The following is a 111980-nucleotide window of genomic DNA, read 5'->3' on the forward strand; positions in this document are numbered from 1 at the left end:
TGTGTCGGAGTGGAAACATAGTTTTGCATTTCACCAAAACACTTCAATCCCCACCACAAGTAGTTAATTTTTAAGCAATACAATCTGATGTAAGGCTGGGCATGGCTGCGGCAGATTTTTTCCCAACCCCCCCTTACTCCCCCTCTCTCTCTCTCCCGCCCCCCCCCCCGTTCTTTCTCTCTCTCTCTCTCTAGCTCTGGATCCCTCCCCAGCACTCACTCACAGACTCGTGAGCGCGCACACGCACAAACACCGCTGCTCCAAAATATATTTTATTATATCCAGCGGTGGTAGGGGTGCTCAGGAGAATATACTTGATATATTTGTGTCGGGCTCTGCATTGCAGACGGTGTGTGTGATCTTGGCAGTGACACTGACAGATCCGGATTCGTGACTGATCCGGACTTGGGAGAGAGAAAGAGAGGGAGAAAAATTGGGGGGGGGGGGCAGACCGAGAAGAAACAAACAAGTAACAATGTAACTTACATGCACTCACACACCCCTTTTTTCCTTGTAACAATGTGTACGTTTTTAACGAGGGAGGGGGGCGCGCACAGGGAGAGAGACGGAGAGAGAGAGATAGAGAAAAAGGGAGGGGGTGCGTTCTGAAATAATATAGTCAGCCATTTTTTATGTAAGGGGATTTTTTTTCTTATTGGGGGGGTTGTTAAAAAATAAATATAAGAGGGCGGCCATCTTTGTTGCTCTGCCTTAGTGTAAAATATTCCAAAACGCCCCCCTACTTTTCTCCCGTGCCGATTTGAATATTAAATAAATAACACTCCATCCGCTGCAAGAATTACAGCTTCGTTGTTTTGTGTTTTATTTTTTTTTTAAACACTGAACACAAGGACGGAGCCGCCAATGACAGCAGGAATATAATAATGTCCTCTCCTCTCCGCTCCTGCGAGGAAGACGAGGGCATGGTGGTTAATTCCGAGGGAGGAGATTTTGATGAAGAAGACGACGAGGACGACGGAGCGCTGGACGAGAACGCAAGCGACATAAACTCGCCGGCGGCGCCTCGGGAAACTGCAACACCACCAGCCGCGCCAGGTACGATAGACTAGCTGCTAAAAAAGAAAAAGAAGAAGAAGAAAGGGAGGAAAAAGACAGGCGGACAGGTCGCGATCGGGAACGCGCGAAAAACATCACACGAAATAATAAAACTCACTTTAATGGCTGTAGATTGTTTTTTTTTTTTAAATTTAATTACAGAAGTAGCCTTGTTATCTGAGCTATCTCTATCCATGTCCTGGACTGTACAGTAAAGTAGCTCGGGTGCGCGCGCACACAAAAAACGCAACACGAAATAGTTTGCAGAACCTAAATGTGAATTGGGTGCCATATTTGCAGCTAGATATAAAGTAGAAGGGACGACAAACCCCCGTCATCCACTTCCTCCTTCTCACCTCTTCATCTCCCTGCAAAGTTTAGCCAAACTCGCCACAGCGAGCCCGCAGAGCCATCCTCCAGAAAGTTGCAGTTAAATCCCCCCCCACCTCTTTGCTGTGACAGCAGCTCCCTGACATGACAGGGGGACACATGCAAATGAAGACGCCGGGCTACCGCAGGGTAATAAGGTCGCCCCGAAGGTGTAGAAAAGCTGCTTCAAAAACAAAACAAACATGGACTCCCCCGCCGGAGGCTACATGTATTTGATACCCGAGGAGCTGGTTTCGCAGTGCAGTCAAACGAGGCAGAAACTATCCCCCACAGTATTTCTGTCGTATCGTCCTCTGACATACAGGTCGAAACGAGGCTTTCTTGTAAATGCCTGTCCAATTCTGTTTAACACAACTTAATGGCGACTTTATTAGACGTTAGATTGAACGACAGTGTGGCTTTAGCTTCTGTGATTGACTAGCTGAACGTGATTATTCTGGAAGTTTCTCCTGGCAGTGAACTTGCACTTTGCACTGAACGTGAACTAACGGTCGGCTGGCCAGCTTGTAACGGTAAAGGGAACAAAGATACATATTTGTTTTAAATAATTAATTAAGGTGAGCTAACTATTAAACTCCGTATGAAAATGAGTTTATTATTTGTACTAACACGTTATTGGATGTTAAAAAAAAGAGAGCAAATGTTGCCGTTTTGGCAAGCTAGGATGGTTCTAATTTCATGAATGAACATAACGGAGCAGTCCTCCATTGCTTTGTCTTTATCGCCGCGGAACCGTGCCAGACGGATAAATGAGTGTTTGTGTCGAGGACTTTAACCCGCAGGCGACCTCTCTCAGCGGCCACAGCGGTGGTCTCGGTCCCCTCTTCTCCACCACCGCTACCCCCACATCTCCATTGGGAATTGCCGGAGTCGTTCCAGTTCATTGCACTGGTGGGCCTCTCTGAATCACCGAGCCCTGCGTGCGTGCAGCGGCCGCCCCCCGGCGTTTCGTCGGCGGACCGCACTGCTGCACGGCTAGGCGGGAATCACGGAGGCTCCGGAGTGAGGAGGAGGTGGAGGGAGGCTGTTGTTGCTGCTGCGCACCAACAAAGGCGGGCACACAATAAAATCTGACTGACCTAGCTTATCAAGCAGCCAGTATTTTGGCTGCGCTTTAACGCTTTGCTTGTTTCTTGTTTAAATAGAGGCAGCTATCTCCACTTGCCTATCTGTGGCTCTCCTCCCTGCATAAAACCCAGGTCAGATTGCAGGTTAAATGGTAAAACTGAGTGGTAGAACGGTCAGACATTTTCACATAATTTATTCATTGAAAGGGAAAAAGAGATTTATTTAGTCTCACCCTGTCTTCACAGTTTAAAAATGATGAGAATTTCCTTATTTTAAAAGTTTTATGGTTTTTCAAATTTTGTCAGATTTTCTTTTTACCAATCAAATTTTATGAATATAAGTAAAACAAACATTAAACAGTATCTTGCTAAAGTAACTTTTTTTTACCCTTTGTCATGTTACAACCACAAACTTCAATATTTTTAATAGGATTTTATGTGGCAGACCACCATAAAGTATTGCATAGACCTTTTGCTGCAATTTCCCCCGCAGATCCTCAGGGTTGTCTCTACCAGCTTTTGCACATATAGACTGAAACTTTTATTGTTCTTCTTTCCAACAAAGCCCAAGCTCAGTCGGAAAGTATCAATGAACCACAGTCAGTCTTGGCTCAGAGCCTCTTTTACATTCAACTGAGTTATTCTATCACATTAATATAATTTGATTTAAATCATTATAGTTATTGCACTCCTCAAAGGTAAACCTCCACCCAGTTTCTTTCTTCTTTTTTTTTGCAGACTCCCAAAAAATAGCTGTTCAATAAAGGTCAGATGTGCCTGCTTAATAATTAGTTGACATCTCCAGGAAGTTGCAGATTTACTCAAAAGTTTTTGAAAACCATGTATGCTTTTTCTGTCACTTTACAATTTTGCACTAGTTTATGTTCTTTTAGCTATGTCAATAAAGTATATTAAATTTTGTTGTTATAACCTGACAATATCTTAGCAAGGCTCTGTTGGTAATTAATAAGTGTATTTTCATAAACCAATAATCCCTGACTTGTAGCATCTGTACCAGCTGTCAGGTCTCCTTGGAGCTCCCCAATTTTACTACGGTAATTCACCAATTGTCACCGTTCAGATAAGGTCAAAGGTCACTGAGACCTCTGCAGCTTTATCATTCAGTCTTTTGTTGAGGGCAATTATAATCAGCAGGGATTAGTCGGTTTACTGGGAAGCGTTTTGACAAGATTATTTAGCTCAGTTTGTTAGCCGTTGTTCATTTCTGCGCTCTCTTGAACCCAGACGAAGACCCGGAGATATCGGACCGCGAGGTCCCGTGCAAGAAGAAAGGCCGGCCCAAGAAGAAGAAGGACACAAAGAAGAAAGAGAAAGAGGGGAAACCTGCCAAAACAAAGAAACGCAAGAAGATTGTAAGTTTAATGGGTTACATGTGTGGGTTTTGTCACTATTCACTATTCTAACTTAAAAAAAAAATCCCATCTGCCCCTCAGGACAGCGATGTAGAGCGAATCTCAGACAGAGAAAGAGACTATGGTGAGAACTCAGACAGCATCGCCAGCGATTATGGCTCTGGCGAGAAAAAGAAAAAGAAGAAACACAAAGAAAGGAAGGAGAAGAAAACCAAGAAAAAGAAAAAAGATGACGGGGACCGAGAAAGTAGCCAGGAGGAAACAACAAAAGTAAAGATCCCTGATTTGCTTCACTTGCACAGTAGTAGTAAACGGTCTTGGGGAAAAAAACAATAATTTTTTTGTTCGATTGGTGGTTTCCTCTCAGCAGCCGATAGAGCAGAAAACGTCTGCCCAGCTGGCAAAGGAGTGGGGCCTGGAGGATGTTGATCATACCTTCACAGAAGATGACTACAGGGAGCTCACAAATTACAAAGCCTTCAGCCAGTTTATGAGGTATGGATTCTTGTCTGCTTGCCGAGGATTAACATTGAGCTTGTGGTTGCTAGTGTGGGCGACATCAAGACCGGCTAGGGCGCTTTGAGTGAGTTATACCCGGTGTGCTTTCTCAGTTATGTTGGTTGAACCATTAAAATGCTTAAACCTCAACACCTCACGCTCCAGCTGTTAGTCCTAAAAAGTCCCAAACATTCTTGAAAACACTATTGCAAATTCTTACCTGAATCAGTATTTCACCAGTTTAACAATGATGAGTTACAAAGATTTCCTTCAATATTATATTGAATCTTTAGCTCTATTTTAAGCAAGAAATACTCAAAAAGCTGATCGGTTCTATTCTTTTGAAGACTAATTTAACCTTTGCAGTGCAGCACAGCTAGCTACGGCAGGAAGTTATAAGCCATTTGACATTCAATAAGCGACTTGTTAAAAACATGGCTGAATCATGCTACTGTTAGGTTTTGTGTTTCTGTGTTGGAGCGGGTACATTTTTGGCAGTAAAGGCGTAGCTCATCTAATGCTTTTCAAGCTAATCTTATGCGTGACATGGAGAAAACAAATGCATGTGAAACTTTATTTAATATATTGTCTTAATTTAACCACTGGATCTACATCTCTCTCTGGAAAAATGTATCTTCCGGCGCACCTGTTAATGGGTAGATTTAAGGTAGGTTGATAACAGAAACAAGAACAAACTCAAACATGGCTGCATTAAACAAGAGTTTGACTATAAACACTCCAAATTATGCAAAGACATTGAAAAACAAAAACAAAAAGATGCTATTTACTCGCTGTGTCTTGTTTAACTACATCAACTAGAGATTCTGTGTCCTGCTGTGACCTGATAACTTGCTCTCTGTTTAAGCAGTTTGGAATGAAATTAGTAAAAAATTACAGCTCTGCCTCCGCAACAAGCAGTGATATAAAAGTGTGTAATCCTATTGCAAAGCTTTACTGCTCACTATGTAACCAAATGAGGCTACCAAAGTGAACTTCTGGTAATTGCTCCTGACTTCCTGTTGAACTGTATCAGGCCAGCTTGTTGAGTTTGTGGGGCAGCGTTACCAACACTGTGTGAAAAACACCCTGAGCCTCAGGCTCTGTGGGTAGCTCATACGTGTGTTGACTCTGGCACCGTAAATAATCTACAGTACCAAGTTTACGTTGGGGATTCTTGCGGCCTTTGAGATTTGGTTGTCTTGATTTGACCGAGCCAAAGCCGAGTTTGCTGACACAGCGTAAAGCCACACAGTCGGAGGACATGGTTTGAGCTCCCGATGACCGCGTGTCTTGCGACTCCTCCCAGGCCGATGATAGCCAAGAAGAACCCGAAGATCCCCATGTCGAAGATGATGACCATCCTGGGAGCCAAGTGGAGGGAGTTCAGCTCCAACAACCCCTTCAAGGGCAACGCCGCTGCCGTCGCGGCCGCCGCTGCCGCCGCTGCCATCGCTGTCGCCGAGCAGGTCTCTGCAGCGACCGCCTCGCCCGAGCCGCCGCCTCAGCCGCCGCCCATTAGAAAGGCCAAGACGAAAGAGGGCAAAGGTCAGCGGTAGCTTAAGATCTTCTTTAGTGTCCGTTTAGTGTTGTTTTTGTCGCGTAAAGATGAAGGATTCATCCAATTTCTGTACCCACTTTGTTGTTGACACTGTCCACATAGTGGTTGATCAATACATTTCCAGTTCACTTTGGATTTGATCTAATTATCTGTGCAGGTCCAGGTTATAAAAAGCGCAGTAAAAGTCCTAGAGTGCCTGACAAGAAGAAAGCCCTATCTAAGGCTAAAAAGATGGCTCCCATCCGTATTAAGCTATTACCAATAGCTGGGAAGAGGAAGAAGAGCTGCTCTGTGAGTCCGATGTTTACATTCTGCTTAACTGATGGAGATAATTTGCCTTCCTTTTGTGTTACTGGAGCGCTCACCCCCCTTCTTTTCCTCCATTCACTCTGTTGCCTCATTATTTTTTCTCCCCTCTTAGAGCGACGACATGGATGAGGAAGAGTCCGAGCAGGAGGACTCCAGCGTTCACAGCTCCTCCGTTCGCTCCGACAGCTCTGGCCGGGTGAAAAAGAACAAGCGGGGACGGCCTGCGAAGAAGAAGAAGAAAGGCAAGAGTGAGCCTGCTTGTTAAATGAATGCCACATATATTTTTTTATTTTTTTATTTTTACAATTTATCATTTTTACAATTTATAGTGAATTTAGAGTTTGGAGTTTCTGCATTAAAAATATTTGACATTGTAATTCTTACACCAGGGTGTAAAAGTTTTAAATAGTATTGAATTCAAGCATCTAAAATTAAGGCCTTCAAATGTCTTAAATTATTGGGGGGGGAAAAAGATAAGTTGGCCTTAAATGCGTTAATAACAGGTCTTAAATTTTGTCGTGGGAGGACTATTTAATCTCATATTCTATGTAGTTTTTTTTTTTTTTTTCTTGTGAGGCTTTTCTGTCGTGTTGACTCGCTTCTTCATTGCGTTGGTTGAAGCTACTGGTAACTAGCTGCTAATAAGCCCTTACCAGCTAAGCAAAGATATATTAGCAGCTATATCAGCAAGAACTATTGGTTCTGATCCCTGCAATGGAAATAGAGAGAGGAAAAAAACTAACTAGCTAAAAAAAGTGACTACTAAACTGTCTTTTTTGCGTTTGTTCTGGTTTAAGTGCAAATTTATCACCAGTTGGCTGGACGACGTTTGTTTTTTCCCAACCTGTACGAAGCTGCATTTCTGTTAAGCAGCAGACTGCAGGCTGGCTACATGAGAAGCCAGCCTGCAGATCACAATACTTTCTATAAAAATCACAATACTTTCTTGTTATTGTAATAATTTAGCCATTTGGCTGCTTGTTGAAAGTAGCAGAAACTGCAGTCGTGCATCCTCAGCTTTATTCGTCTTTCCGTTGAGTCTTCAATATTTTACCAAGTTCTAAATGAGTTCTAGCTGAAAAACAGGCTCACATTCACTGACCTGGTTAGACCTTCAATGGGTACTTTATTCTGTCATCCGCTTACATTTTCCTATGGTCTTTTTTTTATGTTTGCCTGGCAATTTGTGGACAGTTACCTAAGTGTTTATTTTTTATTTTGTTTTATGTTTCAGTTAAACGAAGCACTTTTTTCTGTCTTTTGGTTCACGTCTAAACTTTATTAAACCCTTGCTGATTGAGAAGATGTCACATTTGTGACCTTGAGATTTAAAGTGTATTCTCAGGAAGCGTTTTTTTTTTTTTTTTTTTTTTAATGCCTCATGTTTCTTTTATACATTTACCTTAAAAAGACCATTGAGAAAGAATTAGTTAAAAAATTAATACATTTCTGACACATTTTACAAATAAGGTCCACATATTTACTTGAATAACTATAGACACAATTACTGTGTGGATTTTTTATATTTTAGATGATAATATTATTGCATTTGCTTTAAAGACACCTCATGTCTTTCATAAATAAATTTGTTCTATGTGTATATTTGTTTATTTTGATGTGGTTCTGTTTCCAGTTCCAGGCGAGGAAGAAGGCGATGGCTATGAGACGGATCACCAGGACTACTGTGAGGTGTGTCAGCAGGGAGGAGAGATCATCCTGTGCGACACCTGTCCTCGAGCGTACCACCTCGTGTGCCTCGAGCCTGAGCTGGACAAGGCCCCCGAGGGCAAGTGGAGCTGCCCGCATTGTGTGAGTACAACCTGCGGAGAGAGGATCGTCTGCTCGTATTCTCTAGATCTTTATTCACCTCTAAGCTACATCACTCCTTAACGAATCCTTATTTCTAGTGCTCAGTTTCTACTTGATGCGAAATCAGGGGAGATTAAAATAGAGAAGTCTGTCGCAGCCTTCTTTGGTTCCAAAACCAAAATTTTTCACGAAGAGCCTTGGGTGGCAACAGCTGGTTTTCTCTTGGGCGCACTTCAGACTTGATTGTTTGGAAAAAATATATATGTACTTTATTTCTTGCAGAAATAGGAATACAAAACAATGACTAAATATCTCTTACAACTTAGATGAAGACCAAAAGTTAACTTAATCTGATGTTACGAGTTCACAAAGTGGTTAAAAAAAATCATTTTACTAAAAGCTCCTGTCTTCACTCCGGACATTTGGCAAACAAAAGACATCCTCCCGTTTTGGTGCTAAACTAACTTGTGCATATTCTAACGGCCCAAAGAAAAACTAAACTGATAGAGCTCGGAGGTGGGGCTGTACAGTGTGGTTAAACTACTTCCCATGTGCACCTGCTGCATCGTTTGGTTGCACTCCGAGACACTTGACCAGGGAAACGGGTCGCAGGAGGCAGGCGCTACATGACTGTCAGTCCTTTTTCATACACTGAGCCTCCTGATGGTTTGACATGAAGCACTGATCTATTTTTCATGAACTCCTCACAGAGTCTCCTGAGTCCGACTCTCTGACACCTCATGTCCCACTCACATTCACACTAAAGAGAACAGCGCATCTCAGCTGTAGCCCAGGCTCTTTTTGCCCTAGAGGCTGAACCCTTTGAGCCTGTCGCTCTCAGTTTCCTCCTCTCTCTACTACCAGGTTAAAGTAAAGAGATATAAATGACCCCAATTACCTTTTATGTCATTTTATTTATTTATTTTTGTTCTTCATGCAGGAAAAAGAGGGAATCCAATGGGAGGCGAAAGACGAAGACTTTGAGGACTTCGAGGAGGACAGCGAGGACAGAGTGATATCCGAGGTCAGCATCGGGGTTCCCGCCGGTGCGGAGGAGGAGGAGGACGACCACATGGAGTTCTGTCGGGTGTGCAAGGACGGCGGCGAGCTGTTGTGCTGCGACACGTGCACGTCCTCCTACCACATTCACTGTCTGAACCCCCCGCTGCCCGAGATCCCCAACGGGGAGTGGCTCTGTCCGCGGTGCACGGTCAGTTCACGTCGCACGAATTGCTTTTTTAACTCAAGGAAGAACTTTTGAGATTCCATTTTTGACATGTGTCCTCGCTGCAGTGCCCGCCAATCAAAGGGAGGGTCCAGAAGATTCTCCATTGGAGGTGGGGCGAGCCTCCTCCTCCCATTCCCGTCCCGCTGCCCCCGGACGCTCCTCCCGATGCCCCTCCGCTGCCGCCCATGAAGGGCAGAGCTGAGAGGGAGTTTTTCGTCAAGCTAACCAGCCAGTCGTACTGGCACTGCACCTGGATCACTGAGCTGCAGGTGGGACATCAACTTCTAGGATCATGTTTCTGGCTTTTATTGTCTATTGAATAATTATTAAGTTTGTTTAACGTAAAAACAGCCTCATACATTCTGATTTCATCTGGCCGTGAATTTTCAGCATGTTTTGCAGCAGTTTTCTTCACAGCAAGTCTCCTAGACGGTTCTTTCTGTCTTTTTGTTGTTAGAAACTTGTCCATTTCACATTAGCCATTCTAGTTTGAGAAGCAAAGCAGCTTGATAAATTCAATGAATTATTTTGTACTTATATTTTATAATAACGATTGAAAAACAGATTACATTTTCCGATACAAAAATTCTGATAAAAAATGTATGATTTTTTTTTTTATTGATATATATTTCGATTTTTTCTTCTCATTTTCCCTCCAGCTATTGGAGGCTTCCTAGTGCCCCCTGGTGGTTTAGCCTAAAACAGCTTTTTACTCCAAAAAATCCATAATATGACACAAAATAATACCCAAAGATGAAGAAGTTGATCTCTGATGATCACAGCAAACATACACTCGAGTTTTGCAAAAGTATTAATACCCTTTGACTCTGTATGAGGAGCGCCAGCAAGTCTCACATTTTCCCATATACTTTAAATTAGATGTAGATTTGAACTTTGACTGGAACATTTTAACATCTGCATAGGATTTAAATTACAGAAGAGCAGGGCTGAAACAATTAATAGGATTAATCATGATTTAAAATAATTATGATTATCTAATTTACTAATTGATTAATCATTAACTGGAATATATAATCTCTAAAAGCATGCCATTTACAGAAAGAACAACAAACTATGAGCGGCGATTAAATCTGGCGTCTTCTTATTACTCGTGTTCGTCTTTCAGCTGGAGATCTTCCACTCGGTGATGTACAGAAACTACCAGAGGAAGACCGACATGGACGAGCCCCCCAGCCTGGACTACGGATCGGGCGCAGAGGACGAGAACGGAGTGGGCAAGAGCGAGAAGAGGCGGGCCAAGGATCCCCACTACGCCCTGCTGGAAGACAAATACTACAAGTACGGAATCAAGCCCGAGTGGATGATGATTCATCGCATCATAAACCACAGGTAGGGACGACTGCACCTCCAAGAGTGTGTGAGGCGAGGAAGAAGGCTGTGCGAGACGCTGCTCACTGTCCTCCACATGTCCCTCTGCCAGCGTGGATAAAAAAGGGATGTACCACTACCTGGTAAAGTGGAAAGATCTGACCTATGACCAGTGCACCTGGGAAAGAGATGACATGGATATACCCGACTTTGAACTCCACAAGGCCAACTACTGGAGACACAGGTTGGACTGCACAGACATGCTGAACACACTGGTTCAGAAGCAAGAAAATACACAAAAGCTGATTTAAAAAGACAAAGGCTTTTTATATTAAGGGATTAATGAACGTATTCATTGTTAACTCTGCTCTATGTTACAAATTGTTCTTGATGAAATTAAGGCAGAATCACCAGAGTCTTAATGACGTCTTTGTTGTCATTCAACAGGGACAACATCTTGAAGGAAGACCCCGATAAACCCAGGAAGATGACGAGCAAGGAGGGAGACGGTGAAGAGGAGGAGTCTCTTCCCTCCCCACTCACAGATGTAGGTGAACAGTGGCCGCAGTTTGCTAAAATAAAAAAAGTGTCTGCTTCCTGAACTCTTTACATTTTTTCTGCAAAATTTGTAGAGGAAAACACTTTTAGAACTTAATTCTGTTATGATTTCTGCCTCATTTTATGCGGACCGGCTATTCTGACGAGATTCAGTTCACAGAGTTTCGACGCAGCCTACAAAAGTATTGGAAAGTATTGGAACGTATTGAAACGGTTATCCTCCAGATGTGGAGAACTACGGAAACATTTTCAGACCATACGTTTTAATCACAATCTCTAATTATCATTTAATTTCTTCAATCTTTCTTACTTGTCTGTCTTTCTCTCTTTTTTTTCCTTTGCATATTCCATATTTAAAGCCTGTTTGCTATAGAAACATTCATCATAAAGTCATTGTAATAATTAAAAAGAAGATAAATAACTGAGAACTCTGGAAAGCTAAGTCTGAAAAAACGATGGAAAATACTTATATTCCTTAGCTCCTTTCACATTTAAAACCTAAACTCTGCTGAGCCATCTGTCAGAGTGAACCTTTGCATTCTTGCTTGTTGGAAAATGTGAAAAGAATTTGAATTTGGAGAGAACCTGTACTTTTTTTCCACATTGTTGATGAACACAGCTGTTATGACTTAACTGTATGAAACCAAGCTTCTTGTAAATTGATTATGATACTTTTTTAGCCTGATGATTTTTGACCATCGTAATAGTGTGTCGTTGTAGAATGGTGTTAAATGGCCTCACTGTTTTCTTGGCTGTCGTTGCTCCAGCCAACGATCAAGTACGAGGAGCAGCCCGACTTCGTCACGGCGACAGGCGGCACCCTGCACCTCTACCAGCTGGAGGGCCTCAACTGGCTGCGCTTCTCCTGGGCTCAGGGCACCGACACCATCCTGGCCGATGAAATGGGTCTGGGCAAAACCATCCAAACAATCGTCTTTCTCTATTCACTGTTCAAGGAGGTACAGCTGGGATCGTTTCTGCTTTATCGCGTTTTCGGATTCTGTCGATTCACCAACACCGTCCTTGTTTTTGTTTTTTTTTCCTCACAGGGCCACACAAAGGGTCCTTTCCTGGTCAGTGCACCCCTGTCCACTATTATAAACTGGGAGAGGGAGTTCGAGATGTGGGCGCCTGATTTTTACGTGGTGACGTACACGGGAGACAAAGACAGCCGAGCCATCATCAGAGAGAACGAGTTCACGTTCGACGACTCCATCAAAGCCGGAAAGAAGGCCTTCAAACTCAGGGTGAGACGGCGCTAACGGTTGCTAACAACTCTGACTTTTTTTTTTCCTTTCAGAAAAGCATCAGTTTGTTCTTCTTCTGTTGTTTTCCTTACTGCAGCGTGAGGCTCCCATTAAATTCCACGTCCTTCTGACCTCCTATGAGTTGGTGACCATCGATCAGACGGCGCTCAAGTCCATCGACTGGGCGTGTCTGGTGGTGGACGAGGCTCACCGCCTCAAAAACAACCAGTCCAAGGTGCCGCTGCTCTGTTAATGCTCGGGCTGAAACATTTGTTATTTGTTGACCATTATTTGTTGAAATAATGGTCAACCAATTTAGTATTAGATTCATCGTTAACTAGGCTATATGGATTCAAACGAAAGCCAGGTTTTGAAGAGCAGCATGGTCATAACCAGTAATTAAGTCAAAACTGTACAGAAATTATAGAAAGTTTGCATCCCATTTAAAAAAAACAACAACCCTTGTCTGTAATTATGATTCACCTAGAACTCCTCATTTGGTAAGCTGTTAGCTTCTCCTGGCTCAAATTCTGTAAAAAACAAAATCTCCTTTAAAGTGTCTTTTGCTGTCCAATTATTAAATTGGTTGATTCAAAAATTTGTCAAATAATCTACAAATGATCAAGCGTAAACTAAAAGAATGCTGTGTTATTGCATTTTGGACAAAATATTTATTTTCTTATTTATAAAGGGAACTGTATTATTTATTCATTTCATGTATTTCTAATATTGCCGAAAGAAGGCCTAAGTTGTTAAATGAAAAATCTGCTGAATGTGCACACTATTTTATCTGATTAATCATCCGAACAATCGATTCCTAAAATAATTGTTGTATGTCTGTTATAACCAGGATGTGTGATAAAAATGATCTTTCCTTAAGAAACAGCTGAAAGACTTCTTTTGTTAATGACGATAGGAGTCGGATTTGTCTTTTTCTGCAGTAACATGATCAGTAGAGCTCAGTTCTTTCTTTCCATATTTGCAGTTCTTCAGGCGTTTAAATGACTACAAAATCGACTACAAGCTGCTGCTGACTGGAACTCCTCTGCAGAACAACCTCGAAGAGTTGTTTCACCTGCTCAACTTCCTCACCCCGAATCGCTTCAAGTACGACTCCTCTTCTTAAGCAAATGTTTTCCCTTTCTCCCTCCGTTACTAAAGCCGGATGGCTGTTTTTCATATCGACTCTCTTCTTCCGCGCAGCAACCTGGAGGGCTTCCTGGAAGAGTTTGCCGACATCTCCAAAGAGGACCAGATCAAGAAGCTCCACGACCTGCTGGGGCCTCACATGCTGCGGAGGCTCAAGGCCGACGTGTTTAAGAACATGCCGGCTAAGACCGAGCTGATTGTCAGAGTGGAGCTGAGCCCCATGCAGAAGTACGCTTCACACAAATAACTAGTTTAACAATTAAACGCAACGGGTGTAACGGTACGTGTGTGTGTGTGTGTGTGTGTGCACCATCAGTCACAGGCGATCGTGACTCAGTAAGAAGGTGCACACATGTGAAATGAAAATAAGCCTCGAGTTACTGTGTAAGACACTCCACGCCAAACTAATGCCTAAATAGGTGGTTGGAGACCTACATGGTTGTTTTTATTTACTGTTGCTTTCCAAATTATCTTGTAGTTATGCTCTTATGGCAAGACATTTGTGGCTTTTATTCTGTGTCCATACTATAAAGAGTCATTTTTGCCTACTAGTTACTAACTTGCTGTATGCGCTTTGCTACAGTGTAGCTAGCACCATTAAATATCAGGCACCAACACACACTGAATTAAATTTAATTAAATTTCTTTTATATGTCCTTACACAGTTGTAAACATTTTTAGCTCTACTTTTTAATCTTACTTGAAGTTAAGGCTAGAGAATTTCAAAGAAACATTTAATATGTTTTTTTTATTTCCATAAGAAGTAAATTTCAGCTTTGGACTTAATAAAATGTTTGCTTGACAAATAGTCTTTAGGACATTATTTAATTCAAACTGGATGAAAGTTTTCGACATGTTTTTTATCAATGCAAAGTGAATTTAACAGGACTTCCTTAGAGTGCTTCTCACTAAACACGATTCATAAATTTCATTGTCCTTTTTTTTTTTTTTTCCTGAGTGTTATTTTCTCATTAAAAGAATTTGTTTTGCTTTGCACTGATTATTTTTTTCCTAATTTCATGGCTTTGTCGTTTTGCTTTGGGATAAACAGGAAGTACTACAAGCTGATTCTGACCAAGAACTTCGAGGCTCTGAACTCGAAAGGCGGAGGAAACCAGGTGTCTCTGCTCAACATCATGATGGACCTGAAGAAGTGCTGCAACCACCCGTACCTCTTCCCTGTCGCCTCCATGGTGAGAGCGAAAACATAGATACGGCGGAACATAAGGAAACATTTATACAAAATTAAAACTCTATTGAAAGCCTAGAAAGTTGAAGTTTGTTTTCAAATAACCAACTTTCTTGAGCAAATAACTTTAAAAAAAAAACCTGAACTTGCTGTATAGCAACATCCTATGGTGAGATGTGGTAGTGCAACTCTCATGCCCTAAATTCAGCCGGCAAACTCAAACGAGTCCCCCAGTGTTAACTCTTTTGTTTTACACGTGTTCTTGCAGGAAGCCCAAAAAACACCCAGTGGGGCGTACGAAGGCTCGGCCCTCACCAAGGCCTCTGGGAAACTGACGCTGCTGCAGAAGATGCTGAGGAAGCTGAAAGATCAGGGGCATCGAGTGCTGGTCTTCTCACAGGTAGAAAACACACACACAGACCGTGGATAAACACGAAAAAACACAACCACATGCACGTTTTCTGAGCAACTTCATGAACACACTCTGAAGTTTCAGGATGGGCGATCAAAGATTTCCTCTGTATCTTTTTTTTTTGTAGATGACTAAAATGCTGGATTTATTAGAAGATTTTCTGGACTATGAGGGTTACAAGTACGAGAGGATTGATGGAGGCATCACAGGCGCACTGAGACAAGAGGCCATCGACAGATTCAACGGTAAGACAGGAGAGGAGAATCATTATTATCATTATTAGGGCTGTAGTGATAAAACATAAGAAGATACACAATATTAGGTTCAAATGTTTTGAAGAACAACACAGAAATCCCCTTTTTTGCGTTTAAATAAAGTCCCGATCTGTGTTTATTAAAAATGTTCAATCAGTTCCTTAATTCCGTCCAGGTTTCACTTCAGGTTTCTGTATTTTTCAAGCATGTTAAAAAACATTGAAATCAAACGACTTTACACGTTAGTGTTTTAATAAACATCCAGTCAGTCAATTATACAGTCTTGTGTTTATTACTATTTAAATTTTAACTTCATACTGCCTGTTTGCACACATTGTCACATTTTATTTCTGTTGAATACAATCCCAGTTATGCTGGTATTTAAAGTGCATTCACTCCACATTTATTTTTTTTATTTATTTATTTCTCCCTCTCACACTTGCAGCTCCCGGGGCGTGTCAGTTTTGCTTCTTGCTCTCCACCAGAGCCGGAGGTCTGGGCATAAACCTGGCTACGGCCGACACGGTCATCATCTTCGACTCCGACTGGAACCCCCACAATGACATTCAGGTGCAGTTCAGCTCCTCCGCAGTGAAGGTTTTCGGTATCATCTTTATCTGCGCCTTAACGGAAACGGGGCTGTTTCCCGCGCAGGCATTCAGCAGAGCTCATCGCATCGGGCAAGCCAACAAGGTGATGATCTACCGTTTTGTGACGCGAGCCAGCGTGGAGGAGCGCATCACCCAGGTAGCCAAAAGGAAGATGATGCTGACCCACCTGGTGGTGCGGCCAGGTCTGGGATCCAAGGCCGGCTCCATGACAAAGCAGGAGCTGGATGACATCCTCAAGTTTGGGACGGAGGAGCTCTTCAAGGATGAAGGAGAAGGTGAGAAAATGACGCGTGTCGGGCTGTGGTTTTAGCTAAGCTTGCTCTGCTGATTGAAACTATATCAACTGAAACGATTAATCGGTTTAATCGTGATTAATCGATCAAAAAGGTCGTCAACGAGCACTTTGATTAATCGCTAACTAAAGTATAGTCAACAATTGTATGGTTTTAATGTATCTCTAGTATGTAAAATAGCTTTAATAGTTCAATGAAAAATCTGCAAAATGCAACAATTTTTGTTTTCTGATTAATCGTCATAATAATCAATTACTAAAATAATAATTAGCCGCAGCCTCTAACGAGCTTTTACGACTCTGCCTCTGCCAGGTATGAAGAACAACTCTGGGGACAAAGTCGAGGACGAGGGCAGCGTCATCCACTATGACAGCACCGCCATCGAGAGGCTGCTGGACCGCAGCCAAGACGCCACAGACGACTCGGACGTCCAGAACATGAACGAGTACCTGAGCTCCTTTAAGGTCGCCCAGTACATGGTCCGAGAGGAGGACAAGGTGAGATGGAAGCAGGGGCGACGCAGAGTCACAAAGTTGCGCTGACGTGTACTGAACGGATTGCTTCCTGGCAGGGCTAAAGAGAATTTCGGGGTATGCAACGTTGTATTGTTTGTATCTCGGATGTTAGAGTTAAAACAAACTCTTTCTTGTTTGCACACACTTGTCACAAACAGCGAAAGTTCTGGTGTAGAGTTTCTTTTACAATTTGCATTACACTGAAAAAGAAAGATTGGAGAGACGTGGAGCTCTCTAGTATTGAGGATGCAGAGCGGAATCATCCAAAATAAACATTTTAATTTATTTGGTCTTCGGCCCAGAAACTGTATACGCTCCAGGGAGGCTGCTCTGCTGCAGATTAATGGCAACGCTGTCGTTTCCTTTCCAGAGAATATTAGTTAACCTAGAAACTAAAGGCTGCCAAGTTTATCCTTTTGTATCATTTTGACACTATCTCTATATCAGGAGTCATATTGCAAACTCCCTGGAAACCCACAATGAGAAAAAAGAGAGCTCTTCTTCTTATTAAAAGGCGATGATGATAAAAACAAAAATAAAAAATCTGACAAGTAGCATGTAAAAGATAAAGACTGTCAGAATAAACTGGTACCATGTCGATGAGGGGCGTTTTTGCCCAGTTTCTAACGCAGCACCAGTTTTGCTGCTGAAACAGGAGGAAAGCCTCTTTCAACAGGAGATGGAGGCGGGTTCACTGGTAACTGCAGCCAATCAAAACATTTGGTGTGCCATGTTTAAAAGTCCAGAGGTTAGGGTTGCTTTAAAAAAAAAACACACAACCCAGTGAAATCACTGTACTTAAGCAAAAAGTTAAAGTTGGATTATAACTCAGACTGATGGTCTCTCATCTTCACCTGTAGGAGACTTTAAATAGGAAAATACGCTATTTATAGCCGTGCCGAAAGATTTTCCCCGATTTCATGAATGTTTTTGTTTCCCAGCTGCTGGTGCAGATGAGCAGGCAGATGATTAGGATTGCGCAGCGTTCACAAGCGCCGCTTCGCTCGTTGTTTGAAATGGCATTAATGGTGGCGATATTAACGCCTCTGCTGGCAGAGACACCGCGGCTCCGACATGCCGCAGGGATCACGAGAACAGCGCTGGGCTTGTTTACATCACATCTGTCTGACAGAGTTCAGTTAGTTTATGTGTTGATCTAAATGATAAATCTCCCTCTCACGGCAGAAGTAATTATAGAGCGGTGCAGTGTGATGATGAATCCAACGAGTTAATTAGACTGCAGGCAGGCCTCGACACATCCTGACTTTTTATGGCTTTTGAATAATGTTTTTAAATTCAGTCAAGACAGAGGTTGGTGTCATTGGACCAGAACATCTAAAAACAGCCGTATTTACTTACTGACCTTGGATGGGATTAAATTGACCTCCACCAATGATGTCAGGAACTTTGACATCATCTTTCACCAGATTAAACCTTCAAATTCCCTATTAAACATGTTGGCTTATTAGTTCCTAATGTATCTAATGCTAAATTGTTTTCAGGTTGTCTAACCAGCTCCTGAACATCAGTCTAGTCTTGTGGCAGAATCTCAATTTGATTTGCAGTTCTACTGAGTCGCTGTAGATATGGTGGTGCATATCTACAATATCTACATCTAGAATGGTAGATATGGTATGTACTGCACACAGTACAGATATACAATAGACAAGATTCTAGATATAGATATTGTAGATATGTATATTGTTTATCGTTTGCCATTTCTCGTGATAAATTTCTTATCATGACAACAATTTAGATTTATCATTATTATGATAAATTCTAATTAATCATCTTTAAAACCTCCCACCCCCAGCATTGATTTATAGTTTTACTATTTTTTTCCACCATTTGTTCAATGAAACCATCAATAAATACCAACAAATTTGGAAATACAATTACCGTGTGCAATTTAGTGATACAAATTACCCTGGGAATATTTTTCAAAAGCGTTATTTGTGTTTCTGTGACTATAGTCACAGTTACCTGAAAAATATGTAATAAATAGTTCTCAAGACCTTGTTTGTGATAGCAACTTTAATTGCTATCGCAAAATATCATGATAAAACGTCAAGTCCGTATTGACCACAACTGACGTTGAGGGTCGTTGTGACCTCTGACCTCTCACCCCAGTTTGTTTTAGTTTTCTGCCACAAATTCAGCTGTGCTCTTACCTTACCTGCTCCGTCCCCAACGTGACTTCTGGCAAACCGTCCCCCCGCTACTGCACATTACAGTACGATGAGTCTGCTGCATAATTAGCCTTTTCCAATCTGTGTGCCTGTAGATTGAGGAGATCGAGCGGGAGATCATCAAGCAGGAGGAGAACGTGGACCCGGACTACTGGGAGAAGCTGCTGCGGCATCATTACGAGCAGCAGCAGGAGGACCTGGCCAGCAAGCTAGGTAAAGGGAAGAGGAACCGCAAGCCTGTGAACTACAACGACGCTGCGCAGGAAGACCAAGGTAATGACTGGCTTTGGATCTGGGGAGGCTCACGTGAGTTTGGCAAAGTCCTGCCAGCTGTTTCATGCTGCCGATGCTGTAGGAAGAGGATCAAGCTTGTGTTTAAGAAAGAAATATTGTTTAGGACAACCCAATTTACTGGATTGGTGTTTTACCTGAGAGGCGTTGGGGTGTAAGGCATTATTTGCAGAGTGGAAGGGAATGGGCCTGGCCTATTGACAAAGCACCGTGTGCTGTTTCAGAGTGGCATGCTGACATTTCAGATAACCAGTCCGAATACTCCGTGGGCTCCGAGGAGGAGGACGAGGACTTCGACGATCGGCCAGAAGGTAAGGAGCGATAAAAACAAGGAAAGAAATACAGAAGACGACACGTCAAATCGATAGGAAACTGCTTGTGAAAGATTGTCTGGCACATCCTGCATTGAATCACAGTCTGACTTTGATTTAGTCGTTGCGGCTTTTTCTGGCAGAACCGCGTGAGTTTAGACTGCCAAGAATTCCAACCATCTCCTACAGGAGAGAAAGATGGAAGAAAAAACTTCAATCATATCAGGAGTGTTTTTTTAATTTTTATTATTCCTTGACATCCACCGGCGATAAATCTAAGGATAAATCTGTAACATAATGTTAATAGTCTCTCCTTAATCTCAGCTAATATTCCACCGTGGCTTGTCATGGTTTCTGTTGGCTGCTGTCGTTCGCAGGTCGGAGGCAGTCACGTCGACAGCTGAGGAATGAGAAAGATAAACCTCTGCCTCCTCTTCTGGCCAGAGTGGGAGGCAACCTAGAGGTCTGTCCACCGAAAAACAAGTCCTCCTTCAACTTCTGGGCTGTTTGATTGTGATTATTTTGGAAATGGGTCTAAACCGGCTCCCTGTTTATTTCATAATTAATGTGAAAAATCTGATCTTAAACGAGAGTTCACTGTAAAGCTAATCCATTTCTAAAAAAAAAAAAAGGTGAATTTTCTTGTTTATTCTGATAGTAATGTAATTACATTGGTCTCCATCGCTCATGTTTTGACTCTAAGTTTATTTTTTCATTATCAAGCTGTTGAACTTTCTCAGAAAAACGTTTTTTTTGTACATATATAATAACGTCTCCTGGAGCTACACCAGTGGTCCCCAAACTACGGCCCGGGGGCCGGATCCGGCCCTCCGCCACATTTGGTCCGGCTCCCTGAACAATACCAGAGAGCATTCAGATTTTTTTTCATCTATTGTATTTTCCGGTTTATATGTGGATTTTTCTTCAACCACCAGGGGGCTCTTTAGCAGGAAGTGTGTCCTGTAAACTGTGGGTGTTTTGTTTTGCATGTTGTTGGACTTTTAGGGAACTGCTTGACTTTTATGTTATTTAATCAGTACAATTGTTTGCTAGCGGTAGAGCAGATGAACACACGTGTTTGTTATGAATGCCGCATTCCAGATTTCCCCCAATGAAATGAAACAGTTTCAACCTGCCGTTGTGTGAAAAAAATGTAAATAAGTTCAAGGGATTTAGATACTTTTTACAAACCACAGGTGTTTTTTCAGCTCTTCAACTGTCACTTTCACTTGCTTCTTATTCCCTCGATAGGTTCTTGGTTTCAACACACGGCAGCGCAAAGCTTTCCTGAACGCGGTGATGCGTTGGGGTATGCCGTCTCAGGACGCGTTCTCATCTCAGTGGCTCGTTAGGGACCTCAGGGGGAAAACCGAGAAGGAATTCAAGTAAGCAAAAACAACAATACAGCTGGAATCAAGTCTGTTTATCCTCATCTGACTAAGTAGTTTTGTTTTTTTTATCAACTTATTGCCTTTTCTTTTTCGCGCAGAGCTTACGTGTCTCTCTTCATGCGCCACTTGTGCGAGCCCGTCGCCGACGGGGCTGAGACGTTCGCCGACGGCGTCCCAAGGGAGGGCTTGTGTCGGCAGCTCGTCCTGACGCGTATTGGCGTCATGTCTCTGGTCAAGAAGAAGGTCAGAAAATGACAGACGGGGCAGAACAGAGATGGTTGTGACCGCATTTTAGTTCTGTTAATCTGAAGCAGGAGGTTTGTCAAAAGGACTAAAGGAGAACATGTCAGGTTTATAGATGTCAAATGATGTTTTCCCTTTGGCTAGTTTTGTTAGCACACAGTGTGTCCGCGTCTTAAAAAGTCTTAACCTCATGACATCTTTCATTCACTGAGGCATTAAATGTCTGAAATTTATTTTAAAAATTTGTTGGCCTGTAGTTAATCACAGGTCTTAAGTTTTGTCTAGACTGGACTATTAAATCTTTTATATTCAGTTTTTTTGGGGACTTTTCAGAAAATGTCTGAGTTGAACTCTGTTAGCTAGCTAGCATTTCTGTGTCTGTCATGATTAAGTGCAAATTTATCACCAGTTGGCAGGACGAAATGCATACATTTCTGTGGACATAAGTCTTGCATTCCATTCATAATGGTCGTAAAAAGGTCTTAAATTTGATTTAGTGAGGCCTGCAGAAACTCTGTTGTAACTTTAAAAAAAACCCAAAAAGACAACATCTCCCTCAAAGAACACACAGTTCTAAACAGTCTGACCAGACTTAAAGCCCATTTGATCTTTTCTCTTTTTTTTTTTTTTTTTTTTTTTTGCCCATTCTGTTTCCCAATCATCATGTAACACCACAGGATGATGTTTAGTCTAACTCTGCCCAAAGAATGAGACCCTCCTGATCACTAACAGCAGTCTGGAGCTTTTAGAAATGAGTTTTTAAACAAACGTTTCGGACCGAGGGGTGACTGCGGCTCGGGCGACAGTGTTGGCTGCAGCGCGTCGAGTACGAGCGCAAAGTAAATAATTGTGATCAAAACTAAAATTTCCGTAAATAAGCATAGTAGAGGTTCCTCAAAACGTCAACTGGTGCAGCCATTTCCCTCCCCCCGAAACAGAACCAAGTTGGATTCTGATATTTAAAATTCAACATCAGTCAGAAAACAACTTTGATAAAAATGCATGTTAACTGGTTAGAAACTCTTTAATTGTTGCAGGTGGATAACAAAAAAGAATCACACAAATTCCAAATTTCTTTCTCGCAAAGACCTCCGGCGAGTTGTTTTGATTTTTGCAGCTTCCAGTTTGCCAGTTTATTTTACTTCATTTAAACATCTTCTACCCAGTTTGTGGTCCAACCTGTTTAGACCTGCAGCTGTCCTGTTCTGCTGTCTGTATCGAGGGGAAATGTTTGATAAGCTGCCAAGTCCAAACGGCATGCCGTTGGTTTATTTAGGGGGAAAAATATATATATATTGTAACTGATAAACTATGCACGTCTCAGGCTTTTATTCAATTTCTGTTTTGATCGGTTTTGGCTTCCTCGTGTCCAGATCCAAGAGTTTGAGCACATCAACGGACGGTGGAGCCTTCCGGAGCTCAAACCCGAGGTCAGCGTTGACAAATCCTGCTCCCGGGCCTCCTCTCCCGCCGCAAAGACCGCGACTCCCACACCCGACGCGAGCTTCAACAACACGCCGTGCACCTCGAAGCCAGGTAGCCGACGCGACGGGCTGTAGCTCCAGCAGGGGGCGCTCCAAACTAAAGGCACCCCGGAATTTGACTTGTCTTTCACGTTTGTTTGTTTGTTTGTCTGTCTGTCTGTCTGAACGCACACAGCGACTCCTGCTCCCTCGGAGAGGCTGGAGAAGAACGGGAAGGAGGGCGAAAAGGAGGAGGAGAAGGGGGAGGCTGACGCCTCCGCAGAAAAGGAGAAAGTGAAGGAGCAACAGAAAGAGGTGGACGGCAACAAGACAGGCGACACAGAGGAGGTGAGGCAGTGTCCCTAAAACCCCGACCACTCAGCTGGAGTAAGAAGAAAGTCTAAATTATGTGAGATTTATAGAAAAATTCAACTAACGGAGAATATTTTCATCATTTTCATAATTAAAGCATAAACTTTTATATGTAATTATAGGCTGGTGTCAAACAAGGTGAAAGTAAAGCCAACACATTTAATGGCCATTGTACACATTTACATACACAAACTTGATTTATAGTTTTTTTTTATTCAGTCATCAAACAGTTTTTTTATCCATACTTCAAAACACTGCAACAATTTAAACAGCTTGACTGAAACAGTGCAGACAAAAGCACGAGGTTCATATTTATGCCTGTCCTACACGTCAAATTAAACTAAATTAATATAAAAAGCTCAAATCATATCACTTCTTGCATATAAATCAGTAAAACAACAGAAAAGAAACAAAATAAAAACCGGATGCAGCACAATCTGAAGTTATTTTACTGTAAAGACATCAAATATTTTCCTTCTCTAAAATTTTGTGAAGACCCAGTAATGAACAGGCCGACTCCTAAGGCCAGACATGTTTTCCAAAAAATATGACCTTTATGCAAGAGCTGTAAGGAGTAGCCCGTTGGTAGCAGGAAGTGAAGAGTTCCCCTTCCCAGTTTACCGTAACCCACACAGGGAACACCGCAAGCATGTGGTGACCAGATCAGATAAGAACGAAATGAGGCGATTTTGGCTCGCATGGAAACCTCTACATGTGACGAGAGACTAACACATCGTCAGTCCTGTGGCAAAACACGGCGGTGGCCGCATTATGCATTTCGTCAGGAGCGACAGGAAACCAGGTCAGAGTTGATGAGATCCAAGCTGGATAAGCTAAATAGAGGAAAACTGGAAGAATCTGTGTTAGAGGTCGCAGCAGATAAACAGCTACAGGGGAGACATTTAGCTCAAACATACTGCCATCTCAATAGACTCCAGCTGTAATTGTAAAAAAAAAAAATAGAAAATTCGTAAGATGTCGTGTGGGTTTATTACATAAAATCCTAATGAATATAGACTTCAGTTTGTACTTTTATTCTAATGAAATCTGAAAAGATTTTGGGGAAAATTTGGTGAATAAACCATCAAGTTCTACAACCAGATTTGCTTATGTCTTTTCAAATATCTTAAAAGCTTTGCGTAAAATGTTAAAATATACTAAAAATGATTGTCACTCTTCTTGGCAGCTTTCGTCCTCAGCAAAAGAATCGTTGCAGAAGGCATCGCCGAGTCAAAAGACGGACGGCAAAGAAGAGAGTAACACCAAAGAGGACGACAGGAAGGAACCGACCGAGTCGTCAGCATCAGAGGAGAACAAACAACAAGAGGACAGCAAAGAGGAGAGTAAACAAAACACAGACGTTACAGAAAAGAAGTCGGGTAAATCACGTTTACGCTGTTCCACATCGGTGGATAAAAGTAATAATAAAAAAAAAGATCTGTGTGACTTAAGAGAGCTTGTACTTGCAGAGGGAGAGAAGTCCGGGGAGGACAAGGAGAAGGAAAAGAGGGACGAAATGCGAACATCTTCAGAGGCAACAGAAGCCAGGGAAAAAACCGAGGCGTCTGACCTGAAGAGAGGTGCGATAACCTTCTTAAAAATGATGGAATAAGTTCATTACTTTTGTATAATTAGGTGTCTATTTTTGTAACAGAAGAGGTCAAAGGTGAAAGGGATGCTGGGAAAGAGATCAAAGCAGCCAAGGAGGAGACGACAAAGGGTAACGGGAAGCCTCAGACCGAGCGGCCGCGCTTCATGTTCAACATCGCAGACGGCGGCTTCACAGGTCAGCTCTGGGTCTTTTGGCTTTTATAGAAGAATATTTTGTCAGTCACTAAAAAAAATATCTTATGATTGAAGTAACATCGATAAAAAAATCCCTGAGCTTCACAATATAAGGACTTATAGTCACAGATGAGGGCTGCACTGCTGTTGAAATGTAGAAGCATTTGCCTGGTTGGATGTGTGATTTCAGCTAGTTACACATGACATTTGGTGAAAATAGAGAACTAAGAATGAAGCAACATCTTTGTAAAAGTAGGTTGTGATATGTGGGATGATATTTCATGGGAAATGCAATGTCATCCTTCCAGTTATTAATGACTAAAAAAAATCTTTTATTGGGATTGCATACTTAGAAAAACTCCTAAATTTGAAATGACCGCATGTTATTTGCAGTATATTTACTAGTTCTTTTTAATAGTCAAGTTTTTCAGGAAAATACATTCAACTTCTACTTTCTTTTTTTTTTTTTTAAAGAAAAACATGAGCTCATTTGAAGAGAAAGGCGTAATTCAGGAAATACTTTTAACCAGTCGACCGAAACATGCGTCCAGTTGTCTAAACAACATAAAATGTCCCACTTATGCAAACATGTGACACATAAGTCCTGCTTTCAGAGGGTTCCAAATTAATATCACCAAGGAGCCAAATTTACCCCGAACCTGATCGTGAACCCAGAAAAGCTGCGGGTGTGTGTGGCGGAAAAACACACCTGCTGCAGTCGGAACTCGGGAAGGTAAGCGATCTGAAAGCGGCCTCGTTGTTTTCCTCCTGCAGAGCTGCACACTCTGTGGCAGAACGAGGAGCGGGCTGCCATCTCCTCGGGTAAGATGAACGAGATCTGGCACCGTCGACACGACTTCTGGCTGCTGGCGGGAATCGTGGTGTATCCTTGACAGCGGTTGCCCGGGTGATGACCCCGCTGTGTTTGTTTATGTTTTTTTTTTTTTTTTTTTTTTCCTACTGGAAGTCAGAAAGGCAGCTTAATAAGTCAACAAGCCAGAAGGAGCTTTGTAAACGGGCAATATGTGTCTGCTAGAAGTTGATGTTGTTCTATACAGGCAGTTTTTGGATTAAACTAGTACCAGCATGTTCACGCATCCTTAAAAAGTCTTAAAGTTGCATATCTATGTCTTAAATTAAATTACAAAAAGTAAGTTTCCCAGGAAAAACATGAATCACAGATCTTAAATTTTGTCATGGCAGGGCCATTTAATATGGTTGGTTGGGCTGGACTGTTCTGTGACTCGAGGTGGTTGAGGCTACTGTTAACTAGCTACTAATATAAGCTAATCCCTTATGCTAGCTTATATTAAAGAAAAGCTGCGGGTTAATTAGCTAATATAAGCTAGCTAATTAAGCTAATATAAGCTAACAAGCTTATATTAACTTATATATATTATCATTTGCACAAATTTATCATAAGTGCAAATGATAAATTTGCACTTATCATGATTAAGTGCAAATTTATTGCCAGTTGGCTGGACGAAGTTTGTACATTTCTGAGGAGATCCAGGTCTTAATTTCTATTCATATGTCTTAACACTATTTGCTAGCTGCAACCTAATAATATAAATTAAAAATATACACATTTATGCTGTGATTTGTTTGTACAATAAGCTTCAGAATCCGAACCTGTGACATTTGCTTTAGTTGAAAATGTCCTAAACAGGAGCTCCTTCTCTGACTCAGACAGTTTAATAACCCTTGACCTGTTCGCCAGACATGGCTACGCTCGTTGGCAGGACATCCAGAACGATCCACAGTTCGCAATCGTCAACGAGCCGTTCAAGTCGCAGGCAAATAAAGGAAACTTCTTGGAAATGAAGAACAAGTTTTTGGCTCGGCGTTTTAAGGTAGGGCTTTTTTTATTTTTACGCTTTGCTTTTGATGTCTGATAGACATTTATCCAAGTTTTCTTTTTCTTCTTCACATTTTCACTTCACGAAAAGAAATAGTTTCCATTGCTAAAAAAAAAAAAAAAAAAGGGTTAAAACGTCTCAGCATCTTCCGTCACCTGACTGTGTCCAGCGGTTAAATGACGGATGCCCCTAGGCCCACATATCAACTGAGTGGTACTGCTGACCGCTGCACTTCTGGAAGGGCTCTCATCCTGTTTTTGAGCGGTTTGCATGTTTCAGATCCTTCCCTCAACATCCTCATTTACTGTATCTCCCACTCCTACTGTTTCTTGCCATCTCCCTTTTACCAAATTCTTCAAGTTTTTCTTAAATCTGGTGACAACAGTGCACACACACACGCACACACACATATAAAAAAAAGGAAAGTTTCTCATAAATTTCCCTCCAGGACACCGTCAGCTGTGATTGGTTGTGTAACACGACTCCCTGTTTTGGAACACTGCTATATATAGCCAGGTTTTCCTGGACTCACTACTAATTCACAGTTTGTCTGAATTAGTCATGAAATGCCTGCAATACAGTTGTAAACAAGAGTGGATTTGCTGGCAAATATGAGATGAAGTCTATATTTTTTGACTCAGGCTCCTGTTTTTTTTTTTTTTTTAATCCATGTTTGACGTGTTCGTTTTTTTTTTAACGGTGTGCCAAATAGTCAGCGCAAAGAGAATATTTCTGAGTAAACTCGCATTTTATCCGAGGCACCGACTGTGTCAGTTTAACGCGGAAGCTTTCATATTCAGTCGACGGCTTTCCACTGTTATTATAAGCATTTAATTCATCCTTAAATTACACAAAGTGTTCAGAAATTACATTTGACTGAAACCTTGAAACAATTCAAACGGATTTTCCTTACAATTTTAAACGTTGTAAGGAAAATGAGACGTAGATTCCTCGTATTTTTCTCTTTTTTTTTTTCTCGTCAGCCTAAATAAACTCATTCTGTTCCCGAGCGCTTAATCCCTTGTTGATTGTGCATTACTCGAAAATAAACTAGCAATCAAATTCTTTGCTCCATCTTTTATGACCCATGTGTTGTCCTGATAGAATCACACATGGTGAGTAGTGATTGGTTGTTGCACACAGGATACAGAGTTTCAGATTACAGGAGAGGAATGTCAACAAGACGTGTTTTTACTGTGGAAAACGGAGCATGAGCGAAAATATACCCATTTTGGACACTACAAGTGTCTTTTTTTTAAACTTTTATTATTATTATTATTATTATTTGTCTCCTACAGAGTTTGTTTTCTATTTTGGTTTATGTGATAAAGAAACAAAAATAACCCAGTTAGAAGTTGAAGGCTTACAATGTCACTAAATACTTCAAATTTAAGATTGAAATTTTGTGCACATTGTTGCACATTAGAATATTCCTGCACAAGTACATTCAAAACTAAAGCATATTAGGACGCCAGCAACACTTATTACATGACTTTACTTTATAAATCAATAAAATAATCTGATATTCTCAATACCAGAAGTTGCTGCGGCCAATTGATTCCCAGAGCTTTGTCTCTGTCCCTGGAAGTAAATAAACTTGTGCCAGTGCAGAAACTTTTTGCATAAAATATGGAGCACTGTGTAAAAAAAAAAAGAAAAGAAAAGAGGAAAAGGATAAAAAACTTATTTTTAAATCCAATTTCCAGCTCCAGAAACTGTTAACTGTAACAGCGCATCGTTATTGTGAGGTAGAGCTGCGTTTCCGTTGGTCTGGAATGTCAAAACTGGCATCTGGGAATGACGCGTTGTGAGTTGGAAAACTACTGTGAGCCAATTTGAGCTGACCTCGGCGCGTCCGTCCGTCTACCCGTCCCGACCCCACGTCCTTCCAGCTGCGCAGCCAATAGGAGCGGAATCATGCTCATTTCACGTTTTCAAACAATAATAAAAAAAGCATTTTCACAATTACAGATCGTACAGTACTGTGTGTCCTTTATTTATGACTGAGGAGTGTGTAAAAGCAGTTTATTTTTGTAACTTTTGTACCCGTGCCATCCATATTACGTATTGAACTCGGGGTGACACGGGAACCTTCGTCTTTCCTACTTGATTGGTTGTTTATGTTCGATTTTCAGACTCGGAAAATGAAAAAAAAAAATAGACTTTTTAGTACTTTGGTCAAACGACGACAAGGTCAAAGTACCCTTTTATAGCGTTTTCTCAAGGTTTTATATTTTTCTTCCAGGGAATCAAAGTTTTTAATAATTTAATCAATCATTTAATGTTTTCTTTAATTTACCCTGTGAAGGTCTTACTAAACATTTTTCCTGGGATTTTGGTTAAAATGCTTTTATTACATCAGATCTTTATGGACTTTGTTGCATCCAGCTTGAAGAACACGTTATCGCTACGCTGATACCATCATTTCGAAGAACAACTTAAGATTTGACAGGACCTGCAGGTCTGGAAAAGACTGCTAACTGGTAAACGATTACAAGAGAGCGACCAAATATGCAAACCACTTCATAGTTTCCTTTATCCTCAGGTTTTTTAAAGTTTCAGTGACTAACGTTGGGATTAATCTTAGGAACTTCTGCTTTTTTTGTGAATTAGCTAATTGAACAACTAAATGTCTTTATTGTTCTTATTTAGTTAAGGGTTTGTTTGGTAACAAAAATGAAAACATGAAGCTTTATCTTGCAAGTCTTGCATGACTTTTTTTCTGGTTCTAGATGCTTCACCTGGCAAAATTTCTGTTGGTAAATAAGTTAGTTAGTCGTCTGAGATTCTCAGATAAAACAAAGTAAAGTTCTAGAGAGAGAGAAAAAAACATGTGTTGCTACCCCATTTCCAAGGAACAGTGAAACCAGCATGACTTGACATTATGGTTAAGTGGACAAAAAAAAAAAATGAGGAAGAAAGATTTCCTGTATGGAAGAAGTGACATTTTCCTCCCACTCAGTAAATAGGAATTTAACATTTTCAGACCCGAAACTAAAATATCCCTTGTTGCCCAATACCTAAGCTTAAATATTTACCGTGGATATTGATTCCCAAGCTCCATAGGAACTTGCGGAATCGGTTAAATATTTAGTGTCACAGCTTAATAATCAATGTCAGATTATCAATTCTTCATGTAATACAAACATGTATTTTACTGGGTTTCTAACTTTTATGTCTTCCTCCCAGATTTCCTCCTTTATGACATAATTTCATCCGAGCTTCCATCCATATATTGAGCCCCTGGACTGTCGTTTTTCGATATGTAACGAGTCGTTTCCTTGCTGGCAGCTGCTGGAGCAGGCGCTGGTGATCGAGGAGCAGCTGCGGCGGGCGGCTTACCTCAACATGACCCAGGACCCGAGCCACCCGGCCATGGCGCTCAACGCTCGCTTCGCCGAGGTGGAGTGCCTGGCCGAGTCGCACCAGCACCTCAGCAAGGAGTCGCTGGCAGGGAACAAGCCAGCCAACGCCGTTCTCCACAAAGGTGAGTGACAACGCCGCCACGTCGATACGGGACGCGGTTCTGGTCATGACTTTAGATGCACATCTTGGGCATGGATGTGATGTTCTTTTTGGTATTTTATCCCTGATTACACTTTTTTTTCCCCCTGAATGTAAGGGGCAATATGAACAATTATCACAATATTTTGTGGTAATATATTACAATAATGATGGAAATTATTTAAAAAACATAGATGGGTAACTGTGTAGTTTGAAAAACGTTCCTATTTGAAACATTCTTCACCAGGACACCAGTCACTTAAAGAAGTGTGATTTATATCACTAAGCTGCACACAGTAACTACATTTAACCATGTCTTGGAATTCACTGATATTTATTGATGCTCTCGTGGAAGAAACGGTGGCGAAAATGATATATAAAATAAAATCATTTCCCATAATACTGTGCTTTTTTTTTTTACTTGATTGATTGAAAATGACCTAGACAACAATAAATCTTAATTTTTTTAAATAAATTTTTCATGATAAATGACACATGAATAAATAATATGCACCCTTAGTTGTACAACAGACGACTTCAATCATTTCTGAATAAAGAATTTGCTGCTTAAGTTTAGATTTACTGAGGGCTTTCTGGTAAATATAGACACAAATAGACAAAGTTTAAATCGTCTGACCCCAAACAGTCACCCTCTGATGAAAGAAAATTGATTGGGGTGTTTAAGGAGAATCCATTCCCACTCTCAGCCTTGAGGTTTTGTTCTTCTGTCCCTTCAGAAGAACAAAACAAGATGCACGACAAGCCACAGTGGAATGGTTTAGATCAAATGATATTTATTAGTTAACATCTTGTGGAGAAAGAAAGTACGATGTCCAAAAAAATATTTCCCCCTAAAATCCACAGCTAGGATCCACCTTTAGTCCTTTTAAAAAATTTATGGAGTATGACTTGAAGTCGAGTCTGGACCAGGAAAACCGACCGACCTTACTCTGTTACAGCTCTTAGATTTATGACCCTTCAAACGGCTCTCCAAAATACTGCCATGGCGCCGAGATGAAGAAGTTTCTGTTGAGCATTTTCTGGGCAGGAAGGTGTCGCTGCTAAAAATATGAACGCAATCAAATCAGTTTTGTTGCTCATCTTTGACTCACCCCGGCCTGTAATCGCCATCGTCCTGCTTATTATTTTCCCGGAAAATAATTAATTTTTTTAATTTGATGGGTTTTTTTTTTTTTTTTGGACTGAATAACAAAAGAAAAGTAATTGAAGTGACATTTTAAAGGTTAAAATCCTGAAAGTGATTGAATACTTGGTCGTTTTTAACACATCTTCGGTTGTTTTTTAAAATAAAATAAGATTACAAAAACAGGCAGAATCATAACCAGAACTTTAAAGATGGCTGCAACAAGTATGTGGCGTCTCTGCAACATGCAAAGGCCCATTTATCTTAACATCACGTGACCCCCGTGTGAATTAAATAAACTTTTTCTGATTTCATTTTTTAGGCTTGTCTCGATTCAACTCCAAAGTCTCCCATCAGAACAATCCCATGTTGTCAGAAACCTTGTCACATTTTGGGATGGGAACTGACTTTAATTTCCATTTTATAATTGACGGTGAGAAACTCGGCCAAGGATGTTTAGGCAACCGGATTCAGGGAAAAGTCGAAGGAAACAAAAAAAAATTGGCAGACAGATAATCACAGGCAAACAATGAAAGAGATACAGATCAACCCATCTGTTGTGCAATCTTTCCTGCCGTGCCGACCGCACGACTTTGCCCCAAGAAAGCTTCGGTCATGTAGAGAAGATAAGCTCTCGCTGTGTTAAGTGATGGCTCCAAACACTTCCTCTCTGGCTCCCAAGTGAGCCCGTCCGTGTTTGTGTTCCAGTATTTATCCTCGTTTTTATCTGAGCTTGTGATCAACGATTAATTTCATGTAAGGAAGTGATGAAAGAGAGATCAAGAAAATAAACTCTCATATCTGATAAATACGATGCTATCTAATAGTCAGTGTCAAGAGAGAAAAAAACAAAGTAAAATTAAAAAAATTTCTCTTTGGGTGGTTAGAATAAGAAATATGTCGATTTGTTCGGTAAAACCACCCAGCATCGTTTGAAAGCTGTTTTGTAACAGCTTTTTGCTTCTTGCTTCTTCTTCTTCTTCTTGTCGCTGCAGTGCTGAACCAGCTGGAGGAGCTGCTGAGCGACATGAAGGCCGACGTGACCCGGCTGCCCGCCACGCTGTCCCGAGTCCCGCCCATCGCCGCCCGCCTGCAGATGTCGGAGCGGAGCATCCTCAGCCGGCTCGCCAGCAAGGGCACCGAGACGCACACGCCCCCGGTCAGCAGCCCACACACGCATCTCAACACACACACACCTCAACACACTTCGACACATGGGTTCACTCACAAGCTGAAACCTGCTCCGTCCGCCAGCGGAAAAGCAATAGATGGAGGGCGTCCAATGAAAACACACTGCCTTTTTATTCTGTCACCCACCTGCTCTTCTTGACTCCACAATCACTTATTCAGCATTTCTTTCTCAGCTTGCATAACATCCAGTCAAGGTGCTTCTTTTGTTTTTGTTTTTTTTAAACAACATGACTTTCTCCCGCCTTCGCGCAGCCCATACCGCCGGGACCCTACGCCACCCCTCAGAACTACGGCGCGCCCTTCACCCCAGCCCCGCCGAGCGCCCTGCACATGGGAGGAGCCAACTACAGCCAGATGCCACCGGGATCCTTCATATCAGGTCAGTGTTTTACGGGTACTGGTTTGTCCGAAGCGGTGACACGTAACACACGTTTGTGAATGAGCGGAAAAAAAGAGATGAGTTCAAAGACAAAACAAAACAAAAAAAAAAGCATGATTTTCTGTGGATCTGATAATTACAGCAGTCAGAGATAATTTAGTGAAGCAAAATCCCACTGGGCTTGATGTGTGTGACAGTTTGGCAAGTTGATGATTTAAGAGGGATTTATGTGTGTTGGCGGGGAGGCGGAGGTTTGGAGATCGAGCTGTTGCTGCCTCGGGTGAAGGAACCGATTAGATTAGGCGTTTGTCATAAACCTTCTGCAATAGGAGTCATGAATACTCTTTTTATCTTCTGTTACATTTGACTTCACGATGAGGTAGCAAATTGGCCTGTGATTGCAGCAGGAAACTGATTTATTGCTCTAAAAGCACAGAGACTTCCCCGAAACAAACCCACAAACCTACATAATGTGTAATGTGACTGCAGAGGAGGAAACGGCAAAAACAAAAACGCTTCATCCGGTTTATTGCTGACGTATTCAAATGTCTTGAACTTTTCCACATTTTGTCACGTCATCGTCATAAACTTCAGCGTATTTTGCTAATATTTTAAGATGTACTAAAGTCATAATGGTGAAATGGAAGTAAGAGGATACATGCTCTTCAAGTTTTGTTTTTTTTACATTTAAAAAGTGTTCATGTGACCTTCAGTGACTCAGGAAGCCGAAAAGAATTGTACTCCACACTTTTCAGATTTTCATTTATTAAAAAAAAACAAAAAAGAAAACATTGAAAACATAGTTTTCTTCCTGCTTCCAAACGATCCACTACTTTTGTGTTGGTCTAATGAAATCCCACTGAAGTTTGTGGCTGGAGCATGTCAGTGTGCGAAAAGGTTAAAGAACTGTGAATAGTTTTGCAAGCCTCCGTTATCTCCACCCTCACGGTTCTTCTGCAGGCCCAGTGGCGAAACATTTGACATCGGTGGGTTCTGAAGAAGCACTGATCCCGATAAAGGGTCGAGACTTGATTAGCTGGTAACGTGAGCTGTTTATGCTCAATAAAGCAAGATATAAAAATGGGCCAAAATGTGCTCCAATCATAACAGAAATGCCAGGAATTTTGTCTTTGTATGGTGCTGTTGCTGTGGGAAAAACATTTAGCAAAGGGAATTGGGGGGGGAACATATTCAGGCCTCCTAAGAAAGCCATAAATCTTAGTTTGTATTCTCTTTACTTAGTGTAATAGAATTATTTAGGTTTTAAATTAGTGGCATTGAGAACTACTTTGCTCTAGGAGGACTGTTTTTATATCTGCAGCACTTCATCACCTTGAGCAGCTTGAGTTGTAAAAAAAAGGAGGTGGGGGGAAGAAGTTTATATCTAGGGAAAAAAAACATCTGTGGCAGAGTTTCTGATGTGGCTGCCAGAAAGACACCTGAAATAGACATCGCCAAAAAAAAAAAAAAAAAAGTCAAACACAAACGTGTTGCACTTCTATATTAAGGCATTCTCAAAAGCTCAACAGTCAGCTCAGCAGTTATAGGATCCAACGACAGATTGTGCAATAATAAAGCTCAGTCTGGCCAGGCAGGCATTGTTTCTCCTGAAAAGTTTGATTATTACCAACTTAAGAGCTTTTGAATTAAAATTGCAGAATGTCTAAAACATTATTATTATATTATCTTTTTTTTTTTTTTGTTTGGGCTCCTATCCCACCACTCTTGCCTGCATTTTATCACAACTCACTGTCAGCCGGGTGAATTTATTTTCCCATAATTAGTTCGGCAACAGCATGTGCTCTCCAGACGCACTCTCTGCCCTGCATGTGCGTTCGTGTTCGGAGATGTTTAGATAGCTGAGATGTGGCAGAGATAACCGGTAGAACCTGATACTCCCCCAGTAGCTTTCCTCCAGAAGAAACCACAACACCCAGTACTCTCTCTCTCTCTCCCTTACTAACTCTCTCTCCTCTCTCCCGTTTGGTGTATCTTAAGTTTTTTGTAATTGCAGACCGAGACATCTGTCAAAGGCATTGCATTTCAGCGAGCCAGGGGCCTATCGCTGAAAATGTCATTATGCTCGGCCCGTCTGAGGCCGAGTGTGCCAAGAAAACATTCTGACTTTGTACCAAGGTATTTTCAGTGGGACGCAGACCGCAGCAGGCCTGGTTGTGTAAACGTTGTGTTGTGACTTGTGAACGAGCGGAGGGCTGGGCCCGGCGTTTGGTCGCTCAGAAATAGTTGTGTTTCTCCGTGGTTTTTTGACTCACCGGGGCCCTCGCCGCCGTGAGCCGGGCCGAGCCGAGCCGCGTGCAGTCCGAGACCTCTGGCAGGTTATGAGACCACATTTACAGGCTTGATTGGGGTCATGCTGCTTCCTGACCTTTTATGATTCAGGCAGCGAGAGGGGAAACCAACGGGAGCAGGCGGGGTGGACCAGAGCTAAAATAACAATTCTCAGACTTTTTGCCACCTTGTAACTTCCCTACATTAATGGGAGTTTACTGAAAGAAGGTCCCACACTCGGGTAAACAAAATACCTCCAGAAATATTCTTACTAAGTCCACATCTGCTGTTTTAGCTGCGATTTCTAAATGTGAGAATGCACCAGTTGCTCCAAATGGATGCAAAAGTAGTCATGCACTTAAAGCCTGTCATATTCTGCCACATTAGAGTCACAAACTATAATCTATTTTACTGGGATTCATCTGCTGGGTCGACACAAACCAGAGCACAACAATATGGTAAATGTTTTCTTTTGGGTTTTTTTTGTTTTTTTTTTACAACTGGCCTCCAGAGTCAATACTCCTAGCCACATTTTGCTGCAATCACAGTTGCAGGTGTTTTGGGGTATGTCTCTACCAGCTTTGCACATCCACAGACTGAAATCTTTTCCCCTTGTTCTTCTCTGCAAAAAAGTTCAGTGTCTATGAACATCAATTTTCATAACTTAGCAAAAATTGTCAACTGGATTTATGTCTGGACTTTAACTGGGCTATTCCTGCACATGAACATGCTCTGATCTAAATCATTCCATGCTAGCTCTGAATCTTTAGGATTGTTGCTTTGATTGAAGGTGAATCTTTGTCCCTGTCTCAACTCTTCTCCAGCCTCCAACAGGTTTTCATCCATTTTTCCAACAACTATCTCCAGCTTCCCTATCACAGAAGAAAATATTTGTGACTTTCTTTTAACAATGAATCCCCCCCCCGCTCCCCCCCTTGCCACTCCTCCTAAAAGGTTAGATTTGTGGGGTGCACAAGTAGACAGCCACATACTTCATCTGAAGCTTATCGGTTGATGCACAGTCACAGGGTTTCTGGTTGTTAACATTTACACACACCTTTCATACAATAGCGCAGACCTCCTTTGGGACATCACATATTATGCCCCATACCTGCAGTTTCCTGAAATGCTCTCACACAGAGAGTGCCGCACTTTTCTGCAGACAGCCTCTTCCGTGATCATCAATGTTGTAATTTTCATCCAGGGGTTTTTGACATTTGACTAAATTATTATTATAGTAGTTATTTGATTGAAGAATCAAATGCACAAAAAGTATTTTTCTCCTGCATATTCAAAAACCAGATAGTGGAAGCGAACTAGCTGAAGTGAAATATCTACATTGTTGTCCAAGTGCATAAAACACGACAAAAAGAGTTCTGTTCTGAGATGTTCCAGTAACCTGACCCTTCTTTAAACTTCTCCATACCATTTCTCCTTGAGCTCTGTCCGCTGTGTTATTTGGTCTTCATCGGACTCTCTGTTCACCAATGTTCTCCAACAAGCCTCTGAACCATTCTGTTAAGACCTGAGACCCGTCCCGGGTTCAGATCCCGGACAAGCCCCCAGTTGACATGACGCCACCTGTCATTCAATCCCCTGGGTTTGTCAACAACTGACAATTCAGGAGTCACAATTTTTCCTGATGTAAACCAAAGTTGCCTGGGTTTATCATCACAAATGCCATGCGGTCATAGAGGTTTGGTGATGGAGGTTTGGTGAAAAAAAAAGTTAAACATTGTCAGTGGGGAACATGCACTTAAGACATGCTTTACCCAGGGCACTTAGAGGGTGGAATAGAGTTTACTCCAGTCCCAAAACCCAAACGGAGTCTGGAAAAATGCAAAAGATGGATGTGACCGACCTCATGAGCAGCCGAACACAACAGCGATCGACGGTATTACTACCACATGCTTGTCTGTACGAAGATAACTCCGAGTAAATCTCCCATTTTTTTCATCATTACATCGTATGCTTAATGGTTAAATCAAGGATTAACATGTCAAGTTGGATCCAAAACAATAAATGTGAGTTGTGACTACAAATCTGTTTTTATTACAGTTTCTTTGTAAAGCAGTAACTTTTCACGCATGTGGTGCAAATATTCACACACAGCCTGACATTAGTGATCAAAACACAGTTCAGATTTTCACAAGCAAGTCCAAAATGCATCTGACACAAAACGCTGTTGATCAAATATTTGGAAGATTTTAAAAATAATAATAAAAATAAAAACAAAAAACAAATATCCTCCAGCAATTCAGGACAACCTAATATTTCCATCATCATCACGTTTGTCAGCCCGAAAAGGTGACAGAGTATATTTGTCTGCTCCATGTTCCACATATTGTGCAAAAGTAGCGCAGTCACACTTTTGATAATATCTACACAGTAAAAACATCAATATTAAACTTTAACATTGAGCCACGTTATTTGGCAAACAAAAATGAATAAAATAACAGACACCAGCGAGAAGAAAACCATCACTGAGCCAAAGAAATGTTGAATATAAAACGTATAAAAAGAATTGCCAACCACTAAAGTCCCTTTATGGGGCTTGTATGAAACACATTAAATATTTGCACAAGCAATTTAGCGCTCCTTATTTGGAATTTTTTTAAAATCTGACCCTTGGTAAGGCATCTCTGTCTCTACCATTACAACCGTGTTTGTTAGTCGGAGGTCCGCTCTACCTGAGCTACACTTCCGCACGAGGGCGGAGAGAGCTGGGCACCTTGTTACAAAAAACGTTACACACACAGTTTAACCCTTTTAAGAGGAACACACTACATGGAGTGTGTCTCAAATATAAACTTATTCAATTCAAATTAAGGTCAAAATCGAAGCTCCTAATATGACGTGTGAAAGTGAAATCGGTACGGTGTGTATGAGTGGAGGATGTGTGTGAAAGTGCTGCTGTGTGAACTCAAAGTGATCCAGAGCCAGAGGCAAGTTAGTCGGCAGTCTGGGGCTTAAAAAGCTGATGGCCTTACCAGGTCCTCAGGTGTCCTGTATCAGTAATCAGTGCTGCGTGTGACAGATAAATGCCCCAGCCTAACCACAACATTCCTGCAGAGGTTGTTGCAACACCTTCATACAGCTGTGTGCGCACCGGGATTGAAATTAAATTAATCTCATGTTTGACAATATTTACGTGAGGTTATTGTTTGCTTTGGGTTTACTTAGAGGATTTAAAGTAAACAAGAGCTAAATTAAAGTCACGCATCAGTTTCCTTCATCTTCGGATTTCACAAGTAACCTTGTATTTCTTTTGGTGTGTCTCATAAAAAATTGAATGAACTTTTATTGAAGTTTGTAATCAGAACGAGTCAAACTGGGGAAATGTGTGTTGTTGTTTTTTTTTTTTTGTTTTTTAAATAATTTTGCAAGGCACTGTATATCAGCAACATCTGGAGCTGAAATCTTTTGGAAATTCTGTTTTTGCCATCAGGAAGCTATGCAGCTCTGCTAACGGACTCACATTCTAGACAAAGCTTCGTCTTTTAGACGCGTATAAATTAAAGCGATAGAGCAGAGCACATGGGCGCACACGGGAGCACCTGCCCTGCCGATATCGCCACCCTCCCACCAGCTCCAGTAGCTCCATCTCTGACCTCTCACCTCTCTGCAGAGGAGGGAGGGAAGTTAAAGACAAGTCCCTTTGGGGATGTGTAAAGTGTCACATTATCCTGCTCCCCCTCTCTCCAAGCCTCCACTACAAGTCTGCCGCTTGTCTGCCCCCACAGAAGCCGCCGCCGCTGCCGCTGCTGCTGCTGGGGGCGCCGCTGGTGGAGCCACAGGGGGGTCAACTGCCGCCGGGGTTTTCCAGAAGACCAAGGAGCATGACGTGATGCAGCGGCAGCGAGTGGTGGACCTCTGGAAAGACGGCAAGTCAGAGGGAGCTATCGGGCTGGAGCTGAGGATGCCCAAGTCCACGGTTCACAGCATCATTGTCAAGTATCGGCTTAGCAACACGGTGGAGAACCTGCCGCGTAACGGGCGACCAAAAAAGCCCTGACGGGAAGGCGAGGGAGAGGATCCTGGAATGTAGCAAAACTGATGAAACTGAAAAAAAACTGGATTTTTAAAACCAAGAACAAATAAAGACGAAGCTCCAAAGAAGACCTGATAACAAAGCACTTACGCACTGCTGGAATGTGAGGAATATAAAGATGGAAGAACAATCTCAAAACGCAGAAATTGAAGGTTTGAAACGCAAAATAAAAAAAGCAGTGGCAGCACTTTGACCCACAAAAGAAAGCAGGCAATCAACTGCTTAAAGAGTGGACCAAAAATAAGCAGGGAGAAATGAAGGGTGCTGCTGAAGGGAAAAAAAAAGCTTAAAAAAAAATCTGTCTGGAATGAAAGCAGGAGGACAAAAAAGGAGAGAATGTTAATGCAATCAAAGGTTTTTTAGAAAAATGCAGCAAAAAGTAGTTTTTTTTTTAGATCTTCTCATACAGATTTCTTGAGACTTCTTTTTCTGTCTTTCCCTTTGAGCCAAAAGATTTCCCTCCGGATCCATCCTTCATCTGCAGGCTGACTGAACAAGCCGGTTCCCTCGATCTGACCCTGTACTCCCTCATTCCTCCACAGTCCTCTCGTCCTCCACACTCACACGCATACACACACACCCCAACACACACACTTGCACACAGATAAAAATACAAACACTTTGGATATCTCAAACAACCTGAAAATCTGCAAGGAACTTTTGCTAATCTCCTCGAATGCAGGAAGATGAAATCCAAACTCAAAATAGAGAACGAAAAACCGGGCCAAGTTCATCTCGCAGAGAAAGTTCAGGAAGAACTCAAAAGGAGAAAAGGTTGTTAAGTTTAAATCACTTCACCCCGTGGATCGTCTTGTTTTAGGATCTCTAAAGTCAACCAGGCATAAATCCAAAACCCACTGATTTGTTGAGAGCTGATTTGTTGCCTTTTCAACAGAATCAGTAGCAGCTACCCTAACCTGACAGACTGCCAACAAAATATGTACTGTAACGCAAGTGGAACAATATTACTTGCTCCTGCACCTTTTTTTTTTTTTTTTAATGGGAGATTGTCTCCTAGCTGGGGATACCGCTCCGTCGAAGTATCCACATTTCCTGTTTTTAGACCTCATGACTACAGAAAGCACTATTTATGAGCCGCTCTTCCTCATAGATGAAGTCTGTAATCTGTCACTGAAAGAAAAAGGGAGACTCGCTTTGAAGCCCGAAGAGACATTTTTGTTCCTCGAGCTGCTTTATTGTGACAGCGTGATGGATTCCACGCGGTGGAAAATGTCCCCCGATCCCAGAGAAAATAAAACACTCCTGTCTGCATTATCGCTTTTTCCGAATGCAGCGTGTGTGTGAGTGTGTGTGTGCAGCAAAGCTGTGCCTAACATCTTATCATGAGGAGAGCTGCGCAATCCCCTCTGCTGTGTTTCTGGACGGAGCAAAATTAAAAATTTTGGTTAAGAGCTGTGTGACTGTTATGACGCTAAATTCGAGTGGCATTTCAGGTTAATTTTAAAGGTTTGTGTGTGGCCTGCAATGAGTATACATGGTATTTGTTCACATTTGCAAGTGCTACGTCCTTGTAAATGTGTGCATTTGTGCATGGTAATTGAGGGAATTTTTTATTTTTATAAACTCTAGTTTGTGTTTGTATTTTTAAACAATGGTGCCAAGGAATCTTTCCCATTTCATATTTTTATGTAAAATACTTTTCCAGTGCAAAGTTTTTCATTTTTCCCACATCAGATTTAGCCAAAGAAATATATTTACCACACCAAATTGGGATAAGGGGTAATGGATAATGGGATAAGTACGAGATGGCATTAAAACAGAGGTAAAAGAAAAGAAAGTAGCAGCGCTGTAGCTTAGTGGAGTGTCAGGAATCAGAACTGAAATACCCTTAAATAACCCTTAGTAAATAAAAACAAGCTGCAACTTAGAGCTTCGACATCATAACCAGTGCAGAAGAGATGAATGTTTTCTCTTTTCTCGTTAGCTGACCAGAAACCAGAACTGTTGTTGCTTGAAAATGCTAGCCAGAAATAGCTAACTACGAAAGTTTATGGTATTTACCCCACGTCACTTCAAATGAAAATGGAAAATATTCTATTGCTTTTGTGACAAAAAAGGGGCTAATTGAATAAACTTAAGATAGACTGGAGCAAACACATTGACATCCTTTACTTCTCTCCTCACACTTTTATCCAGTTAAATTTAAACAAAGCCAGACTGTAACTTAAAACATTAATAGAATAAGTAGAATCTTAAAACTGATTTCAAAGACATTGTTTGGTTAGTAATAAACAGTAGCGAGTGCTTGCTTCAGTACTAGTTAGGCGCTGGGTCTGTATATATCTGGATGATCAAATACAGTAACTTAATAATTATTAAGAAAACCTCTGGCTACATCATAATATAATCTGGATTAGTGCAGCGCAACATAGTTTGAAGTCATTGTAATGGATAGAGAGATCACTCATCATCTGGGGCGCACGTTTGCTATGAACAAAACGTCAAACAATATCTACGATTAATGGCTGTAAAAAGAGAAAGCAATAATTCTTTATTGTCCCTTTCATTCTGGTTCTCAGCTCTAAGCTGTTACAGTTTTTTGATGTTCAGGACCAGATAAAATAAAGCATGTGTACATCAACGTACAACAGTGCATTGACCTGCAGTCCTTGAACGATCGCATGCTTTTTAGCCGCATCACCTCGACACCTTGGACATATGCTAAGCTGTTTCTAGCCAAGGATTCATTGACGTGCTTTTTTCTTCTCAGTTGGACATTCATTCTGAAACCAGCAACAGAGTACCTTAAAACGGCTGATTGGTTGACAATTTCAAGACATACGTTTGTTCCTGATTAAAGGTTTTGCCTGAGATGCGCTCATGCGAGGCTTTATAGAAGCAAATGTAATGCATTTCCTGTCGTTTCCCTCGATCAGATGATATGCAGCATCTTACAGGGGAGAGACGCACCAAGACCTTGGCCAGGCTTTTTTTAATAGCTGTTTTGAACTTTAGATGATCCATCAAAAGTAGTTTAGAGTTTTGGGTCTTTGAGAGTTGACTGATGGCTGTGCTTGGAGTTTAAAAGCTCTTAGAGATGTGCTCTCTTTCTTAGTGCTGGGTTTATCTTACCTTTACTTTAACTCTCACTGCCAACTTACTTTGGGGTAGGAAAACATTAACCTGCTGCTACAAGGAAGCTAAAGTATGGGAGGACCATGCTAATGTTAACCAAACAGCAGTTGTACACCTTGAAGTCACAAGGTTTTATTTTGTTTGTGTTTTTTGACCTTGGTATGGTGACCATGACGATGACAAAATTGGGGTTTTGTACACCCCTTGTGCACTGAGTCCAGATAAAGGAAAAGCTAAACAGTCGACTTGTGGTCCTGTGCTAACGGGGCTTCCGTATTTTTACGCACCTTTCACACACGGGCTCAGCAACCTAGAGATGCCCCGCCTGCTTCAGTATAAACATATAATCATTTGACAGGCTTTGTAAGTATTTTGTAAAGAATCGTACAACATTCCTCTAATAAACAGTCCTCAGATACAAAAACTGGATAGTGGAAGCAAGGACATTTCTGAATAAAACACGGCCTAAGTCTTCTGCCCAGTCACACACACATCGCACAGAGACCTGAGCGAAGCAGCTCGGCCTTCGCCCAGTGTCCAGAAGGGGGACGCAGTTTTCGTCTCGCGACTAAGTCGATGAGAGCTAATTTCGACACTTTGTACTGGAGGTCATTTAATCAGATTACGTTCTTCCATCATCTAAAGTCCTGTGTCGGTATTACTGATTGTTTGCTCTCGTACGCTGTAAACAGAATGACTGCTCTCACCCTAAAACAAGAAGTCAAGTGGCTCGAATGAGTTGTGGTGTGCCTCAGGCATCAATCCTTGGTCCCCTCCTGTTTTCCAGTTACACGCTACCTCTTGGATACTGTTTTTTGAGTCCTAGCCACAAAGTTCTTACCTCCACCAGTTAAAAATATTCAGGCGCTTTTAGTGATAAATTATATTCTTGACTTCTATTTTAACAATGTTAAGATAGAAAGATTTTATTATCTGTCTAAAGCCCTTCTGTGGAGAGACAATCTTAATCGCTTTTTGAGCATTCCTGATTTCTTGACTGATCTGTTTTCAGTTAAGTATCAGTTTTTCCTCTCTGTTCTACATTTTTATTGTCTCTTTTGTTCCACATCTCTGGCTCTAAAGAATTTTCTCCTGTTGTGCACCCCTTGTTATTTCTCCCAGTCTTTACCTTGATTTTTTTTCAGTCTCTTATCAGATCTTGCCTGCTCCTACCATACTCACGCACACAGTTATTTCTCTCCGTCTCCTCTCTTGGCCTCTGCTGGAAAAATGCCAGTACATTTTCCCATAACTGGTCCCCTCTCACGGTTTCACCTTTTTTTTTTTTCCTTCCCTCCAACATCATCAACCCAATATGCAGCTTATCGCATCTGTGATCAGCAAGCCAGTGTTACGACAGTTTATCTTTCCCCGTGGTGCAAGCGAAAGCCGTCCTGCGTTGGGTCTATTCCTGGCTTTTTGTTTTGAAACGAGCTCTAAACAATGCCTTCAGGACGCTTTCATGAAAACCCACCGATGTGGGAAACACAGACCCTGTGCTGGTCAGGTGTGTGTGTCATGCAGAAAGGTGTTAGTTTTCATCCATGTGTGTTTCTGTATCCTTATGTGCCTGCGCATAAAAAAAAAAAAAAAGATGTTTACTCATTGCTGGCCTCGCTTTCTTTCAGTCAACAGTTACGCATTTCTAGGTTTTGCCCTTATTGCAAACACGAATCATGATACTGTATATATTATTGACGTACTGTAATATGCAAGTTTTCTGAATAAAAACCATAGTAATGTACCCCCTGGAATGCTGCTTATTGTTGCAAAAGCCGTGCGATTACCATGTTTAAGTGCACTTATTGTCATATTTTCAAACATAATGTCTCGGTAGAGTTAACATCTGTAAACACAGCAAAGATGGAGATTGTTGGAGAAAGTGCTTCCAGCTCAGGCCACATTTACCACAAGCCATGTTCTTCAAAATGTAATGTTTGCATCTTGCTCAACTACAAATGTTTTTGTTCGCCGAGATAAACATCTAGGAACAGATTGCTGTGTTTTTCTTTGTTGTTTTTTTCAGTGATTATGGCTGATTTGCTGATTTTTTCTTATTATTTATTTTTGAAAATAGAAAACAAGTATACTGGTTTAAATTTATTCCTGCTCCTACGCTCCCAACAGCTCAGACGTTTAAATACGACATTCGTTGTCAAGGCTAAACCTTAATCTCCCCCAACTGAGGAAACTTAAATTGTTGATACTTTTGTGCGTGTGAGGCTTTTTTTTGTTTGTCCTTTTAGCCGTGGTCTTACTCAGTATGAATGTTATGTTTACAGTGGCTATAAAAGTATTCACGCCTTTGTTGCTTTACCTATTTTATCGCTTTGACAAATCAACAACAAAATTTTACACTCTCACATGCCATTTTTAACCTAATCGAGCCTTGATATGAATCCTCTTCGACAGCAGCCTCCCCGTTGCCGCTCTCCCAACCCAGACAGGTCAGCAGTCGTCGTACGCAGAGTCTTAACACCTCGTAACTCCTTCAGCGTAGATCAGAGCAGAGGTGTCATGGCGTCCTCTCTTGTAAAGTCTCCTTCTTACGCTGTCACTCGGTGTGTGAGGACGCCCTGATCTAGACAGATTTACACTTGGGCCATGTTCCTTCCGCTTCTTGATGATGAATTTAAGTGAACTCCAGGGGATGTTCAGGGCTTTAGACATGTTTTTGTGTCCATCCCGTGACTTATGGGGATCTTAGTGTTCTTTTTGTCTTCATGCCGTGATGGTAGCCAGGAATCCTGATTAACCAGTGAATGAACGGTCCAGACGCAGGTGTCTTTACACTACGACCACCAGAGACACAGTCACTGCACTCTGGTGATCTCCAGCCACTCGTTGTGAGGCTGCTAGCACCAACTAGATGGACCTCTGTTGAATTAAGTTAGTCGCTTAAACCGAGGGAACCGTTGGATAATTGTGCACCAATTTTATATCAAAGTTGTCACTTTTATATTAAAGGCTGTTTTGTTGATCAAGATAGGTTTACGGAAGCAGTAAAAAGGGTAAAACATCTGAGGGGGTTAATACTTCCAGTTGGGTTAGCGTCAGCTTGCCTGGCACAAGTGGGTATTGCGTGCAGAGCCGCAGTTCATCGCTCAGGACAATGGCAGCTCCGTCGGTTTAGTGACAGGATCAGAAATAGTGTCTTTAATTCAAAGATCCCTTTCGCAGAACTTCAAATATGCCAGGGTCAAGGCTTATTCCTCATCCAGTTACCCAAATTGGTAGACTGAATATTTACTTTGGATCCAGTTTTTACAAAGTCAAAATGTCTCCCTTGACTATGCGATGGAAAATGTGCTTTCCCCAATGTAGCTCTGACAGACTACTGGACAAATGGACAGGAAGAGGGCATGGAGGCCGGTGTTGTTAACCACGTCATGTGATCACGCTGTGACACTCCCGGTCTTCCTCCTAGAAACCAGTGGGTTAATGCAGTGCATTCTGGGATGAACCGTTTTTATACCAGTCTCTTTTGTTCCCTGTATGCATTTCAGTCCTTCATGGCCAAACATCAAGGGACAACAAGGGCCAAACATCCTCACAACTTACCATTCACTAGATGTCTTCTCTTTCTTTGGATCGTTCTCTATGAACCTGAAAATGGTTATGCATGAAAATCCCAGTAGGTCATCAGTTCCTAAAATAGTGAGACGATTCCTTCTGGCTCCAACATAAACGTTCAAAGTGTCTCGAATCCTCCGTCTTCCCCGGTCGGCTGCTCAGTTTGAACAAAAGCCATTTGTCTCCTTCACGTCTGGAAGTCTGGATGCTCATGTGATTGATTGATTCATGGTTGTCATGAAATGGTGGTGGTTTCCATTGAGCCTGGGCCGTTATGAAATGAGGGTATTGTTGGAAAAAGGTTCTTGAAAATGACCTTGACCACAAAAAAGCTCAATTAAATCAACACTCTTGTCATCTCTTAGGATGACAAGAGTGCCATTGAAATAAAACACCCCCGTTGCTTGATTAAGACAATGCCTTACACCAGCTTTATAAGCATTTAACACCGTGTGATGTCTTTCGAAGAATAACACGCTTTGATAATATATGACTTCTGCTCTTTAGTAATTCAAGAAACAGTGCTGGTCTTCATCTGATCTGATGGATTTTTCTTCTTTTTTTTTTTTTGTTGGTGCTCCGTCTGTGGAAGGACAGAAAGCAAAGACGTACTGAACCGGCTGACCCGAGCTTGTGTTTCTGTTTCCCCCCCTGCAGTCCTGAACGGGCCTCCCATGTCTGTAAAGAAGGAACGGGAAGCAGAACTGCTGGTGAACCGACGGGAGCAGCGCAGCGGAGAGGTCATCTGTATCGACGACTAGACGACACACACGCGCGCTCGCACACCTGAAACCCATTTCCTGCTAGAAAGACACCTTCGATTACTCCTCTGCAGAGGAATGGTTTTTGGGGGGGGCGGGGTTTTTTTTTTGGTTTTGTTTTTTTTCCGCAGGAGAAAGCAGCGCCACTGAACCGCGCTCTCAGTGTTACAACTATAACTAACTGACTGTCTGAAGGCAAATGTACCCAAACAATAGTGATTGTAATTGCTTCATTTGAAACAAACATAACTTCAGCCGCACACACAGCGCGTCATCACAGACAGTCCAAACCTGCCTCCAACTTTTTGTGACCATTTTTACGTCTGCCTCAAACCATTATACTCCTCAACAACGGCCTCCTCAAGTGGGCCTCCTCCTCCTTGAGATGCTTCAGACCTCACCTATGCACACACACACACACACACACACACACACACGCAAACATAAAGAAATGCTAAACCCAACCTTACCCCAGAAACCTCCTAGATCTGTCAGTAGACCGTATCCCCTTCCTCCTCTTCCTAAGCTTCTCTCAGAAAGTTGCATGTGAGACTATACTCATTTCTCCCCACGGCGCTCCATCGTCCCCTGAAGCATGCTCTTATCACAACAACGCTGTCTTGTGGAATCAGAAAGAAAAGAAAAATGTTATCAAGCTGTGCCTAAACTCGTTTTAATACTATTTCTAATGCTCAGAGAGAGAGAGGCTGACTCTCCAGTGTCTGAGTTTAAGCAGCTCCAAGCACAGCTCAAGCTATTAGTTTGGTTTTTTTTCATTTACCTTTTATTTTGCTCTTTTTTTTTTAACGGTACGTGTTCAGATAAAACTCATGTGCAAAAGTATGATATAAATATATTCAGGACTTGTTTGACCATAAAGTATTTTCCAGCATCCTTATCTGCTTTTCCTGGTTTGAGCTCATGCACAGAGCTTCGAGGCGTTTCGAAGGGGGTTTGTTTTAGGAAAGGCCTCGAAACGTCGCTACTTTTTAGGATTCCCCTACGAATGTTTATAACCTTTCATAAGCAAATCAGTGTTATTGAAACCTGTCGACAACCCTCTGCACTGCTCTTACCTTTACTTACCGGCGCTTTAAATCAAGAATTTTATTTTGTGTTTCCTTTTTTTCTTTTATTATTATTTCTGTTTCCTTCTACAAAATCCTGTGATATACTTTGCATATTTAAGCAGCTCATTCGTGTTCTCTTGTATTTTTACTCTCCCAGTTATGAGCATTGTCGTTGTTGATGTTGCTGTCGTTCTCGCCGTTGCTATTCGAGAGAGAGCTTCTACCAAAAGAGACATATCTTTGTAACTATAAAACATTTTTAAAAAAACTAAAAAAAAACCACAACAGTACGCGTGCCACACAATACACAGTTCTGCCATGTTCGTCCCATTGTTGCAAGAGAACACAAACGAAGAAGTTGAGCTAACTTCAGAAGTGCATATGTAACACGAGAAAGCAAACTCTCCTTTTAGTTTTGGGGCTTAATTATGTACGTCTGTAGAAACTAGGTCATATGTAATCCTAATTGCTTCTACCGAGATCTCAGTCCATTTCAGCTCCATTAAAAGTACACAAGAGCTATCCAGAGAATCAGAGAGGGGACTTTTATATATCGCGTCATTTAAAAGCGCCTTAATAAACATAGCTGAACACATGTAAAGTCAATGAAATACATTTAGAAACTGATGTCAACCTGTAAATTCCAGTGTCTTCTGTTGCAAGTGGAAAACTGAAAAGGTCTTTAAAAACAACGTAGCTCGTCAACTTTTCCCCCAGGATTTATAAAAATTTATGTTGCTTTAAAACAAATATTCAACAACCCCCAAACTAAAATGTTGAGTCAAGAACAACAAATTATTGCTTTGTCCACTCTTGTTTTGTCCTCGTTTCAGGATTATTCGGTTGATTTCTGGGTATCTTGTGTCACTGTGTACGTGGTGGTGCCGATGAACTGACGAGTGGAAGTAAAAACACGTCAGTAATGACACTTCTCCTTATTTTCTCTTTTTTTGTTTGTAATAAAACTGAAAAAAATGATGGAAATACCTACGTGTGCGTTTATTTTGAATCTTGTCGATTCACCACTTGCTAGCTTATCCTGGCTAGCTCGAGTTAGCTCGCTAGCTATATCTGATAATCAAACGATTAATAGATATAGTTAGCAATAACATTTAGATTTTACTATGTTAAAGGAATCGTTCTACTCTTTTATGTACAGTTATGTTCGGTTTTTATCACCAGTATCTTACAAACACAGAGTTGTTTTCAACTGAGAATCAAGCTAACGGCTAGTTAGTGTAGCTACTTTAATTGCCAGTTTCAGCCATCTGAAAATAAAAATTATAGTTCAGTTCATCAAACTTTACACCATTTTCTCTGCTTTTCAGTTTACTAGTTTTTATTGACACACATTGTCAGTTACTAACAAGCAACAATGTGAAAAAACTTCACAATTTTCTGATTTTAAAGCTATTTTAATAACTTTTGTAGTTTTACAGTTTCTCAGCTCAAAGTGGTTTTACGTTGTTTTGTTTCACAATACTTTAATATTATTGTTAAAATACTCCAAACAAATATATCTAAATCACCACTAATTGAGAGAAAGTTTGCAGAATTTCGGACAGAGTGGGTAAATTTTGCATAGTAAAATTGTGTGACGTAGACGGACTCCAACCAAATAAGATTGTGTGCAGAAATTGAACGTCAGCAACGTTTCATGGGTTATGCAACAATGCCGCCTTTTCTAAGGAAGTTAAATGTCATATAAGTTTTAAAATACTTCATCATGGCCTTGATTGCTAAATTTTTTAAGTGTCTTAAATCTTCACGAACAAAAATTTCCTTCTAGTCTTTCTAAGTTGAATTCTTTCAAACGAAATCCATCTGCCAAAAATCTGACCTTGATTTTCTTTTTCTTTTTTTTTTTCTTTTTTAATTTTCAGGTGAAGAAAAGAACAGTAAGGAATGTTTCTTCAACATTCACAAGGAATGAGCTCAGACAGGGCATGCATCCATCATTTATTTTACAAATCTGTTCACAAGACATTCAGGGCTGTTAAATGAAAAAGAAGGGGAAAAAAGTAAAAAATTATTCTAGGCAGGGATGTGTGTTAAAGCTGCGTGTGGTGATGATAGGGAGGGACAAGGCATGTTTTTCCTCAACTACGCGGTTCAGATTCAGATGTAGGAAGTGAAAATTTAGATCACCATCGCTGTGTGCGCGTGTGTTATGATGAATGCTGACAGGGAAATATGATGTCCACATGGATGTAGCGAGGGTGTGCGCGGAGGTGGGGGTTACACAGACGACAAAAAAAAAAAGGAAAGAGGAAGTACAAGGGATTTATTGTCTAAATTTAAAAAAGATTTCCATTTGAAAACATCAACGTTTGAGTCCAATTAGGAACACAACAATCGCTGCCGTAAAGTGCTGAGGAGAAACCAATGCGGTCCGGCCACAAAAACTCCTTATAAACAAGAGAGGGAGTGCTGAATCCCAACGCTAGAAATACACCCTGAAATATAACAGGGAATATTACACAAAGCCGCAGCTGAGGAGACGCAGGAGGAAGTTCCATTTACTAAAATATATATTTTTAAAAGTAACAGAAAAGCAATCTGGTTAAGGCAGGAAGATATTTGAATTATCTTTGCTCAGTGGTAAAAAAAAAATAAAACCTCACATTCAAGGTTCAGTTTTGTCATTTTTGCCAAAGCTATCTTTTTTTTCTTTTATTTTTTACAAACCCACAAAAGCAGAATTTTAGTTATTTTTGTTTAGTCTGACATAAACACCAACTCTATTACAGCTGTTCATAACTTAAGTTGCACAAACACAATCTGCAAAGAAAACATCCAGTCTTTTTTTCTTTTTTTTTTTTTAACTTTCCAAGTCAGTGGCGGTTCTTGGATTAGCCCTTATGGCCCAGTTCAGCCCATTCTCTGGAACCCTAAGAGCTGTAGTCCCGTTCGGGCCAGACAGACGGGACTGATTAGGAGTCTAATGTGATTGGTTCATCAGGTTGCATAAGAGTTTCTCGATAAATCCCGCCATGTTCTAGTGATGTTCCTTGGAAACGGGTCACCAGTGGTCCGAAAAGGCCTCAAGGATCCATTTCCATTGACTGAACATGCTAACAAGCACCAGTACGCAACTATATCCCTTGTGCTGTGCCGCCCTGGGCAGAAAACCGTATTGAAAATACCAAAAACCACCACCGACCCCATGACAAAAAGCTCGATTCATTTAGAGCTAATCTGTGATGAGTTAGCAAGCTAGAAAATGAACATGAGCTGTTAGTTCTTTATAAACCTCGTGGACTCTGACCGACGTCAGGCTGCTGCATATCGGCCAATGAAAAGAAAGTTTATGGTAGGAGTCTGTGACATAAATGAGCTTCGATCAATAAGATAGTCAGTGAAGTCTTAACGTTTAAATACAGATATTAAGATAATTAAGTGTTACTCTTAAGCTAATAAAAAAAATGCAATAGTGTTCAACTACTGTAGTGATCTACGCTTGTGTGAGCCCTTCATTGTGTTTATTTTATAATAAAAAAAATTTATAATATGCAAAGCTGAAATGTCAACAAAATAGTCGTGTCTGTTATTGTTTTGCGAGAAATCCTGACATTTCGGATGGCTACACTTGAGAATCTGCATGGAAACGTCCACAGATTCCTCACAGCTACTTGTGCTGAAATTCAATGCCAGAACACATTTTGACTCTTGCATAGTTGCATCACTTGAATCAGTCTTTTTTAGCGCCGCTTTGGCTTAAAAAAAAAGTTACAAAAAGTGTATGAGTAATAGCCATTGCATCATCAAACAGAGGAGGAACACCCTGGAAGAAAAAAAAAAGCAGATAAAGCAGAATATACAGCGGTATGCTTTGCTTGCAATGATTTGAACCTTGACTTTTAAACTATACAATCATTTCTCCTTAGAAGAAAAAACAAAACAAAAAAGAAATTCACATCCGTGTTATTCTTAAAATGTTCCCCATTTTTCTCTGCCAACTCAGAACTTCAGGCACATTCTGTAAAATAACACCCGACTTATATACAAAATATTTGAAAAAAAAAAAAGAGAGCAACTTCACACAGACGCCTCGCAACAACGAGATCATAAAATCAGCACAAAGTTTTTGATTCATCAGAGTTAGTTCACACACGAAAACAATCACACAAAGGCAGCATTATTTAAACAGTCAATGCCAACTGGAGAAAGCGTTTTATAGAGTCAGACTCTCGCAGATGTGCTCTCGTCTGTGGAAGGTGCACATCTTAAATGTGGGCTTGCTGAGAGTTCAGGCAATAACTTTATTGCGTTATACGGGGGCTAAGATGGACCTCCGAGGAATTTTTTTTATTCTGTGAAACTCTTTAATCCACAGACCGGCCTCCGTCACATCTGTTCTCTCGGCAGAAGTTCATCAAGGTTTTTTTTTTTGTTCACTGTAGGTCTTGGTTTTAATCCAAAACTGAATTCCAAAACAGGCTGCAGTCCAGAGAAGGAAAAAAAAATAAATCCTCTACAGCTTCCACAAATGTCAGCTTTGTCTCTCATATGAGCACATGTGGGAAATAGCTGTAGCCTTTTGTTTGGCCTTGTAGAAGAAAAAAAAAATTATATTATCCATTTTCAATGCAAACAGTTACATTCTGCAGTAATCCTGCTGGATTTGTGTGACGCGAGGATAGTTTGCGACCGAACTCAGACGAGCGCCGATCCTCAGTTGACTTTGAAGATGCTGAAAACGTGATTGGCCACCGGGTGGAGGCTGAAGGACGGGCCCGTCTTGGCCTGGAGTTCTGTGCCCTTCTCCAGCCGCAGGAGGCCGGACACCTGGCAGGGCTTCACAAAGTGGAAGGAGTGCGGCCCCGCGGAGGGCGTGGTCCCGTAGCCCTCCATGCACTGCAGCTTCTGGGGCCGGGACCCGTTGGTCACCACGTCCAGCTTCACATACTGAGACTGCTGCTCGTTGAACAGCACCTGAGGGGGGCGGGAAGACGACGGGTATGTTAACAAAAGAGCAGCTCTGCGGAAATGCAAAGAGATAGTTCTACGAATAATCAGGAATATTAATCACACAAATTATGAATAACTTTTTTATTGAGATTTCTGTAAATGTTTAAGTCATAACTTTAAACAGAATGAAGCACATTAACCTGAACTCCTGACACATGAGGGGTTGTTCAAACTAACCTTTTTGAGAATTCATTTAGTGTTGATAATTATTGATAATTGTCCGCTTGGCGGGAACGTTCATAACCTGTCAAAACACCTGACAGCTTAATTAAGAGTGATTAAAGACGTTTTATTCCAGCGTGAACGTCTATTAAATTTAAAGACTTTAAATATCAACAATAGCTTAATGTTGACGAGATCTGGACCCTTATCTTTGACCGGTCCCGCATTGCTGTACCCTATAAACGCTGAAGGACACCGTCAAAACAGAAATCTGATGCTGATTTGTAGCTGTGCATTCTGTCAGGAGCCTGATATTGGCAGGGATTCAATCCGTATTTCCTTTCTCTCGCATCAAAAGAAGCCAAAGGAAATGGACACAAAAGTTTGAACAATTCTAGTGGTTAAATATAACCATATTATGAGCACGTTGCTTTTTATCTCTGTTTTGCCGTTTCTAATCTTTCTGAAAGGCAGCCAAAATCCTTCTAACCCAGCTATTAGCATGCTAACAGCTGCTCTTCATTTTTGTTCCACTTGGTTGAAGCTTAAAAATATTTAATGAGAAAATCAAGAAGGAGCTTAGGGAATGAATACGCTTTCATGTTTGTTTATGGGGGCCTCTTGTCTTTTACAAGAATGTGCTGTTAGCAACGTTAGCATGCTACAGGAATTCAATCTGCATTTCTTTTACAGTTTACATTATTTAAAAACTAAACAATTGTGAATCACCATAGCTCTCAGTAGCCGCATGATTCTCAATTCTCAACAAAAAAAAAAAGTTAATTTATATTTGTGGTCAGTAATTATTTGCTACCTGGTACATCTAGCGTCTGTTCTTGGACTGAGCTGTTTTTTTTTAACTGAGATTTGATGCAACTTGAAGGTAAGGTAATTTTATTTATATAGCACATTTTCAGCAACAAGGCAATTCAAAGTGCTTTACATGAGTTAAAAGGAAATACAGACAAAATAAAATTAGTTGGATTAGTTGGAAAATTAGCTGATTAGTTGGATTTGTTCACTTTATTGGGCTTCGGAGCCGATTTTGATTACAATGAAGCCACATTTCCATAACTCTTCTCTTTTCCTTATTATAGCACAGTCAGCTAACTTTAGCATCTGAGCCACTACATACATAGACCAGGTGCAGCCTGTAAGGGCATTTAAAGCCAATCCAACTGGTAATTTTTCTATCAACATGCATTAATCCATGAAACAGAGTCCAGGTAGTCTTTTGGAATTGCTATAATTTGATATTTTTAATTTGCAACATAGTGCAGTTCTACTTTGAAGGTTCAGCCAAATGGTTTGCAATTCTTAGCTTTACCCTAATATGGTAAAGTTCAGTTGTATTGTGAATTCACAAACTTTAGGTATTTTATATCCTGACAAGAGGGGGCATCACACGACTATCCATATGCCGTTTCACACGACTGAATGTTAGGTCTTTCTGTGCCTTTTTTTGGGGATGAAGACAGTAGTTGTCTGCCGCTGAACATTTTGTACCAACCCTGCATAAGTCCGTACCTGCCTTGGGGACGTCTTGTACCAACTTTAACGATCAACAGATTCAAAGAAATGCTCGGAAACCTACTGATACTCGGCTGCAAATCTGGTCCAAAACAAAGAACAAACGGGAAAAAAAGCTAAACAATTAAGCTGCATTTTAACCAGAGTTTGAGCTCTTGTATGCTTTTCCTTTCCGCCAACCATAATTCGCCAAAACACGCTACGTTATTGTTTCTTTGAGTGTACAATAGAAGCAATTACATGTTTTTTAGTGTCCAGTTCACAGCCTTTCCAAACGAGTTTATTGTTCAAACTGGACAAAAAAATAATGCTAATAACCATAAATTGGCCACAAGTGAGCAGTTGAGCTTTACTCAGACAGAAGGGCTCCAAAATATGTTTCTCTGCTCAATTATTACAAATATTTACTCTTTTTTCCAAGCTTTGTAGTGACCTAAAGAATGCTAAGACATTAACGCGTTAAAAGGTAGTGGTGCTGTTTTAAATGAAGCAGATATTTACAGGTTACAGACTTTGTGAAGCTCACCTGACAGTACAGGAAGTAGACTCCTGCTCTCTGCACCGTGAAGGTACCTTCCTCCCTGTTGTACCTCACCGCTTTAGTCATATTGAGCGACCTCTCCTCCCAGCCTTTTATCACGCCCCTTTCTCCGACTGAAAGCAACACAAATCAATGCTCTTTCTTGCCAGCTTGCAAAGTGTTAACAAACTTTTTTTTTTTTTTTTAAAATAATAATAATAATAAAACATCTCAATGACTCGTACCTTGCTGAGAGGAGAGTTTGGTTACTGGTGGAAAGTGGGAGACAATGATGGAGACAGAAAAAGGGGAAAGTCAATTAAGATTTTACGAGTGCAACCGTATAGGGGTATTTGATTCAAAACCACTTCAGCAGATGCTACACGAGACCGTAAGAGGGGATCTGCCAAGCCACTTACTCTCAAAATGAGACGCCGCTTTCCTTCCATTCCCGGTTTTCCCTCTCACCGAGCCCCCTTCAGACACAAAGACAGGCAGAATGTGAGTTTGAAATCAGAAAATTACTTCGGCTGACGTTTTTTCTTTCTTTCTTTTTTTTTTTTTTGATAAAACAATCACTACCATCTGTATCGCGCTAATAACACGGTGGGTTAATTTGGTGCCGTTTATATGCGGCCCGGCCGGTTTTTTAACGCGGTTAGCAGATGGGCTTAAGGGTTCCCTTTCACGTCTTTCAATATATTTCCTCAAACTGTTATTGTAAGTCAGAAAAGTGCGTGTCTCTTTTATTTTCCTTTTAGGCCCGCTGTGGGCTAATTTTAGTGCCAGCTGGTCGCAGTCATCTCGAAGATAGAGACCAGAGAGAAAGGATGGAGGACGGTGGGGTTTGTGTGTCTGCAGGGAGAGTGAAGGGGGGAGGCAATAAAAACAAGATGGACAGTGGAAAAGTGAATAAGAAAGCATTAAAGACAGGCATTCGGAGGCGCAGCTAAGGGGCTCGAAGGCTAAATGAGAAAAATGAAGAACTGGAAAAAGAGAGTCGAGAAGGTCTTTGGCTCCTCCGTGACCCAAAACGGTAGATTAAGAACAGAGTTTAGCAACAGCTACGGCCGCCTTTCCAGACAAATATGACAAATAAAGTAACAACACAGCCGAAGAAAACGTTCCCTCTCGCTGCTCACCGAAGGTTTATTTTAGCCTGAGGGGATTTCAAACACTGATACAACCTGAGCAGTGTTTGGAAGACGTAGTTTATGTTTCAGGAGGGAGCAGCCAGCCCACCTGACTGCTGCTATTATTCAGAAATACTACAACCCATTGCTAAATTAACTCTCAGGTGGGCGACCCTGAAAGATTTTAGGATTTTGCGAAAGGGGGGGCGGGGGGGGAGATGTGAGAGGGGGGGAGTGGAGCATAAAGCCCTCAGGGTGGCCAGGCTTTCCTGACTTGCGCTGTCAGTCACAAGGAGAGAACATTACAGCAGTGTCTTTCCAAAAAAGCTGGACGGCTGCGGTCAAGTTTCCATAAACTGGAAAAAGCTGTTTGGGCATTTTTTTTTTTTTTCTTTTCTCCCCTTATTGATATCCATGAAATTCTGCACGGTACCTCTTAGCATCTCACGCATAGGGTAAATTTGAGCTGGACATGCTGTTCTTCAAGTAATGTTTTGTCACATTTGGATAGAGAATCCCCCCCAAAAGAAGAGAGAGAAAAAACAAAACAGACCTAAAGTTTACTCTCGGACAGAAACAGCAGTCCCATGATGGTGATGCAAGCAGATGCTATAAATACAGCAATGAAAGCTCATCAAATATCACCACTTTCACAACGAAATCGTAGCTGCGTTGGACGTTTGCTCAGGGTGAAGGAGTGGGGAGAGAAAAAAAAAAATCTATTTCACTGAACCAAAAGCGTGCAGCGAAACCTCTCTCTCCACCTCCGCCCCCCTCTCACCCCTCGCCAGCTGGCTTTCTGGGCTTCGAGACCGCTCTGGTCAGACCTGTAATTTCTGAGAGGGTAATCCAGCTGCCTACTTCTTCCTGTGTCAACTTTTAGCAGCGGTAGCTCATGCGGCCTGCAGGGCCTGACCAAAGTGGCATGTGGGCCGAGGCTGGCCAGCGTTTGTGTTAAATGCTCTTCCTAAAAAAACAAGTGAGTTCGCCTGGTATGTGTGTGTTGTGTCTGTCTGTGGCGATCGGAGCGACTGAAAAGCATAAGTTGAGGGGGGCGGGGGGGTAGTTGAGACAAAGCAGCTCTGGCAGGTTTGTATTACCGTCTCGCTTCACTCGCTCCAGCAGCAGCTCTCTCTTCTCCAGAATGAGCTGAACAATTGCCTTCCTCTGCGTGTTGACCTGTCCGAAAAAAACAAAACAAAAACACAAACAGAGAAATAACACAATTAAATAGTCTCCAATTAGTCTGTGAAAGTCTTAATTCAGGGCATTATAATCCGGATTAATATTCAGATTTGGAGACTAACAGCCAGTCTCGCCAAAGATGACTTTAAATGCCTTGAAGATTTTTCAGTCTCAAAAACATCAAGGCCTGGTTATTTCACACAGAAACTGATGATTACCGATACAGGAAGTGGAGGTGGGAGGCGGTGCGCCGCCAATTATCTTCCTGCGTGAAACACGTGCTGAGAAAAGAAGCAGATGTTTCCCTCCTTTCAAAGGGATTTTCCGGTAACAAAAGTCATAAAATAGTGTTGATTTAAACGGCCATGAATTTTTTTTCTAGCTTTTTTTTTTTTTTTTTTGACAGTAGTGGTGGGTTCTGCTGGTATCTAGAAATGATTTTCTATAATCCCAGGCATAAGAACTGAAGTTGGTATCCTGAAGACTCAATTTAGCATCTGTGCATAAATAAATGCAAATGTAATAAAGTATTTCTGAGTTTTGGTGGAGATAGAGTCATGCAATATATATATATATGCTTAGTCTTTTAATGCACTAATAGTAGCTGCAACCAAATAATTAGCAAATATTACTGGTTTTAATATTTGCTAATATTTGGCGGCAACTTGTAACAAGCACACGCTCCGCTCTCTTACCACTGGTGAAGGAGGAGCCAATCAGCACCGAGGAAAAACGAACGACTCCAAAAAAACACCAGCCAGTAGTGTGTTAAACAGCATTGTTGTTAAGAATTTCAGCCCCTCAAGCTACATTTCCAATTGAATAATTTGGATATCCTCAACAACAACAAAAATAAAAATCACAAACAGGCAAATTCTCCACAAACACCGTGGTACCTCGTTCCACAAAACGGTCGACGGATCCACAAATACCGAACCACGAATAGCCAAAGGTGCCCTGTGTGCTGAAAACCAACTGATTTAAAACATTAGCATAAATGTTTGTTAGCCCTATAGCCAAAGATGATGTAAGTAAACTTAAGCTCTTTTAACTTCTACAATAAGCTCACTTAGTTTATTTTACATTATTAGTGTCATTGACTCAGCAGTGTAAAGAACCATGTATTCTTTTTAAGCTGGAGTTGTTTCAGTATACTGTTATTTCGCTTTGGTTTCACATTTGAAATTTAGGTCTTGCAAAATTCAGTTGCTTTGATAGCTTAGCACATATCTCTCCTATCTCCCTCAAATTCAATATTAATCATTTTAAAATGCATTAAACCTCTTCATATTCAACATCTTTTTATGATCTCAAAGCCTAGTTTAAGTTCTATCAAATATAATTATTGGTTTCGACATAAATTTTGCAAACATATCCTCCAGTTCCAACTAATCTGGATTTGTGCCAGAAGAAGAAGAAGAAGACAGCGCAGATAAAAATAAAAAACACTGACTGCTTACACTTTTATAACAGAACCTCACGTTCAAAAAAAAATCCTGAACTGGCCCTTTAAGAGCTGCGTCCCTGCCAGAGAAATGCCTCGGCTCATCTTGCCATCTTTGCTTTAGAGCGCCCACTTCCTCGAGGAATGATTGCGACACCTAACGCGTGTTTTCACTCCTTTACATTCCTCAAATGTCTGGAAGAAAATGATTTCCAAGCCAGCAGACTTTTTTAAATCCTCGACTGAGGCCCCCACTGGAGCCTCGGCCCCCACAGCAGAGACGTTGAGGAGCTGCTGCTCCAGAGAGGGAGGGTGGGGTTGCAGGGGGGGGGAATAGAAACGAGTATTTAAATTTACTGCTACTGTTGAAATGGAGGCAGAGAGTCACACTTCTCTCTCCAGACCCTCGCTCGCTCGCTGGCTCTCATCTGGAGTTGGCAAACAGTCAAACGGACAGAATGGGGCCCCATGGGGAAGGGCTCCAGCATCAACACTCCACGTGTCCAATCTGTGTGTGTGTGTGTGTGTGTGTGTGTGTGTGTGTGTGTGTGTGTGTGTGTGTGTGTGTGTGTGTGTGTGTGTGTGCAGGTTTAGTAAACATGCTACATAGTCAATTTATCCCCCCCACTGATATGAAATCCAGCGGTTTTGTAAAAGCTCTGAACTCGAAACCAGAAGAATTTACCATCGGCTCCGGTTCTGGCTCGCGTTTTCGCCAATAAATTGTGTTGCACACAACAAAGAGAAGCGAAATAATAATAATAATATATATTTTTAAAAAAACATATTTATTGCTGTTTCTGCAAGTGTACCTCAAATATCGGCTCACGCTGACCCCCCCCTCCCCTCCCCAGCGTACAAGTAGCTTCGACGCGGGCTGCGGATGATTTACACTTGCTGCGCCTCGTCCCGCAGCCCGTTCAGCGCCTGAAGCCGCTCTCCGTACGCAGCCAGTCAGCGGCGGCGGCATCTCTGCTCATTTGCCAAATAGCTGAGGCTTTCCAGTAAATTGAGATAAAACTAGAGCGTAACTGGCACCAGGGCGATTAAACAAGTCGGCGGGGGGTGGGAGGAAGAAGGGGGTGAAATAAAAAAAAGAAAAAAATAGAAAAAAGAAAGTGAGCTGAGATTCTGCATTTACTCTGCTGTGCTTTCTGGACGGAAACTGGATCTAATCTGGGGAACCGTCCATCTGCCATCGTCTCACCACCACATTCTAGGATTTGTGTGTTATGCAGGTGCATCTTCATAAGAGTATTAGTTAAAATGTGTTTATTATATTAGGCACCTTGTGCCTTTCTCTCCTTCCAGACTTTCCGATCTGGATTTCCAGATCAAAAGCGAAAATTGGCTTGAATCTGAAAAGAGCTCCCAACAGAAGTCTTCTTTTTTTTCCTAGTCAAAGTAAGACACCTTGGACGCAGTCTGGGGTGAAGGACAGCTTCCAAACCCTTCATAGTCAATGGTTTGATTGTGACAATCCTCTCAAGGCTGCAGTCCTACGACACCTTTTTCCTTCCACTCAACTTTCCAATAATATTCTTGGACACACTACTCCCCATTTGGCGAATCTACTCCCATTGGAATTTGGCTCGCAACCCTCTCTGAATGGAGCGATTATCCCACTTGTCACACTTTGTCCTTCCACTAAACTCTCCATGAAGATGCTCTCAGCTGCCAGCTTTTGCTTCTGTTTTGTTTTTCAGCAATGACCTTGGTTGCCTTGCTCCACTTCGTGAGGGTGTCGATGACTTCCAGCTGGACAAGTCATCAGTCCTCCCCCCATTTTTGTGTGAATTGCTTTACATTTTCTCATATCGTCTTTTGTAGTTAAAGAACATGAACACAGTTAAGTTCAGGTGAGGCATAGGAAGCACATGCATCTATAAACCTGACCTCTGTGACACCCCGCTGGTGTATTTGTGTGCTGCTCACGCTTTTAAATCCAACCCCGAGAAGCAGTACACGATCAAATCAAGACACAAATCAGCAACAGAGTATAGGACGACGCCGGAGTTAAAGTGTTTGAATCGCGTTTAGCCATATAGGTGCAACTCCCCTCCCCGCTAAAGTCCCAGTAAGCCGCAGCCAAGAATGATCTTACACAACCCGTAAAATGCCTGTCAAAGTTGCAGCCGAGCTAATATCCTCGCTTTGCAAAAGCGCAAACGCCTGCACGCACGCGCTGCCTGGTTTACTTTCAAAAGTGAGACACCGAACCTGCTCGAGTCGGTCCTGCAGGATCTGGAAGGACTGGGACAGGTCCCGCGTCTGTCGCCAGGTCCACGCCGTGAACAGCGCGCTGCAGGCGGCCAGAGACAGAGCCATCAGGGCCAGGGAAGCCCAGACGACCCGCAGCTTGCGCACTCGCCTCTTCTGCAGAATCCGCTGCATGTTTGCTGCACTCCGCTCCGCAGATCGCTCACTCGCCGCCGCAGACCATCTGAAATTCATGCATTAACTCCATTCCAGCAGAGCGTGAAAGTCCACTCAGTCCAAAACGTCCCATTTATTTGTAGAGAAAGCAGCGCTTGCTCTTTTTCTTTTTTTTTTTTTAGTCACTGCCTTGTGGAGGAACAAATATGCAGTTTTCTTAAAATTTTCTTTAAAAAAAAAAAAAAAAGGCAACCTAAGATTGCAGCCTTTTCCCCTGATGGATCACAGCCACCATCCTCCCTGTGAGCAGAGCGTCTCCAAACGCGAGAAAAACTCTGCACATTTATGCGCACATCAACTGTTGCATCCTTCTGCTTGCGATTCGTTGACTCAGCGCTCTTTAAACCGCTTGCTGGGGGGTCAGTCTATTAGACAGACAGACAGACTGACTGACTGAGCACGCACACACACGCCGCTCCGGGGGCTGGGGGGTTGCGTGACACCATCAAAGGCGTGCGCGTAAAGAAAAACGCACAGGAGGCGCACCGGAACTTCTGCTGCCCGTCAAATCACTTTCATCAAGAGACTTGCCTTATTTATGTGTGCCAACCGTGTCGGCAACAGTACCGCTTGTGGCCACCAGGCGGCTGTAGAGGCACTCTGTGGAGGGGTTTTAGATCGTCAACAGGTGAAAAAAGTCATCAAAGACAAACTTGTACAAGGGACGCAAACAAACAAAAAAAATAAATGTACCTGAATGTTTTAAATACGTTTAAAATTTATGAATATAATTCTCAATGTCTGACATTGTCTAGTAAAATGTTTTCTGTCAGGCTACATAGCTGCTACATCGATGAGCTGCTCTAAGCTGTGGTTGGGGATTTGTTGTTTGCTGCTGTGCATGATCGTTTTGTGGCTAAAACAAACATTATTTTTTACATCAACTTCTAAGTTATGTGAAACTTATAGGAATTTGAAGGCTCAGAATCAGTCCAGTAGCGGTACCAATCCACATTGTCAGGGGGGAAAGACTTACCGGGTATAAATTCAGTTTTTAGCGATTGGAGTAACGCTTTATTCAAAGAATGTCATGAATATGTGTGTAGGGCTGCACCGATTGCAGTTTTCAGGCCGATCCCTGGTTACCAATCTTTAAAAAGCCTGACCTGCCGATTTTGATTTTAGCTGCTATACATTTTTTTGGTCTGAAATGTCACTAAATATAGCAAGAAAGTCACTGAGTTGACAACAGTGGGGTGAATATTGTTAACTGTCAGTCAAACCTCTCACTGTAGAGCAGAAGAGGACAGAGGCTGATTTATAAACCTTTGCTGACGAACATAAGATCAGGGGATAAGATTGGCTTTGTAGTGATTTGGGTTTTTTGTGTTTATTTAGGATTCTGTGTTCTGTTGAGTCTCCTTGTTGTCCCGTCTACCCTTTGATTGTGCCCAGCTGTCCCTTGTTTCTCCTGATTGTCTCCCTGTGTATTTAAACCCACCTGTGTTCCTTGTCAGGTCATCGTCTTGTTGCGTCTAGTCTGCTGGTAGTTTTGTCTTACCAGTTGCTACCAGTTTTGAGCCTTGGCCTTCTGCTCTTTCTGTGCTGCCTGGATTATTGTTTGTTTTCATCATTAAATTCATCATTTCATTCCCTAAAACCTGCATCTGCCTCACCACCTTCACTGCATATCATGACAGAAGGACCCGACCAAAAGTAACTACAGTGAGGAATGCAAAAAAGGAAGAAAAAAAATCTACAACATGGGCCTTGCACGTTGAATGAGTTAATATCTACAACTAAGGACTACATGGAGATTGTCCGACCATCTCCCGTCCCTGGAGTTGGTGGAGCTTGTAGTGGGAAAATTTAAGGTTACTGTGATTATTAGCTGAATGATTGCATAGCAGTATTAAGATGCATTAGCTCATGAAAGAGACTTCTGAAGCAGATGCTCTGGCCTTAGCATTATAATGAAGTCATTGAATTGTTCCTTTATCTCTCCTGGCTCCTAGTGAAGAAGACACAAGTGGGTATTTGTAATCTTTTTTTCATCTTTAATGAAAGAAAGTAACTATCTAAAAGGAAGATGGTATTTTAAATCTTTTTTTCATCTTTAATGAAAGAAAGTAACTATCTAAAAGGCAGATGGTGAGTATTTTTAATCTTTTTTTCATCTTTTATGAAAGAACATAACTAAAAGGCAGATTGTGGGTATTTTTATTCTATTTTTCATCTTTAATGAATGAAAGTAACTAAAAGGCAGATAGTGGGTATTTTTAATCTTTTTTCACCTCCAAGAGAGAAAGTAAAGTTATCGGAAGTTAGTGGTGTTTGTGTTCTTTTTTTCTTGCCTAAAGAAACAAAGTAATTATCCAACGGAAGATACTGGGTGGTTTTTAGCATTTCTACACCTTGAAGGAAAGAAAGCCAGTGGAGAGACGTCTCACTGAAAATATGGGTTCCGGAACCTCAAAGAAAAGTTTGGAGCGGTCGTCTGATCTTGGGCCTAGCAGTTATATTTATGACCTAATAGCAAAAAAGAAAAAAATGGGGACGACTGTTTTACATGCTGAAAACAGAATTATGACTTTCCTAAAGGGAGAAACTTGAGTGGTAATCAACTGAAACAAGTGCAAACACAGCTAGATGAAAAAAGGATATAAAAAAAAAAAAGTGGGCCACACTGACAATGCGGCTACCCTTTCCCCTTTAAGACGAAGGGGTACTTGCTGCAAAATCTTCACTTCTCGCTGCCGCCGCCACCGACTCTTTGCCTCTCGCTGCCAGCCCGCCTTCAGCCGCTGCTGTCTCCTCTGTCCCCATGGTCATGAGGTTCCAGGCGGCCAGGCGCCTCCGGACCCCACTAAGGGACAAGGGTGTAAGAAGACGGATGGATGGATGGAACCCAGAAATCAACTGGTTGATAAATCAGTGGGCCAATAAATGTATCCTATATTATACATGTATATAATGAAAACAGCACTGCCAGACATGCAATAAGTTTATAGCAGGTGTGTGAATGATCTAATGTTCAGACTGCTGATTGCAACCGGTCCACAATGTAAGCAGAACTAGAGGGCCCCAAAAACACATTTCGTTTAGGGCCCTATAGGCCGGACATGGGGTTGCGTGACAAAATCAAAGGCGTGTGTGTAAAGAAAAACGCACAGGAGGCTCACCGGAGCTTCTGCTGCCCGTCAAATCACTTTCATCAAGAGACTTGCCTTATTTACGTGTGCCAACCGTGTGTCTGCAACAGTACCGCTTGTGGCCACCAGGCGGCTGTAGAGGCACTCTGTGGAGGGGTTTTAGTTCGTTTGCACTTCATCAACAGGTGAAAAAAGTCATGAAAGACAAACATACAAGGGACACAAACAAAAAAAATTTATGTACTTGAATGTTTTAAATGTGTTTAAAATATATTAATGTATTTTTATTTTTAATCCATATTTTTAACATTGAATTGTTTCAGGAGTTGGGGAAAATGCACCAATAAAACAAATGCAAAAGTTTGCACATTTCTTCAGGTTTTCCACATTTTTCGACATTATAACCAAAACATTCATTGTTTTTTGTTGGGACTTTCTGAAATAGATGAATAAAATCCCAATTAGCTTCTGCTAGTCTTTTTTTTTTAGCTACCTACAGCTAAGACTCATTTTAGCTACAAGTCCAATTAGCATTTTTGCAAATTCCTCTTCAAAAAGATAGCTTTTCACAAGATTTTCTTGTATTTTTAGCTCCCATCTCACACACCACAACACTGCCACCACCATGTTTCACAGTGGTAATGGTGCACAGCATGTTTCCCTCCACATACTAGGCCTCTGGCAAACTGCAATCAAAACTAACTTTTTTATAAATATACTGAAAATAATTTCAATACACAAACATACAAACTCATAACGGATATAAAATAAGTGTAATCAGATATGTCGTCTTCTTGATACCTCCCTGAAAAGCTTCATGATTCGGCTCTGACTAAGAGAAAGAGACAAACAAAACACACTGGTGAGTTGTAGAATATTCGGTCTGATTCTTCAGCATCAGTATCGCAGTGAAACCCCTAAAATTGGAAAAACTTGTGCAGTCACCATGAATTACCCTCACCTTTTTCTTCCCCCAACCTGAAAAATCCTGCCGTTTGTTTTTTTATTTATTGCATTTTTCTTCCCTTCCGGCATTGGCTCATTGCCACATTTTTTTTCTAGCTCATGTTTCAGTTGATTTATGTCAGAAACAGTAAGAGCATATATAAGCAAGCTTCCTTTGAAAAATGTTTAGTTCGATCCCCTTTTGTTTTATTTTGATGGGGAAATATTCAATCCGTAACCTCCACAGATACGTCTTATAAATCAATGTTTTTTCTTTTCCTTTTTCTTCATCTGAGCGAGATCAAACACATGAAAAGAAGAAACTCTACTTTAAACACGCATCGGAGTAAAGATCCAAAAGTGTCACAAAATCACTCCTCGGCTTGAGTAACAACCTCTGGCGACCGACTTTATTTGTCTCAACAGACGGGTTTCCAGGTCCAAAACTTCCTTCTGGCTTTGTAGAACGGCAGAGGAAGTGTCATGCTTGGGGAAAGCTTTGATGCCTCTGGGACCGAGAAGACATGTCAAATTGTGTGTTTATTTGTTGCTAAGTTTACTGTTTTCCTTTAACATCCTAAGTTCTTTTATGACATTTTAATAGGCTGAAGCAGAAAAACAATAGTTAATTATTTTTAAACATTTTTATCCCACACTGAAAAACTGAATTCAAATTGATCTCAAACTGGAGGCAGATTTTTTTCTAAAGTTTTCAGATTATGATGCTGCGATAAAATAATAATAACATTCCTATATGCAAACTAATAATCTTGGCAATCAAAGCTCTGTAACGCAACATGAGGTTTAAAGGAACTGATGGTGTTAGTGTGCCCTCTGTAGGTCGAATGTGACAACATTTTTATTTAAGATACACTTTCTTCAATTACTGCACTTCTTAAATCTTTTATTCCTCAAAATGAGAAAATCACCAACTCAAGAAGAAAAACCACAAAGTGAGCAACTGTGAACGTGCACATCCCGAGGTGCTGTAAGTTTTTATTTCTTTAATCACCGAGCAGAGACGCCCAACACACGCAGGAAATAAAAACACACAGACTGATTACAAGACCCGTTCACCACGCAAAGCCTGCTAAGTACTTCTAAAACAAACTTTTTTTTTCTCTTGTACAGTCACATACCTGAATACAATGTAGTGTTTTGGTAAAATCCCAACAGTTTGATGGCTCCAGGAAAGGAAAAGTATGTATATTTTCAGTTTTTTATGTTCTGTGTTTCACACCATTACAACAAAACCCAGTCAAGACTCAGCTCAAGCCTGAGAGCCACAGTGTCGGCTTTACACACACATTCCCACCAGCCCTCCCTTTAACCTACTATTAAATCAAACGTATGTTAAAATGATTCTACACACAGTAAAATCACACGTAGAGGACACTTTGACACTGAATTTGGAGCGGGTACACAACGCGCCGACGTCCTTTTCTGAACGCCAAGACGCACGAACACGGATGTTTCATCCACTTATTCTGACAGATACACTGCATAGTTGTTACTCGAACACACGGCTACACGACGTAAACCTGAACAAACACCGGCAATGTTCCACCTCGGTGATTTATTGCGGGTGTATTAGGAAGAAACAGTGATTTTTTTTCTATTCTTTTTTTTTTTATATCTGTGTAATTTGCACTCACGGACTCACGTTGACGGGAAGTTGCACGCCGTAAAAGAATCAAAATCTTAGTCTTTGCGCCTTGCAGTTTGCAGCAGCAGCAGCAGAATAATGGCCTATGAAATGCATTCCTGGATACATTTCCATGCCAAAATGCAAACGCTGCAAAGAAGGGTCAGTGGTTTTTACTTGTCTGAGTGGAACAGAAACAATGCAAATAAAACTTAGCATATCTTCATTAAACTGCAGAAGACCGTACGAAAAAGAAAAAAAAAAAACGAGAGAAACTCGTGGTTCAGACCAGAATAATGCCACTTTCATTTAAGCATGACAAGCTTAAAGTTGTGCAAGGAGCCCACTTTTCAAGCTTTATGGGGTTTTTTTTCCTCTCCCCCCCACCTCCCCAAATTCCACTGAGTGGATTGTTTTGGTTTGAATTTGGGCTTCATCCATTTCTCTGAAAGCTGCACCCCGAGTTTGGCTGCATTGGAGAAGCTTTGAGTTCTAAACGATTCCTTCAGTGCACAAAGAACACAGCGGAGTGAATATCAGCCGTGGTCAAACGGCACCTCTTTAGGAATTAGAATCCTATTTTTAGACTTTTCTCCCCCCAAATCCTACCTTGATTGGTAAGAGTTATCCACAGGATTCATCGCGAGGATTAGTATACAGTAAAACCAAATCTATGCTAATAAGACCGATGGGTGGTCTAGTTTGGACAACATAACTAAACATTTTTATGACTGGAAATATTGCCAAGCAGCCAAATTAGTGCGGTGAGCGTGAAGCAGCCTTCTTTTGGCCAGAAGAAGGACAGAAGGAGGTTCAGTGCTCCTTCAGAAAGCCTAATTAAAAAACCTCCCTCTGATCTCGCTCGGGTTTTGTCCAATCAGAACCGAGTCGAACTACAGCAAAGACAGGATGGAAAACTTTAGCTGTCAGCCAGAGCTTAATACCCCGCGCAGTCATAGATTTCAGGCACCTGACCGTCTTCGGTCGGCAACGTAATGGCTCTATAATGGTGGCCAAGGTGGAGAGTTTGCGTACAGCAGAAAAAACTACAGGAAGAAAAAGTTTCCACCTGCATCAAAGTCGAGATGCCTTTCATCTCGGTTTTCCTTAACGTCTTGAGGAAAATGGAAATATCAAGACAAACGACAAACATTGAAGACTCTGGATAGCTGAAAGAGGCCGCGTCTTTCTCAGAGTTACAGTTCGGCGTTCAGAGAATTCAAAAATACTTAATTGATCCCAAAGGGAAATTAAATATTTCCTCATCTTTAAATTTCTCATGTTTCAATGCTGCCAGAATGACAGCTTTTAAAAGTACATTTAATCTGGCCCAGGGGTACAAGATAGCAAAAAACAAAACAAAAACAAAAACAAAAAAAACAAACACATAACCACGGTACTATTATTGAAAATTTTGATGTCAGTATCAGCTACGGTTATCTCACTTTTGCACCTTTTTGTTATAAGTCTCTGCCATTATGTGAATTTTAGCATTGCGGCAATTAAAAGTCTTCACCAGGTGTGCCAATTAAGCACTTGCACCTTTGCCAGGTCTCACTTTAGCCCAGGGGTGTCAAACTCCAGTCCTCGAGGGCCGGTGTCCTGCAACTTTTAGAAGTGCCTCTGCTGCACCACACCTGAATAGAATAATTAGGTCATTAGCAAGGCTCTGGAGAACTGAGGAGGTAATTAAGCCATTTGATTCAGGTGTTTTGTACCTGTGGCACATCTAAAAACTGCAGGACAGCGGCCCTTCAGGACTGGAGTTTGACACCCCTGCTTTAGCCGGTTAATGTTGGGTGTGTCTCCAACACATAGGTTTTACTCACATGGGCCTTTACAGTAGCATTGATCTGGCACATTGATGTCATGCCTTAAAGTGACCGCGTAATTTTTCAATCACCAACATGTAATAAACGAGCTTCAGATTAAAGGAGCCAACATTAGAAGCAAACCATAAACTCAGTAAACAAGCTTTGCGGCATAAAACTGTACCAATAAAAGCACTTTATCAAAAAATTTTAATAAAAAAAAGCCTAAACAATAAAAAACATGACCAGCATTTACACTAAACGGCGAGTTTCTTTTTCCGCAGGAATCCTTTAAAAACTCCCTCCAGACCTCTGCTACCTTGCTCATAAACAGACCTCTGTTTGTGTTGATTAGTGGATCTGAAAGCTGGATTTTGAGACAATGGCTGAAGGGCAGATTAGTGCTGCCTTGTTGTTTTGCCCTTCAGGTGATGGTTTTCCAGAAGCTCTGCTGCCAAGTGACAACTATGAACACCAACACTGCCAATTACCGGCCCACAACGACAGCAGTGGGTAACTATTACGGAGTTCAACCAAGGAAATGGCAGTAATGGTTCACCATAATGACTTTAGGGTCTATCAACACATAAAAACGCAGCGCAGTTATTTTAGAGCAGGTTTTTTTTTTTTTTTAATTACTAAAACGCTCGATTCTCTCGTTTGAGGTGATATAGAGTTTGACAAAATGAGCAGTGGCTCTCTACAAAGTCTGTGCTTTTATATTCATGCATGATTTAATGCATTTTAATAAATAACTTGGTGCTAAATTGTTGCTCTAAAAATAATCCCAATCAGCGAGAGCAAATTTCTAAAGTAGAGGGCTTTGGATTTATTCTGATGAATCCAGATGTTGGAACAATAGCAGAGGATAAAAGCTCTTTCGGGATGTGCTGAATGCTTTTGGATTTTTAGTTGAATTAATTTTAACTAACACAGTGTGCATACAAGGAGGAGGCGAGATGCAATTTAAAAGTTGTATTAAAAGTCCATTAAAATGGTCAACTTTGCATCAAAAGTGTCATTATTTACCCCATGACACTTCATGACAACAGTCGTAAGCAATGATGAAGACTCCTTCATGCTCTTAACAGATGTTATGTCATGTTTAGGAACATGTACAAGCCTTATGCACACCCCGTCAAATAAAGTGTTACCTTTTCTTCCCATGACATTAAATGTGATTTCTGCATCTAGAAACCTGGATTTTTGTGCATGTAAGCGTTCATCCGCACTTCTGAGTAAAGCTGATTTTACATTGAATCCATTATGTTGTTTTATGATGGATTATTCTGCCAATATCTTCCAAGTATTGCTGTGTAGCTCTAAGAGGGTATAACGTCGAGCTTGATAAAAACAGATTTTCTACTAAAAACTACCACAAAAATATAGTTGTGGGATGAAATTTTAAAAAGGCTGCACCGATTTTTATTGTCATTTATACAAAACAATGAAAAAAAATTCATTTGGATATTTTTGCATAATTTTCATGGGTAATTCGAGCCGTAAAAAAAATGGCTTTAAGGTCCGACGGATAAATAATTAATAACTTAAGGTGCAAAAGGTTTGGCAAGAAAAAGCCACTAATTTACAAACCATTATGACGTTTTAAACAATGGGCCGTAAAATGGAGCTCTGCGTCACCCGGACAGACTTCCAGGGTTTCAAAAGTCGCAGCGTCGGGTTAAGGCTGTGCCAGGTGCTCCAGTGCCTCACCCTCGCAGCGCATGCAGTGGTAGCCGATTTTATCCGTGATATCGAAGCAGCCCTGGCTGAGGTAAAAGTCCACAGATGACTTGTTGCAGTCCAGAACCGTAAAGTTGAGCTGGTTGCATCCAGCGGCCAGACCCAGCTGCAGGGCACCAGAAGACATTAGGTAAACAATAGCACTCTTTTTTTTTTTACGTTTATTTTTTTTAACGATGCATCGATGTCGCTCACCTGTGCTACCTTGCTCATAAGTGCTTTTCCGATTCCCTTCCCTTAAAGGACAGAGATTAAAATTAAGATATATTGATGGATATGGCTATATTATCAACAACAATCAATGAAGAAAATGATTTACCTCGAAATTCTGGCATCACGTACAAATCCTCCATGTAAATGGCTCTTCCTGCCCAGGAGCTGTAGGAGTAGAAGTAAAGTGCGTAGCCAATCTTCGTATGTCCTGAAAGCGAAACGTTAGACGTGTTCAGGGATTTCTTTACACTCAAACTCTGCTCTCTGAGTTTTTGGCACGTATTTTCCCTTATTCTTAATTAACCAAGCCCCTGATATTGAGCTTTAAATCCTATCCTAATAATAAGATTTCTTGACATTTACATGAAAAAAGCAAAATTCAACAACACTGCAAATTACCAAAAACGACACTTGCACTTTCAAAAGGGTTTATTACATGTCTAGTGTTTTTTTTTGGGGGGGGGGGTATACCAAGTTTTTTTTTTTTTACAAACATTTACATTTTGGCATCTTCCCTGTTTAAAAAGGACATAAGATCATTTTAATGACATAGTATATGTCTAGATTGTGCATCTAGACATATTTATCTCCTCTATTCTTAGCAGCTAAACAGGATCTGAGTCGCCATTTCTCAGAAAATAGTTTCTTTGAAAACGTTTGCAGTATTTAGTTTGTATTAGTTTTATAAATCACTAAAATGCAAAGAAAAATAAAAAAGTAACGCAAAAAATGAATACTTCGTGTTGAACCAATTAAATTTAAAAAAATTAAAACGTTTTCTGCCTTGGACCAAACGTACCGTTCTTCAATCGTGGTCAGTGAGCGGGGGGAGGGAGGCGGGACACAAAATCTCTCCACAAATGTTTCCCCGGGCTGCATTTTGAACATCCCTGGTGTAGATCCTTCACACGTTAAAACGTCATAATCAAACAGAGGGTGCACTTTCTACTTCCCATGACTGTACGCAACAGTATCTGTGTCAGAGTCTTGGAGCCTCTAATGCAGAAGCATGCCGCCCCTCCTGACTGTGCAGTCAGACATCCGAGTCCAGCAGAGGGTGATCAGTGATGACTGCATGGAAAAAGGTCGAGCTGAGCAGCAGAGCATGTACTAATGAGCTCATTACTGCACACGGAGGAAGCAGTGCATCAGCCTTATTACGCAAGAGGTGAATAAAGGGAGAGGACGCATCAGCAGCATCCTGCTACATTACGTTAAGAGTGCCGAGAAATGAAGCAAACCTCCCCTCGCGCTCCCGTATCAGGTCCACTTAGAAAACAGGGACCTGCTATTAGCGGACACTTGTTCTCACCTTCTTTGGTTCTGTGCTGTTCCGGCACCTCGGCGACGATGCCGTGAAAGAACGGATTCTTGGAGAAGCCGTCCTGCTCCAAGTCTGGGAGAAGTTGACAGAGAGAGGCCTGAATGTGAGAAATCTGTGATTGTGTTTTGTCAAGCGAAGGGCGATAAAGTCCTGCTCTTTCGCTGCGATTTGAAATCTGAATGTTGTCGTTGGGTAATAAAAAAGGACACCTTGAAAACGTGTTTAAAATGCCGTTTATACATTTTGCCACGTTCCAGTCAGAAACGTCATATGTAACTTATAAGATGGAAGGAAAATTATAAATGACTTTTCTGTGTTTGTTTTTTTTAATTAACATGTATTTTTTATCTAGCTCCCTTTACTACGGTTCTCCTAAACATACTCAAAACACAGTCACTCCCTTCAGAAGTCACTGGCTAAAAATGCACTCCACACTTTTCAGGTTTTTATGCTCATAACAGGACCAATGTGGAAAACAGTTAAAGTGATACGAATGCACTGTTCAGATACTGGCTCTGTTTAAATAGAGTTCATGAACGTCGATGATGGATTTGTAACAGATCAGCTTTATGGCTTTCCATCAGTGGTTTCCTTCACTGCTAAATACTCCAGCTGCCTGTTAATCCACATTAATATTGATATCAGACAGTTAATTCATTTCCACTAGCTGGAGAAACACCATGTGACCTCTGACAGCAAACAACCTCTGCATCTGGATGATTAATCATCTTATTTTGATTATTTTAATTGTTATTTTTGATGTTTTCTCTTCTTATTGGTTTATAATTAGATATTCATATGAGTGTCTTTTTTTTTTTAAAGTTTTCAGAATTAAATTATTTTTGATTTAGTGAGGCTGGGTAAACTGTCACCACCTGGGACATTCTTTCATACACCAATTACATAAAAAGATGGCTGTCACGGTGAAACAGCTAATATAATTACCTCTCTGTGTGACTTTAACATGATCAGCCACCTTCTCGTACTCTGCCAGCTCCTGGAAAGGGGAAACAAATGTTTACATCAGTTGATATCATCATGCGTGTCTTTTCAGGTCTTTCAGCTCACATGAAGCCTGCTGGCAACAAAACCCCAGAGCGCCAACCAGCTGTGGTCACAACCAGGAGAACAAAAACTAGCATTCACAAGCTTAATAAAACAATATCACCGGCTGGTTTACAAAAACGCATCTCCTGACGTAAGCCGGAGTAATTACGCCGCTCGGTCCGCACGTGCGCACGTGTCTTGCTCACCCTGATCATCCGCGCGATGTCCTTGCAGTCCTCCACGTTCGCCGCTCTGATGGAGAAGTCCATGACCGCAGATGGATGCGCGGAGCTGCTGCTGCTGCTCAGGCGGGATTTAACTGGGGAAGAGTTTGACTTTGACCCGCAGTCCACCGCTCGACCTCCGAAGCAGGATGGAGACGGAACCGATAGCGCCCTCCCCGCCCCGCAGGAAGGAGGCGGCTGGAGGAAGTAACAGTCTCCTACTTTCACACTAAAAGATGCTCGTCCTCATCAGAACTAGATTTTTCTTCTTCTTTTATATTAATGAGGCTCCATAAAACAACACGCAATGAGTTCCTGGCTGCTCCTGCTTGAACCTTTATTATCAGGCGGTTATTCACTATTACTGTGATCCCCCCCCCCCCCCCCCCTTACTGTGAAATAGTAAAGGAATTTGTTTAAAGGGCAAGATAATAATAATAATAATTAATAATAATAATAATAATAATAATAATATATTTTTTAAATACACCCCCATACCAAACCCGTCTGCGCAGTTACTTAAACCATGCCGTCTCTTCCTCCTGCAGTGCTCACTTTAATCCACTAGGTGGTACTGCAGCGCGGTTTAACTAATCGAAGAAAAAGAATTAATGCACAAAAAAGTAGTAAATGTCCATTTGTGAACATGGAGAGCATCTATCAGGACATAAAACTAGAATTTGTGAAATGTTTTTTTTTTTAAATGTCATATCTAAATTTGTTTAGCAGAACAAAAATAACACCAATCTGTCAGCTGTTGCTGAACTAGAGAGCTCTGTCAGTGTCAATCTGCTGGATTATAGGTCCCTCCTCCCAGCAGCTGTTGCTCCTGACAGGCAAAAACTCAGTAAATGTTTACACTTCTGCTGTTTTTCTCATTTCAAATAACATTTCCTGCTGTTATTTGCTGTTTTTTTCCCCACTTCTTGTAAATAGTCTGTTTTTTTTCTTTGCACAACTGTAATTTCTTAAAACTACCTTACTCGGGTTCATATTTTCTAACTGTCCAGTATTTTGCTATAAACTTGCTCTTCCTGTCAACTGTTGTTCTTAGTCTCTGTTTTATTATTTTTATCATTGAGTAGATCTACATGCTCTGACTTGCCTGTGGCTGCGCGGCTGGTACTCTTGAATTTCCTCCACTAGCACAATTTACAGCTTAACTCGGTTCACATACCCCTAAAAGTATCCCCACACCTGGCAGATATAGATTGAAAACTGTATGTGGCAAGTAATGACATGAACATCTCTCAAAGGATATTGAAACATGTAAAACAAGTATTAATGTCAAAAGAAATGGTTTTTTTACGTTTCATTGAAGATAGCATGTCAAAATATTTGAGGTAATTAGTAGCGTTACAGCAGGCTACCCCTGAATAATAAAGTTGTTTTTTTTTGAAAATCTCAGATATTTTGAGATTATATAATGATGATGTCAAATTTCTGAGGCTGAAAGATCTCTTTCCGATCATCTGAATCTATAGCTCTCTCTAGATTCCCTGCCAGATTAAAGCTGTCCAACTCTGACTGGACCACTCCAAAACCAAATGGTCAACTTGAAAGGTGTTCGGATTAAACGTTAGCTTCATCTGGCAGATCCAGTTAATCCAGATTTACACTGGATGAAGACACCAGAGGAGTTATATACTGCAGGTGAGGTCCTAACGCAAAGAACTCATAGAACTTCATTTTAACTCTTAAGTCTTTACTGTCAGGACAGAGTAACACTTATTGCCTGTAGGGGGCGTAGTGGTCAAATCTAGTTTTGACAAAAGCAGCTTGTTTTCTGAGACAACATGAGTGTAATAACTCATAATGACAGAGACCTTTGTTGAGAATTAAACCCAAATTATATATATAAATATTTGTTAAAGATGACATTTGTCTGCGTTTCTGTATGTTAACAATAATACAGTAAAAAAAAAAGATGTAGCACTGAGTTTGAGACATTGACTCACTCTTTCACAAATTCTTTGGGTTTCTCTATATTTCATGGTGAATAAATTGAAGCATCACTCATACTTTGCTTTTTTAATTCACCATACGTTACTGTTTGAGTGTTTTAGAAAATGGTTTAATCAGAAGTGGGATCATATTTTGGTGAAACAGGCAGGAATGATGACAAACATTGTGTATATGTCATCAAACTGTGAATCCCCCAGAACCAAAAATGAGGATGACCTCATTATTTTACACAATTGCAGACAAACCCAAGAGCACTGTGAGCCATCTGCTGTTTGAACGAGAACATTTTATCAACTCAGTTCATGATAATGTTTATAGCTTACAGTTTTTGACTGTTCTTGGTGGGTTCTTCACCACACAGGAACAAAATGAGGATGTTGTTCAAATGTTGTTTTTTTCCCCCAGAATCTGTCATGTGAATTTAGATTACTGAAAAAAACTGTGATCATACATGGCTGGTTCATGTGGCTTTCATTCCACATGAACATTCATGACTTCCTTCCATGAGATCCAAAGTTAAAAAAAATGTTTGTTAGTCTGACCCAATCACACCAAAATGTCACCTATTGACCAATTCGTCAGCATGGGATTAAAATATGATTCTGTTCACATTAGGAATGAGTCAATTTAACTAAGAGGAACTTGACTTCCCTTTTTCAGTTTTTAGTGTTTTTGTCACTCAACTTTGATGACAACAAGTTCAAGTTTTAGCTTAGAAATAAAGAAATACATATTTTATTGCATAAACTCACTGATATTCTAATTTATAAAACTGAATACATTGCATGCTTGACACAATAGCTGTACGTGTGCTGGTACAGTTTGTCTTTTGTTTTAGTATTGCAGCTTTGCTCTGTTTTTTTTTTCAAGTGTGTTTTTAACAAGTAACAGGCAAGTTATTATTTTTTATTTTGTAGCTATCTTAAGTAAACGCTGAAACAAACCTAGGTTTCTCTTCTCTAGACAATATCTATCCCTATAGTTTACAACTAAAAAGCCGTCTTTATCTGCCACACTTCATCAAAAGTTGTCCTTATGTCTAAAATTGCATAAGTTTGCTCATGGAGCCAAAAATAAACATAATTTCTATTCCATCTAAACTTTAACTTTACATCACTGATCAAAAGTATGATGATATGATTTGGTTTAAATAAAAGAAAAATGTAAACGACCAATGAACTTTCTTTTATTTCTACACATTAAAACACCGAAGCTCACTTTCCCTGTGTAATCATTACATTAAAGTGTAAAATCTCAGAGAAAGCAGACATTTGACAGAGAAAGCAGGCTCTTTCGTGTGTGAAATCTGCTGTAACCTAATAATTACAGGGTGATTCACAGTTCGGATATGTCTTACGCCATCAGGTATGCTAACCTGGTTGCGGTTCAGTGCGCTAACTGTCTAACTAATATGTCTTCCTCACTGCTTTCCCTTGCAATGTGCCGATTCTGGACACATGTTGCAGCATAAATAGGAGGCTCTGGACGCTTGAAGCTAAAAATAACCCGGGTGAGCTATTTGTCACAGTGTACGGCTTTCTGCAGAATCCAGGGTGGGGAGGAAATGAGCAGAGAAAGGGGGAATTTGATTTTTTTTTTTTTCTGGGCTCACCTCAAAATGTTTGGTGGTCAGCTTTTCTACATAGAGAGAAAAAGAAAAAAGAAAGGCAGCCTGTGTGGCTATTAATAGCTCCAGAGAGAGACGGTGTGTCTCTTTAAGACTGACTAACGGCTCCTTTCATGCGACGCAGGCAGAAAAAGCAGAACGTTGCCATCGTTTTTCATCAGCGGCCTCTCAGGCACCGCTGATGACGTGCGTGAGACGCCCCTGACTGTTTTTACAGACGCAGACGGGGCCTCGGAGGCAGCCAGGAGTAGAGACATTGTATCCAATGTTAGTCAGTCGAGTGTGAGTAAGAAACAGCGGGGTATTTTTTTTAAGCCTACGCACGTTTTTAACAATGCTAGAAATCACAGAGAAAATGATCGTTTGCGTCAAAGTGCTACGTAACTTCCAAACGTCTCCTCGTTCCCTCGCGCCTCTGAATAACGTGGAGGAAAGCGTTGCATTCACAAACCCCCGGAATACTTTTGCGTTTCGTAAACTGAGGTTACGCGGTGACGTTTCGGATAGTTTCTCTGCTGTCGATGGTTCCACATCAATTTAACTAATTTTGAGCTCTCTGGACATAATAGCTTCAAGTTGGTCAAGTGCCACACGTGACCTTTTGAGGAGGCGTCGAGTGGAAGTCTTTTGTGTCCAATTTTAGAGGGTTAAACACATATTGTTTTCAGCCTTGTCAATGCTGTTCTGTTTTTCTGCTACCTCTTCTTATCCATTTGTTCCTCTGGAAGCACAGAACAAGAAACACAAAAATCTCATAATGAAGCTCTGCTCTGAATAGGCTAAATTTTCTAATTATTAAAAGAACATTTTGTACATTGACATAACCGCAGAGTATCCGTGTACGTTTCTTGGTCGTCAAGTGTTTTGATACATTTTTGCGAAGGACATTTATCAAAGCGCCTAAAGTTTCGTGGCTAAATAATTTAGCTGTGGTTCTGATGTGTTGGAGTCACGTAACCACATTTCCATGAGTGAAAAGGCCAAAAATGTCCAAACTGAAGCCTCTTCAGGGCCACAGAGAAGAAGTTACGCTTAGCCTCTGTGACCTGCATACAGTCTGATCATATTTGTTTTTGGGTTTTTTTGTTTTATTTTCCGTTATCTTTGTCCATCTTTGAGTTTCCCATTATTCTCCCAGTGTAAGTCCTCATTGTTTTCGACTCTGTTTTGTTCTTTGGCTTTTGGACGTGTGCCCACGCCCCGCAGCTTTTGGATAAGTTTGTTTGTTTTCAAACTCACTTCCCAATCTGTGGAATGCCTGAAAGGATTTTGTCCCCAATCCTGACTTTGACTTTTTGTCCCCAACGCTTTCTTCAAGTCCGTGTCTCTCCTCTGTGTAGAAATCTTACGCCTGAGTTAAACATTTTGCTCCTTTACTTCCTCCTTCTCACAGTCAAGAACAGAAAACAGATTAGAACATGAATAGATTCATATTCACAAACAAAGCGAATATGGAGAAGGAAGCGTTCTTAAGATCAGAGGAAAGGGTGTTAAACAATGTTCTGAATTGATATGATTTTACATCGCAGGTTTCTCACATGAACTCTATCACAATGTTGCTAAGTGCCTTATTTATTCTGATGCACTCAGAATAATCTGAACGCTATAAATGGAGAACAGTTGTGAAGCAATGGAGACAGATCCACCTACAGTCAGCATAGGTTTTCTGACTCAATGGTCAGTCATCCATTATAAGTGTGAATTTTGTCTCATTAATGTTTTTTTTTTCAAGTCTTAAGAGGCTTTAAAATCATAAAAAAATTAATTGTATGTTCATCATAATCTTCTTCAGCAAGTGTTTATTTTTTTAATATGGCTCACTGCCCAGAGCAGCATTGGCCAGTGGGGACTTTGCCTTTGGTCAGTTGTAGTTCAAAATTCAAAATATGTAAAATTGTTGGACCTGAACTGGGTTTTTCTACATAGAACAGAGAGTTAAATAAAATTTGAAATGCTTTTCAGGGTTTCCCCCAGAAAACGTGCTGGGTTGTGGCGCTTGGCTAGTCATTCATCCAGCGGCCCGCCGTGTTTTTGAGTTAAACCTTTTTAAAGTTGACAGGAAATGTGAAAATAATGATAATTATGTTATTGGAAAATTGGAAGATTAATACCTGAACACCATCTAAATTTTTTTTTTTAAATGCAAACAAAAAAAAAAAATTAATAAGTAAACAATGTTTAGCCTGGTGGGGACACAAGTAAAGCCTGGTGGCCCGCCAGGCTTGTAACACATTGAATGAAACCCTGCTTTTATTGTATTTGTGAAAACACACAAACAGGGTGCATGTGGTCATCGGAATGCTTTCTTAGCAGCCTATGATGTTTTTTTTTTTTTACAACACAACCCTAAACAGATAAGTTTCTGATAAGATGCAGCGTAAAAAAATAAAAATTGTCGGGATCCAGACGTGCGTTTGGCTGTTTGTGGTTCAGTGGGTGGAGAGGACAAAATCGTGGGTCTCGCCCAAGGCACCATTCATGCACCACACACCACTGTTGACAAATTGCAATGATTACAGGATACACAGTGGAGCATTTGGTAGCACTGAGGGTCCTGAATCCTGGCCTGGAGTCGTTTTCTAAAGACTTTGCATGTTCTGTAAAAACTTGACATGTATCGCAAGGCATTCCTCTGCTTAATCTGACTAATTAAAGAACGAGAAATTTCCATCCATCCATTTTCTTTACACCCTTGTCCCTAGTGGGGTCGGGAGATGCTATCTCCAGCTAACGTTCCGGGCGAGAGGCGGGGTACACCCTGGACAGGTCGCCAGTCTGTCGCAGGGCAGAACAAGCAATTTGATTAATTAAAATAAAGAAATCCAAAACATCAGACACTGAATCTTTGGCAGCAGAATTATGTACATAAAGATGTACGGTTGATACAAAACAAGAAATAAAGCAACACCATTATGCATGCATATGTACACTATGATTATGTTGCAAGAGAAAAACAAAACATCCAAATCTCAGAATGACTGCGAGAGGCCAACCTAAAACATCCAGAGTTGCCTCGCTCCTGTTAAAATGCATGAAAAGACCCGATATTACATAACACTGGCATTGTTCACCCCTCGGGATACATGGCTTCCTCTGTGCCAGCTTTAAAAGGTCAGTTTGGAAAAAGCTGCAGAGCCAGCTCCTGTTGGTGTCATTAACACAGCCTGATGCGTTTCTCAGTGAGCTCCACCTACTAAACCGGGTTCTCCAGGCCAGCGAGGGTTCTGGTGGAAGTTCTTCTAATTATTACAGCCCTTCCAGTAAGAAACATACTTGCCTTCATTTTGAATATAAGCAAATTGTTCATTTGAGGTTTTTAATGGTGTATGGGAACCGTTTAGTTTGTTTTAATGCAACAGAGATAATTTCAGTTTTGTTTCTGTTCAGCTGGAGTAAGTAAAGGCAGTTTGAAAAATCTAGAAGTTACACTCATTAGCAATGTTTCGCATGGCCTTCTTTTGTACTTTCTTGTCCCATGCACTGTCAATTTTATTCCATGTAGATAATTTCTCAGATGTAAATATAATTTTTTTTTTTTAAATATCCTAAAAATGGTTTGGTCCATTTTTTAAAATCATCTTCAGGTTCATATTTACCGGTCAGACATTCTGTAACTTTAAGCTTCTCAGAAATGCTTGTAATTCATCTGCAAGGCCCCGGTTGGATCCTGAGTCGGCAGAGCTATTGTTCCTGAGAAAGTGGGTCCATAGCACTCGCCGCCTACAAAGATCTGCTTCTGAGGTGCCTTACAGGAAGCCACATCCTCTTCCTGTTTAGTCTGAGCTCTGATTGGTCTCTGAGCTGGAGAGCATGGGAACAAAGAAAGACGTTAGCATTTCATTTATCTACTTTTTTTTTTTTAAAGTACCAAAATAAAAACAGTCAAAACACTACAGGGAGCCACCTTCGCCTCCTCCCACTTCATCCTCCTTAAATCACCGTTTTAGGACACTTTCTTGAGCTTTCCCTCCATGACATAAAATATGAGAGCGGTATACGTCTGTTTATAAATTATTCCATATTTTTAGTTGATTTTGCTTTTATACCAGATGCTTTTAATATAAAAATCCAAGTCAATTTACATACGAGTGTCGAATTGTTCTCACATGTTGCAAATAAACGAGGATCTTCCCTCCTGTCTGTCTGCTTGTTCAAGGTAACAGAGATGAGTGAAAAAAAGGGAAATTATCTCATCTGCAGACTGATGCAACTGCCAAGTCAAGATAACTGATGGCGAGGGAAGCAGACATGGTGTCATTCCCTCTGCTCCCGTTAACATGCCTTATTAGGACATCTGCAGCTGCGCGTGTGTTGTGGTGCTAGTCATACGGCAGATGTTGATTTTTGGTTTCCCCCCCCTCCCCCTTTCTTCTCCCTCCTCCAGACAGCCTGAGTCATGTGACTCCCCTGAAGGTCGGGTCACCCTGTGAGGCTCCTGCCGAGGAGGAAGCTGGCAGGAGAAAATTAAACAATAGCTCTGCAGGTACATTTTCGGGAAAAGACAAATAGACAACCGAGTTGTGTGTCCTGGCGCAGCTCCACGGCAGAGTCCACTTTACACGCTGTTGTGTAAGGTTTCAGTGGAGGGTTTTGTAATCCTTTGGCAAACATCAAATCTGTGCTATCAGTGTGGGCTAAATTACAGCATTCATAAACTCCTCAAACACACACACACAAACAAAAAAAAAAAAAGGCTCATTTATAAGCGTCGTATTTCTACTCTGGTGATAACAGCTATGTAAACCAAGCAGCTTCCCTTTCTGGCTCCAGATCTGTTGCCTGCAGAAAACCCACATGTCCTGTTCCACTTTAAGGCATCGAGGAAGGGTCAGTACCGGGGTCGCGCAACGCAAATCGTTTACTGACAAACAACAAGTGACGTGGCGAGTCTGTTTCAACAGTAAACAAGCATCGAGGTGGACTCGTTGTTTCCACCGGGTGGAAATATTCCAGGTAGCCTGGAGCATCTTTCCGACGTCTCTAAAGACGGGTGAAAACATCCGACCAAGCAGAGCTGCGAAAACGTCTCAAGTCATCCATGGCCTTTTTAAACTGTCCAAGGAGTCAGACCTAAAAGGTTGACTGATTTCAATTCATTTTTCAGTCCCGCTGACCCATTTTTATCTTTTATGACTGATCTATAACACTAACCTTTTTAAGTTGCTCTGACATAAAGCGCTCTGAATTTACATTCTACAAACAAGCATCGCATCTAACCCATTCCTTATCTGCCTTGTGTTTCTCTCATGAGGCTTTATTTGATGCTTTCGAATGTAACTAATTTTGTAAAACGTTTCAACATTACCTTTTTCCACATCTGATTTATGCAATTTCCAGATGAGCCAGTGTCTTTTTTCAACATGTTTATAAATTTTTAAATGTTGTTGGTTTATTTAATTGTTGAGCTGGTAAAATTAAACATTTCACGTTAAAATTATTTTTACCTTTTAAATAAAAAAAATGCACCAAACTAACTCCTGATTAGTCATGCAACTGATAAGTGTTACATTTTCTTGTGAAATAGAAATGTCCTTCTTTTTCTTTTTTTTTTTTGAGTCATTTGAGAATTTCACTTCCTATCTGAACTTTCTCCCAAGAGTTTAACTAGACTTTAATCTAGTGTTAGATAAGAACGCCATTAGTTGTGCTATTCCTTATTGCATCAACCAACACAAGGAGGCAACAACACAAATGAGAAAAAAGTCAAAATGAAAAATAATAAGACAAAAGGTGACAAACAGAGAGAACCCAAAGTGTTCAAAGTTTGCAATGTTTGTCCTGAATCCTATCAAACTTCCAGAGAATGTTAGGTAGGTTTGTTTATACGGCACCATTCCTCCACAAGGCAATTCAAACTGCTTTACATACATAGAGACAAACAAAATAAAACTTTGCATAAAAGAAGCAAATGTTTCTAACAATTCATTAGTCAAATACTTAGATCAAAAGCTGTTGTACTCAAAAAGGTTTTCAGATTTAAATGAACCAGTAGTATCTCAGGTTTTCAATGACTTTATTTCAGAGTTGAGGAGCAGAGGGACTAAATGCTGCTTCACTTTGTTTAGTTCTGGTCCTGGGAAGAAGTGAGCAGGAAACACGGATCTACATGGTTTGTATTAGACAAGTAACTCAGGAATATATAGCGAGTTACTATAGTAACAGCATTCATTTTCCTGGAGTTGGTCAGGAGTCCGGCAGCAGCGTTTTGGATGAGCTGCAGCTACCAGATTGATTAAAGTAAAGACACGGTGGGAGAACTGTAACCTTCTGAAGATGAAAGCTTGAAATATCATCAAATGTTTTGCATTTACCTTCCTGTAAGACCTACATTTTCCTAACTACAAAGTGGCTTCACGTATGTTCTAATACTGAAATAAAAAAAAAAAGATGAAACATCTGCATTTCATGTCTGCGCTCACGTAGAGGTAATTTTATTTTTGTACTTTCAGCACTCATGAACTCTTTCTAATTTGACGTTACAAGTACACCTTTATAACTATATATGCTTGGCCTGACTTTCCACAAAGAGGAAACACAAAATCCCACTTAATCTGTGGCTACGTGTAAAAATCACTTGGTACACGTAAACATGAAATTACCAGTAAAAGGAGTAGCAGAACCTGCAGCTTGAGTAATGCGCGTGGTGTTTTTAAAAGCTCCAAACATACAATAACACATGCGCTGCTGCAGAAACATCCTGAGGAAACAGTACGGAGGCATCAAAGCCTGGGACAGAGCCACAAACTGGGACGTGTTCAAATAAAGTTCATACACCCCTCAGATAATGAAGTCAATATTTGCGATGTAGTTTTTCAATTCCCAGGCTATATAAAAAAAATATGTTGAACTTGACACTTTTATCTTTTTGATTTATTTCGCTCGTTTCTGATTCATTTTAATTTCCCTAAGTAACAGGAAAAGTTGACCGTTATTCTAGGACTTCTGAGAAAGCCGTTTCCCTCAATGAACCCAAACGACTGCTGATCTTACTCAGAAAGATCAGAGAGTACAAGAGTGAAAAGCCCAGGATTTATGCTTCAAGCTTATTTAGTTGATACTGTCACTGGAAAGCATGCAGACAAACACAGAGATTGGGGAACGTTTTGTACCAAACAGTTTATAGCCGCCTTGGTGGCGTTTTATTCCTAATTCAATCATAATCACACTCTTTTAATGTGATTTCTTTTTTCTTTTTTTTTCCTTTTTACTCAGCAGAACCCTGTCACCATTTTATTTTTATGTTTTTGGAAAGTAAAGAAATCCTAAATAAATTCTTACCCTCGTCGGGGAAATAAAAAAGAAGAAGCTACCAGTCAGTTCACTTCCATCTTGGAGACGTTTGTACCAACTCACATCTTCCCTGGCAACAATCCATTTATATTACATCATACATGAATTCAAATAACATCTGGGAATAATGTCTTATTTCTGGAGCATTTACAGGCTTTTACAAGCCTTTTGTACCAGCTTTGACAAACAATGATCTGAAGTCATTTTCTACAGTATACTTGTATTTAACCTCATAGTTATGTCATAATGTGACTATAAATAAAGTCTAGGAGCTGGCACCGCCGAGTTCTGTCATATTTCATAAGAGCTGGCTGGTCTAGTTGAAGTACAATCAGTGGAAATGTGAAGTTGAAACAATCCTGATGCAATAACTTATTATTGCATTAAATCCTAGGTGAGATTTAAGTATTTTAGGGATCATTCACAATAATTACTGGATACAAAATGGGGAACCGGCTCAGAACTGGAGCCGAGTTACTTTCACATTCGCTCATGTTTCATAAGAACAGTGGCATTTATTTAGATTGGCACAATTGTACTTATCATTACAAAGCAAAAACTCATAATGCCTAGAGGTTATGAAGTGACGAAGTTATGGGACGCGTAACTCGTGACCTGAAATTACATCTGATCTCAGAAACACCCGGTCGTACCGGGCTCCTGTCAAAACCATACATGGGCAGAAAAAACAAATAAAACCACTCCCTTTGTGTTTTCTATTGTTGCAATGGTGATGCAACAGAACATTCAGTGAAGTTATCATTCCTGTTCTCATCATTACCAAACTGAGTTCAACTTCCTACTAGGCCACAGTTCAACCCTGGAAATGCACCATTCCTGTATTTTATATGCAGTTTTAGTTCTTTGAAACAAAGAGGCATGAGGGACAAACTTCTGAAGAAGAAACATTCTAGATAATTTATCTTGTAAAATAAATTACTGGAATCTCAGCACTTTATAAACCGTAAAAGGGTGAAGGTTGAATGACGCCCAGTAACTCGAAACTACTGCCTGGCATTATCCATAGCCAAATGAGTTTTAACGTAAAATATATATTTTTCATCCGTAACAAAGCTAACTTATCTGTAGAACTGTAAAGAAAACAGCACTGAAACCACTTCTCTGTTTGCGCTCTCTGTGGTCAACTCAATATGTCTCCAATCTCGGTATTTATGAAAAGTCTAAATCATTTTGTTCCCTTTTTTTAATTATAATACAACTATTCAAAGAAAAGTAAACGCCTCACCTTGGTCAATGTGTGTCGTTTGAGGTTATGCTGTTCTTAGAAATCTATAATGTTTTTGTTGTACCCATGATTGGTCTAATTTTGTTGGACTTGATTAGTAATTCAAATAATTTTACAGTCCACTGTAGTCACTTTTAAACGTGGAACAACAGATGGTGGCACAAGGCAGGCAAGACGCGAGCGAATTATATGAGCTGTGAGAACGCAGAAACTGGCTAACCGTTAGCTGCTAACGATGCTAAAGTTAGCATCTGCTTCAGAGCTTCTGTAGTTATTTCAGGTTCTACATGAATGTGCTGCATCTGATTAGGTCAATGGCTAAATGGATAAACATGCTCTGAATAGATTGAAATGCAGTCTGAAAACATTGTCTTGAAAACAATAAAAGCATTCTTGTTACTTTTGTATTAAGGCCATTTTAAAGCTAAACATGCTAAGAAAAAAGAAAGGGAAAAAAAGAAAGAAAGATCACAAAATGTAGACAATTAAAACCATGGCAAAAATCCTCTACATTGATTTTTGATTCTCAAAAACACAGTTAGTGATTTGTGAAAAAAAGGGATTTTCAGTTTTTCAAAATATATAGCAAAAACTGGTCTATTTTTTTTTTTATCTTATAATTATTCTGAACAAAACATTTAACAGTTGATAGAATATTCTACTGCTTACAAAGCCTAGATTTTATATTTTAGCAGTTGATCCAGCAATCATTAAAACATCTTTTAAAAAAAAAGCTTTAGTCTTTCTACATATTCCCTTCCTTGAATGAGACTCGGTGACAATAAAGTGGAGGATTGCTCCCAAATACTCGTGAGTAGATACACTTCACTTGATTTAGGATGCTTATGAAAAAGAGAACTGGCTGTAAAACTCTTATACAATGAATGGATGAAGGCTGATATGTAGAGGGGGTTTTACTTCCCTAAATGATATGTTTGCTATGCTTCTAATTAAAGGATAGTTACATCCTTGTTCTCAAGACGTACTCTGCAAAAAACAAAAAAAATACAGGACCTTGCAAACTGAAAGGAAAATCTTTTGGGGGATTTTTCCATTTCATTCAGGACTCAGCTGGATTTTAGTTTCAGAAGTTCCTTGCCTTTGAAACAACTTCCAGTTGTGGCCATTTTTATATATTTGTAGGGTAAACTGAAAAAAAAAAGCTTTATTTGTTGTAAAAAAAAAAAAGACAAAATAGTCACTAAACATCTCTTACAACTTAGCCAAAAAATGTAACGTAATCAGATGTTTCAAGTTCAAAAAGTGGTAATATATATATATATATATATATATATATATATATATATATATAAACTGGACATTTGCCCAAACAATAGACCTCCACTGCATACCTAGTGTATTCTATTCTTAATCACTTAAAATAATGGGAGGGTCTAAAAGTTATCAAAGTGATCTAAACAATTCCAAATATTTTGGTTCTAAACTATCTAACTATTCAAACCGCCCAAAGAAGAACTAAATTGATAGAAATAGCAATTTACAAAATGTAACATAAATGGCCACAACAGACGATTTTCTCCTATTATTTAGCTAAACTAATGTGTAGATTGTTGCTGACCTGCAGCTCTACAGAACATTCTGTACCTGCAGCTGAAGCCCTGCCTATGTCATGACTTGGATGCTGACTCTGCTCTCAGTGGTCGTCATATAGGGCAGGTCCCATGCGAGATGGTCCATTATGTCAGCAGCGGACCAATAATAGTTGCAGTGTGCCACGTTTAGCAGGGAGGCAAAGTGTGACGTCCAGAACTTAACCGTTGTTGGGCCGATCCCAGACGGAACAGGGGCCCTACTGTTTCCTCCCCAACCAGACACGCCCCAGCCACACAGAACCAGACACGTAAAGACGCATACACACATGGAACCGATTTAAGTTTTCCCCCTGCCACTGTTCAAATGTCCCCAGGATAAACATTACCGAGCCAAGAAGGCTGGCAATCACCATTACAGATGAGATGTGACGCAATGTCCTGATAATGAGACGTAGTGGGTTTCAGATGTTCCCCCCAGAATGGGGTTCTGCAAATGTCGGCGTAAAGAAACCTGTCGCTGGGTTTGAAAAATTAACCCACATTTTCCACATAGTGCAGAGCACATTTCAGGGTTCTGGCGAAAATATCAGGTAGCACTTTGCATCGGTGAAACCAGAACGTTATTTCTACTGTAAAGTAGTGGTGAACTGAGATCAGGAAATTTTGATTTAAAAAGCTGTTTGACTAAATCAAGTAGTTAATCTGGACTTACTGAAACACTGATCTATGTAAATGATTTCATAGCAGTTGATAGCGTTCCACTTTCTCTTCTCGATTTGAATGGCTCCAGCCAAACCTACTTATTAGCTTTTCTGTAAAGCAAAACTGCATTTCTCTAACCCACTGTGATGTTTTTAAGAGTGGACTTATTTTAGGACAATAGCAATCCTCCTCTGTTTTGGCTCCTCTCAGATTAGCAGTTAGTTTTAGCCTCTAAAGCTAACTGCCCAGCTAATTGGGCATAAGTTATAAGCAAGTGAGATATTACCTCCTTAAAAGCTTAACAGTCTCTACTTGATTCAAAAATATTAAAAATATTTCAAATGTTTGTGCTGGTGATACTGTGTGAATGGTTTGTTTGTAGTCCAGGATAAAATATTTTCTGTTTAGTTTTTGTTCAGGTTAAAAAAAGTTCACATTCATTCCAGGTTGTCCATCTAAAAGATGCCACACATCTTTTAGATGTGTGGCATCAGATTGACAGCTGTCATCTGATGTAAACAGATGAATCTGAGTATGATTAGATAAAAATAAATATGAGACATGATGTTTTTTGAACATGGATTTGAAAGGAAGCAAAACAAGAACACGGCGGGGCCCAACGTGGATGTTTGGATGTGAAAATGTATGTTTTAAATTTTAGGTTCTCATTAAAAGTGTCAGTAAGGTGAATCTCAATAAATGACAATATTACAGAAAAGTTAACTTATTTCACTAGTTCTGTTTAAAAAATTGTTACTATTTTTTTATTATTAATTTGAATTTTAATATATATAAACTGAAGAAAATGGCTGAACGTTTTGGGATTGATCTAATAATATAATGCTATATTTTTTAATTTAATATTTACTGAAGATGATGACTGAATGTGTTTGGAATGATCTAATAATATACTACTTTTTTTATTTATTTTTTATTAATTTGAATTTGAATATATATTAACCGAAGAAAATGGCTGAACGTTTTGGGAAGTTGGGGTTAGGGTTAAATCGTTGGGTAATAAATGGTGGCTGCCAGTAAGTGAACCAGACTCAGGTCAATGATTGTCCACGCTGTGGGACAGTGATATCCCTCTCTCTGCTGTAAATCATCACCTTTCTGCTCCTGGTGACCTCCTCCCCTTCCTCCTCTTCACATCTGGGCTGGCTCCTTCTTGGATGCTCGTTCACGTATGCCGACACTGCCGAGCGCGCGCCTGCATCTTTTAAAACAGGTCCTCCCGCGAGCTGCGTGGTTCAGTTGGTTCGGAGCAGCGCGCAGGTTCTCAGAGGCGTAAATTAGCTCATTCGGTAGTTTATCTGTCACCGTCACTCTGTCGTCGTGTTTGCGTCCGAGGAGATCCACGCACATATATGGAAGAGTCTCAGCGCGGTTTTATTAATTTAGCGTCTTCACTTGGAACAAGAAGACGGTTTCCTGTCGGTTTCCAGCTGCCGTTTGGTGTTTTTAAATCTCACAGGACGCGGTGGTTCACCTGAAGCTTGGGAGGACGCCGTTTACACGAAACTCTGCTCCGGTAAGATTAACAAAAATAACACGCTATAAATGTACCTTTAGTTGAACAAAACTCTTGAACGATAGTTTACTTACCAGTATAATGCTTTTGTCTTTTAGAAAACTGTATAAACCGACGTTCAATGCCCATATGTAACTGCACTTTGACTAATGCAAAAGCCTGATAGAAAACTTCCAATTCCCCCCTAAGTTTGAAATTTCTTCAAATTACTTGGTATTCTGAGTGTTTTTAAGTTTATTTATACATCCTTACGCTATAGCGGTTTATTCGGCTTTGAGAATTTATTATATTGAATTTAAATGATTAATTTTAAATTCATTTTACCATAGCTCAAGATAATGAATTACACTACTGTAAATGTATTTATTTGTATAATTCAAATCTTTTTTCGTTTTTTACATCTTTTTGTACTTCTGAACAGACCATGTGGGACAGAGTACAGACTACCTTTCTGCACAGCCTCCCTAGATCCACCTACTTAATAGACGACTCTGATCGTGTTGTGAATGCTATGTGTCAAGTAGAGATTATCTTCTGTTTTTCAATTTAGGATGCTGAGAAATGTCTGTTAGCCCTTTGAGAACGAAGGGTGGGTAAACAACCTTTCAAGTTATATCAACTTTTGTTTTAGAAAGTTGAAAAAGCCGTGCAGTTTAGGAAATGTCAAGAGCTTGTTTACATTTATCACACATGTTCTTTTAATATTGCAAGTATTTACAAAGGCAGAGATCTTCCCTAAGTGCATCAACTGTATAGTCTGACCATATAACGCTGTTTGCATACATGCACACGTGTGAAAAAGCTGGGTGGCTTATATTTAAAGCTGTATTGATCAGGAATTTAGATTATCCTAATTTATTTATCAATACATCTGACTTGATCTGCCAAGGCCACTCAAGGGATTCAACATGTTTTTGTTTTAATTTTTGGGTCCATTTTAAACTTCATTCAGACCATAAAGGTTTTGTCTCAACTGTTCTGACATTTGAATTAAATTTGCTACCTTGTTGACTTTCACGCCTCTGCACAGCGATAAGGGAGTCTCACGTAGGCTTTGTTTTGATGCAAAGCTAGCAGTCCGAGTACTTTTCCATGTTTGTGAGTCATCTGCAACACTATGCATGTATGTTTTGGTTCGGTATACAGGGCTGTGGGTCAGCTTGCGTCTCCTTTTGTGACTTGACGCAGTTTCAGAAACATTTCTATTGTCTGCAGGAGAAATATTTTTGGGGGGAGGAGGACGGGGAATGCAAGGCTGTTTCCTGCACAGGGGGTTTCACTAACAATGGTCACCTCCGCATAATCCGATGGTGGTTCTCTCTGAGGTTCTCTCCTGAGGACGAAGCTCGGATGTTAAAAGAATGGCCCAAAAAAAAAAAAAAGAGACAGAGAGGGAACAAGTAAGGAAAACAATGGGAGACCAGGCAGGTCCAGTGGGACTAAAGTGTGGAAAACAAAGGAAGGTTAGTTATGGTTGCATAACGCTAGAGTTTGAAATGTCTCAGAAGTTTTCAAGTACCAATTAAACAGAAGTCTGAACTTGTTACTTTCGATTCTTCTAAAGTAACATTCCATTTATTTTTGGCCCATTTCCAGCCCAATCAATGAGTTTGCTGGTCTGGAACCCAAACTAACCAGTCAGTAAATATTTAATTGGTGTTTACAAGAGATGAATATTTGACTCTGAGTGCGTCGAATTTGTGACCAATCCTGTTCCATGGCCTTTAACTGCAAGCTGTACTGACTTGCAGGTTTTTTTTCTCCCTTCAAAGAAACGAGTGTGACTGTGCAGAAACCGTGTCCTGTACCTTTCGTTCCCTAGCTTCTGTTTCACTTTATGTAACCGTTTTGTTGTCTTGTCTGTTGTTAAAATCTTTTCATTTGCGTTTTTCCAGATTAAAAACACTGGATCTGACTACGGTACGTCTATCAAAGAAAGTTGAATGATTGGAAAAAAGTCTGAAGAGGACAAGCTCAAGTCGAGCAGTTACACCTTACCCAAAGCTTCTTCCAAACCTAACCTGAAGGGCGCCATGGCTCTCGGTAGTTTGAACCTCATGCAGACCCTCAAAAACTCTCCGGCTGCCTTCCGACGCCGCTTCCGCCGGGACCGGACGGAGCTGCTCTCCCACGGAGACCCTCTGTTCAAAGTCCACTACCTGGGCACGGCGAAGATCTTCTCTCTTGACCGAGAGCAAGCCCAGGAGGCCATCTCGCACCTGGTGGAAGGTATCGCAAATGGGAAGAAGCTGGGCAAAGATCACGCACTGGTCGTGCGGCCGAGATACATAGAGGTCAAGGAGTTGAGCACGGGGCGCCAGCTGACCAAGACGTACTTGCAGGACATTGCGTACTGCGCCGCCGACGCCGGCCGACCCAACGTCTTCCTGTACATCTGCAAGCACCAGGGCCAGCAGCTGCAGTGCCGGGTTTTCTGGTGCAGCCGGGCGGAGCGCGCACGCGACATGACGGCCTGCCTGGCGCGCTCCTTCCAGCGGGCGCTGAATGACTGGCAGGACGGGTCGGCCTCTCTGCCGCAGGGAGACGCAAAGGTCAAACGTCTGGAGGAGTCTTGTAAATCTGCGTCCATCGCCAAGAGCTCAACGCTGCCGGCTGGGCTGGGAAAAGGTGAGGAGGCGGGAAAACCGTAGCAACCAACAGCGTCTCTACGTCAAGAATTTGTTGCCCTAACCTAGTTGGTATTAAAAAAAAGCAAATTTGTACTTCAAATTCAAACCATCAATTCTATTTATCTGCTCCTCAGTTCACTGGAAAAGAACTGGCTCTGCGTCCCGAGGCCCCCTTAAAGGCATCACCAGGAGAGGATCGGCCACTGACAGCTGGAGCTGAACCTCTGATTGGACGAATGTTCTGCGTTGACCTGCTGACAACTTTAAGGGTGGAAGCACTGCAAGAGGGAAGGAAGGAAGGAAATTTGGGAGGGACTGACTTACAAGGCGAAGGGGCTCAAGCTGCCAACCTGATCCATATTTGGTGACATAATGACTGCTTGTAAGGGTGTTATCATCATAAATGACGAGTGTTTGGAGTTAAATGTTAATGACGCGAGACGGAAATGAGGCTTGCAACAGGCTGCTTTAGGACTAGTCTGGGTCCTGAGCAGCCAGAGTGTGTGATGTTGAACGCGAGATTGCTGCTGGGTGAGTGATCCACTAGCAAACCTGGGGGTAAAAAGACGGAGGTGGGATGTTTTAATGCTCAACAGGCAACTTGTACCAGGTCATGTTTTATATTCATGGTGGCATTTACACGTTTGCTGCTCTATTAAACATATATTCAGGATTCAGAAGGGAGAATGCTGGCACATCAAGCGAAGTAAAACTGTCTGTACTGTTTATAAAGGTTGTTCTTGTTACTTTCAGAGCCCTTTCTATGCTCTCCTGTCAATGAACCCGATAAAGAAACCCCAAGTGTTTTCGGCTCGTTACGAGGACTTCAGTTCCTATGAACTGCATAACAGGTCTGGTAACTGCGGCATCACCAAGTCACTGCAAATCATCTTCATTGGCGACAAACTGTACATAAAAAGAAACGTCCGTGAATTTGCACGGACCTGCAAATTCCTGCGGCACTAGCTCGGCATCCAAACACCGGAGGACATTGTGTTCCCACGCGGAGCCTCGGCGAGGAATGCACAGTCATGCACCTGCATTCCACGCCAGGAGAAATCTGAGATCGGGAATCGTCTCAAAAAGCCTCAAATTCTTCATGTCCGGCCATGACTGTGCCTCTACAGCAGCTGCATACTTTTATTTAATCTTTTTTTTTTTTCTTTTTGTGCTGCAGTTTATAACCTACTGCTGGTGATGATTTATGTGTTAGGTTTACAATTGAGACTTGAGGATAAATGGTGTGCCTTTAGCCTACCATCATGTTCTCACTTTTATTATTCCTAAGCTGAGCTAGAAACATTGACTTTTTAAGGTTTTTTTTTTTGGTTTTTTTTTGATGTACCACTTTTTTAAAATGAATTTTAGGATTTTATGTTCAATGATTCTTACAAAAGGCACAGTTCTATCTGAAAGAAGATATCTGTGCCTGCTTCAAGATGTATTTTATCCTTGTACTGTTACTGTACATATTTATCTAAATATGTATTTTATGGGATATTAAAAGTTTTTATACTGACTTTGTATGTGCATATTTCTTTTAAGTTTCAGTAACTCGTATAAAACCAGACTGCACCCTGGTTATGTTTGCTTCCAAACTTAAGTTTTGAGAGCTATATTTAGCTTAACGCAAACAAACCTTGTCCTCTGTGTTTATGAAGGAGGAGGGGGATTGAAGAGTTTTGGAGATGTTGGGGCAGGTCTATTAAAAGGGTCCTGGGATCTGTAATCTGTCATACGGGTCATTCCTCAATGTTGTTTCTGTTTCAACTTGCCTCTTTTCACGTGAGTTCCTTCCCACTGCAGGTACAGATTGACTGGGAATACCCCCACCAAAAGATATGGATGAAATGACAGCATATGTAGCAAAAACCCAAATTAAGACTCTGATCAAACCATGAATGAGCTGTAAAAAGATCCTCACTGTTTAACCTTTATTTTAGAAGTTTTAAATTGGATATTTAGACAAAAATCTAAAACCAGAGGGGCATAATCGCTTTTTAACCAGAAAAATAACACTGAAGACTTGAAAAAGAAGCCATTTCAAGCATTTATTACAACAAATCTGAGAAGGACAGAATAAACGTACATTAATTGCTCATAGTGACATAATATGACAAACTGGTTAGTCAGGCTTCTGCTCAGGTAACTAGCCAACTGCAGTTTAAAAATGTTATCTTAAAAAGCATGATGCACCATGGCTAATTAGTTATACAGACGGAGAAGGACTTAAAACCATCAGATGATGGAAAATGCTTGCAGTTTTGGAACCATAACGTTTAAAAACTGGTTTAGCTTGATAGTAGTAACCTGGCAAATTCTAGTTTAAGCTATTAAGGAATTGAGAACATCAAATCCCCCCAAAATTAAATATTACTAAGGGTGCACCGATTTATCAGTACTGATTTCCTTAAAGTTTGGGAGATTGGTGATCAGCCGATACATGTGATGCCGATCTTATCTACCTCAGCAAAGGTCTAAAAATAAACCACTGTACACTTCTGCTCTGCTGTTAGAGGTTTGACTGATAAACCGACCCACCAGGTTCTGTCTGCATGTTTGCAGTTAACAATAGTCAAATTTCAGACAAAAAACCCCCCCAAAAAACTGGTATCGGACAAAATCGGAATCAGCAAGTCAGGCTTTTTAAAGATCGGTAACCGGTGAACGACCGGTAAACTGCAGTCGGTGCAATACCTAAATATCACTCAATAAAAGCCACTTGTTGAACAGAAGGGATTTCATCTTGCAGAGTCCTGCCTTGTGGAGCCACTGGGTTTTTCAGCGCTCTCTCTGAGTCGCTGTAGCTCCAGCAGGGCCTGGAAATGCAGACGCCTCAGGGGTTTCACTTCCTCTACCACTGAAAAGAGAAATTCTTACAGTCAAAGACAAAAATTAACATTTTCCAGTAGTTTTAATATGTCATATTCAGAAGCCAGAAAAACAATAAAGAAACACAGATTCGACCTTTCTAATGTTTTCAAAGTTGACACATAATTTTAAAATAAATTTGGACTTTTGTGACACAAAAACATCCCTATAAGCCACATCCTCTAAACAGAAAGGCCTTACCAAATATGGATGTAATGCCTGCACCGTTTGGAAATCTCTCACAAAATCACAGATTGTTTTCTTGATAGAAGCCAATCTGTTTAGTTACAAAGATAATGTGTGCAGAACGTGCAGGTGAGCTCAAAGGTAGTAAACATGTATAGGGAGGATGGATTTCTCCCCACCAAAACCAACAAGGCAGCTTGTAGTTGTTTGTTAGCATAAAGTTGGTGAGGCCAAAAAATGCTATCATTTGCATTAATTAACTGTGGCAAACATAGTTTTTTTTTCTGTGTCTGAGCCAAATGAAGGAAAGCACATTTGACCACAGATGCCGTTTTTCAATGATAATCGGTGTAACCGTTTCATCCTGGTGTGTAGCCCTACATGGAGCATTAGGTCACAGTAACAATGCTGGTCAGAACAGGAGCAGGAACTGTGCTTAACTTTTTCTACTGCCATAATTTTTGTTTTTATCACAATCACTTTTTTTCCTTCCACGGTAAATTACAGGTATGATGGACTAAAAGAGAAAGATTTAGATCCATAGAAAGATCATGACTTGTTCGGTCTCCAGTCTAATAATCTCAGACATTTTGCTGAGTTCCTCCTTCTTACTAAATAAATATTCCTATAAATGTTCACATTTTGGAGACTTTGCTCCTTATTTTGGATATACAAATAATAAAAAACAAACAATCGCGAGCCTAAACACAAGTGAAAAGGAAATGATGATGAATGTCCTTAAGTTCTCCGAGACAAATACTGATTATCATGGTAAGGTAGCTAAACAGCACCACCTGCAGACTTCAATAGTAACTGTAATATTTTATTATGAAAAGACACCTTTGTCATAGTGCAGCTCGTCCCGATTCCCGTAAATCAGATAGGTCTCCAGGAAGCTGAGGAGGGCTCCTGTGACTAGGAAGCGGTCGTGGAGGGGAAGGGTTTTGATGTAACGCACGTCGAGGGCGAAGGGGTTGGAGGGAGAGGGAACGGTGCACAGGCACACCAGCTCATTCACAATGTCCCAGACACGAATACCTGTAGAGATAAAAGCTTTTATCTCCTGAACTTCATCAAAATCATTGGTTTTTTTGTGTGTTTTTTTTAAAAGAAAATACTTTTAATTAAACAAACACAAGAACAAACACATACCTAAACTGAACAAAACAATCTCAGAAAAGATCCAGAAGCCAACCTCTACTGGCCCAGCTCATGGAAACTCTGGTAATTATTCCCAAAGCCGTTCACTCAAACAGTAACCCTCCTGCAGGTTGGATTCCTCACATGGTTTCCATACCTCTCGTCTGCCAGTCTGTGATGGACTTCAGCTTCATGGGTGTGTCCTTGACCATTGAATCCATGCCACCGATGCTGACCAGCCGCTCGTGATTGGAGCGTATCCACGCGTACGGGCGTCCGTACTTGACGTAGCCGGCCAGGAGAAACAGAGTGCAGTTCACCTCCTGTCGAAGGAGGAGTTCAAGAGTTAATCTCACAGCAGAAACAGAGCGACACGTGTCGGTGTGTACCGTCAGCATGCGCTTACTGGCACGGCAATCTCCCCCTCACTGGGAGAGGCTGGGAGAAGATGCTCCTCACCGTTCGGTTCCCTGTAAGCAAGAAAAACAGATCAGCGAGTTAGTGGAGGACCGACATTCAGCATCATGTCTGACATTTGTAAAATCAAACAGAAAAAAAAAAAAACAGACACCCTCTTCTGAAACTAAACACCTACACGTCAATGTAAGCAGACACACACAAAGTCACATCAGTCACCTGTCGGTTTGCGTCGGATTCCTGGAGTGAGAGTTAGTCGTCTGGACGTCTGGCGGGCCCCGAGGCTCCCCGGGCAGGGGGGAGCTGCTCCTGCTGCCCAGGCTAGGAGAGCTGCTGCTGGGTGACACGCAGCTGCTGCTGGAGGAGGAGTACGACGACGCCCTGGAAACCAAAAAACCTGGGGAGCGCCAACCCTGGGCAAAGTTGGACCGGAGAGAGACAAAACTACACTAAATTGGAAAAGAATAGATATTTTTCATATTGTGCTACGTTAGAAACACAAATCTCAACATATGGTAGACCGTCATAATGTAATACATAAGTGTGAAGTTAAATGATACATTAATTTTTGTATTTTTTTTTTACTTATAAAAATTGCATATGTAGTATTTTAGTATTGCCCTCATAAGTCACCTAAGGTTAAGGTAGAAAATATGTCCACAATTTTATTATCAGTTGAGAGCTTTTTTGGAAAAATTGGAAAGCAGAGAGTCATTTATTTATTTAGGGCACCCAAGTAAAGGGGCTGATTACAAATTGATCCTTTAAAAAGAAAGTCAGTTGTTAAGTTGGATTTATCCCAATAAACTAGATTGAAGTTTGTGACTGTAATGTGTAAATTACCAATGGGTAAAAAAAAAAAAGTAATATCTTATTGGGTCCAAATAAACTGCATTGTATCCAAATAGCGGATAAAATCAAATAGCAGGACTGTGCTCTGCTATAAAAAAACAAAAAAACAAACAGTTTATCCTTGAATGTGTGTCTGCACTCCCAGATCAAATGAAACTAACCAGATCCTCATTGACTACAGTCAGCAGCAGCTCTTCTTTTCCTCTTAGCCAGGGCTGGAAGTATTTAAATCCCTGCGGAATAAACAACATGACGTGTGTGTTTGGGGCACATGAGCTGTTTCATATCTCCTCTGAATAAACCGTGTGATGATGACCCAAACCTGCAACGATCCGAGTAAAGCCAAGTCATTCAAAAAGTGCTGCAGCTTCCTCTTCTGCTCCCTCTCTTTCTTCTGTTGGGACACAAATTAACATGAGGCACAAAGAAAACAACAATACGACCCACAGCACTTCCGAGTGATGCAACCAATAAGAACCCTTCCGGTCTTGTATCTTAGCAACGCCTCCTCACATCTTCCTAGGATCTCCTTTTTTTCCATTTAAAAGACGTCTCCTTTTACATTTACAAGATATCTTATTTAAAAATACGACAAATAAGGCTGTGAAGAAACAGAAAACATTCCGTTAAATGCAGCCACCGGCTGCGTAAAAACACACTACTTACACTGGCACTGCTCATCTTTTAATAAATCACAGGATTCACCTCTCTTCTAGCAGGCGCCCAACTTATGAATCACCTCGTGTCATTTTTAAAAACATATTCTATACCATTTAGCTGTAGCTTGTGTATTTTATAGCTAACCCTGGTATAAAAGCCTAAACGGAGCTCTCCCTGGGTGTTGTCTGTCAGTATTGGCTGTTGGCAGCGGTGTAATGATGAGGGTGTGCTGCCTCCTAGTGGCCACCAGCATAAACTGCAACTCTGGTTCAAAGTGGACTAGCGTTACCAGCCTGGTTCCTCTGCCAACTGTAAAAAGTTCGCTCTGCTTACCGGAAATGTATGATTATCTTCCTGATAAGGGGATAATGTCTACATGTATATTACCCTTCTAATGTAAAAAGGTACCTCAACTGCTCCTTCGTATATCAACAGGACGTTTTAACAAAAAAACAAAACAAAAAACAATTGTAGCTGCCCACACGGACCAACCAAATTCTTTCTGGAAATAGGTTTTATTGTTAGAGGAATAAAAAAAAAACAAAAAAAAAAAACACTCCATTTGGCAACACTGGTAAGAAATATGTTTGAAGGGGTCCTTAAAGCCTAATAGGAATATGTTGAGGGTTCAGTTTTCTGCAACCACTACTAATGCGTTGCACAAAGGCGGATGGGGTTATGGAAAGGGACTAACTCCAAATGCTGTTTATTGTCCTTGTCCAATAGGACAATGATCCCAAACACACATCAAAGTCATTAAGCTTCTGGAATTGCCCCAACCTCAGCAACATAAAAAATTTGTGGACTGTGATTAAAAGCCGAATACAATGCCAGGAAACAAACCACTTAAATGGAACTTGACCCATTTTGCCAAGAAAGGCTGTCAAATATCCAGCTAGAGATTTGCCAAGTGGCAAATGGGGACATTAATCGCAATGTTAGTAGGAGTGAGCTGGGAGAGGAGGTTATATTCAGTGTGAAAACAACTACCAAACTAAACGAAATATCATAGATAACTTGAGTGAATGCAAAAGTTTTCCAATGACAGATTGATTAAGTGGAAAAAAATTATTCAACCCGACCTGGCTCAACCTAAAAAGCAGTTGCCCCTTAAACCTAATAACTGGATGTGCCAGCTTGGGGAACAACAACTTCTATCAGGTATTTGCACCAATTAGCAACGAGTGTTTCATATGGCTGTAAATGAATTTGGGACAAATGTTCTTGCAGAATTGTTCAAATTTAACCACAACAATAAAAAATGGCTCCAACTGCACTTCACTGGAGTCCTAAACCTTTAGAAATAACTTTCTCCAGACTGAAGAGACATTGATCAGTGTTGGTTTTGGGGGATCTTTTGGCCTACTTCAGGTTCCATGTAGGTAGTTTCTTGATTCTAGACGTTTGACATTCAAATTGTTCTGTTTTTATTCAAAGATTTTTTTTTTACAACCCATTTGGATTTAGTTTGCTTCACTGGTTGAATGAACGTACCACCATTTTTGACTTCCTCCCCTGTGATCCGCATAAATCTGACAAAATTTATGTTGGTCAGATTTATGAAGGAAAAAAAAAATGAAGGAAACATTAAAACGAGCGGAAAAGAAATAATCACTTTAATCCGTCCGAGACACAATTTCATCCTCCTGCACAACATCCTCTGTTTAAAAAACAACAATCAACACATTGTGCAAAAACTGCATAGAATCATTGAGCAGCAAAAGTATTAAATCTTCCAAAGTGACATAATTTGTCAAAAAGAGCCGTGATCTTCACAGAAGACAGAAAGAGGGTCAGTTTAATCGTTCTTGGAGCTGAAGTGAATGAAGAAGGTCCTGATCTCTTTGGGTGAGATGGTGACGGTGAAATCCTGATTCCTCTTATCTTGGTCATTTTCTAAAATGGAAGGTGTGAAATATTTTTAGTTAGTAAAAAAAAAAGAAAAAGAAAAAAAGTCTCATTTCTTTCCTTTCTCGTTTGGAGCGTCCCTCACTTTTCCCAGACGTGTCTGCAGTTTTCCACCTCCACCTTTGCAGGCTTGTGATATTCCAGCTTCCTGTAAGCGAACGCTCCTCCAGGTCCCGCACTTCCCCCAAACCCTTTAAAACGTCCTGATCGCAAGAGAAGAGTCAGTCAAATAAAGTCCCACCGAAATGCAAAGAAGTTTGAGCTTGCAACGTGACAAAGTGTGAAATGTTTTACGTCGATACATCTACGTTTTGTCTTTTTTTTTTTTTTTTCTGCAACTGTACCTTTAGGTTTACCGTGACTGGCTTGGAAAGCTCGGGGTCCTCTCCCTCCTCAAACAGATGCGTGAGTCTCAGCAGAACCCGATCGTAGTCCGGCTCAGAGCGCTCCTCCTTTCCTGCTTACGTTTCAAACAGTAATGACAACAACGCATGAGAAAAACACATCTGAACATTAAGAAAATCTGCAGATTCGGTCACGCAGAACCTGAACGCAGGCGGCTGAGGTGAAGGTCGTGGTCGGAGGTGTAGTTCCACCCTGGGATGCTGAGGCTCAGCAGGTGGAGGTTGGGAGGCAGAACAACTGGAGGCACTTGGGAGTTAAATCTGGGCTCTTTGTCCATCCGGGACTTACCTATTAAAAAAGACAAGACAGCTTTTTAAACTCAAACTACTGAGAACATGTTGGGGTTTTTTTTATGTAAAAATGTGCAAAGGAATGATCAGATCACTGCAATTTTCCACCTCCACCTTTTGTGGAGACAATTTTGTAGCTTGATTTGCCCAGATCAGTGACTGCTCAGTCAGAAATGTAACAATTTCACCCTTTTCCCGATCAGTGAAAGCAAGAACACTTTATTTTCATACCAGGTGTTTAAAACAGAAGAAAGCACCAAATGTGTAAGAGGCTATTAAAAAATAAAACAGTTTTCTACAGCAAGTTTAAGCTTATTTGAGGTTCGTTCAGGTAAGAGAGATCCAGACTTCCAGGAGACAACAGGAAGGCTACAAGGAGTAAAACAAACATTGCTCTGTTTTATCCTTATCTGTTTCATGAAAAAGGAATGGTTTGCAAATGTTGGCAGCTTTTTTTTTGAAATTGTAATAGAATTGACATTATCTAGAAAACGCACAGAGACTGCTATTCTAACTATGCTATGCTAACTGCGCTAATATACAATGCTAACGCCAGTGCTCCATTTTTTTAAATGAGTAAAAATCCTGATTTGCTTCTGATATGAAAAATAATGCCTTCTAAAAGCAATAAGTCTAGAGAAAATGTTCTCAATGTTGTTCTTAGATCCTCTTACATTTGTAATTTTCATACTTTTCAACAGTCACAGACTTCCTTATGTAGTCACATATCATTATCTTTAATTCATGAAACCCCACAATGCCAAAGTTGGCTTTTAATTTGAAAAAGAATATTTCACATTATCCCTTCAAGTTCTGCCAGTAACTTAAAACCCCAAACTATCAAAAAAGGTAGACAAAAACAGCAATTTTAAGAAAATAAAATACTTTGTAATTATTCAGCAATATTAAAACCCTTTATGTTTTACCTAAAATTAATTTTGACCTTTAAAACAAAAACGTCTTAAAGACAATTTCAACTCCAGCCAACAGATCAGCCGTGTCTCCTTCATATGAAGATACTTACCAGGCCGGTCTATTGGCATGACGACGGGTCTGTGCTGCAGCTCTACCGCCCCCCTCTGGTACAGTTTGGATGTTGCACCCACAGAGCCAAGGATCATCCAAAGGGTGGGCCTCACAACCGAGCTGTCGTTCAGCGTGAGGTTGTAGCCGAGGTTCCACTGCAAGTTGTTCCAAAGTCGGCGATGGAGCATCACCTGAGAGAAAATAAGCACTTTCCAAAATACATCTGTGACTAAATATCACAAAGCAAGTGGTGGTTAGTGTTTCGTTGTTACCTCTAGCTGTCCGTCAGCTTGACTGGAGACGCCGTGAGCTCTGTCGCCGAGGAGCACCAGGCGGCTGATGTCGTCCTGGATGTAGGCCGTTCGGACCATGGGGAAGTAATTCTGCAGACAGGAAAAATGGAGCATATTTACCATCAAACAACAAACCTGAAAAAAACAAAAAAAACACAGTTTGTCAAATATCCCACCCTTGCTAAAGTGTTATTAGTGAACTTCTTGTAGGTTCTCTTCATCATTTGGTAGCCATTGTCATCCGAGTACAGAGTCCTGTTGTTGTCGAGGGAGGAGCTGGTTCTGAGGACCACCTCTGTGTTGAGGCGCAGGGGGCCCAGAGAGTAGGTCTGCTCCAGCCTGTGGCACCAGGGTCCGGCCTCCGAATACTCTGGGACGCGAGTGGTGATCGAGTAGGCGTAGTCCTCGTCACCGTCCTCTCTAGAGCGGTCAGTCAGAATTGGTCGTCAACCATAGAAGGAGATGAAATCTTCTCGGTTACACCGCAAAAACACTAAGTCTGACCAAGTATTTTTGATCTACTTTCTAGTGCAAATATCTCAGTACCAAACTAACTTTTCATCAAGAAATAGTCAGAATATTGATAACAAAAAGTACTAGCTCAACTGGCAGAATATTTCACTTAGAACTAGTACTTTCTCATCAATATTAAGCCATTATTGACCTGAAAAGCTTCTATATCTTGCTGAAAAGTTACTTGTAATTAGTTTTGTCCTATTTCAAGTGACATTTGCACTAGAACCTTGACCAAAAATACTTGGTACGATTTTGTGTTTTAGCAGAGTAGTTCCAATCTCCAGTCACCGACCTGTAGAACCGCTGCCTGATCTCGGTGAGCACCTTTCCCGGGATTATCTCCATTTCCACGGCCTTGTAGGCCCGAACAGCCGACCCGTTAGCGCTGAAGATGTAGTTGTCAGAGATGGGTCCTGCTTTCACGTCCCCATTGGCGTCGTATTCCCAGAAGTCCTGCGTCATCATGATTTGCCTTTGCTCCTTTCTGCCAGTGAAGAAGCACAAGCCGTTTTCCCAGAGTCATTTTAGTTTATGTTGCAGCACACTTAATAATTAATCAGTGTGATTTTCGCATGTTCTTTTATTGTTGAAAACTGTTAACAACAGACAAAAGCGACAGTGAGCGCCTGCCGCTAATCGGCCGTTACTGCGCTGAATAGCCGTTGGCTCGCTGAGTCAGGAGTGCTCACTGTGTTTTATACGCCCACTGGTGGCGAACTGCTGTAACTACAGTTTAATGCCTCTCAGTCCGAATAGAAGTGCAGCTTAAAAATAATTTCTATAGTCAAACAGAAGTCTTTAAATAAGTTAAAAAAAGGGAGGGGCTTGAATTATTTCTAACATCAATTCAGTCACATTTATTTTACACAAAAGAAACAATCGAGGGAGGTTTGATATAAAAATCAAGTAGATTTATTTATTCAGACTCTGTTAGATTTTCATCCATCACCAAATCAACAGACGAACTCTCTGTGCTGGAACTAAATCCTGTTCAAAACGTGTAAAATGTTAAGTGCCCTGCCAATGTATAGGTTTAAAACTCACAGGTAGGTGGCGCTGTGCACGAGGTTGGTGTCCTGGTCAAACATGAGTTTGTAGCAGCCGTTCAGAACGGGCAGAAGCCGCCTTCCCGTTTTCCTCCAGTCCTTCACACGCCGCCGCTCGAACGCAACACCTCGAGCTTCGTAGGTGCGCTCGCACTTGCACTTCCCAGAACACGGCGCCTCAGAGAACTGGACGGAGTACTTCCTGTGCTGAAGGCCGCCGAGCTGCGCCACAAAGAAGAGGTCGTAGGAGGCGTTGCACTGTGCCGACCTCTGGATCTGCGACGCAGAAGGAGAGAGAGAAAGTTGATTTCAGAAGGTGATGGTTGAGCTAAGTTACCTCAAACAGGAGGAGACGTTCGTGGACCTGCGCAGGGACAGGCTGTCCGTTGTCGTCACGGACGACAGCACTCGGGAAGGTTACAGTCATGTTAACCATGGAGGTGATGTTCCACGCCAGCGGGTTGTAAACGATCACGTGTTGCTCCAGACCCTGATCAGAACCTAAGATAGGAACATAAATAAACATCCACAACTGAATGCTGGAGAAACCCATTTGTTTACCAAACCCCGTTAAAGTTCTGTTAAATCAGAGAGGTAATGTCAGAAAAGTCAGACGCAACAAAAACTTTCTCAGAGTTTCAGCAATAAGGCTGTGGACTCAATTTAAAGTAGAAGAATTTGGAGCCAACAACTTACTTTTCACTATCCCATCACCACAGCATGATGCTGCCTCCACCGTACCTCTGTTTGTACAATGTTCTCAGTTACGAGATAAGAGAAAATCCATCACAAAATTAACCTTGTGCAATGTTTTCTTGGTTTGTCGCTTTCAGAAGTCCACATGCCGAGTTATGTTTAATTCAAAGCTTTATTCCAGTGACAAAGCCTACTTACATCATATTAATTATCTATCATAATAATGCATAAGAAGCCAATTCTCGGGACATGTGGGTGATATGGACTTCAAAATTAATCGCCATATTTTGTGGTACTAGTAGAAAGTCAATAAAAACAATTTAAAAAGCTATTTTTCCATCCTTTTTAGGTAAGGTGTAGATAAAATGCGCTTCTTCGGGAGGCCGGTTTCTTAAACCAAACTGCTCACTGTAACTGCATTTAATCATATTTTCAAATTTATTGATATTTATAGATGCTCTCATGAAACAAATAGTGGAGAAAAAAGTAAAAATAACATTTACGATGTTTTTTTATTTTTATCTCAAAAATCAGGATTTGGAACTTATCAAGTCGACGATAAATCAAAACGATCACGATGAGAAATTTCTCAGGCTAAGAGATACAATAAATATCATCCCAGGAATGTACGTTTAGAAAAAGGTGGAAGCGCTTTCAGCTCGTACCTTTTCCCTGGAAGCTTCCGCTGGGAACGCCGGAGACGTCCGGGTTCTGCGGCAGCAGGAAGAGCGCGGCTAGAAGCTCCTCAGCTCCCATCATGCCTTGCAACAGGTGCTGCACGTACATTTCCGCCACTTTGGGAGACTCGGTACCAGTGATGGCGTCATGGTGTTGGACCTGGAAAGAATCACAGTACGTATCGATTCCTATTCTCTTCCTCGTGTTAAATGATATTTTTTCGTGTCGTGTCTCGGATGTAAAAGCCGAGGCGGATTACCTCGGAGACAGCCCAGCGCAGAGCTCTGAGTTTCTCCAGAGCCCAGTCTTTAGCCACCGGTCCGTCTGGGAAGCTGATCCGGTACCGGGTGAAGAGCGTCTCCGCTGCGTGCAGCCGGGAACTGGCCCGCCTCGCCACTCCCTTCAGGACATTTCTAGAAGCATAAAACCCCGTCCATGCCTGGTAGGGCTCTGGGAAATGTAGCAAAAACACTTCCTGTATGTGTGTACGTGCATGTTATTCGCAACTGTCCGCATTCATATGGAAAATAAAACCTTTTCCACACTCAAATTTCCAGAGTTTGTAGTCCTAAACGACAGTTTTCAAGATACTAAATACTTAAGTTCACAATAAATTTATGACAAGGATGGGAATAAAGTCTGGAAAAACAAATATTCTATCATTTGTGAAAGAATTTCCAACTTCCCAATGTTTACTCTGCGAGAATACACACTGCTTACACACACACACCCGTCGAATATGGTAGAAAATCCTCACTCCCACGGACATCCCAGGTAAGATTTGATTGGTGGACTGACTGGAAGTACTCGCTCAGAGTTGCGTACTGCACCGTTACGCCGAACTCCTTGCTGTTCTGGTTGATGTACGTCATCAGAGGGTCCATGTTCCTGAACTGCACTGATGAGTTGAAAAACTGTTTGTCGCAGCCCTAAAAAAAAACAAAAAACAATAAAAAGACCCAAAAAGATTCTGAAACTGATTTCAAGACTAAAACCCTTTCCAGGATAAAAGTCATGAAAAAATGATAGTTTGCGTTCCCCCACCCAAGGCCAGAGCAAATGGTTGGTCCTGAACCACGCAGCCCTCTGCTTGATGTTCTCCACCATGGTCTGAGCGTACGCATGCAACGTCTCCTTGGTGACGGGGAGGCTCATGTTGGGGTAGACGCCATCTTTGGGGGGGTCCGGGAACAAAGCGACGCCGTTCCAGTAGAAACCGGATCTGCGGTGGAAGAAACAAGCTTTCAGTTATTGAAACTGGAGTAAATTAGGTTTTGCTACGCTGACAAACAGAACCAGGTTTCTTTTGGAGGTTTGGTTGTGGATGGCGGTTATGCTTAGTACTGACTCAATATGAATGGATGTCACACTTTTTAGAGTTTTATTTCTAAAAACCCATTGAAAACAATAGATTAATCTCCCTCCACTTCATTATTATTCTCTACTGGTCCAACATATTAAATCCCAATAAAATACAATGAAGGTTGTGCTTCTAAAGTGACAGAATGGGGAAAAGATAGAGGGTATAAATCACGTTGTAAGGCACTGCAGTTAGAGACAGAAATATTAACGTAAAACACCTGTTGGAGAACGGTATGTGAGACGGCGTGCAGTAGCTGTACTGGTCCATGGTGTGTGTGAAGATCTCCTGTTGGGCTTTCAAAGAGGGAGACCCTCTCCACACAAACTGCAGTTTCTGAAATCAGAAAACAACCAGTTAGCAAAGACCCTCAATTTGTTTCCTGTCGCAGACTGCAGAGCAGAGCCACGGCCACCTTGTTTTTCTGCATGCCGTCTTTGAGGTCGTAGTCGATGCGGGAGATGAGGTGAGCGTTGAACCCGGCCAGGGAGAACAGCACCGGCGTGGTGGCCGAGGCGCCGAACGGATCCACGTGCCAGGAGAACTGCGGACGCACGCCGAACGTTTGGTACAGGAAGCCGTGGCCCTCTGAAACGACGGCAGAGTCAGCAGGACGGGTGAGTCTCGACGGCAAACTCGTGGGGACCGAGGGGAGCAGGAGTCGGGTTACCGGTCAGCTGCAAGATCTCGTCTTCCAGGTCCGTCACCGCCTCGTCGTGCATCACTTGGCCTCCGATGATGAACTCCATACGACCTTCTTTCACGAGCTGCCGGACCTGGACGGGGGGAATTCACAAGATCAGCTTAAATCCTGCAGAAAAGTAACATTAATCACTCACCTGGACAAATAACACCCAAAAGACATGTTTTTTTAATTTATTCATTTAGATTTTTAAGCAAATCTTTCAAAGGAAGGTAACTTAATAGTGAGTCAAATGCTTAATTCCTTCAGCACATGTTGGCTCAGTCATATTTTGTGTCATAAGTTCATTCTACTATTTTTTAACCAACAGAGCTTTTAAACTTCTGATGCTACAGTCAATGCTAACTGGGAATTTTAAAGTCAGTTTTGCAGAACAGGTTTATCTGGGGCTGCATGTCTTCTTGGTGGTGTGGGATTGAGGCGGTGAGCACAAGCAGAGGGTTACCCAGGGCATCGTTCATCCGAGAACTGCCACTGATCTCAGTCACTGAAAATATATGCTTTTATGGTGAGTAAATAAAAACTCTGGAGCCACGTTTCTCTGTTTACATGTTGCCTTCGAGGTGCCAGTCACAGTGCTTGTAATTCATTATAACAAAGCAAAACGGGATTTATTGCAAGGAGGTTAGTTTTCAAGAACTGTAATAAAGGAAAATGATTATAGTACGTCTGCCTTTAACAGTCAGAACCAGAGGAGGGCAGATCAATCCAAAATATCAATACTGACGTGGTGATAAGATTGATAGCTTTGTTTCAGATCCCCTCTTGAAACTGTGCTTTATCTTTGTATTGTAGTTTCTCAACCCTGTCATAAAAATATTTTTGCTGTGATCTGCTCTCAGAGACTAATGTTTTGCACTTTTTTTTATCATGATTTTAGAAAATAATCCACACAATTGTTTTTTGTTTTTTTATTTTTAGATGCTTACCATGTAAATATGTCATTTTGTAGACACATGTCCTGGGTTTTAATATAAAATTATTCAAAGAAAAAACTACAACACAGCATAAAAGTCAGAAGTTTGACGATACACGTAAATAATAAGTAATAGTGTCAGTATCAGCTACACCGATACTATATTTACATGGTATGTATCGAATCGACACCAAAATATGCAGCGTCGCACTTCTAGACAGTACAGATAGCTAATCATGTGATTGTAGATACGTGTCCATACTTGTTTCTTTTGAGTGTCCGAGGCCACTGAGTCCCACCACAGTCTGAAAAACTCCTGCTCCACAGAGATAAACCTGCGCTCCTTCACCTTTGACAGCTCCTCCGTCACGCTGCTGTACACGTTGGCCGCATAGGCGTGCATACTCTCCTACAGGACATACTCATGTTTAGAATAAATAAAGCAGCACTCTGTAGGACGATTGTACCATGAACACAACAACCTGGATGGTGTAAACCCAGCCTACATCCATGTGGCTGTGAGGAATCACAAATGTTTGAATGGGTTGATTTTCTCCGAGCGTTTTACCCGAACAGAACCAAAAACCGAACACGATGAGGGATAAAAGATGCATTTTGTCAGCTCAAAAAGGCGACAGGAGCTTTTGGCGATGAGCTCCCTAGCGTTCACCAACACTTCCTCATGTCCTTATTATTGTTTTGTTAAAAAAAAAACATGTGACTGGACTCGCCTCCTTTACAGTCAGCCGCCGGATGACCTAGACAGCAGCGTCGACCAAGCGGCGTGGGAGGAGTTTAGCAACTGGAAGAGCTGGTCAAAGAGATTCTTTGTTATTGGTTGAATGAAATCCATTTAATGAAAGAAGTAGGGATAAATATTGAGGAATACACATGTATCAATAACTCCACTGTAGTAATCTGTTTTTTATTACTATTTTATCAACTCTATTTGATATTGTTAACTCTATTTGTTAACAATATCAACTCTATTTGTTTTGTTTTATCAAAAGTTGTGTGCTTTTGACCAACTTATTTTTAATGCACCTATTCTTTTGTTATTGGTTCAGTAAAATCCATTTATTATAAGTTACTTTTTTATATCTTCTTAACACTTAACATATATAGTTTTTAAGTTTATTCTGTATTCATTCAGTTTTTCTTCTGTTCCATGCTTTTGTTGTTCCTTTTGTCATTGGTTTAATAAAGTCAACTGGAAAATAAACATGAAAAAAGAATATGTAGACTACTACTTAAAGTAGTGTATTATTTATCTTATTCTCTCAATTTTTACAACTTATATTACGTGTTGGTTTTTTACTTTTATTATTGTGTTACTATTCATATTTTTAGTGATAATTTTGTAATATTTTCTTGGTACAATTTTAAGAGGCTAACCCCGCCTCCGCCACGCGCCCTTTTGGCTCGCCGGCTGAAAAATGGGGCGCAGCCAATCGTGACGACTCATCCGCTACGATGGCTATGTCCTTTCCCGCCGGAAGCAGTCCTGTAAAGTAAACCCTGAGAGCTTCTGGAGGTGACAGCGTAGCTTCACATGTAACAAAAAGATGTCTAAAAACACTAAAATAGTTCTGGTGTTTGGAGGCTTCATAACGGCGGTGGCCGCTGCGTTTTATCCCATATTTGTCTACCCTCTGACACATAAGGAGGAATACAGTAAGTAACCGCAAACACTATGTTGTAAACAGTTAGCATTTTGTATAATTTTGACGTCTAATTAAAGTCACAGCTAAACTCAGTTATGTTTTTTTCCCATTTAAATAAAATTAAATGGAAAATGGGTAATTTCGACAATCGTTTTAATCGTTTCTATTCGACGTCCTCCGGTTTGTCTGGGAACAACAATAAGAAGTGTTGGTGAAGATGGTTTGAACGGATTTCTGTATTTTGCTTGTTTGATTAGACATTCAACTCAATTCAGAATTACTTTATTTATCCTAGAGGAGAATTAAATGTTATAACGGATTATTCAAGTATCTTCAAAAAGTTGTGAGCTGGAAGAACCTCTGGTAGCAGTCAGCCTTGCAGCGAATCTGAAGAGGCGTCTGACTGAAGATGCATTAGGAAATACAAGAATGAGAATTACCAACATTGTGCTAGTGTTTTTCAGGAGTTCATTCATAAAAACATGTGACCGCAGTGGAATATTTAACCTAGATCCTGTTGTCCTCTTCTAGGAGAAGTCCAGAAGGTGAACCGGGCAGGAATCAACCAGGCCGATATTCAGCCTGCAGGTAAGAAAGCTGCTGAGATTTAAAGTTCTGCTTGCTTTTATCTAACTTAAAATCAGAAAAAAGCCAAACTGAATCTCCCCCCCCCCTGCCCCTAAAATGTTCTTTCCTAAGTAACAATAGTACCAACAGTGTAAGTTTTTCATGCACACAGGTGCAGACATCTAGGTTTATATAACCAGTATGGTGAGAGTACTTATTTAATATTGATCAGAGCTTATTTACAATTATCTGATCCCACCTGGATCTCACATACATTGGTTCTCCCAAATTGTACACACATGGCACCTTGTGAAATACTAAGAGAGTATAAATAAAAATCAACTAGAAAACTGAAAATCCTTTTCTCAATAGGAGAAGGATTTAGAACAACCCTTCTAGATCTATAGAACCTCTGAGGCACGGGTTTATTGAAGAGGAGATCTAACGCAGAGGTGTCAAAACCTTTCCGTTCGGCATCTTTTGTATATATCCCTGCCCCAAAACATTAAGTAAATTGTTGAAATATACTTGATATGCAGTCAATTCTTCAATAGCAAAGGTGTCCAAAGTCAATCATCAAGACCACTTGCTCTGCCTGTCTTAGATGTTGCCCTAAGTCGGCACACATGAATCAAAACAATTGTTCTGCTAATGAGCTACGTGGCATGCCGAGGAGGCTATTAAGTCGTTTGAGTCAGCAGTTTGGGAGCTAAGACGCATCAGAAACCTGCAGAGCATTTACATCTAGGACTAGAGTGAAAAAGAGAGAAGAAAAAAGAAGGAAACGCTATAGAAGAGGAGAAACTCTCAGATAGTTATAACCCAATCATTAATGTCTTCAGTTGAGAATTGGCACCGTTATGGAAAGGTATTCCTGTGTTTTCTGAATGTTTGCACGTTCTGATGTGTTTTTTGTTTGTTTGTTTGTTTGTTTGTTTGTTTTGTTTTGTCTGTAGGTGTGAAGATCTGGTCCGATCCGTTCAAGCCTGTAGAGAAATGAAGACAGCGAGAAGTCCTGCTCACTGATGCTATTGAAATCATGAATATGTTTTCGGAGTGCTTGGTGTGTGCCTGAGTGAAATACTTACCGATTGTTTTGACTGCTTTGGATGCGTTTCTACTTAAATTAAAGTCAACCATTAAAAATTTAATAAGTGATCGTGTTTTTTGTTGACCACAAGGGGGCGTACTATCCCCGGGTGTTCTGAAAGGCACTGAACCGGGGAAAGCTTTATTTTAAGGGAAGGGGTTGGGGGAGAATCTTTGTATTTCTAAAAGTCTCACTCTGGTATGCAGTATGTAAGTAATTATAATAAAATGTAAAAGTTTGTTTACACATCTCTTTTTGAGCCTCCTTTGACGTTTTATTTGCTTTTAGATGATGTGGGACTCATAAAATCACTTCAACAGCAGAAGGAGCGTAATGTGCAAGATGGGTTTTTTTCTCCTAAAATGGAAACCCGAGAGCTGAAGTTATTCTAAGACAGATCGCTTTGCATTATCGTCTCCCTGTCAAGAGACTTTGGGTTTAGTACGCATGTAGTATTATCTATAGGCTGAACTGACAGGGCAGATCCACGATTGGCCTTTCAGAAACCCACTCGATGTGGTCCAGACTCCCTTTACGAGACCACTAGTGGTGTAAAAGCAGAGAATTTCTAAACTTATTTTCTTTTTTTTCTTCCCCCCTTTCCTTCTGCACTTTTGTGGTTTCCTGACATTGACCAGCTTCCACTTTAGGAGTTTTGTCCATCAAAGTGCTTCTGGAGGAAGGATGGATTAAGAAAGAACCAAAGCATGTGTTTATGGTTCTTCAGAGATGCTACTTTCCTAAAGTCCCCCCTTAAATCCTTCACGGTCCTCCGTGTGGCCTCCACTTTTTTGGAGGGGGGGGGAATTTCTGGCTCGTTGTTGCCAGTGATCGCCACTCTCCCCTCTGAGCCCCACTCCCCCACCCACCACCAATCAACAACCCCCTTTTGTTTATGAGAGGCTGTTATTGTTGGA

The 111980-nt window shown here is 41.0% G+C and overlaps 7 protein-coding genes across 17 annotated transcripts; 3 read left to right on the forward strand and 4 right to left on the reverse strand.

The window, feature by feature from the left end:
* The first annotated feature begins 470 nt into the window (after window positions 1–470).
* On the forward strand, window positions 471–48785 carry chd3 (chromodomain helicase DNA binding protein 3). Of its 9 annotated transcripts, XM_008435503.3 has the most exons (41): window positions 490–1056; window positions 3759–3886; window positions 3968–4156; window positions 4254–4381; window positions 5691–5929; window positions 6100–6233; window positions 6364–6499; window positions 7885–8060; window positions 9001–9270; window positions 9354–9557; window positions 10415–10638; window positions 10730–10861; window positions 11065–11164; window positions 11943–12134; window positions 12225–12422; window positions 12520–12657; window positions 13408–13529; window positions 13626–13799; window positions 14623–14764; window positions 15029–15160; window positions 15300–15417; window positions 15872–15996; window positions 16081–16312; window positions 16643–16827; window positions 19130–19307; window positions 19550–19636; window positions 20014–20099; window positions 20888–21021; window positions 21126–21270; window positions 22644–22806; window positions 22930–23081; window positions 24292–24484; window positions 24575–24685; window positions 24760–24891; window positions 25665–25773; window positions 26611–26743; window positions 30041–30236; window positions 32393–32556; window positions 32841–32967; window positions 39000–39140; window positions 46634–48785. In XM_008435503.3, exons 1-41 carry the CDS (start codon window positions 885–887, stop codon window positions 46735–46737), a joined length of 6345 nt encoding a protein of 2114 aa, XP_008433725.1. In that variant the 5' UTR covers window positions 490–884; the 3' UTR covers window positions 46738–48785. The 9 variants fall into 9 exon arrangements, with proteins under 9 accessions (XP_008433721.3, XP_008433728.3, XP_008433720.3 ...); XM_008435499.3 differs by lacking the exon at window positions 46634–48785 and having other exon boundaries at window positions 471–1056; window positions 24763–24891; window positions 39000–44398; XM_008435506.3 differs by lacking the exon at window positions 46634–48785 and having other exon boundaries at window positions 471–1056; window positions 4257–4381; window positions 19571–19636; window positions 39000–44398.
* A 968-nt stretch (window positions 48786–49753) lies between these two features.
* On the reverse strand, window positions 49754–61663 carry tnfsf12 (TNF superfamily member 12). The gene is made up of 6 exons (XM_008435495.3): window positions 60973–61663; window positions 57224–57302; window positions 55410–55466; window positions 55236–55259; window positions 54997–55124; window positions 49754–52742 (listed from the first exon to the last, which is right to left on the reverse strand). Exons 1-6 carry the CDS (start codon window positions 61204–61206, stop codon window positions 52482–52484), a joined length of 783 nt encoding a protein of 260 aa, XP_008433717.1. The 5' UTR covers window positions 61207–61663; the 3' UTR covers window positions 49754–52481.
* Window positions 61664–66189: 4526 nt separating this feature from the next.
* Window positions 66190–73546, reverse strand: LOC103480524 (thialysine N-epsilon-acetyltransferase). The gene is made up of 6 exons (XM_008435496.3): window positions 73215–73546; window positions 72907–72958; window positions 71950–72033; window positions 70744–70845; window positions 70620–70660; window positions 66190–70530 (listed from the first exon to the last, which is right to left on the reverse strand). Exons 1-6 carry the CDS (start codon window positions 73275–73277, stop codon window positions 70363–70365), a joined length of 510 nt encoding a protein of 169 aa, XP_008433718.1. The 5' UTR covers window positions 73278–73546; the 3' UTR covers window positions 66190–70362.
* Window positions 73547–88871: 15325 nt separating this feature from the next.
* Window positions 88872–93298, forward strand: LOC103480522 (low density lipoprotein receptor adapter protein 1). Its single transcript, XM_008435494.3, has 3 exons — window positions 88872–89149; window positions 91045–91777; window positions 91914–93298. Exons 2-3 carry the CDS (start codon window positions 91093–91095, stop codon window positions 91997–91999), a joined length of 771 nt encoding a protein of 256 aa, XP_008433716.1. The 5' UTR covers window positions 88872–89149; window positions 91045–91092; the 3' UTR covers window positions 92000–93298.
* Window positions 93299–93816: 518 nt separating this feature from the next.
* On the reverse strand, window positions 93817–98097 carry LOC103480521 (uncharacterized). The gene is made up of 8 exons (XM_008435493.3): window positions 97912–98097; window positions 97568–97639; window positions 97407–97478; window positions 96613–96806; window positions 96383–96446; window positions 96134–96299; window positions 95677–95874; window positions 93817–94639 (listed from the first exon to the last, which is right to left on the reverse strand). The coding sequence occupies exons 1-8, from the start codon at window positions 97924–97926 to the stop codon at window positions 94521–94523; spliced, it is 900 nt and encodes a 299-aa protein (XP_008433715.1). The 5' UTR covers window positions 97927–98097; the 3' UTR covers window positions 93817–94520.
* Window positions 98098–99504: 1407 nt separating this feature from the next.
* On the reverse strand, window positions 99505–108563 carry man2b2 (mannosidase, alpha, class 2B, member 2). Of its 3 annotated transcripts, none has more exons than XM_008435492.3 (19): window positions 108474–108563; window positions 108005–108151; window positions 106794–106899; window positions 106539–106711; window positions 106344–106459; window positions 105808–105985; window positions 105494–105692; window positions 105023–105213; window positions 104751–104922; window positions 103754–103890; window positions 103388–103665; window positions 102636–102827; window positions 102004–102247; window positions 101807–101917; window positions 101533–101725; window positions 100360–100506; window positions 100158–100273; window positions 99899–100016; window positions 99505–99801 (listed from the first exon to the last, which is right to left on the reverse strand). In XM_008435492.3, exons 2-19 carry the CDS (start codon window positions 108143–108145, stop codon window positions 99704–99706), a joined length of 2910 nt encoding a protein of 969 aa, XP_008433714.1. In that variant the 5' UTR covers window positions 108146–108151; window positions 108474–108563; the 3' UTR covers window positions 99505–99703. The 3 variants fall into 3 exon arrangements, with proteins under 3 accessions (XP_008433714.1, XP_008433712.1, XP_008433711.1); XM_008435490.3 differs by lacking the exon at window positions 108474–108563 and adding an exon at window positions 108225–108445 and having other exon boundaries at window positions 100158–100270; XM_008435489.3 differs by lacking the exon at window positions 108474–108563 and adding an exon at window positions 108225–108445.
* A 655-nt stretch (window positions 108564–109218) lies between these two features.
* On the forward strand, window positions 109219–111127 carry smim20 (small integral membrane protein 20). The gene is made up of 3 exons (XM_008435488.3): window positions 109219–109416; window positions 109938–109994; window positions 110930–111127. Exons 1-3 carry the CDS (start codon window positions 109308–109310, stop codon window positions 110971–110973), a joined length of 210 nt encoding a protein of 69 aa, XP_008433710.1. The 5' UTR covers window positions 109219–109307; the 3' UTR covers window positions 110974–111127.
* The last annotated feature ends 853 nt before the right edge of the window (window positions 111128–111980 follow it).

The sequence above is a fragment of the Poecilia reticulata genome, chromosome 18 (assembly GCF_904066995.2).
Source record: "Poecilia reticulata chromosome 18, P_reticulata-male-v2, whole genome shotgun sequence".
Lineage (NCBI taxonomy): Eukaryota > Metazoa > Chordata > Actinopteri > Cyprinodontiformes > Poeciliidae > Poecilia > Poecilia reticulata.

Coding starts and splice junctions, on each gene's coding strand:
- chd3 (XM_008435497.3), top strand. CDS start 885: ATGTCCTCTCCTCTCCGCTCCTGCGAGGAAGACGAGGGCATGGTGGTT. Junction 1,057..3,758: donor AACACCACCAGCCGCGCCAG/GTACGATAGACT, acceptor TCTTGAACCCAG/ACGAAGACCCGGAGATATCG. Junction 13,800..14,622: donor GAGCTGAGCCCCATGCAGAA/GTACGCTTCACA, acceptor TGGGATAAACAG/GAAGTACTACAAGCTGATTC.
- tnfsf12 (XM_008435495.3), bottom strand. CDS start 61,206: ATGAATTTCAGATGGTCTGCGGCGGCGAGTGAGCGATCTGCGGAGCGG. Junction 55,467..57,223: donor GGAGCGAGTGAAGCGAGACG/GTAATACAAACC, acceptor TTGTGTCTGAAG/GGGGCTCGGTGAGAGGGAAA. Junction 55,125..55,235: donor CAAACTCTCCTCTCAGCAAG/GTACGAGTCATT, acceptor TGTTGCTTTCAG/TCGGAGAAAGGGGCGTGATA.
- LOC103480524 (XM_008435496.3), bottom strand. CDS start 73,277: ATGGACTTCTCCATCAGAGCGGCGAACGTGGAGGACTGCAAGGACATC. Junction 72,034..72,906: donor TGTTAAAGTCACACAGAGAG/GTAATTATATTA, acceptor AACTTCTCCCAG/ACTTGGAGCAGGACGGCTTC. Junction 70,661..70,743: donor CGTGATGCCAGAATTTCGAG/GTAAATCATTTT, acceptor CTGTCCTTTAAG/GGAAGGGAATCGGAAAAGCA.
- LOC103480522 (XM_008435494.3), top strand. CDS start 91,093: ATGATTGGAAAAAAGTCTGAAGAGGACAAGCTCAAGTCGAGCAGTTAC. Junction 91,778..91,913: donor GCCGGCTGGGCTGGGAAAAG/GTGAGGAGGCGG, acceptor TCTGCTCCTCAG/TTCACTGGAAAAGAACTGGC.
- LOC103480521 (XM_008435493.3), bottom strand. Junction 96,447..96,612: donor AATCCGACGCAAACCGACAG/GTGACTGATGTG, acceptor TCTTGCTTACAG/GGAACCGAACGGTGAGGAGC. Junction 96,300..96,382: donor AGGGGGAGATTGCCGTGCCA/GTAAGCGCATGC, acceptor CTCCTTCGACAG/GAGGTGAACTGCACTCTGTT.
- man2b2 (XM_008435489.3), bottom strand. CDS start 108,356: ATGCATCTTTTATCCCTCATCGTGTTCGGTTTTTGGTTCTGTTCGGGT. Junction 106,460..106,538: donor ACGGCATGCAGAAAAACAAG/GTGGCCGTGGCT, acceptor TTCTGATTTCAG/AAACTGCAGTTTGTGTGGAG. Junction 100,507..101,532: donor CATGCCAATAGACCGGCCTG/GTAAGTATCTTC, acceptor CTTTTTTAATAG/GTAAGTCCCGGATGGACAAA.
- smim20 (XM_008435488.3), top strand. CDS start 109,308: ATGTCTAAAAACACTAAAATAGTTCTGGTGTTTGGAGGCTTCATAACG. Junction 109,417..109,937: donor GACACATAAGGAGGAATACA/GTAAGTAACCGC, acceptor GTCCTCTTCTAG/GAGAAGTCCAGAAGGTGAAC. Junction 109,995..110,929: donor GGCCGATATTCAGCCTGCAG/GTAAGAAAGCTG, acceptor TTTTGTCTGTAG/GTGTGAAGATCTGGTCCGAT.